The 144179-nt window shown below is 41.7% G+C and overlaps 1 protein-coding gene across 1 annotated transcript; it reads left to right on the top strand.

Annotated features, from left to right (window-relative positions):
• Window positions 1–38524: 38524 nt before the first annotated feature.
• LOC126416422 (probable ATP-dependent RNA helicase DDX43) lies at window positions 38525–120436 on the top strand. The gene is made up of 12 exons (XM_050084142.1): window positions 38525–38614; window positions 41022–41396; window positions 62922–63215; window positions 63299–63408; window positions 77503–77723; window positions 93740–93905; window positions 94817–94926; window positions 97386–97518; window positions 107613–107760; window positions 113435–113676; window positions 119929–120091; window positions 120172–120436. The coding sequence occupies exons 2-12, from the start codon at window positions 41028–41030 to the stop codon at window positions 120358–120360; spliced, it is 2145 nt and encodes a 714-aa protein (XP_049940099.1). The 5' UTR covers window positions 38525–38614; window positions 41022–41027; the 3' UTR covers window positions 120361–120436.
• Window positions 120437–144179: the final 23743 nt, after the last annotated feature.

The following is a 144179-nucleotide window of genomic DNA, read 5'->3' as shown; positions in this document are numbered from 1 at the left end:
ACGGTCACTTGCCACCAAACCATCGCTCCCCTCCCCACATCAGGTAGAAGCCCCCTCATGTAACCTTGGCTGCTCAGTCGGCATTTGACGGCCGCCTCGTGGGACATTGCCAGACCCACCTACCCTAGCTCCCTGTCCTGCTCTGGGGGCGGGAGATGAAAGGACGCCACGCCACGAGCACCTGTAACTCTCACGTGGCCTTCAATGACATAACCGCGCCACGTGGCTGGGTGGTCAGCGACGTGCATGATGACCACGCCATAGGCGGTTGGCAGCCAGCAGTTGAAAATTGGCAGATGATTGTAATGTACAATGCATTTCACAAGGCGTTGTATTGGGCATCTACCACAAACAATAGATTTGATTTAAAATGTTAGCATCTTCCCCCACAGCTCTGTCCTAACAAAAACACGAAGACCATGCAAAGGGCATGCCAGACTATCTGTCTGTTTCAGAATGAACAAAGGGTGTTTTTCTAAAGACAACAGATGTGTCTAGTTTTCCAGCCACTTACCAGCAAACGAAGTTTGTCCCAGAATTTTTTTTTCTCTTCACAGCAGCCACCTGCACTAAGCCTGACTAGTGCACTGTTCTGTACCATACATAAGAACGATACCCATGAACGACTGTCTCCATCCTTCTGACGAATATCTAGCAAACATGATAGTGTTCAATTTTGTGTGTGTGTGTGTGTGTGTGAATTCCTAAGGGACCAAACAGCTGAGGTCATCAGTCCCTAGACTTACACCCTGCTTAAACTGACTTACGCCAATTTATGCTAAGAACAACACACACATCCATGCTCGAGGGGGGACTCGAACTTCCAGCAGGAGGGGCCATGCAATCTGTGACATTGCATGGGGGCTTAATTAAATATAATGCAAATATTTTTATTAGTTGTATGTCCGATTACGCAAGTCTCGTAAACGGTTGGCCCTGACTAGTATTATTACGCTATCTGACTGCAAAGAACAACAACAAAGAATGAAATGAAAATTTTCGTTAACACAATTAATTAATTAAGTCCCCAGCAACTATAAAACCTACGAAGCCTACAAAGCTCAAGTGTAGCTGTTCTGTGAGTGGAAGTGTGATTCAACGTACACATCTGGCACGGTTCTTCTTCACTAAGACAAGAAATTTTAACTATCATTTATACTGAAGTAATTAAAAAATAGAAATACTATAATTGCGTAAGGAAAGCAGAATTACACTCTAATACAAGAACACACGCCAGATGCTTTGTTGACTGAACCTGTAATGATGCATTATACAGGACATTGAAATAATGAGAAAAAAAGAAAAGGAGTTTGTTACCTCATTTATATTGATGAAAATCACTCTAATCCTTACAATATATCTCCACACCGACTCTCTACTACCACATCTCAACAAGACTCTTCAGTATCACATCTCAGCAAGCACTGACTCCCACGAGTTCTTCCCAAGCACTGACTGCTACGAGTTCTTAACAGGCACTCCCTACGAGTCTTCGACAGGCACTGACTGCTACGAGCTCTCTCCAAGCACTGTGTAGGCGGCTTAATAATACTCTTTGGCGCAATCTCTGGCGCAGTGGCTCAGTGTAGCCACCTTTCATATGCCCCTCCTCCACAGGCCAGAATATGATGGTATTTTTGCCAGCATTGGTAGTGAAAATACCACCAAATTCGTCCACAAAAATACAGACAAAAATAAAAGATAATATTAATACCTAAATATCGCATAATTAGTTAAAATTTTGGCTTTGCACTGAGCTTTCAATAACCTAATATATAAAATACAGTAGGCAATACAAATTCTTTCATACATGTGGCTTTACACAATAGTTTACACAATACACAAAAAATCAGTTTATACAAATGTTCACATAAAATACTTTCAATGATTAGTTCCAGTAGTAGCACCCAGCGATGGTCAACAGGTGCAAACACCAACAAGTGACATTATTTCAGTAGAAGCAGTTCATCAGTGGCACCCAGTAAAGTTGAGCAGGTACACACAGCAACAAGTCACATTTCTCAGCAGAAGCAGTTCCATTAGTGGCACCCAGCAATGTTGAATAGGTGCAGACACCAACAAGTGACATTATCTCAGTAGAAACAGTTCCATCTGTGGCACCCAGCAATGTTGAGGAGGTGCAGACACCAACAAGTGACATCATTTCAGTAGAAGCAGTCCATCAGTGGCACCCAGCAATGTTGAGCAGGTGCAGACACCAACAAGTGACATCATTTCAGTAGAAGCAGTTCCATCTGTGGCACCCAATAAAGTTGAGCAGGTACACACAGCAACAAGTGACATTATTTCAGTAAAAGCAGTTCATCAGTGGCACCCAGTAAAGTTGAGCAGGTACACACAGCAACAAGTGACATTATGTCAGTAGAAGCAGTTCATTAGTGGCACCCAGTAATGTTGAGCAGGTGCAGACACCGACAAATGATCCCCATTTCCATAGAAGTAGCTCCATCTGTGCACCCAGTAATGTTGAGCAGGTGCAGACACCAACAAGTGACATCATTTTAGTAGAAGCAGTTCCATCTGTGGCACCCAGTAAAGTTGAGCAGGTACACACAGCAACAAGTGACATTATTTCAGTAGAGGCAATCCATCAGTGGCACCCAGCAATGTTGAGTAGGTGCAGACAGCAAGAAGTAACATCATTTCAGTAGAAACAGTTCTAACAGTGGCACCCAGCAATGTTGAGTAGGTGCAGACACCGACAAGTGACATTATTTCCATAGAAGTAGCTCCATCTGTGCACCCAGTAATGTTGACCAGGTGCAGACACCAACAAGTGACATCATTTCAGCAGAAGCAGTCCATCAGTTGCACCTAGCAATGATGAGCAGGTCCAGAAAGCAGTCCATAATATTCACTATCCTAATCACACAGTTCATCAGCAGAAATTAATCATTTCTAAGTGGCACCCATTATGTTGAAAAAGTGCAGGTAACAGTCCATAATATTCACCATCACTAATCACACAGTTCATCAGCAGAAATTAAACATTTCTAAGTGTCACACATCAATGTTGAACAAGTGCAGGTAACAGTTCATAATATTCACCATTACTAATCAGACAGTTCAGGCATGAACAATTGTTTGAATCCACATAAAAATGCTTTTACACTAAACATACAAATCATAACGAACACACAAATGATGTCAGATAATTGTCATATTAACTATTACAAATACACAAACATCAGTAAACCTATAATATTTATGGGTGTCAGTGCAAGCCACAACACACAAATAAAATAATATTTAGGAGATAGGTGGGTAGGATTAGGAAAGGAAAACACACAAAACACACTCACTCATCTTTCATCCACATTAAGTACTACTGTGTAATTGAATAGTGTTAACTGTGTAAATGCAATTCTGTCAAAATTTAATGTTCATCTTGTGTATCAAGTAGTAGTGGCAGCAATGTATAACAGTCAATAATAGTTAAGTCAACGTCATAGTCATTATGTCAAGACCAATGTTTGCCAAGCCAGATCAAAATGCACGGTTGCTGAACAACTGTCAGTGAGCCAAGATATGCAATTACTTCCTCTCTCAAAAAAAAAAAAAAAAAAAAAAAAAAAACTGCTTAGTGATTTAACAAAGTGTGTAGACAATCTTCCTTCCACTTTAGTGTTCTAGTCTGCTATCTTCATCTTCCTTGTTCCATATAGACCAACAAAAAAAAATATGCACCTCACTTACTTCACCTCTTATCCACCAAAACTCCAATAAACATCAGCATCACATAATCACAGTACTTCAATAATACCTCTTACGTCAATACATATAAATCTTATCATCAATATCATTTACCTTACCTCTTGTCCACAAAACTCCAATAATCATCAACTTCACATAATCTCAATAATACCTCAATAATACCTCTTCAATACGTCGATACATATAAACCTTATTACCAATATCATTTCACTTCCATGACAACTCTTTCCTCTAGTCAGTCTCCTCAAACAAGTACAGATAAAATCCTAATGCAAACCTCATCATCCCATACAATCCGAAGACACACTGTCAACACACAACCTCTGTGTAATCCATCTAACCCAAATCTTCTACTCATTATGAATTATAAACAAAAGAAATGCATACATGATCTCTAACAGACTTAGTTCGAATAACTCTCAGTAATTAAGTACGATTACGGAGTGTGAATGATCATAATATTTCACAGTGTGTACACCACTTCAAGAATTATGGCAAACAGAAGCAAACATGTGGAGTATTTCTTGTGTCAAGTGTCACTTCCTATTTCAATTGCTCACGAAAAATGCAGTGTAATAACTGTCAATGGTCTAAACCTAGTTTTGGTAAGTCATGTCGTTAGCTTCCTTCCTATTAGCATAAATTTATGCAGCTTCCATAAAACCTCCAGCTCATGTGACTTCTATGAAGTTTCTTGTACTAATGTCGTTTATGTCGAATTATAGCAGTTCATTTTCCTATCTTAAAAATACAAGGCACTGAGCGTAAGCAAAACATGCAATAGCGAGTAAATATACCAGTAGAGAACAGAATGTCAACAAGTGGATGCAGCACAATTCTTACAACGAGGCTCTGCCAAGCGAACAATCTGCAACTAATACCATAGTGTAACCTAAACTATGTTTATACACAGTATACCAGCATTTCTATATACTAAATTAAAGAGTAGTTGTGACGACAAACAGAAATGTATAAATATGCAATCCATACACATAGCAGTAAACATATATCTTACGTAATAAACAGGTCATTAGCATCATATCAGCATAAGCAAATAAATGTTCATATGTCATCTTAATAAGTAAACATGAAGGCGCAAGCAGATAAATCACAAAGTATAACTTACATACATATCAGCACAACTAATCAGTTGACAATTATAATTTAAATAAATAAGCACAGCAGGCACATAATTAAAAAATATGACATCAGTGAAAAAGCAGTGCAGCCAAGCGATGCATAATATACACAAGTTACAACCCAGTTCATTAATAATCATGTCAAAATCAGTTAACGTACGCAAGCACGTCGCTTCACAAGTAATTTCATAGAACATGAAATTAGCACAAAGTATGAATCACGTAATTGCGAGCAGCAAATTACGTCTAAAGTACGTACCTAAGTGGAAATATGTTACCTGAAAAATGAACTCAATTAATAGTTACCTTTTTTAGTTTATTAGTTTCTTCTTCGAAATTACATTCTTCCTGAAATTTTCTCGATAGCAAGTTCTCTTAACGTCGGAGACACACAGAATTTACCTGAAGTTCTTAAATATTTTATAGAACCGTATCCTGAAAAATACTGAACGTTAATAACATAATTCATCAAGTCACTATAGCTTTATACTGAATTTAATCGGAGAAATTAAACTGTCTATTTGTTTACGGCTGTCAGTGCATTCGCACTGAGCGCTCGATCAGCTGTAGGCGCGTGACGTAGGAAGTAATTGTTCGCGGTCAACGACTGCCTTGTGCGGCGCGCAGACTTGACTGTTGCTTTGAGTATATGCCGCCGCCAAAACACAGCGCGGTACCCTTGTACTCTCTGCGTGTTTACATGTAGCTGTTAGTTTCTCACAAGTATGTAATTCCACAAAAATTTTTCAAAAGTATATCATTCCACAAAAATTTTGGAAACTACGAACCTCACGTTTTGTGGTAGGAACAGCATAATTACGAACAGCGTCTAATTTTTCTGGATCAGGAAGAATACCTTCTGTAGAAATAATGTGACCGAGAAATTTCACCTGAGAACGACCAAATTCAGATTTTTCTAAGTTCACTGTAATGCCAACTCTTGCAAAAATACGTAATAATGAACCCAAAATTTTGTTGTGCTCACTCCAAGAACGTTTAGCAATAAGAATGTCGTCAACATATGAAGTAATATTGTCACGAAGATAAACAGGTAAAATTTCGTTTAAACTAGGAATGAATGCTGCTGAAGGTACAGTAAGTCCAAACGGTAATTTTCGAAATCACTTTTGGGTAAAATCGTCATATCCGGTTATTGTTTATCTACTGTCTAGATAGATTGATAGTCGAAGAGTTGTTTTTGACAGATGCAAAGAATAGTAAAAGAGTAGGCAGCGGTACAGAAAACTAAAAGGGAAATAGCACCACTACAGCTCGGGGCCCTATGCACGCTACTGCACATATTCACTTAGAGTAGTGAATCCCCTGAGGACATTAATAGTCGCACATAATTTCCCATTTGGGACTTAGCGGCAAATTTGGTGGAAGTGCGTACGTAAATTGATCTAACCATGCACATGGATATGTATGTTATTCTTAGAATTGCGAGAGATCTTAAATTTCCGAACAGTCAAGAAGTGTTTATAGTCAAAGTTTTCGCCTCGTGGCGACAAAGACCTACCGCGTCTGTCCCAGTCCCAAAGTCGATTATTGTCAAGTTCGCACGCCTGGCGCTCTCTTGTTGCATCCCATAAATGAAACAAATTACTTTCTTCAAACCCTTCTGCTAAGCTAACACTTGTCAATTTATCTGAGATCTCCTCAACTCTTTCTGATGAGTCACTTAATTGTTCTTTCTGCTTATTTACGTCTTCTGTAAGTGTCGCGACTCGGGTTCCAGTGTTGACACATTTAGTAGTTAACTGTTCATATTGTTGCGTTAAGTTAATTGTCCTGTCATTTGTTATTGATTCCTCGATTCTTTCAAATATTTCTTCCTTATCATGCGCACATTGTAAATTTAACTCTGAAAATTTCTGTACTATCACGCGATCTATTTCTTCCCATTCTCTGTCCTGTTCCTCTTGTCTGATTTCTGTTGAAATTAAACTATTATTGTGAGCATTCAAAATCGGTTGTACTTCTTCTCTAAATTCTTTCTTTGATTCATCTTTCATGTTTTTGAAACATCGTGAGCCTAACTGTGTTTCCATTGTTTCCATCTCGGTTTTACTTGTTCCTATTTGTGAGCCTAACCCTCTTATCTCAGTTCTAATTGTTCCTAACTCTGTTTTTAATTCAGATCGTAGTGAGTCTAACCGCGTTTCCATTGTTCCCATCTGTGATCCCAAATTTAATATTGCACTCATTAACTGCTCCATTTCTTCTGTCGTTAACCATGCAATCTGAGAATTTTTCGATTGTGAAAAATTTTGAACTGTTTCCGGACTATTTTCCCGACTTATTAAATTGTTTTCAACACCATTATTCATCACACTGTTCTCCTGTGTTGGCGAGTTCGCCATGTTAACAATTTCGTCATTCTCACTATTCATCATTTTTGCCTTTTTCATTGATCGCGTAATCATTTACAAAATATACAGAACTCTTCACTATATGAAAATTGCACACAATGACACTTTATCTCCAACAATACCATTCACACGAAATGTTTCCTTCAAACACGATTAACGAACAATTGAAATAATTGCACTAAATTGTCAAACGCGTATACAAGACAACAAATCAAATTCTGAGAAAAAATACCATTAGAAGAATGACAATTACCAAATCTACACATGCAAAATAAACTACAATTACTAAACTACAAATTACTACAACAATACTACTGTCTACTATTTTTACAGTCAGAAGAATTCCAAGGGACGTATCCTGGCAGGGTCGCCACGTGAATGGGGGCTCTAATTAATTATTAATTAAAATACTTTTTAAATTTTTTGTAGCTGTCTGTCTGATTACGCAAGTCTCGTATACGGTTGGCCCTGACTAGTCTTAGTACGCAATCTGACTGCATAGAACAACAACAAAGAATGAAAGAAAATTTTCGTTAACACAATTAATTAATTAAGTCCCCAGCAACTAGAAAACCTACAAAACCAAGGCACAAGTACAACTGTTCTGTGTGTGGAAGTATGACTCAACGTACACATCTGGCATGGTTCTTCTTCAATAAGACAAGAAATTTCAAATACCATTTATACTGACGTGATAAAAAAAATTAGAAATACTATAATTGCACAAGAAAATCAGAATTACACTCTAATACAAGAACACACGCCAGATGCTTTGTTGACTGAACCTGTAATGACGCATTATTCAGGACACTGAAATAATGAGAGAGAAAAGAAAATTTTTTTTTACCTTCGTTTATATTGATGAAAAGCACTCTAAACATTAAAATCTCTCCACACCGACTCGTTACTACCACATCTCAACAAGAACTTTTCAGTATCACATCTCAGCAAGCACTGACTCCCACGAGTCCTCCCCAAGCACTGACTACTACAAGTTCTGCCCAAGCACTGACTACTACAAGTTCTGCCCAAGCACTGCCTGTGGAGGCGGCTGAATAATACTCTTTGGCGCAATCTCTGGCGCTGTGGCTCAGTGTAGCCACCTTTCACAGAATTCTCTTGGACTTTTATGTATAGTAGTAAGTGGGTATGTTGAGTGCACGTGGCATGTTTTTTATGAGTTAGTAAAACATTATATTGTGTTATATTTATACAGATTTTCGCTTCAAGGATTTTATATAAGATCTTTCTAATAAAAATATTTATAAATATAATGTAATATAATATAAAAAATTAATTTAATTAATTTGTAAAAAAAGGCTGTGCATTAAAACATGACATGTGCGCTCAATATACCAACTTGCTACTAATGTCATTCTTTATAAACTGCCAACTGTATAGTTTCTTGACTTCACGGATAACCTTGTTAATTTTTAGAGCAGTTTCAAACAGTCACATGTAACTTTTTGTCAGTTCTGGTTTGTACAATTTATACAAGCAACTATTTTTTTTTTTTTGCAAGAAATTTTTATTCCTTCTTACTAGATGTTTGCAGTGCTGTGTGGATGTAAACTGACTGGCAATATTACATAACGTTTATATCACAACACTGACAAACATTAGGATACTTTGAGCTCTAGCGTCTAGTTTTGATATGAATATTATGTCAGGAACTGCTTTCTTATATTGCATTCATCATCTATAAAGTATGATAAAACAGTTGCTCTAAGTACAATAACTCCATATGGTGTTTCCACACGTAAATCGACTTACATGAGTGGTGGTGGCAGAAAGCATGTATAAGAAATTCTTGACTGTGGAGAGCCAGCTTTCAGTATAGACCAAAGTTTAAGAGCCCAGTACCATATAATGATTTATTTGTGCACATTTATTCATTTGTTCACAAACCATTTTAACTGCAGTATGAGACACACAAAGAAATGTATTACAAAAATATAATTGCACTTCACTATAAAGTAAATTGTGGCTGTATAAAGAAAAATGAAAGTGTATAACAATAATAATAATAATAACAATAAAACTTTGTTCAACATCGAATGATTCATTACTTATGTATGTAAAACACCAAACATTACAATTCTTGATACCTAACACAATAACACATTCTCATGAACAAGTCATTCATTAACATATGCTAAGATTATGGTACAAATTCTTCTTTATGAAAAAGCATCTTAGTTGCTTAAAAACATGATGTAACAATAATATGTGGTACTCATCCACAATCATCTTGTAGACATTATAACCTTCTTTAATGTATGTGTTGTGGCGCTGCTTGGTGAGTAGATTATTTATTTAACCAGTTAAATTATTTTATTTAAGGAGCTAGATATTATGTCCCTTGACTCACAGTTTGTTTGCTCTCTTATGGATTTTGTTGTAAATAATCCTTTATTTCCTTTTTGTGGAGTGCTTTTCTGTTGTTGCTGATGTAATATGTTTCTTTATTTCTGGTATTTTACCAAGTCATATCAGAATACATATATGTTGGTGTGCAGTTTTTTCGCAAGCACTACGCCTTTTAGAATGTGAATGTTTACTGTGGTTAGTACATTAGTGTTGTAAATGAACCATGGAATGATTCCTTATATTTAGCTGTAAAGATGATTCTTATAGGCATTTTGAAGAATCAGTATCTTATTTAGATTTTCTTTGGATGTAGTTACCCAGATTTATATATATATATATATATATATATATATATATATATAAAGCATTTTATGTAGTCTTTAGGAGAACGGCGTCTTCTCAGAGCTAGCTAATCATGCTGATTACACATATATTCTTAGATAACTTACAAGTCAGAGAGTTGACATACTGAATTGTTTTGTGGTTTATTTTCTTACTCGGCATGACAAATATGGACTGTTGAGACAGTGAAGTAACCGATCTATAGCTCTCGTATTTTACTGGATTTTTTAATGCTCTTTCAATTTCTGTTGGTCACCATGCAATATACATTGTAATGGTCCTGCTACACATTGCCTTTGAACCATGAACCAGCTTCTCCCCCATTGACTTCGATCCTCATCGTTGATGAGAGAATTGTTCTTCTTTCTAATGGAATAACACACACCGAGAAGTTGAGCTCTATATATTTCCTATAACATGAGATCTAACTTCGTCTAATTGATCGACTGCATAGACATAACATTCCAGCTACATATTTAAATGAGTACATATCATGAGAGACTCTTTGTCAATAAAATCTGAACATCCATTGTCAATTAGGCAATGATTTCTTTGACGCCATGGAGGTGATGTGCACTCCAATCCCTTCAATTGTGGCCGCATGGAGCAAAAGACTCCACCCAGCAGATAGAGGCATTAGCCTGTGGCGCTCATCTCCGATAGCCTAGGATCTGCACAAACCATCAAAAACCTCCCGAGAGTGGGGTTCTTCCTACTAACTAACTCTCTTAATCCACAAACATCCTTCTTCATCCAATAGAGACCAAGGACATGGAATAGCTCATTGTACAGGTGACATGTTGATCTCATATTCCCCCCTGAGACGAAAGATGTCATACTCATAAATTTAATTTTAAAAGGTTTAATACATTTACAATAAATCGTTTTCAAACATTTATTTAATGTTATAACTTAACAAAATACTAATGATGTTTGCAGTTCATGTCCCTCTGGGAATCACATTAAGTTCAAGTCAGTTCAGTTCATATTTCACCTACTACTTCATGTTGTAAGTTTACTAAACACAAACGCTTATTTTCAGTTCAGGTCCTTATGGGACTCATATACAGTTTCTTTCATTGCAGTCTTTGTTTATCATAGGCGTAATTTCTACTTCGCTCCGAAATTTGGACATTTTAATTTTGAGATTTAACTTTATTATTCTCCTTTTGTCCTTATCATTCAGTTTACATGACCTCTATTTCACAGAGGTATTGGTATTCTGACGTGCACAAACGTTTTTGTAGGTTTTCCTAGACATTACACTTAACCAATTATCTTGTTTTATTATCTGCACATAGGTGACATTGGTTTACTATAATGTTCTCTTTACTTCAGGTCTTAACAGAGGTATCTATATTATTTTAATTATTACATTTAATTCATTTAAACAAGGAGTTACTTCTGAGAGTGGAATCAACAGTCCATTTACCTATTCCCAATCTCAGATACTCACATCCTTAAACCTCAGTAGAAATGTACTCAAATTTATGAAGTGTAATCAACCAGGTTCATACATTACTCTAGCATTATTTAACTCAAAAACACTTCCAGTTCGCGTTTTCACCTCATTCTATTGGCAGATGTTTCTCAATTACATTTCAATCTGACACACCAGTGTCCCTTTACATCTCTCTCTTCATATAAGTGGCATGGGTCCTTCCCTTCGCAGATCCATCCGACCTGAGGCCTAAGTCGTTATTTCCATATCCACTTACCCGATATCCTCCTAACATGTTGCCTTTAGGTACACTGTACCATCATTTTGCCCTATATAAAATAGCTTACCCTGCCTATATTCTCATCAGCAGAAGATGTTACTCCTTCTATGTTTGAATCTGGTGAGAATTACCTTATGCACATACCTGCCTTTCTCAGATCTTGTCTAACATTAATATTTACACCTCTTAATAGTTCTGTGCTGACAGTGAATATAAACTGTGAACTATTAATCATTATCATTTGCTTATCTTGTGTGATACCATCCACCAACAACTCTGTTCCACCTGCTCTGTTTTATTATAAGTATGTTTATTTTATTCTGTAATCAACATATTTGAAGTTCTTTTTCAACTTCACCCTATTCTTAATCTGTTATATATTGTCAACTGTCCTATAGGTCCTTATTGAGATGGATACTTAGTGGAGTGTGTTAGTGTCTACTAATCCTTATACTACTTACATTAAAAAGTATATTTACTTGATTACTAATCAGTTTTCAAGTGCCTTAATCATTAATCTCATCCTTCAAGAAATGTAGTTAAGTTTTTTAAAATTGTTATTTTATTTCCACATCAGAAAACTATCTTCATGACAAGAGTATCTTGTTTTATTGACTCCATTTCTCAATTGTTAAAATAACAGATGTGCACTTGTTCGTCCATCACCTTCTCAGCCAGTGTGCTATATATGTTAGGAGGTTCTCTTCTCCACAACAATATTGTGAGTAACACATAACACAGCAACTAGCTCAATATGTAGTGGTCATGAAAGATTGTCCAAGTGTCGTTGTCATATTGTACCATGTGTGTCATTTTCCCTGGCTAACCTGTGAAGGAAGTGTTTCAGCTATAGAAATTTGTGAATATCAAGCAGATTGGATTGTTTGGAGGAAGAGACAAAACATAGAGATCATCAGTCTCATCGGATTAGGGAAGGACGGGGAAGTAAGTTGGCCGTGCCCTTTCAGAGGAACCATCCGGGCATTTGCATGAAGCGATTTAGGAAAATCATGGAAAACCTAAATCAGGATGGCCGGACGCGGGATTGAACCATCGTCCTGCTGAATGCAAGTCCAGTGCGCTAACCACTGCGCCACCTAGCTCGGTTATCAAGCAGAGGGAAGAGAGATAGTCCTACAGTTGGAGAAACAGGAAAGGGAAAGGAAGACGAGTTCATTAAGATCAAAGAAAGAAAGAAGATAGCCCCAAAAGATAGAGGTCCATACCAGCCCCACTCCAAGGAAACTGCTTCTGCTAAAGATTTCCACTGTCGCACTGGAGGGAGAACTTGGTCAGCATTCTCTACAGAACGAATTTGTAACAACTTCACCATCGCAGACCCCGAAAAGTGACCTAATTGAACCCTGCTGAAAACTTGCAGAGAACAAACGAACCTTTCATAGTGGAAAAAGTAGTACATTGTCAGTAGTCAGTGTTCTGAGCCTGTCTGTCTATTGTCATGGTTATAATACTACTATAATTTACACCTACCCTAAAAAAATTCATAAACCCAATCATTTTTTACATGACTATAGTGGCAAAGTTAAAATAATACATCATACAAAATCTTTAAAAATTTCGTTGTTGCCACTTATTCAAGTGTGTACATTGCACACTAGCGATTTACCACTTTGTAGTGTGTACGACAGTACTGGGCACTACACACTGTAAAAATTCACTGAAAATGATGAAAATAAATATTTATATAGTTGGTGTTGGTGCTGTTCGCCGATTTTTGATAAAAAAAAGTTAGTTTAAATTGAACAGTTAGCTCAAGCCCCCACATGCTATGGCAAGAAAAAATATATATTTGTTACACTCAATACTCAGCTTAATTGAGTGGCCCCAGAGATGTGGCTGGTTTCAATGCTTGGCTACTTTTTTCGTCATAGGCTGCCAGCTCACACCTGTCGTAAACTCTTTTTCAAGCTGAAATAAAATATATATAAAAAAACAATACAGGCAGGTATTGTGGTGAAATTTAAAGTATCGAGTTATTCACGTTGATGTATAAGTGGAACAAGTAATTTATTTCTATTTTTCCACACAGAGTCTTCAATATATTGACTAAACACTTAAAATGCAGTGTGTGGGGCTTTTATGTTCCAAGATGCTACTCCAGGCGGCTGTAAATGCATATGCAAAACGGAAAATATTGGACGCTAAAATGGTGATTTGGCCCTGTCTGACTACCCCTTGAGGCAAATCATAGGATCTCTTAATGCTCTTTAACATATAAATCACAACCTCAACATTAATGAATGATTAAGATAACTTATACTACTAAATGAAAAACATTGTTTCTTATTATACATTTATTGTAGATTAAAAAACAACCCTTTATATTACAGTTGTCTATATTTCCTCTCTGAAAATTGCTGGTCAATTGCCCAACTCTGACCCTTTTTGTGACCACGTTATCTAACATAAATAATGCTAAATGACTGACATCATCTATGTACCAAACACTAGAAGACACCACTTTCAAAATCATATACGGTGGTGTGCAATCTCAGTGGAAATAAACTAGAGTGATCACACCTGTTTAGCTTTATAGCCATAATAAGCAGAAGCAATTACCAATATCACAGTATGCACTGCATCTGATTCATTGGAATGATGGTTCTCGTACCCCTCTGTGACGATGGAAGAACTCCAGCCACAAAATAAGACTCTTTCAAACACTAGGATGGCAGAAGGCGGCCATCTGACTAATACACTCTAATACTGTCTTCTCCTCTCTGTGTTCTACAGACGAGAAACGCGAACTCCCAGCCACAAGGACGGGGTTAAAATAACGTCTCAACATAAGTATAGGCAGGAGAAGTGCTCTCAATCACTGAATGCTGCGTACTCAATGACGTCATCCAACCCAGATACGAAGTCCAGAATCGTATGGGTTCGCAACAGTACAGCGCCTAACCGTTCTAACTACAAAATGTTCTGAGAGCAAAGACAGCAAGTCCATCTGTACCAACAAAGCTGTTGCTGAGCGACCGTCAGACACGGGCGCTCAAAAACAGAAGACCCTTCTTCTCCAGTGGTGGCTTCCCAGCAGGACTCGGCTCCCCTTCCTTGTAACTGCAGAAGGCGAATCATATTCCCCAAACCCCGGAATATGCCCCCTCTCTACAGATTCTTCCGAATGACAGCCAACCATATTTTAGTCTTTTGTCGTCCAGCGCAGAAAGTTTGCAAGAGAATACTTATGCTCGTACAATGGTACCCTTTTGAGTAGAAATCGTTGGAAATAACCCAGCCTAGATGATTTCTGAGGCGACGCTTCCTCGTTCCTCTCAGCTGTGTCCAAGATTTGCAGAGCTCCCGGTTATCCTTCCAGTCCGCCTACAAAACCATCCGCCGCGACTCTATTGTGCTCCAGCGCTCAGGTGCCATAACGTCTGTCTTGCTACTCCCTGTGTTTAAGCAAGACCGACACATCTGTGCTGGCCTTCCACCCAGGGCATGAGTTCCGCCTGCCGTTTCATCTCCACAGGCGTTCCAACCTCTCCCTACTAGTATAGGCAATCATTCATTATGCCATTTTGATAATAAAAACACTCCGTCACCTTTCATGCAAAAGCGTTAACAATTATTTACAAGGTGTATTGACATTGTCAGTCTCTTTAAATATTCATATATACAACCTATCAAATAACACCTAATTGTGGTTGTAGGTCACGGAAAAGTATGTAGATGAGTGCTTGTAAGGTGCGAAATTATAGTCACCTTACAATGTAAGCATGCCCTTTAATAACTGATGCTACAACACTTCGCTATAAAATTCGTATGCCACGATGACAGCACTCGACAGTCTTTTCACGGGTCAAAAAATACACTCTTGTGTGCTGTCTTAAACCACTATATTACGCTCAACTTGATCGTTTTCGAAAGTACCTACATACATGGTTGTCTCCGATCGTGGCTACCAACCCAATACTACTCACAGATGGGCGGCATGGCTGGCTCTTAGTGTCGCTCAAATTCAACTCCCCCAAAGATGGACTCCCTATACACCCTCGAAAGAATGTTTGACAAAAAATTTCGAATATTCTAAAACTAAACTCAGAAACACATATGATAAACTGAAAAACATGGAAATTTTCCAGGCAATAACAATTCAAAGTCCAACTTCTTCTATCTGCCACCGTTTTTTCACAAATAATGTTCTTGTGGCGTGATTTTACTTTTCCGACATTTTTGACACTAAACATAAATAAACAAATAAAAATACATATTTAATTACTTACCTACCTCTCTACACTTTAGAATGCTGCCGCTAGTTTCGTCTCTTTAAATTTAGTTATTACCAAAAACACACTTTCTCTCAGTTGAATCTCATATTCCGACCACTCATTCAAAAATGGTACATATTCTGCTAAATCAGCTATGATTGCTCGAAGCAGATTTTCTAGCCGCATGTGTAAACGCTTTGTTCATGTTAACTACCAAAGCATTGTCGAGATAACAGCTTTTGAACTTTCATAAATTTACAATTTTTAAGACAACAATAACTTTAAAAGTATTATATATTTTTGGCGCGTCTAGATAATTTTGCTCCCTCTGAGTGCCAACTCGCATCATGTCACTCTTAGTTCTGTTTTCATCAATTTTTCTATGGCATATAAATTCCTCCAAGTGCGCAAACACGGCCATATGCTCCCCTGCCAAGCCTCCACTCCAAGGGTGAGTAATCGCTAGCTGCTCGCCCAATAGCAACCTCCAGTCACATGCTCTGCTGCGGAAGACTGCGGCTCTAATCTCCCACCACAGCTTGTACGCTTACATGTGTTATTTGTTGATTTCCTACAATCGCTCATATATGCCAGTTGTGCTACCGATACAATGTTAGCGATATTCTGTAACGTTAGTAAATTGAACTGCTGATGGGTGACAGTTGAAGGTGCTTAGCACACTTCTTCTAATGCATTTAAGAGTTAGCCAATGTACTACACCCATAAACTTAAAATATGGGATGTAAGTACCAAAGTAATACAATGTTCATACAAAATATATAAAAGTTAGATTCGAAATGAATCATAGATTTCAAACAGTATACATGCTGAAACTTCCTTGCGGATTAAAACTGTGTGCCAGACTGTGACTCGAACTTGGAAAGTAAAGCTGTGAGGACAGGGCATGAGTCGTGCTTGGGTAATTCAAATGGTAGAGCACTTGCCCACGAAAGGCTAAGGTCAGAGTTCGAGTCTCGGTCCAGCACACAGTTTTAATCTGCCAGGAAGTTTCATATCAGCCCACACTCCACCACAGAGTGAAAATCTCATTCAGTATACATGCTAGTTGCTTGTATGTGAGGTATTAGCTTATGAGCAACTACGTTTACTCTCATATGAATGGCTTATTTCGATTGTGGTACAAGTCCATTTTTCATGGTATTGAGATACAGAGTCATAAAGATAAATGAGCACTGAAAAATCTGAAGTTGACATACCAGAAATATTCAAGCAATGGCTTCTAGCTAAAGATGAACCTTTCTTTCTGTTTGGTTGGATCGTTAATTTCAGAAGCATTATAGGCAGAAAAGTGGAGGTAATGGACTTGTACCACTATTGAAATAAGCCCTTCATATGCTACATGTATATTCATATTGTACTTGAGTGTTCCATATACCTAATTCTAGGATAGGACAGTTAGAGTTAACACTTTTCGAAAGATTATAGGATAGGAGAAGAGGGAAGAAACAGTTCCACAGAAATCGAAAACATAAATAATAGAACAGTTAACTTGGGGCCTGATAGATATCACCCTGTGGAAGCAGTTTAGAATGCAGATTGCCCTGAGGACCTAAATTGTTTTCTTATATCTATATTTTATGACCTTTATCTTGGCCTGTTGTGGAGTTTACAAGATATACACAGCCACTGGGTGTGGTATACTCACAATTTGTACCCTCTACAATACTTTGGGCATAAATTACTAGTTTCTATCAATAAACTGGAACTGTGGCGATGATCCTGAACAAGCTCTGACCCACCAATATTAAAATTCGGAGTATGTGCTTCACTATTTAACTTGTGTACCCTCACATCAGCACGTCTCTGTAAACGCCATTCTATTGTCTTATGTACAGTATATCTTCAAAATTTTCTTTTGGAGTAGATGGGCACTTAAATGATTTCAATAATGGTTGCCCAACAAAGGTTCTATTTATGATTCCCACTACAGATAATCCAGTAGCCATGTGTGGTAATTTATTTATTATCACTTGAGACTCAGGAACCATTTGTACCCATGTAATTATTCCCCATTCTCTTGTGTCACTGACCAAATAACAGAGTGCAAAAACTATTTTTCTTTGGTCTTCCCAGCTCTTGGGTAGAGCACTAGAAAAGATACATAAGAAATGTGTGGGATGTTCTTCACCATGTGGTTTAAACTTGGGAAACTCTTTTGACAGGTTCATATCCATCCTTAATTGAAATTCTACTCTTTCTTTTGCATTACCTGTACTATTTGGAAATACAATACTCATTTTCTGTAGTTTTTTTGTGTTTTTCCTAACTCCTCCCTTATTCTCTAAAACCCTTGTTGATTATAATTAGACTTTCCAGTAGAAGTAGGTGAAGAGCTAGAGGAATCAATTCTTTCTTATCGTTTTTGTTCTGTGTACTCTTGCAACTGTCCCTCCAAATTAGACAATAGTGGTATAAGTACTCAAAATTTCATTGAATGCCCTACCTTGATCGTATATACCTACCCCTTATTTAGCATCTGTGATTTTCTTGTTTATTGTTTTTAAGTTTTTAAGAATGTCTTTAAAATGTTTATCAAGTTCTTTGCAAACAAAATGACACTGATTATTTATTTCTCTTCGTAACTCCTGGGTAAATTAATAATTACATTTTCTAAGGTAGAAATTTAATTTTCCTTACTGTTATTCACTTATTATTTAATCTTGTTTAGTATTATTAGCTTTAAAATGCGTTTTACGCACAGATAATTCTGCATTTCTCCATCACCTTGTGTGTTAATGGTTGCTTTCAATTCAAGATTAAGATTTTCATCTAACTTCTTATCAATACTTAAATTCAGTTCTGCTTTACCATCGTTCCTTTGGGCATTAAGAGCTTTCTCTTATTTTTAGACATTTCTTCTTGAAATTTAGCAAATAAAGTTGTCATATCTATTTCCTGTGTCTCAGTTGTGACTGGAATGGAATAATACGAAAATTGTAATCTTGAGTTTTCCACTACTTAGTAGTTATCACAAATTTTATGATTTTAAACGCAATTCATTTACATGACTCCTTGGCAATGTCCGTTAAGAACAAATCATAAAATTTTGCCACAAATTTGTGGATAAAACAGCTCACCAAACGTCGAACTGCGTGCTGCAGTGAACCATGATTGAATACAGAATCAGTACAACTTCGATCTGCAGAAACCAGCAAACACGTTCTGAAACAGGGCTGCTTACTACTTACTAACTACCTTAACACAAGAACATCTTTCACCAGTCATTTGAGATCAAGGACATGGAACACCTATATCTACAAATGACATGTTACACCACTATGCATGTTCCATTTCAGAATGCTTGGAACAGTTACACCAAGGATTTTACACTAAACACCTTTTTACCCTTTCACTACCTATGTATGGTTTCATTTCATCACTGAATCTACTGTTGTTGAACTCCATGATACAACTATTACTGCTGTTTACATTATGTGGCTTTCATTAAAATACTGAATAATTTAATTTTTTGCATAATTACAGTGGATAAATGTTTCATTATGATGGACATATCATCTGCACACATAACTACTTTGGAACATGGAGAGCAATGTTTAGTGCCTTTTACATAAATAAAAACGGAAGAGATCTCAATATGAAGCCTCACAGCATTCCGTAATTTATGTTACTGATTTTAGATTTCTGAATACGCCTTCAGCTTTAAACAGTACAAACTATTTTCTGTTACTCGAGTAAAATTTTATTAGGTCATAAACTGTACGTTTTATGCCAATGTTCCATAGGATATCTGTTAGTCACACAGTCAAAAGCGATCCCCAAGGTATAGCTACATACCTTCAACATGATCCTTGTTCTCAATGCCACTTATTTCCTCTTCAGTTATCTGAGCAACTGCTTTGATAGTTGAATTACATTTTAGGAATCCATTTTGAATTTCAAACTTTAGACTGTGTTTGTTGAGAAAATTTATTATTTCCTACTATATATGTTTTTTTACTTATTTTGGAAAACAAAGGAAGTGTTGAGATTGGCCTGTCATTTTCAATTTTGGTTTTGTCACTTTTTTAAAGATCATTGTTGGACTGTTTGTGGTTTGTCTAGAAAGATGCCAGAGTCTATTGTATTATTTAAAGCTACAGACAAAGATACAGAGACGTTTTGTTCTTCACACTTTTAATGGAAAAATATTAATACTGAGGCTATCATAGCCTGCAGAACTGGAGGATTCTCAAGAGCTAATTTCTTGGCATTTCTTTTGCATTTTTGCATAGGTGCACTGCTCACACTGTCTGCCTTTAAAATCATACTGTAGGTTTCTGTGTTTTTCATTGACAGCTCCAACTACCAAAGAAAAGTATTCATTTAATGTTTTTGCAATTTCATGTTGGTCTTTTATGAGTGTCTCATTGCAGTTAATAGTTAAGTACATTCAAGATTTGCCTCTGGATGTTCTAAATCGTTTATCACTGCCTAGACACCAACAGTAACATTGTGTGAAGCCAGAAGCTTGTTTGCACCATAGTTCCTTGTGGTTTGTATTAATAAAGCTTTACAGTGTTCTTGATACATTCTGAAAGCTTCTTTGAGCTTGAGAAACACTGCACTATGGAGTAATTTTTATTTTTCTCTTGCTTCAGTGACTTTGGGGTTTACGCAGATACTTTTCTTTATTTTTGCATGCTTAACTTTAGTAGCTACAACTAGGCATGTGGCATTAAAACAATAATATAAGTCAACAGCAAAACTAACAAACGAAAATCTATTATTTTCAAACTACGGTATGTGAGCTAACATCCGGTTCACTCTATTGAAGTTATCATTTTACATAATTGTTTTTCATGCATATTGTTTCATTTTAATGAAAAAGGGCTTCTCTTATGACTCCAATTGAAGCTGTACTCTATGGGGGTTGGAGATGGCTAGTTTTAGAACAGATGTACTGTGGGAAAGATGGGTCATGTTTGTTGTTATGTTATCTACACACGTTTTGCTGTTGCAAATTTCTCTACATGTCTCATGAATGAGCTGGGTCAGATGGAATTGATCTAGTAGGTTTTTGGAGCTGGCATCATTTGTTAATAAATCTATATTTATATCATGTGTCATTATATAATTTACATTGCCATTTAACCCAGAAAACGTACTGTCTACGTATACAAAGGAGTCAGACAGACTCTTGACAAAACTATGTTTGCCACAGATAATCTTTAGACAATAATAATTACACTATTTTCTCCTCCCCATTTCAGATTTATTGTAGCGTAAGTACTTATATTAATAACACTGGAACTACTTTCATTTACAGTAAAAATTGCTGTGCCACCCCCAGTCTTCTCTTTTATACTAAAGGCCTAGAAAAATAACATGCAGAGTGGTTCATTAATGCTTATTTGGCTTTCACTGTATAAGTGTTCAATTTCTCCCACTAGACCATACAAGGGTTTAAGAGCTATGAGTGTGACCAGAATGCTTTACAAGTTTCTTCAGCATACCATAAGTGACTGTCTGTGGGCAGATCTTGTGCGACAAAGCACATACTACAAGGATGTGGACATGAATTCTCTTCAAAGAAAACATAATCGCATTTGTCTCAACAATTAAGGAAAACTATGGAAACGCCTAATCAGGATGACTGACAGGGACGAAAAGCCTACCAATAGAAATCATATTTCACTACTAGGCATGAAAACCTGCTGCTCAAACCAATGTATATGACATTTGATGCCATAACGTCACATTCAAACCACCTTTCTTCTTTGAGCATCAGGGGCAGGTACAGTAGCAGGTGCATCTGAAAAGAAAGGAAATGAAAAACAGCAGCAGCAAACACAAGTTTACAAACGAACCAGAGGCAGGTGCTACATAATTTTTGGAGGTGGATGACACTTTGATATTCTTTATGTGAATGGGAGCTTAATATAAACAGCAATGCTTGCACCTATTGGATCTCTGTCATATCACATCATAATACAGTTAACTGTTTATGTTGTATTCAAATTTCCTCGGAATTTATCGAAAATTAAAGACTCTGAACATACAACTTCTGTTCTTTCCCGCTCGAAATAGGCTGAACGTTTAGTTTGGCTCACCATACAAGTTTTCATATCATAAAACCACAAAAAAATCAGTTAACAAATTATACCTGGGCTAATTCCACATTACAAGTCTACAAAGCCAATTAAGTCACCTGCAGACGTCATGCTGTTCATCCATATGCCTCCCACAAACTCTGACACCATTGCTAGAATATATACATTTTACGTTCTATGTATCAGTTGCATCTTGTTGTTCAGCATGGAATAAATCTAATGTCGAATGTTCTGGACACTGCATTCTTCTGCACAGACTGTAGACTGTGGAACCAATTTATGGAGATATGAATTGTGCACTAAACAGGAAGTTGGAATTTGCTCAAGACTGAATGCACAGATGACTTTTGCACAGATCAGTTGGAGCATGTAGACAGAAAATCGGCACAAACTTGATGTGCAAAACGTGTTTGAGTCACTCGTTGTTCAGTCTAGTGTTTCCCATTTTTATGTGCACTTTGAATTCTAAAGTGGTTGATATGTTTCACTCCTGAAGAGAACTTGTTACTGTAACAGAAGAAATATTGAATTTAATTGATGAAAGGAGAAAACATAAAAATGCAGTAAATGAAGCAGGCAAAAATAAATACAAACATCTCAAAAATGAGATCGAGAGGAAGGGCACAATGGCTAAGCAGGGATGGCTAGAGGACAAATGTAAGGATGTAGAGGCGTATCTCACTGGGGGTAAGATAGATACTGCCTACAGGAAAATTAGAGAGACCTTTGGAGAAAAGAGAGCCACTTGTATGAATATCAATAGCTCAGATCGAAACCCAGTTCTAAGCAAAGAAGGGAAAGCAGAAAGGTGGAAGGAGTATATAGAAGGTCTATACAAGGGCGATGTACTTGAGGACAATATTATGGAAATGAAAGAGGATGTAGATGAAGATGAAATGGGAGATACAATAGTGCGTGAAGAGTTTTATAGAACACTGAAAGACCTTAGTTGAAACACGGCCCCCAAAGTAGACAACATTCCTTAGAACTATTGACAGCCTTGGGAGAGCTAGTCCTAAAAAAACTCTAACATCTGGTGAGAATGATGTATGAGACAGGCGAAATATCCTCAGACTTCAAGAAGAATATAATAATTCCAATACCAAAGAACGCAGGTGTTGACAGATGTGAAAATTACCGAACTATCAGTTTAATAAGTCATGGCTGGAAAATACTAACACGAATTCTTTACAGACTAATGGGAAAACTGGTAGATGCCGACTTTGGGGAAGATCAGTTTGGATTCCGTAGAAATATGGGAACACGTGATGCAATACTGACCTTATGACTTATCTTAGAAGAAAGACTAAGGAAAGGCAAACCTACGTTTCTGGCATTTGTAGACTTAGAGGAAGCGTTTGACAATGTTGACTGGAATACTCTCTTTCAAATTCTAAAGGTGGCAGGGGTAAAATACAGCGAGCAAAAGCCTATTTACAATTTGTACAGAAACCAGATGGCAGTTATATGAGTTGAGGGGCATGAAAGGGAAGCAGTGGTTGGGAAGGGAGTGAGACAGGGTTGTAGCCTCTCCCCCAATGTTATTCAATCTGTATATTGAGCAAGCAGTAAAGGAAACAAAAGAAGAATTCGGAGTAGGTGTTAAAGTCCATGGAGAATAAATAAAAAGTTTGAGGTTCGCTGATGACATTGTAATTCTGTCAGAGACAGCAAAGGACTTGGAAGAGCAGTTGAACGGAACAGACAGTGTCTTGAATGTAGGATATAAGATGAACATCAACAAATGCAAAATGAGGATAATGGAATGTAGCCGAATTAAGTCGGGTGATGCTGCGGGAATTAGATTAGGAAATGAGACGCTTAAAGTAGTAAATGAATTTTGATATTTGGGAAGCAAAATAACTGATGATGATCGAAGTAGAGACGATATAAAATGTAGACTGGCAACGGCAAGGAAAGCGTCTCTGAAGAAGAGAAATTTGTTAACATCGAGTATAGGTTTAAGTGTCTGGAAGCCGTTACTGAAAGTATGGAAGTGAAACATGGACGATAAATAGTTTGGGCAAGAAGAGAATAGAAGCTTTCGAAATGTAGTGCTACAGAATAATGCTGGAGATTAGATGGGTAGATCACATAAATAATGAGGATGTATTGAATAGAATTGTGGAGAAGAGTTTGTGGCACAACTTGACAAGGAGAAGGGACCGGTTGGTAGAACATGTTTTGAGGCATCAAGGGATCACCAAATTTAGCATTGGAGGGCAGTGTGGAGGGTAAAAATCGTAGAGGGAGACCAAGAGATAAATACACTAAACAGATTCAGAAGGATTTAGGTTGCGGTACTGGGAGATGAAGAACCTTGCGCAGGATAGAGTAGCATGGAGAGCTGCATCAAACCAGTCTCAGGACTGAAGACCACAACAACAACAACATATTTAATTAGAATAGCTGGACTTTCAAACGCATCTAATAGCAAAAAACGTTATCTCTAACTTCTTAAAACTGACATACCATAACCTCGTGTGACATTGTGCCACCTTTGAAGGTTTCGCCAAAAAAACTTTTTTAAAGAAAAATTTTTAACCCATTCTGAAGGAATATCCATCATCCAATGCTCTCAGTACTTGTTTCCTGTAGTAAACCATGGGACTAAAAAAGGCATGAACTTGGCATAAAGTCACCCCATACGCTAAAGTGACTTTGTGAAAGTGCATTCACCTAGGTTTCTTCAAAGTTAGTGGTATATTTTAGTTTCTATCTGTTCGCTTATACTCGAAAAATCCAAGATTATGGCTCTGTATTGCACTCCTTTTCCACAACCGTTATGAAGTACAATAGCAGCTAAGTTATAATAATAACTGTTAAAAATTATTTTTAATTTTTACCCAGCCATCAATGATGGAATTGAGTAAGTTTTCACGGTAGACTATTATTTCCCAGGTTCTGGTAACGAATCTTTTATAAAAGGTTCTATTGAAATATGGATACACTATTTTAAATTTTGACTTCGTTTTAATGAATTCTTAGTCATTTTCCCAAACACAAGTACATAAATAAATTAACACAAAGTTAATCTGTAATGAACTAATTTTCAGGCTAAATTGCCTGATTGTTTATACAGTCTTGACGATCAAATGTAATGCATTGTTTGTTGAAATTAAACTTTTAATCAATTTCCAATCATAAAAATTAATGTAAGCTCTAAGCTTAATTAGCTCACACTATGATGTACATGATGAAATGTAAATACAGATCAATAATTCAAAATAACAAAACATTTGACAGTTACATCGAAATTTTTTAAATAAATAGTTCTAACAAAATATAGACATGAAGTCTTAATTAAACAAGTAATGAATTGATATCCTGTTATACTGAAATTAAACTGTATTACAAAATATCATATTTGTGAGTGGTGTGTTTATTTTCATAAAAAATTACCTTTGAACAGTATGTAATAGCTGAAGCATTTGGGGTGCTGCGGGACACTGTGCAGTACCAATCAAACAATGTTAAATTGGGTTGCAGTAGTGCCTTCAGCTGCATACCTGTCAAATCGTTCACTTTCCATCACACTTGGAGCTAAGATGTTGTATGTACTTTGGCATAGGAGAAAGCCTTGTTTATTACATTTGAGAATTTTTGGCTGTTGTGGAATGATTCACATTACAAAACCCAGTCACAAGAAGTGGGATAAGAAGTCACAGAAGTTGACATTTGTATGCTACTTTTAGACAGGCAAAGGCTATCGATTCATCAATAAGGAAACTGTGCAAATAATTGTCAGCAGGGATGTAAAATTCCTAGAGAATGGGAATTTTTCAAGTTCAAAGAGAGAGGAACATATGACCCCAAATGCCTTTGGATTGGAACAAGAAGCAGTTCTTCAGGACATCAATACTTCACAAACTGAAGAAGAAGTTAAATCAGATGACAGTGATAATGAACCCTTTTATGGATTTGACAGTAATTCAATAGAAATTGAAGCTCAAGATGAGGGTCATGATAATCAAAACATAGTTCAACAAATTATACCTTGAAGGTCAAACAGAGAACCAAAACCCAAGACAAGGCCTGATCATGTACTTACGGTTTGAAAAAAGGACTTCCAACAGAAGACACTGATGTCAAAGAAAGGTTTGGAAGGGATGAATAATGAAGAATGGAAAAAAGAAATGAGGAAAGAATTTTCATCTTTAGTTCATAATAACATATTTGAAGAAGTAGAGCTCCTCCTCAAGGATTACCATCTTAATGTTGGTGGGGGTGTTTGTGTGCATCAGTGATCCACTGAACTATGCTGGTGGGAGCTATGCTCCCAGTAGGCCACCCATGCCAACTGGTCAATTGGAGAGATTCCAGACAAAGAGTGGTCCTCCTAGGGGGCTCCTGTCTTAGGAGTATTTGAGTGCTCTGCCAATTGATTTTACTTCCACATCCTAGATGGCATGAGTCATGAGATCCCTAAACAATGTAAGACACACAGTGGATACAGAGTACAAAGCCAATGGGAGAGAACGAAAGGCGAACTTATTTCCGGCCTCTTTAAATAACTGGAACATATTGGCTAAGGGAGATAACCCTGAGAGAAAATTCTGGTCCTCCTAGAAGGGGGTTGAGCAGATGGCTGGTAATCAATTCTCAGAAAACACAGACTACTCCCAGTACACAAACGAGCCTCAGAAACACGACGGTCTCAAAGGTAAATGACAAGGCTATGAAAAAGGACAAACAGGAAGGGATACATGGACACATCAAAGTAGCAACCTGGAATGTGAGAGGAATTTCCCAAAAGCAGGTAGAACTAGTAGATATACTAAGCAACATGAATATCGATGCTGTAGCACTCGCAGAAACTAAAAAGACATTAAGAGGAAATAAATATGTAGGGTATTACATTATGTTCAATAGTGGCGCTGAACAACATAAAAGAGCAAGCAAAGGTGTAGCACTATTCCTGCATAAAATGGGGAAAAATATTCAAGATTCTACATACATAAGTGAAAGAATACTTAGAGTCAGGCTGAAACTGATAAGGGGTAATGCTACCTTTATAACTGTATACGCACCTGAAGAATGGAAAAAAGATGAGTCTGAAAGCTTATATGAAGAATTACAGAAGACTCAGGGTAAATATGGTGCTACTGATCAGATTATTACGATGGGAGATTTCAATGCCAGAATAGGAAATATCCCAGTAACAAACGTTATAGGTCTGTTTGGAGAACCAATATATAACGAAAATGGAAAATTACTAAGAGATTTTGCTACTTAGAACAATTTGAAAATCACAATTTCACTTTTTAAGGAAAAGTATATATACAAGTATACTTGGGCCAGCAGCGGCCTTAGATCAATAACTGAGTAGTGAATGATTATCTGGTGTGCCAAGTAAGGGATACAAGAGTTTATAGAGGACAAGATAGAGGATCAGATCATTTCTTACCAATCTCCATAATAGATATTTTCACAAAATGGAAGAAAATAACCAAATAAGTAACAAACCAACAAGATCAAATCGTTTATAAGGTATACTTGCTTGAAGAGGACAGTATCAGACACCTGTACCAAAGGAGCAATATATAACGAAATGAAGAACTAGCAAACTTACAAACTAAAGACAATATAGAAGAAGAATGGCAAACTCTGAAGAATACTGTATGCAGAGTAGCAGGAGAACCTCTCAGTAAAATAAATAAATAAATAAAAATAAAAAAGAATACCGAAAAGAAAAGGCCTAAAAATTTGAAATGAGGATACAATGAAAGTTGTCGAAGAAAAAGAGAATGCATGTATAAAATACTTAAGCAACCCCACTAATGAGAGCCGGCTGCGGTGGCCGTGCGGTTCTGGCGCTGCAGTCCAGAACTGCAGGACTGCTACGGTCGCAGGTTCGAATCCTGCCTCGGGCATGGGTGTGTGTGATGTCCTTAGGTTAGTTAGGTTTAAGTAGTTCTAAGTTCTAGGGAACTTATGACCTAAGATGTTGAGTCCCATAGTGCTCAGAGCCATTTGAACCATTTGAACCCACTAATGAGAACAAACACTACTATAAGGAGAAAATGCATAGTAAGGAAAGCACACCAGGAACACTGGGATAGGTTTATTTCTGATATCGAACATGATATCCACTGAATACAACAAATGGCATTTAAGGTTTTAAAAGCTTTAAACACAACAGAAAGAGAGAAGGTACAAATAAATTGTATTGGAGAAGAACAGTGGATAAATCATTACAGCGAATTGTGGGATGATCATACAGCACAAGAAACTGAAATTGAACAACTAGACGAGAAGGGATTGGATGAAATACAGTCTGACGAATTAATATCTGCACTAACATGTGGTTCATGGTGTGGGTTCCTGTAGTCATGTCCTAGTACATGAACCACGGGCAACGTTGTTGTTGTTGTGGTCTTCAGTCCTGAGACTGGTTTGATGCAGCTCTCCATGCTACTCTATCCTGTGCAAGCTTCTTCATCTCCCAGTACCTACTGCAACCTACATCCTTCTGAATCTGCTTAGTGTACTGATCTCTTGGTCTCCCTCTACGATTTTGACCCTCCACACTGCCCTCCAGTGCTACGGGCAACGTATGAGTGGCCAAGTAAGTGGTCCCGACAGTCGGGATACAAGTTACTTTGGAATAAGGCTGGGCATCTCGGACATATTCTGAGTCGTGGTCACCTTTGTGCTCATACGGCAAAGACCACCAAATCCACCGGTTAGTCCCTCAGCCGTTAGGGGTAAAACCCAATGGGACTTGGGGCAAGTAAGGCTAGCAACCTGCTTCCCTGGTACTTTAAATATGATGCTGGCAACAATCAGAGCAAAATGCCTCGGACCTTTGGAGGTGATGGAGTCCCACCTCTAACTGACAAATCAGGGACTCCAAAGATACGACTTGGCAAACAAATGGTAATGAGATGGGGAGCTATTAATATCAATGGGGGCTACTCTGGGAAGAAGGTAGAGCTGGCAGAGGCTGCAAGTAAGATGGGGCTGGACGTTTTAGCTGTTAGTGACATTCGGGTAGGGGGTGAGAAAGAAGAGGAAGTGGGAGAATACAAGGTCTACCTGTCAGGAGTCAAAGCAGGAATAGCACAATGGGGTGTAGGCTTTAAATCAGGAAAGAAATGGAACCTAGCGTAGTTGCAACAAGGTATGTAAACGAACGACTGATGTGGATAGATTTGACAGTGTCTAGCAAGAAAATTAGGATTGTGTCAGTATATTCGCATTGTGAAGGGACAGATCAAGATAAGATGGATAGTTTTTATGAGGCACTCAGTGATGTAGTTGTTAGAGTAAAGGACAAGGACAGTGTTCTGCTCATGGGTGATTTTAACGCCAGGATTGGAAATCGAACAGAAGGGTATGAAAAGGTTATGGGTAAATTTGGAGAGGATATGGAGGCCAACAGGAACGGGAAACAACACTTGGATTTCTGTGCCAGTATGGGGTTAGCAATCACAAACTCCTTTTTTAAACATAAGAACATTCACCGGTATACTTGGGAAGGCAGGGGAACCAGATCTGTCATTGACTATATAATAACAGATCAGGAATTCAGGAAGGCTGTGAGAGACACACGTGTATTCAGAGGATTCTTTGATGACACTGATCATTATTTAATCTGCAGTGAAATTGGGATTGTGAGGCCGAAAGTGCAGGAGGTCAGGTCCATATGTAGGAGGATAAGAGTGGAGAAACTTCGGGATAAGGAAATCAGGCACAAGTACATAACAGCGATCTCAGAAAGGTACCAGTTAGTTGAATGTAGTCAATTACAGTCATTGGAAAAGGAATGGACAAGGTACAGGGACACAGTACTAGAAGTGGCTAAAGAATGTCTTGGAACAGTAGTGTGTAAAAATAGGATGAAGCAAACAGCTTGGTGGAATGATACAGTCAAGGCAGCCTGTAAAAGAAAAAAGAAGGCGTATCAAAAATGGCTACAAACCAGAACCCAGGTAGACAGAGAAAGTTATGTTGAAGAAAGAAAAAAAGCCAAACAGATAATTGCAGCATCCAAGAAGAAATCGTGGGAAGACTTTGGAAACAGGTTGGAGACTATGGGTCAAGCTGCTGGAAAACCATTCTGGAGTGTAATTAGCAGTCTTCGAAAGGGAGGTAAGAAGGAAATGACAAGTATTTTGGACAGGTCAGGAACACTGCTGGTGAATCCTGTGGATGCCTTGGGCAGATGGAGGGAATATTTTGAAGAGTTGCTCAATGTAGGTGAAAATGCGATCAGTAATGTTTCAGATTTCGAGGTCGAATGGGATAGGAATGATGATGGAAATAGGATCACATTTGAGGAAGTGGAAAAAATGGTCAATAGATTGCAGTGCAATAAAGCGGCTGTGGTGGATGAAATTAAGTCGGAACGCATCAAATACAGTGGAATGTCAGGTCTTAAATGGCTACACAGGATAATTGAAATGGCCTGGGAGTCGGGACAGGTTCCATCAGACTGGACAAAAGCAGTAATCACACCAATCTTTAAACATGGAAACAGAAAAGATTGTAACAACTATAGAGGTATCTCTTTAATCGGCGTTGTGGGTAAAATCTTCTCAGGTATTGTTGAAAGGAAAGTGCGAGTATTAGTTGAGGACCAATTAGATGAAAATCAGTGTGGGTTTAGGCCTCTTAGAGGTTGTCAGGACCAGATCTTTAGCTTACGGCAAATAATGGAAAAGTGTTATGAGTGGAACAGGGAATTGTATCTATGCTTTATAGATCTAGAAAAGGCATATGACTGGGTTCCTAGGAGGAAGTTATTGTCTGTTCTACAAGATTATGGAAGAGGAAGCAAACTTTTGCAAGCAATGAAAGGTCTTTACATGGATAGTCAGGCAGCAGTTAGAGTTGACGGTAAATTGAGTTCATGGTTCAGAGTAGTTTCAGGGGTAAGACAAGGCTGCAACCTGTCTCCACTGTTGTTCGTATTATTTATGGATCATATGTTGAAAACAATAGACTGGGTGGGTGAGATTAAGATATGTGAACACAAAATAAGCAGTCTTGCGTATGCGGATGACTTAGTTGTGATGGCAGATTCAATTGAAATTTTTCAAAGTAATATTTCAGAGCTAGATCAGATATGTAAGGACTATGGTATGAAGATTAGCATCTCCAAATCGAAAGTAATGTCAGTGGGAAAGAAATATAAACGGATTGAGTGCCAAATAGGAGGAACAAAGTTAGAACAGGTGGACGGTTTCAAGTACTTAGGATGCATATTCTCACAGGATGGCAACATAGTGAAAGAACTGGAAGCGAGGTGTAGCAAAGCTAATGCAGTGAGCGCTCAGCTACGATCTACTCTCTTCTACGAGAAGGAAGTCAGTACCAAGACTAAGTTATCTGTGCACCGTTCAATCTTTCGGCCAACTTTGTTGTACGGGAACGAAAGCTGGGTGGATTCAGGTTACCTTATCAACAAGGTTGAGGTTACGGATATGAAAGTAGCTAGGATGATTGCAGGTACTAGTAGATGGGAACAGTGGCAGGAGGGTGTCCACAATGAGGAAATCAAAGAAAAACTGGGAATGAACTCTATAGACGCAGCAGTCAGGGCGAACAGGCTTAGATGGTGGGGTCATGTTACACGCATGGGAGAAGCAAGGTTACCCAAGAGACTCATGGATGCAGCAGTAGAGGGTAGGAGGAGTCGGGACAGACCAAGGAGAAGGTACCTGGATTCGGTTAAGAATGATTTTGAAGTAATAGGTTTAACATCAGAAGAGGCACCAATGTTAGCACTTAATAGGGGATCATGGAGGAACTGTATAAGGGGGGCTATGCTCCAGACTGAACGCTGAAAGGCATAATCAGTCTTAAATGATGATGATGATGATGATGATGATGACTAACATCACTTGAGAACAGAAAATCAACAGGAAAAGACGGCATTAATGCTGAATTATTAAAATATAGAGGAATGATGGTACACCAACGACTGCTACACCTCTTCAACGAATGTTGGAAGAAGAATAGTATTCTCAAAGACTGGAAAACAGCTAGAGTGATATCAGTTTTTAAAAAAGGAGATAAAAGCCTATTCAGTAATTACAGAGGAATAAGTTTACTGGACTCGGCATAAAAGGTGTATGATAAGGTTATAAATACAAGACTTAAAACATAGCAGAAGCAGTACTGCGTAAGGAACAAATGGTTTTTAGGAAAGGGTGCACCACAATGGATGCAGTTTTTATTCTACAGCAAATAATAGAAAAACGAAAAGAGTATAATAAAGAAACATACATTGCTTTTTTTTACTTTAAAAAAGCTTTTGACAGTGTCAACAGACAGAAATGTTGGGAAGTAATGATGAATCGTGGATATCCAAAGCATTTATTAAACGTAATAAAAAGTTTATACCAAGACTCAAATATCACTCTAGATCTCAATGGTAAAAGAACTAATGAGATACCAACTAACAAAGGCGTACGAGAAGGCTGCTGCATCTCTCCAACTTTGTTCAATACCCACATTAATGAAATAATACATACATGGAAATCTGAATTTTCGAAGTACATCTACCTAGACAGGACCATTCTTTTAAATAATTTACTATATGCTGATGATGCAGTGATCCTAGCAGACAAGGAAGATAACCTTCAGAAAGGAATCTACTAACTAAAACAAATAAGTGCAAAATTTAACATGGAAGTTTCAAAAGAAAAAACTAAGATAATGGTCTTCATGGCGAAAGAACCAATCAGAACCAAAATAGTGATAGATCAGAAGATTTTAGAGCAAGTAAACCGTTTCAGTTGCCTCAGATGTGAAATGACATATGGCTACAGCAGAGATATTGAAATTCAGCTTAGTAAATTCAGCCAGGTATGAGGAACAATTAACAGAAACCTAAAAAACAAAACCAGGAAAGGCACTCAAATCAAATTTTACAAAACTGTTGCAGTTCCCACACTGCTCTATGAAAGTGAGACCTGGGTGATTACCAAAAAGCAAGAAAGCCTAATTCAGGCACAAGAAATGAAATTCCTTAGAGGTGTTAAAGCTTGCACAAGAGAAGACAGACTAAGAAGTTAAGATATTAGAGAAGAACTGCAAATCTTTAGCCTCAATGATAAAATTCGGGATTACAGAAGAAAATGGAACGAACACCTACAAAGAATGGAGAGTGAAAGACTCCCCTTAAAGGCAAGATATTATAAGTCCCAGGGGAGAAGAGACAGAGGAAGACCACGACAGAGATGGGTACTGTAACAGGCAATTCCTGCCTAATACCTGAAGAGAAGTTGAAGATGAACATGATGAAGAAGTAGAGCTACCCAAGGAGACAATAACCACTCAAGACTAAGTGGGTATTAAAAGTACAGCCTGGGACTAGCAGTACACTGGAAACATTTAAGGCTCTCCTTGTGGTAAAAGGATGCATTAAAGTTCAAGGTGTTGATTATCAGGAAACCTTCACACCAGTGGTCAAGCATGCATCCATTAGATATCTCTTGTTTATGGCAGCTCCAGAGAACTTGAAGGTCGACCTTGTTGACATCACCACTGCTTGTCTCTATAGAGATAAGAAGAAATTTATGTCATTCCACCAGAAAATTTTGCAATTCCTGTAAAACTGTGGAGGCTGAAGAACGCTGTTTATGGATTCAAACAGGCTGGTAGTGTAACATCGCAGCTATTTACACGGCTGCAGAGTTTGTAGTAAGTTTTATTCCGTTAGGTCAATCTGTATTGGAGGCTGGCAATGAAGCCTCCAGACCTGGCCGTTGTGTGGTAGGCTGTTGGCGTCATAATGCCATTTGTCGCGTTGTGCAGACCGTGAGAAATGCTCTGTGTCGAGCGTACTAAGATCACTTATTCATCTCACCTAAGAAACTAAATAACTATGATAAATACGATCTGTTTGTTTTCAAATTTGTTACAGGAACTTTTGTGATTTAGAGGAACAGTGTGTAAAATTTTCAAGTGGATAACTTTAATAATTTTGGAAATATAAAAAAACCTATTAAAAAGTACTTAACTGACACTTAGTAAAGTAAATTCAGATAGGAATCATGACAATTTAAGTTACTGAGCGAGGTGGCGCAGTGGCTAGCACACTGGACTCGCATCGGGAGGACGACGGTTCAATCCCGCGTCCGGCCATCATGATTTAGGTTTTCCGTGATTTCCCTAAATCGCTCCAGGCAAATTCCGGGATGGTTCCTTTGTAAGGGCACAGCCAACTTCCTTCCTCTTCCTTCCCTAATCCGATGAGACCAATGACCTCGCTGTCTGGTCTCCTCCCCCAAAAACAACCCAACAATTTAAGTTTCTTTGTTATTTGAAAGCAATAGCAGCATGCTCAGTGCGCACAAGTTATTTTTAAGGAATTTTGTTTCTAAACTTGTAATAATTTTGCTTTCGTAATTGAAATAATAGTTTAAAAGTTGATATTTATATTTTGTGTTAGGGTGGGAGTAGATGAGAGTGAACGTGAGTGCGAATGTGGGGACATAAGTCAAATTTCAATTTTATAATGTATTACACCATCTGTAACAGCAAGTGTTATGTAACCAGGATGTCCTGAAAATGGCGAATCCCCCTACCTGGTGGATGACGTATGTCTAGGAGAGCTTGCTTTTGTAATAAGTCAACTAGAAAGAAAGTAAGAGGATACTCAGTTCCAAAGTATATTTCAAGCATAGTTTTGTTTTAATTTTCGTTTCGTTTGATTTTGCGGAATATTTTGTGAATTCTTGCTATATGAAATGACGTAGATGCATCTGCGAATGCAGACTGGAGTAACGCGGTTTGCACTCGAAATTGATCATGAAAGGTTAATCTGATTGAATGATCATTTTGATCAATCAATGAGAGAGAAGTCTTTCCTGTGTAATTGAATGAGTTATATGCCCTGTGAGCTACAGCATTCAGTCAGTCGTGGACTCGCTGTCGGACGAGAAGGTCATGCTAAATGTGTCCGAAAAAATTATCTGTAAGATGAAGAAATAACGGTTAAATCGCGCTCGGTTTATATCGCAGTGCTAGAAGATGCAATTACAGACGTCACGGTGATGTTTTGAGAGGTTTTGGAATGTTGGTTGCAGAATAAACCGCGTGTGAAACTACTGGCCTTTGTCAATATTCTTTGTGGCGTGTTCCGTATGCATATACAGAACATTTTGGCGAGCATTTTCTTTCGAAGAATCCACTGAAAAGGACCGATTGTGAACTCGTTTTGTAACAGTGGGCTGGCTGTGTGAATCTCGTAATATTTTGGGTTGGACTTAGTACATTTCTGTCTGTCTTAGGTATTATATAAGGTGCACGAACAAGTAGTAGATGTACTACCAACGTAAATGTTGGTTTGGTGACACAATAAATGAAAAGAACCGCAATAAAACATTAGTATCTACAAATTAATATTTTCAATGAAGGGAGAAGCACCCACTTTGCCCATTATTAATAGAGATATACAGATTTATCTTGTTACTTGAGTTACGCGGACTTTGTAATCGTAAGTATGGACGGCGGTTTTCTTCAACGCTGCTTTTCTCGTCGTCTACAAAGTACCTACGAATGCAGAGCAACGGGTGGTGGATGGACGCTATGCTGAGGTAGGTGGACATCAATAATAAATCGCAACGAAGCGCAACAACTCTGTCCCACTGCAGTAGGAATTGAAATCAAAAAAATTGATGAGGGATAAAGAAAACTGAAATTTAACAGATCAAACACTGATCCATATATCTATTTTCACAGGAATGGCGCCAAACTAGTCATGATAGCTTTATATGTCGATGATACGCTATTATTCTAAAATGACAGAAGTGTTTTGGATAAGTTCAAAAGTTCTTTGAAGAGAATTTTTGAGATGTGTAGATACACCCTTTAGGAACAATATTTTCATTTCTCCACATAATTTCCATCCCTCTCAACTGCCTTACGCCGTCTTGGCACCAGCGCCTGTATACCCGCACGGTAAAATTCTGGACCAACCTGTTGGAGCCACTGTTTGGCAGTGTGCACAAGGGAGTCATCATCTTCAAACCTTGTTCCACGAAGAGAGCCTTTCAGTTTCCCAAAGAGATGATAGTCGCATGGAGCCAGGTCAGGACTGTAAGGCGGGTGTTTCGGTGTTGTCTATCCGAGTTTTGTGATCTCTTCCATGTTTTTTTGACTGACATGTGGCTGTGCATTGCAAAACATCCTGCTTTGAGAGAACCTTTCAGTTTCCCAAAGAGATGATAGTCACATGGAGTCAGGTCAGAACTGTAAGCGGAAGTTTCAGTGTTGTCCATCCGAGGTTTGCGATCGCTTCCATTGTTTTTTGACTGCCATGTGGCCGTACATTGTCGGGCAAGAAACCTTTTTTAACTCCAACACTTTCAGTATTCTGCAAACACTTTCTTCCTCCATCCCAACGTAGCGTGACAATTCGTTCACTGTGATGCGTCTGTCAGCAGTCACCAATTCGTTAACTCTCTGCACATTGTCTGGAGTGTGTGCAGCACGAGGCCTGCCGCTGCGAGGACAATCCTCAATATTGCCGTACCCGCTTTCATCATGTAACCTGCTTGTCCACCGACTAACTGCGATCGACTGTACTAACTGTACTGCGATCGACAGCAGCATCTCCATACACCTTTTTCAACCTCTTGTGGATGTTTCCCACTGACTCGTTTTCACAGCACAGGAATTCTATGACAGCACGTTGCTTCTGACGAACGTCAAGTTTAGCAACCATCTTGAAGACATGCTGTGACGGCGCCACTCAAGGGAACAGGTTGAACTAAGTTTGCAAACAAGCGGGAAGAATGTATCTACACACTGTAAACTTTTACACATGCTAGATGAAAACTGTATTTTTACAAAAATAGTGTGCATTTCTTTTGGAGTGACCCTTGTACATGGGATCATGATAAAGGAAAAATTTGGATCTCCCAGAAATTGTATGCAAAAAAGTTCTGGAGAAATTTGGAATGAGTGAAGCCAAGTCGGTGTCAACACCGCTTGAACTTGATTTGGACTTTGAAACACTTGAATCAGGTAATATCAAGGTACAATATCAAGAAAAAATAGGAAGTCTTATGTATCTAACCCAAGTCTCCAAGACATGATGCACGTTTTGCTACAAATATCCTTAGCAAATATAATCATTGTTTTAAAATTATTTATTGGTTGTCAGTAAAAAGATTGTTTAGATATTTAAGGGGAATCATGGACTACAAGCTAGAATTTTCTAGAGATGGTAACAGAGAAATAATGGCCTTCAGCGATGCAGATTGGGGAAATAAAATCAATGACTGGCAATTTGTCACTGGTTCATGCATAAAAATGCAAAACTCTTTAGCTTCGTGGTCTAGTAGAAAACAAAATACTCTTGCATGTGCTACTTTTGAAGCTGAATGCATGGCCTTGGCATCAACTGTTCAAGATTTACTGTGGTTAAGACGACTAATGTTTGAGGTAGATCCAAGCTGTGCCATAAAGTCATTTACAGTATACTCTGATAATGAAGGAGCCATTCAGTTAGCCAAGAATCTGATGACAAAATCGAGATCAAACCATATAGATATGAAGTATCATTTCATAAGAAGGCATGTTGAATTAGGAGATATTAATGTTGGTCATCTGCCTTCTGAAGAAATATTAGCAAATGCTTTCACAAATCCACTTAGCTATGCCAGACATGAAACATGTGTATGAAACTGTGCCCTGGGAAATAAGTGAAGGAGTAGCTGTACCTTTAGACTTTATACTGTGTGTCAATGTCAATTTAAGTGACATGTTCAGAAATGTAAACTGATATCAACATTTCTTCCTTCCTCCTTTCTTTTGTAATTACTCTGTAAGTATTATGTTCTCTGGTATGAAGTTGTTGTAATTCACGAACTGATCAATTAAAAAAGCTTACTCGTTTATATTAAAGTGCTCAAAAAACAAAAACAAACACTTGACATTTCTAGTTAAATCTGAGGACCTTGCCTAGAACGGCGGTGCAGGATTTCTGTATATCCTCCCCTATGCTCATTCAATGAGTATGCAACTACTTTGACTTGATTTTGATCTGGTGCCTTTTACTTAAAGGCACAAAATAAAGATTTTTTGTGTGTGTAAAAAATTTACTGGTCATGTGACACCGGCAGTTCGAAGTGTATCAATTTCATTCAGCTACACCATAGTATGAATGTAGAACATGAAACAAAAGGTATAGTGCTTTCATGTACTGTAAATTAAATCGCGTTTTGAACAAAACTTGTTAGTGGATTGCACAATGATTATAAATACTGTTCTGATACAAGCTTCTTATTTGATTGATTACAGACTATTGGACTCTCTACAAGCTTGGAAGCTGACAATGCTTGTGGTCACACTTTCTTACATCCATTATGTTTTTTGATAATGGTAAGCCATCGTCGACAAGATTAGAAAAATGTAGGAATTTAATACTTATATAAAACGTGTAATAATTTTCTGTACTGTCGGATATAAGTCGGAGAATACGTATTTTACGAAAACTGAACTCGAATTTTTCTCTGGAAAAGTGAGCCGAACGAAATCGATAGTTCTACATGCGGAATACAATAATCGCCAATCGATTGTTGAATATCTCTTGTTGGAATGGAAGTGTACGAAATATATTGAAGATAGTAGATACCTGTTTTTGGAGAATCAAGTGTAGGGTTCTTATTGGTAAGTTCTATTGGAAGTGTGATCATCATGTTTTTCTTTATTTTATCAATGTCATAATTATTAATCGGTTTTTGGTTGTAATTTGACGTCAAATAGAGTCTTGTTGACATCGGCGTTCCATACAAAGTTTCAGCAGGGATTAAGAAATTTTCTGGGTAAACTAGAGCGACGTGTAAGCATAAAGGCATTTCGCAGTTTTCAAAATTTGATGCTCGAGCCTGAGGTGCATATTAAAAGTGCAATTACCACATGGATGCTTTTGTTTATCAATTTGCGATTCCTTTGAAATCCCGTAAGAATGGTATTAAATATCGCCGCAAATGTATTAAATACTATACTTAAAGAATAGGTTTAACTGGGCGATGTTAATAGGCTGCAGTAACTTGTAACCTACTGATGAACGTAATGAAACGCTCAGTGTTTCTGATTAGAGCCGAAAACTAAAATTGAGGGGAATGAGCCTAATTACAACGTAATTTCGCGTTTAGTGCTATAAAATGTTGTCGTATTTAATCGTGAGTGGAAAGACGGGATGTGTATGGAGTGTTACTAAGTCTCTGACAACTTGCTCGGTCAGAACTAAGTAATAGCTACCAAATTGAGATACTGGTTTGATTGCGGTAGCTATTTGTTCAGACAGTTTTGTTGAAAATGTGGTATTGTGAGCGCATGTGTTTCAAACTGTTCGGTGTTCAGTCTAATGTGTGAAACATATTGTTATTACGCGGCGCACTATAAGTTTCTTGTTTGATTACATTCCAGTTTTGATCATTTTGGCATCCAAGATTGTGGTAGTTTAGAGCGAGTGGTTAATGTTGAAGTTTCCAGTTGGTGTTGTGATAGGAAAAAAAATGGGGTTGTTACTGGGAAGAACCAAAGAATGCGGTACAGCCCGTCATCTTTGATCGGGTACACTGTCAACCAGGCGACTACGGCGTAATAATGATACGTGTGAAAGTATTGTAAGCATCAAAATATTGGGACCCAAAGGGGAATAATGGGAGTTTGCATAGCATGTTCGTCTTTTGTTAACGTTTTCAAAAAATTTTAATATTTGAATATATTAGACCACATGTAGGAAATAGAGATTTCAAAAAGTAGTTTAGTGTTGGGTCTACCATAATTTTAAAAAAATGCATTGTTATACAGCCGATTTGGTCTATTTATAATGTGAAAGGTGGCACAGTGGTTGGCACACTTTCCGATGGTGATTTTACTGTCGAGGATATTGATATCTGCATGGAGGAGCTGGGAACTGTCTAACATCCCACGTGACCTCTCAAGTAAATCACCAGCACTGGGGGAGAACAACAACCATCACCAATTAGTGGCTCCCACAGGGACTTCCCTATGACAGTGTAACTGGAATTGGAAATATCAGTTGCATCTGGAAGAACTGCAGCTCCTGGCCCATGTCACAATGTGATTGAGGACTTTATCTTGAGCATCGTACTGCATGAAAAATGTTAACGTGTCTCCTGACCTCTTCATTTTACAGACATCAGTCAGAAGCTTCGGTACCCATTGTGTTCAAAATTTAAAATAGCTAAGCTTTTCAGTCATAAGTTCTTCCAGCATTATGTGACAGGAGGGAAATCGACTGAGGATTATGTGCTTGTGGACTGATGATATTCTCTGATTCTATCATTATCCCTTGCATGTTTGTCACAACATAATCGTCCACTTCTACCTTAAACATGGATGTTTGTCTGACCTTCCTGAGACTAATGGCACCATTTTCTTACAACACTGTCACCCAAAATTTTATGTCCGTATACTGTGCAAAGTTCACTGTGCATGTCAACAGCTTTCATATTTTTCACACAAGCGGAATGTATCACAACGCACAATTCTAAGGTGATGGCCTATCTGACAATAATGGCCATTTTAATTAAAATTATGTTGTAAGAAACTGTTCAGTAACCTTTCTGTAGCACGGTCAGACTTGGAGAGAGCGGGCACAGCTAAGCTGAGGTCACTATGCTACGTACCTTCACCAGATATCATCGGAACTAACTTCCTGAAAATAACTTGTACTTAGTTATGAGTACTGGCAGTTGAAATGGATCTGAAGAGTTTTAACTGATCAAAGAATCAAAACCTAAAGAAAGGAACAAGTACGTTGTATTGTTAAATTACATAAGTGTTTGGTAAGTTATCTCATTTGTTTCGTAACTTGAAAATGAGAGGTTGACATATAGGTTTACTAAATGTGACATACAGAATCTTTGTTCATTACAGTAGAGCTTTGTAAGAAAAGATATTTCTTTTGAGAAATTCATGTATGTTGATCCACACATAAAAAGGTGTACACCTTTTTTTTCTTGTATTCCTTTTTTGTGGATTGTAAGATACTTAGTTTATTACAGCAATGTACATTTGCTGATTTATTTATTTTGATTGACAGGTAAAAATGAGTGATGATGGCTGGGATTCTGGTGGTGAATCTCAAAATACGAATTACTTACCTGTGTACTCACAAACCTTCTCTCGAGGTCGAAACAATGGGGGCCGTGGGGGAGAGGACTTGAGAGAATTGGGACAGAGAGGAGGCAGAGGCTATGGTGATCGGCAAGGTGGAAGAGGTCGAGGCAACCAGTGGTCCGGGCCAAGGAGAGGAGGACCCAGCGGAAACTGGAGACAGAGGGAGTCTAATGCAGATACCTCTCCCACAAATGAGGAAGTGATCATGAGTGTAAACTGTAGTGATGTTGGGAAAGTCATTGGCAAAGGTGGCTCAAAAATACGAGAATTAGAACAAGAAAGTGGTGCCAGTATTCAGGCGAGTATGGTGTTACCAGTTTTCAGTATTCTTTCCTAGTCAGTAAAAGAAATTGTCAGGTGTTATTCATAAAAATTATTGCAAAAATTGGTATTGGGTGAGGAAGAAAGTTTGAAATTAATTAATGGAGCTTAACTTATTTCCACCTACATTAAGAGCCTTCAGTTGTTTTGTACAAGTAATCAATCAGTAGTGTCTAAATACTCTTGATAAAAATTTTAGTGGCAGTGTGAGACTTCTTATTGTGGATGTTGCTCAGCAGTATGCTAAGTTGTGTGAGCAGGGTGTATGTGCCCCGGGAAGAACCAGGGAATTTTTTCCATGTAAGAGAAAACTAGGAAAAACCCAGTGTTTTTTTTGGAATTCCGGGTATTCATCATTGTTTTCAATTAATTTTTTGTAATTTTGACTGGTAAGAACTGATACTCTAACAAAGAATATTAATGTATCCCACTACAGCAGAATAACACGGCAGCAATAAAACATAAACGAGAGGAAATTTGTGCTACCAAAGTTGATTCTGATCTAAATACAAGAGGGGAAACTCGACAAAATGTAATATAGCAGCACATTATATCTACCACATAATACATTTATTGTATGTATAAAAAGAAACATGTATTACAGACCACTGGTGATGTTTCCCCAATAAAAGAAGCGAAATGCATGTGGCAAAAAACGAACTATCTTCAATTAGTTGCATAGACGGTACATAACTCCATGAATATATATAGGTGGGCCAACCCTGGATCGAATTCACCCGGCAGATTAACGATGAGGGCAGGTGTGCTGGCCAGCCTTCCATGGATTACACTAGTCACAGACAGTTGAGGTACACTAATTCCTTCCCGGGGGGGCTTACGGGGTGGTGGCAGGAAGGGCATCCAGCCACCCCTTAAACTAACATTGCCACGTCCGATTAACCATGCCGAACCTGCGTCCCCGCGGGACAACAGACACAAGCGAAAGAAAGTGTGTATCTTCCTCCAGATGGTGCAGTACCCCTGAATGTATTAGCTGCACTGATTGATCAACTCCCTAAACCTTTCCTACTTTTGGAAGATTTTAATGCCCGTAACCCTTTGTGGGGTGGCACCATGCTTACTGGCTGAGGCAGAGATGTCGAAACTTTACTGTCTCAGTTCAACCTCTGCCTCTTAAATACTGGGGCCGCCACACATTTCGGTGTGGCTCATGGTAGTTACTCGGGCATTGATTTATCAATTTGCAGCCCAGGACTTCTCCCATCTATCTATAGAAGAGCACATGACAACCTGTGTGGTAGTGACCATTTGCCCATCTTCCTGTCATTGCCCCGGCATCAGGGCCACAGACGCCTGCCCAGTTGGGCTTTAAACAAGGCGGACTGGGAAACTTTCACCGCTGCTGTCACCGTTGAATCTCCCCCACACAGTAACAACGGTGTCATGGTTGAGCAAGTGACTACAATAATTGTTTCTGCAGCAGAAAACGTGATCCCTCGCTCTTTAGGGTGCCTGAGGTATAAGGCATTCCCTTGGTCACCAGAAGTTGTTGAAGCAATTAAGGAGCGACTACGAAGTTTCCGGCGTAGTAATTGATAATATTCTTCTCGGGTATGCAGCTGGATCATAACGTCTTCATGACACAATATTTCCGCAGTCCAACTGGCCGCCATCTTCAGGTGAGAGTGCTGGTGCACAATCTCGCTGGAACGGACTTCCCAGCGCAAGCGGCAGCCCCTATATAGGCCGCAGAAGACCCACAACGTGTGCGCGAGAAGGTGCCGTAGCTGCCCTCTAGCGCAGTAAACATGCCGCGCTGCCAGTGGTGGAAAGAGGCGAAATCGAGATATCGCTGTCAAAAATAAAAGAAAAAAATTTTTTATTCCGACGATTGAAACACAGACCGTTGTTTTTTAATGTCAGATAACACCGGGTCCCAAGCCTTACTTAAAAGATAACCCTTGTCTCTATTAATAAGATTGTCAGATAAACGAATCTCTATGGATTCTTTTAAAACACAGTTCCAATAGCGAGATGCAGGGGCAACCATTTGTGTCGCATCATGTAGCATTCTGTGTCCCTCGGTGAGACAGTGCTCCACCACTGCAGATTTCTCAGGTTGAAGCAGCCGTGTGTGCCGCCGATGATCATTACATCGGTCCTGAATGGTCCGGATTGTCTGACCAATATAAGCCTTCCCACAGTGGCAAGGGATGTTGTACACACCAGGCTTCCTCAAACCCAAGTCATCCTTAACAGAGCCAAGAAGCACTCTAATCTTGGCTGGCGGACGAAAAATACTTTTGATGTGATATCTTTTTAGAATTCTTCCTATCTTCGAGGAAATGCTCCCAGCAAAAGGCAGAAAAGCCACCGATTTGCAGGTATCTTCTGGTGGTTCAGGCGATGGTCCAAACTGGAAAGCACGACGGATCTGTTTATCTGTATAGCCATTCTGCTTGAACACAACCTTAAGGTGGTCCAATTCTTGTGTCAAGCTTTCTCCATCTGAAATGGCATAAGCTCTTCTCGCCAATGTCCGCAGGACCCCCGTACGCTGGAACGATGAATGACAGCTAGAAGCATGCAGGTAACGGTCCGTGTGCGTAGGCTTTTGATAAACACTGTGTCCCAGTGTCCCATCATCCTTTCTGTACACCAGAACATCCAGAAACGGAAGCTTTCCATCACTTTCCACCTCCATGGTAAACTTGATGATGCTAGGATGCAGGGAATTGAAATGATCTAGGAGGCGGTCAAGAGCTTCCCTCCCATGAGGCCACACCATAAACGTGTCGTCAGCGTACCTCCAGAAACAGGTTGGTTTTAAGGACGCCGTCTTTAGCGCCATGTCCTCCAAATCTTCCATAAAAAGATTGGCGACTATTGGGGACAATGGGGTCCCCATAGCCACTCCGTCAGTCTGTTCAATATATTTGTCATTGAATAAAAAGTACGTCGACATCAGCACGTGGTGACAAAGCCTGGTTGTTTCCTCATCCAGTTTCTCACCAATTAAGTGCAAGGATTCTTCCAGAGGAACCCGGGTAAAAAGCGACACGACATCAAAGCCCAGTGTGTACAAGATCCCTTGCCACTGTGGGAAGGCTTATATTGGTCAGACAATCCGGACCATTCAGGACCGATGTGTTGATCATCAGCGGCACACACGGCTGCTTCAACCTGAGAAATCCGCAGTGGCGGAGCACTGTCTCACCGAGAGACACAGAATGCTATATGATGCGACACAAATGGTTGCCCCCTGCATCTCGCTCTTGGGACTGTGTTTTAAAAGAATCCATAGCATAGAGATTCGTTTATCTGACAATCTTATTAATAGAGACAAGGGTTATCTTTTAAGTAAGACTTGAGACCCGGTGTTATCTGACATTAAAAAACAACGGTCCGTGTTTCAATCGTTGGAATAAAAAAAATTTTTTTCTTTTATTTTTGACAGCGATACCTCGATTTCGCCTCTTTCCACCACTGGCGGCGCGGCCTGTTTACTGCGCTAGAGGGCAGCTACAGCACCTTCTCGCGCACGCGTTGTGGGTCTTCTGCGGCCTATATAGGGGCTGCCGCTTGCGCTGGGAAGTCCGTTCCAGCGAGATTGTGCACCAGCACTCTCACCTGAAGATGGCGGCCAGTTGGACCGCGGAAATAGGAAATATTGTGTCATGAAGACGTTATGATCCGGCTGCATACCCGAGAAGAATATTATCAATTAAGGAGCATCGGCGAGCTCTACACGGCATAAGCAGCACCCTTCCCTGGAGCACCTCTGTGTCGGAGATTTAGCCCCCCCCCCCAGCCTTTCACACTTTCAAACAGCGGCTGGAAGGGAAATCCATCGCATTCACTGCACACCACAGTGAATCCTATAACGCCCCATTTACAGAGTGGGAGCTCCTCAGTGCCCTCGCACATAGCCCCGACACAGCTCCTGGGCCTGATAGGATCCACATCCAGATGATTAAACATCTCTCATCTAACTGCAAGCAACATATCCCAGCCATCTTCAACTGGATCTGGTTTGATGGTGTCTTTCCATCGCAATGGCGGAAGAGCACCTTCATTCCGGTGCCCAAACCCGGTAAAAACCTGCTTGATGTGGATAGCTATCAGCCCACCGGCATCACCAACGTTCTTTGTGACCTGCTGGAATGTATGGTGTCGGCGGTTGGATTGGGTCCTTGAGTCACATGGCCTACTCGCTCCATGTCAGGGCAGCTTCCACCAGGGTCACTCTGCCACATGATCTCATGCTCCTCGAGTCCGCCATCCGAACAGATTTTTCCCAATGCCAACTCCTGGTTACCATCTTTTTTGGCTTACGTAAAGCACACGACACAACCTGGCGACATCATATCCTTGCCACATTGTATGAGTGGGGTCTCCGGGGCCTGCTCCCGATTTTTATTCAAAACTTCCTGTCGCTCCGTACTTTCCGTGTCCAAGTTGGTGACTCCCATAGTTCCATCCATGTCCAGGCGAATGGAGTCCTGCAGGGCTCTGTATTGAGTGTATCTCTATTTTTAATGGACATTAACTGTCTAGCAGCTGCTGTCGGGCAATCTGTCTCACCTTCTCTGCATGTAGACGACTTCTGTATTTTGTACTGCTGTTCCAGTACTGTTGTTGCTGAGCAGCGCATCCAGGAAGCCATCCTCAAGGCGCAGTCATGGACTCTAGCCCACGGCTTTCAGTTTTCAGCCGCAGAGTTGTCTCGTGCACTTCTGTTGGCGTCGTACTGTTAATCCGGAACCCACACTTTACTGTATTGATGATCCATTCACTGGAGTGGAGACATATCAGTTCTTACGACTGGTTTTGATGCTCGATTGACTTGGCTCCCCATCTTAGTCAGCTTAAGCAGAAGTGCTGGCAGCACCTCAATGCCCTCCGTTGCCTGAGCAACACCAATTGGGGTGCAGTTCGCTGTGCGGTGCTGCAGCTCTACAGAGCCCTTGCCCAATCCTGAATTGTCTATGGGAGTGTGGTTTATTGTTTGGCAGCGCCTTCAACATTGCATTTACTCGCCCTTGTGCACCACTGTGGGATTAGATTTGCGACAGGAGCTTTTAGGAAGAGTCCGGTGACCAGTGTACTGGTGGAGGCTGGTGTCCCTCCACTGCAGATCAGACGTGCGCAACTTCTCAAGAGTTATGCAACACACATTCGTGGTTCCACTGAGCATCCGAATTACAGTCTCCTTTTCCCGCTCGCGGCATTCCAGCTCTTGTATCGGCGGCCCAGATTGGGACTAACGATGGTGGTTTGCATGCGGTCCCTTCTCTCTGAAATGGAGTCGTTCCCTTTACCTCCTCTACTTGCGGTCCGTTCATGTACGCCTCCATGGTGTAAGCCTCAGCTGCAGCTTTGTCTGGACCTTCTGCATGGCCCAAAGGACTCCTTTAACCCCGCTGCTCTCTGCTGTCACTTCCTCTCAATTCTTGACTTGTTCTGGGGCTCTGACGTGGTTTACACAGATGGCTCGATGGCCGATGGTCATGTAGGCTTTGTGTATGTTCATGGAGGACATACCGATCAGCACTCCTTGCCAGATGGCTGCAGTGCTTTCACTGCAGAGCTGTAGGCCATATCTCGTGTTCTTGAGCACATCCGCTTATGCCCTGGCACATCATTTCTCCTGTGTACTGACTCATTGAGCAGCCTACAAGCTATCCAGCAGTGCTACCCTCACTATCCTCTGGTAGCATCCATCCAGGAGTCCATCTATGCCCTGGAACGGTCGCATCGTTTAGTGGTGTTTGTGTGGATCCCAGGACACGTTGGAATCCCAGGCAACGAATTTGCCGACAGGCTGGCCAAACATGCAACGCGGAAACCACTTCTGGAGATGGGCATCTCCGAAGCTGTCCTGCGTTCTGTCTTATGCCCCAGGTTTTCTGGCTTTGGGAGATAGAATGGCATAACAGCACTCACAACAAACTGCATGTCATTAAGGAGACTGTGAATGTGTGGAAGTCTTCCATGCAGGCCTCTCGCAGGGAATCAGTTGTCCTCTGCCGGCTCCGCATTGGCCATACATGGCTAATGCATGGTTACCTACTCCATTGCGGGGACCCACTTCTTTGTTGCTGTGGCTCCTAAATGACAGTCGTTCACCTCTTGCTGGACTGCCCACTGCTCTTCAGCAGACTTCAGACTTTCCCAGCTCCCTACCTTCGGTGTTGGGCGATGATGCCTCAGCAGCAGCTTTAGTTTTACGCTTTATCCATGAGAGTGGGTTTTATACTTGTGTGTAGGTTTTAACATATGTCCTTTCTCCCTCTGTGTCCTCCATCCTAGTGCTTTTAGGGTGGGAGGTTTAATGTGTTCCAGAGGGGCTGGCTTTTCCTTTTTATTCTCATGGTCAGCCAGCCACTAGTCTGCTTTCTTGTTTTACTCTCTTCTGTTTCTAGTGTTTGTTGTTTTCTTGTTCTCTTTTGTTCCTTTTAGTGTTCGTTGCCTTTCCTTCGTTCTTGTGGTTTTTCTTTCTGTTTTGTGTTATGTCTCGTCCGTTTTATTCTCACACTTGTGGCATTGTTTTATTAGGAACAAGAGACCGATGACCTTGTAGTTTGGTCCCTTTCCCCCTCGTTTAAACCCACCAACCAACTGCATAAGACAGTTTCTGGTGAGCGTCATGTCACAACAGTTTACATTAGGTACATTTGAGCAGTTGCCAGTGGGTTCATGTGCATGCGCAGTTGAGTTGCTTATGAGCAGTACTTGCTCCTACTTCTGGCTACTTTTTTGAAGTGTGGCTGTTAATTGTTTCGGCAGAACCAACAAGCAGCCAGAAGCTAACTGGAAAAATCTTTCTAGCGCACCCAAGCTTCCAGATTCATGCATGTGTTGAGCAGTCTTGAGTTGTGGTGGGGAGAAGAATAGTCTCCATGTCATCTGTGTTTACAGTTAGTGATTTTCCTGTTTCCTCTTCGTTTACAGCTGCTATTTCAAATGAAATAAGAGCTATTAAATGAATTAACATACCTTCACAAAATTATGGAAGGCTAAAATATGTTATTAGTTTCAGTTTTCTGATTTTGTTTCCAAATTTTTAGCAGGCGAGCATTAATTGCCTTGCAGAACAAGGAAGTTACTTTTGTCGGATTGTTAAAGAAATTTGGCTTTTATTAATCTTTTCTGCTGAGGCAGTCAATTTATTTGAAACAGTGTTACACTTCACACTATTGGCTAGTTTCAACTGTACGCAGAATTTCAGGTGCATGTTTTCATCTGCTAGTACGTATTGCATTATTCCACAATAAAGAACCAAACATGAGATAATGTAGTACTGGTACTCCAAGAAAATTTACATTTTGAAAACCACAGGGGGAAGCTTAGTATCAACTTGGGGCTACTTCGTTGTGAATCTGGACATGCAAATGTGCACTTTAAGCCAAATTATGGATTTTAGTATGGTTTACGAAATTCCGATGCTCTTAGAGTATCCTCTTCCTGTTTATTTTATGATGTATATGAGATCACTTAATGCATTTAAAAACAAAGATGATGTGACTTACCATACGAAAGCGCTGGCAGGTCGATAGAAACACAAACAAACACATACATACACACAAAATTCAAGCTTTCGCAACAAACTGTTGCCTCATCAGGAAAGAGGGAAGGAGAGGGAAAGACGAAAGGAAGTGGGTTTTAAGGGAGAGGGGTCTTTAAATATGTCTGCTTGTGTCTGTATATGTATGGATGGATGGATGTGTGTGTGTGTGTGTGTGTGTGTGTGTGTGTGTGTGTGTGTGCGCGCGCGCGCGAGTGTATACCCGTCCTTTTTTCCCCCTAAGGTAAGTCTTTCCGCTCCCGGGATTGGAATGACTCCTTACCCTCTCCCTTAAAACCCACTTCCTTTCGTCTTTCCCTCTCCTTCCCTCTTTCCTGATGAGGCAACAGTTCGTTGCGAAAGCTTGAATTTTGTGTGTGTGTATGTGTTTGTTTGTGTTTCTGTCGACCTGCCAGCGCTTTCGTATGGTAAGTCACATAATCTTTGTTTTTAAATATATTTTTCCCGCGTGGAATGTTTCCCTCTATTATATTGAGATCACTTAATGCTTTATATGTATGAATATACAGGCTTCATATGTCATTGCAGCTACACATGGGCAGTAATGCCTGTTGTCTGGCACTCTCTGGCAACTGCTGAAACGAACCTGTTTCTAAGAGGTCACATGAAAATATTGCGAATGGTGGTTTGAAAAGCATTCCTTTCGAAGTAAATTCCCTTTTGTGTAAGATGAATTAAGTTGTGTGTGAGAATGTGCCATGAATTTCTTAAATCACAGAGCATTTGACTCTTGTTTAAAACTTAATACTTTGAGGATGAGCCACTTACAAAAATTTCGAGCCCAGAAGACCACACATATGTCTGTATTTTAAATTTTGCTGGCAAATTTGTGTGATGTATCTTAATGTAACACACGCAAAAAAATACCAATATTATTTGTGAAAGCTTAGCTTCTCTTGTAACTTATTAATCTTGAGGGACCAATAGCGTATGTGAAAGCTTGGCTTGTTTTGTAGGTACACTGTGTATATTAATTTCAGCCATTAAGTTTTCCTATTTGTGTGTTCACAAAACTTAAGTGATGTTGCTATTGGCTGACTGCATCACGTGTCCTGAATATCTGCTGTCATTAGCTGGCGGGGTCATGTGACATGAGCTATGGTTGGCTTACAAAAAGACATCGCAATCTCAATTTCAGTGCTTCGGAAACAAATGTGCTGTGTTTGGTGGAATTCGAATTGATACCTTCGTAATACCAAAATATGCGGTGTATATGTTGTTGCATGTCAAAGCTCTTTCCAAAACGTGTTTTTCTGTTTACTTTTCTAAACTGCTGGCAAGTTCTATGCTGGTGTATAAAACCTTAACCATTCAGAGGACTGATAAGTCTTACAGTTACGAGGTTAAGTATACTGTCACTTAACACAGAAAAAATGTATTTTTAACTGAGCAGTCTGGGAATTTTTTTCCTGGTCCGCGTATACAACCTGGTGAGGGTGCTCATCCTCATTGAATAAATTTAAATAAAGACAGCAGGATGATTCTAATGCCAGTTGTCCTGTGCATTGCTTGCTTTTACGGTTTATACCTTTGAGAATATCACCTCCACAAAGGAGGTAAGGGAGTATAATTAAAAATACCAACTCAGGAGATAACGACTCTTTCAGGTTTAATGAATGTGCTATGACCTCTAATCTGTGTTGTCTTACTTGTTATGAACTACAGCAAGCATAAACAATGTAATATTTTAAAGTACCACAAATATAGATAGTGGAAAGAATAGATTGCTACTACCACAAAGAGGAGCCAAAGTCTCCAACAGGTGCAATGAAAAAAAAGATGCTCGAAATATTTAGCTTTCAGGCTAAGTCCTTCTTCAGACGTAGAAAACTCGAACACGTTTACCTGAGCAGAGTCCACACAGATGGCCACTGTTGTATGTGGGTGCTAAGGTCAGACTGCTGCTCTGTCTGATTGGTGAGTGGCAATCCTATCTGGGGCTGGTAGTGTGGGTGTAGAAGAGGTGTGGGGGCAGGGAGGGGGAGGTGTAGCAAGGTACAGGTGGGGAGCATGCAGGGACCTAGTGGGGACAGGATATAGAGCTGCTAAGTGCAGCATTGGGTCGGAGGAGAGAAGTAGAGAAGAGGAACGGGCTGTGTTAGTGGAATAGAAGGCTGTGTTGTGTTGGAGTGGGAGCAGTGAAGGGGATAGGCAGGTGGAGGACAGGGAATACTGAAGGTTGCAGTCAGGTGGGCTATGAGAATGGAGGAAATGTCGCAAGGAGAGTTCCCCCTTGTACAGTTCGTAAAAGCTGATGTTTGCGAGAAGCAGCCTGGCACATGCTACGAGGTACATCATGTAGGGCAGTCGCTCTGGAACTGGTGATCCAGTTGACTCTTGGCCGCTGTTTGACAGTGGCCATTTATACGAACAGATAGCATATTAGTTTCACGTCCATGTAGAATGTGTAAAATTGTTGCAGCTGTTGGTAATCACATGGCTGCTTTCATAGGTTCCCCTGCCATACATGGGGTAGGAGAGGCTTGTAACAATTGGAGTAGCTGATTGTAGGAGGATGTGTATGGTACAGGTCTTGCATTAGGATGTGTTGGAGGGATATGAACCATAAGGCAAGGGATTGGGAGCAAGATGTCCCCCTTCCACCCTATCTGTTCAGATTCCCCCATTTAATAGTTCTCACCAACTTAGTCCAGCAAAACTATACACATTATGTCCAAACATCCTTGAACTATCTCCTCTCCAACTTTAAAATTGTGTGCTTTCCAATACTAAATTCATGCCTCCCATCTGCCATGTTGAAGCCTTTGCCCTTCAAGAGGCTGAGTGAGTGGGATGCACACCTGTTCACCTCATACTCCCATCTTGGTTCAACAATATCTTCCACTCTTACAAAAGTCTTTCAAAACGTCGGTCTCACTACTCTACAGAACCTGGAGCCTAAAGAGACCCACAACACAGTCGTGAACATACCTTCCAAAAGCCTGAGTCCCACAGAAGTATCAGTTCTTTCCAAGGGCCTTACCTTTCACTCCCCTCACAAATTCAGTTGTACTGGACGTTTTTAAAGACTTCTTCTCCATCCCTACAGTGGAAAAACTTGTTTGCCACTAACCGTACCAATTGTTCTATCTAAAACCCAATACTGAACCTTGCTCGACTCAATTTACTCCTCCCATCTGTGAACCACAAGCACTGTCCCCAAATCTTTCCCTGGTTATAGTGTATGGTGCACAAAAAACTCAGCTATATCGTTCCATGCAAGCTATGATTTTCCTTATTTTATTGAGATTATTCCCTCGCTATGTAGGTCAGTGTCAGCAAAATATTTTCACATTCAGAGGAGAAAGTTGGTGCTTGAAATTTCGTGAGAAAAATTGTGCTGCAATGAAAGATGTGTTTGCTGTAATGATGTCCTGTATCATGTCAGTGACTCTCTCCCCTGCTTCTCGATAACACAAAATGTGCTCCCCTTCTTCGCACTTTCCCGATGTACACCGTTAATCCTATCTGGTAAGGATCCCGCACAGTGCAGCAGTACTCCAAGAGAGGATGGACAAGTGTAGTGTAGACAATATCTTTAGTAGATCTCTTACATTTTCTTAGTGTACTGCCAATAAAACATAATCCTTGGTTTGCCTTCCCTTCAACATTTTCTGTGTGTTCTTTTCAGTTTAAGTTGTTCATAATTGTAATTCCTAGGTAGCAAGTTGAATTTACAGCCTTTAGATTTAACTGATTTGTCAGGTAACCAAAGCTTATTCCTTATAGCATTTATTTGGATGACCAAACACTTCTTTTGTGTGAGTTGCCAATGTTCACCCCATACAGGTAGCTTTGTCTAAATTGTTTTGCAATTTGTTTTGATCTTCTGATGACTTTACTAGATGATAAACAACAGCATCATCTGTAAACAACCTAAAATGGCTGCTCAGATTGTCCCCTAAATCATTTACATAGATAAGGAACAGGAGAGGACTGATAACACCACCTTCGGGAATGCTAGAAATCACTTCCATTTTACTTGATAACTTTCCGTCAGTTATTAAGAACTGTGACCTCTCTGGCAGGAAATAGTGAATCCAGTCACATAACTGAGACGATATTCCATAAGCATGCAATTTCACTACATACTGCTTGTTTGGTATCGTGTAAAGTCTTTTGGAAATCTAGAAATACGCAATCAGTTTGAAATGCCTTGTCAATAGCACTCAACACTTGATGTGAGAGTAAAGAGCTAGCTGTGTTTCATAAGAATGGTTTCTAAATCTGTGTTAACTGTATGTCAATAGACCATTCCATTCAAGGTAATTCATAATGTCTGAACATACTATATGTTCCAAAATCCTGCCACATATCAGTGGTAATGATATGGACCTTTAATTAAGTGGATTACTACTACTACCTTTCTTGAATATTGGTGTGACCTGTGCAACTTTCCAGTCTCATGGTACGGATGTTCCATCAAGCAAGCAGTTGTATATGTTTAAGTACAGAGCTGTTGCACCAGCATACTCTGAAAGGAATCTAATTGGTGTACAGTTTGGACCAGAAGACCTCTTCCTATTAAGTGATTTAAGTTGCCCCACTACTCAGAGGATATCTACTTCTGAGTTACTCATGTAGGCAGCTGTTCTTGAACCGAATTCTGGAATATTTACTTTGTCTTCTTTGGCGAAGGAATTGCGGAAGACTGTGTTCAGTAACTCTGCTTCGGCAGCACTGTCGTCAGTAGTATTTCCATTGCTATCGTGCAGAGAAGGCATTGTCTTGCCGCTAGCATACTTTACATATGACCAGAACCTCTTTGGATTTTCCGCCAGGGTTAGAGACAGTTTCATTTTGGAAACTATTACAAGCATCTCACATTGAAGTCTGCTCTAAGTTTTGAGCGTCTGTAAAATCTTGGAGATTTTGCATTCATTTAAATTTGGCACACTTTTTTGTTATTTCTGCAACAGTGTTCTGACCCGTTTTGTGTACCAATGGGGATCAGCTCTGTCATTTGTTAATTTATTTGGTATAAATCTTGCAATTGCAGTGGATACTGTTTCTTTGAATTCAAGCCACATCTGGTCTTTACTTATTTTGTTGATTTGGAAGGAGTGGAGATTGTCTTAGGAGGGTGTCAAGCAGAATTTTTATCTGCTTTGTTGGATAGGTATAGTTTTCATTTATTTTTGGAGGTTTGGGGATTACAATATTCAGTCTCATTATGACAACCGTGTGTTCACTAATCATCCTGAATCTGCTTAATATATACATTTCTTGGTCTCACTCTAAAATTCACCCGCCACCCCAACCCACCTTCCCTCCCTCAACCTGCCACCCCGCCCTTTCCTCCAATACTAAATGATGTCTCGGACTGTGTCATATCAACTGATCGCTCCTATTCAGGTTGTGCCACAAATTTCTTTTCTCCCCAATTCTATTCAGTACCCCCTCATTAGTTAAGTTGATCAACCCATCTGATCTTCAATATGCTTCTGTAGCACCACATTTCGAAAGCTTCCGTTCTCTTTTCATCTAAAACTGTTTGTCAACCATATTTCACTTCCATACATGGCTACACTCCATGCAAATACTTTCTACATCTACATTTATACTCTGCAAGCCACCCAACGGTGTGTGGCGGAGGGCACTTACGTGCCACTGTCATTACCTCCCTATTCTGTTCCAGTCGCGTATGGTTCGCAGGAAGGACGACTGTCTGAAAGCCTCCATGCGCGCTCGAATCTCTCTAATTTTACATTCGTGATCTCCTTGGGAGGTATTAGTAGGGGGAAGCAATATATTCGATACCTCATCCAGAAAAGCACCCTCTCGAAACCTGGCGAGCAATCTACACTGCGATGCAGAGCGCCTCTCTTGCAGAGTCTGCCACTTGCGTTTGCTAAACTTCTCCGTAATGCTATCACGGTTACCAAATAACCTTGTGACGAAACGCGCCGCTCTTCTTTGGATCTTCTCTATCTCCTCCGTCAACCCGATCTGGTACGGATCCCACGCTGATGAGCAATTCTCAAGTATAGGTCGAACGAGTGTTTTGTAAGCCACCTCCTTTGTTGATGGACTACATTTTCTAAGGACTCTCCCAATGAATCTCAACCTGGTACCCGCCTTACCAACAATTAATTTTATGTGATCATTCCACTTCAAATCGTTCCGCACGCATACTCCGAGATATTTTACAGAAGTAACTGCTACCAGTGTTTGTTCCGCTATCATATAATCATACAATAAAGGATCCTTCTTTCTATGTATTCGCAATACATTAAATTTATCTATGTTAAGGGTCAGTTGCCACTCCCTGCACCAAGTGCCTATCCGCTGCAGACCTTCCTGCATTTCGCTACAATTCTCTAATGCTGCAACTTCTCTGTATACTACGGAATCATCCGTGAAAAGCCGCATGGAACTTCCGACACTATCTACTAGGTCATTTATATATATTGTGAAAAGCACTGGTCCCATAACACTCCCCTGTGGCACGCCAGAGGTTACCTTAATTTCTGTAGACGTCTCTCAATTGATAACAACATGCTGTGTTCGGTTTGCTAAAAACTCTTCAATCCAGCCGCACAGCTGGTCTGATATTCTGTAGGCTCTTACTTTGTTTATCAGGCGACAGTGCGGAACTGTATCGAACGCCTTCCGGAAGTCAAGGAAAATAGCATCAACCTGGGAGCCTGTATCTAATATTTTCTGGGTCTCATGAACAAATAAAGCGAGTTGGGTCTCACACGATCGCTGTTTCCAGAATCCATGTTGATTCTGGGTTTCCAAAAACGACGTGATACGCGAGCAAAAAACATGTTCTAAAATTCTACAACAGATCGACGTCAGAGATATAGGTCTATAGTTTTGCGCATCTGCTCGACGACCCTTCTTGAAGACTGGGACTACCTGTGCTCTTTTCCAATCATTTGGAACCTTCCGTCCTCTAGAGACTTTCTGTACACGGCTGTTAGAAGGGGGGCAAGTTCTTTCTTTGAGAAAAGACTTCCTGATACTTATATCTATACTCAGTGTTAACACATTTCTCTTCAGAAACGCTTTACTTACTCTTGGCAGTCTACATTTTATATCCTCCCTACTTCAGACATCAGTTATTTTGCTCCCCAAATAGCAAAACTCATATACTACTTTGTGTATCATTTCCTAATCTAATTCCCTCAGCATCACTTGATTTAATTCAGCTACATTCCATTTTCCTCATTTTGCTTTTGTTGATATTCATATTATATCCTCCTTCCAAGACACCGTCCGTTCTGTTTAACTGCTCTTCCCATTCCTTGCTGTCTCTGACAAAATGACAGTGTCATTGGCAAACCTAAAAATTTTTATTTCTTCTCCCTGAACTTTAATTTCTACTCCAAACTTTTCTTTGGTTTTCTTTACTGCTTGCTCAGTATGCAGATTGAATAACATAGGGGATAGGCTACAACCCTGTTTCACTCCCTTTTCAATCACTGCTTCCCTTTCACGCCCCTCAACTCGTATAACTGTCGTCTGGTATTTGTAAAAGTCAAGTCAGCATTGTCAAAAGCTTTCTCTGAGTCTACAAACGCTATAAATATAGAGGGGGAGTCCCCCTGGACGGAGTGGGTGGCATCAGGGCAGATGACACGCGATGAAGCGTAGTCCATCAATTCGCTTGTGGTGAAACACCGTCAGTCTCTAAGCGGTCAAGATCTAACTTCAATGCTAAGAAATGCAACCCCAAATCACCCCCACCCAACAGGCCACACCATGGGAGGAACGCCAGGGTAAGGATGGCAGTGAAGCTTATTCACCCGGGTACCTCGTATGTACTAGAGTTGAAGGGGAATCTTTCTTGTAAATGAAACCTCAGTTTTTTGTGGAGCATTTAGAGGACAAGTTTGGAGAGGTGGAGGGCTTGGCCAAAATGAGATCTGGGTCAGTCTTGATCAAAACAGCATCCTCTGCCCAGTCACGGGAGTTACTTGCTTGTGACAAGCTGGGGGATGTTTCTGTAACCCTCACGCCCCATAAGAGCTTAAGTATGGCCCAGGGTTTCATATTTCAAAAAGACCTTCGTTTGCAGTCTGATGATGAGCTGCGTGCCAGTTCAGAGCAGCGAGGTGTACATTTTGTTCGGTGTGTCTACCGGGGTCCAAAGGATAATCAGGTTGCCACCGGTGCCTTCATCTTGGCCTTTGAGGGTGATACATTGCCTAAGATGATCAAGGTGATAGTCTACAGGTGTGATGTAAAGCACTATATCCCTCCCGATGCTGTGCTTTAAGTGCTGGAAGTTCGGCCATATGTCTTCCCACTCTACTTCCAGTATCACATGCTGAGACTGCGGACACCCATCACATCCCAATACTCCCTGTGCCCCACTTCCCATCTGTGTCAACTGCGGAGAGCACCATTTGCCTTGCTCACTTGACTGAAGGATTCTCCAGAAAGAAATGAAAATCGTGGAGTAAAAGACCCTGGACCGACTGACCTACACTGAGGCTAAGAGAAAATTTGAACGCCTGCATCCTGTGCATATGACATTGTCTTACGCTGCTGCTACAACAGTTCTGGCACCATCAGTTCCGCCAACCCAGGTCACCTCGCAGAGCCGGAAGACTACACCTACCCCCTTGATGGTGGGGGGGGCATTTCCCTCCCTGTTGCTCCTGCACCACCTACTTTGTGAACAACCCCCCCCCCCCTTCCCCCGACCATCGGGGTCGCCCATCCCCACTTCTAAGCCAGAGAAGTGTAAGTCTTCTTTGGCTTCTCTCGCCAGGAAGGGATCCCTTGGGTCACTCCCTTCCCAGGTTCCTACCAGTGGCAAAGCTGACACCCACCAGTGGCTGAAGCAACCACAGGTAGCAGGTTGTAGGGCTTCACGGTCCCTGAGGCTGAAACAGTGAAGCCCTCCCAGCCGGGCAAACATAAGGAGCAGTGAGAGAAACCTAAAAAGAAAAAGACCCCCAAGAACCAAGGCACTGCGGTAGCACCCAGCACCTACAAGCTCTGTGTCTGAGGATGAGGTGGAGATTTTGGTGTCCGCTGAGGACCTAGATCTTGCCAGACCCTCAGACACAATGGATATAGACTGCTCGGGCAATAAATCTGTGGCAGCAGATGACTCTGTGGCGTAAACTGCCTCATTGAATGTTCCTGCCTTCTCAATTTCACGATGTCATCCTCCAGTGGAATTGCGGCGTTTTTTCAACCTCCTGGCTGAGCTATGGCAACTGTTAAGCTTTACATCTGCTATCTGCATTGCCCTCCAGGAAACCTGGTTCCAAGCAATGCAGACCCCTGCCCTCTGCGGCTATAAGGGATATTACCGGAACCGTAGCAACTATAATAGTGTCAGGCGGAGTTTGTATTTATGTCCTAAACTCGGTCTGTTGTGAACATGTGCCCCTTCAAACCCCTCTTGAAGCTGTGGCTGTCAGAATAAGGACGATGCAGAAAATAACTGTCTGCAATGCATATCTTCATCCAGATGGTGCAGTACTCCTGAAGGTATTAGCTGCACAAGGGAAAGTCCTCACATTCACTGCACACCACAGTGAATCCTATAACGCCCCATTTACAGGGTGGGAGCTCCTCAGTGCCGTTGCACATTGCCCTGACACAACTCCTGGGCCTGATAGCATCCACAGCCAGATGATTAAACATCTCTCATCTGACTACAAGTAACATCTCGTCATCTTCAACCGGCTCTGGTGCGATGGTGTCTTTCCATTGCAATGGCAGGAGAGCTCCATCATTCTGATAAAAACCCGCTTCATGTGGATAGCTATCGGCCCATCAGCCTCACCAACATTCTTTGTAAGCTGCTGGAATGTATGGTATTTCTGTGCTTGGGTTGGGTCCTGGAGTCCCGTGGCTTGCTGGCTCCATGTCAGGGCAGCTTCCACCGGGGTCGCTCTACCACTGATAATCTTGTGTCCATCGAGTCTGCCATCCGAACAGCCGTTTCCAGACAGCAACACTTGATTGTCTTTTTTGACTTAGGTAAAGCATACGACACAACTTTGCGACATCATATCCTTGCCACATTGTATGAATGGGGTCTCCAGGGACCACTCCCGATTTTTATCCAAAACTTCCTGTCGCTCCGTACTTTCCGTGTCCAAGTTGGTGACTCCCATAGTTCCATCCATGTCCAGGAGAATGGAGTCCTGCAGCTCTCTGTATTGAGTGTCTCTCTATTTTTAATGGACATTAACTGTCTAGCAGCAGCTGTCGGGCCCTCTGTCTCACCTCTGTATGCAGACGACTTCTGCACTTTGTACTGCTGCTCCAGTACTGTTGTTGCTGAGCAGTGCATCCAGCGAGCCATCCACAAGGTGCAATCATGGGCTCTAGCCCACGGCTTTGTTTTCAGCCGCAGAGTTGTGTCTCGTGCACTTCTGTCAGCGTAGTACTGTTAATCCGGAACCCGCACTTTACCGTATTGATGATCCACTCACTGTAGTGGAGACATATCAGTTCTTATGACTGGTTTTCGATGCTCCCCCATCTTAGTCAGCTTAAGCAGAAGTGCTGGCAGCACCTCAATGCCCTCCTTTGCCTGAGCAACACCAATTGGGGTGCAGTTCGCTGTGCGGTGCTTCAGCTCTACAGAGCCCTTGCCCAATCCTGAATTGTCCATCGGAGTGTGGTTTATTGTTTGGCAGCGCCTTCAACATTGCATTTACTCGACCGTGTGCACCACTGTGGAGTCCAGTTAGTGACAGGAGCTTTTAGGAGTCCGGTGACCAGCATGCTGGTGGAGGCTGGTGTCCCTCCACTGCAGATCAGACATGCGCAACTGCTCACCAGTTACGCAGCACACATTCACAGTTCCACTGAGCATCCAAATTACTGTCTCATTTCCCGCCTGCAGCAGCACACCTCCCGCATCAGCGGCCCAGATTGGGGCAAACGATTGTGGTTCGCGTGCAGTCCCATCTCTCCGAACTAGAGTCCTTCCCTTTACCACCTCTACTTGCGGTCCGTTCACGTATGTCTGTGCCACAGCTTCGTTTTGACCTTTAGCATAGCCGTAAGGACTCCGTTAACCCCACCGCTCTCACTTCCTCTTGATTCTTGATAGGTTCTGGGGCTCTGAAGTGGTTTACACTAATGGCTCAATGGCTGATGGTCACGTAGGCTTCAAATATGTTCATGGAGGACATATTGAGCAGTGCTCCTTGCCAGCTGGCTGCAGTGCTTTCACTGCAGAACGGGTGGCCATATCTCGTACTCTTGAGTACATCCACTCATGCCCTGGCGAGTTATTTATCCTGTGTACTGACTCATTGAGCAGCCTACAAACTATTGACCAGTGCTATCCTCACCACCCTGTGGTAGCGTCCATTCAGGAGTCCATCTATGCCCTAGAACAGTCCCGCCGTCGGAATCCCCGGCAATGAACTTGCTGACAGGCTGGCCAAACAGGCGACGTAGAAGCCGCTTCTGGAGATGGGCATCTCCGAAGCTGACCTGCGTTCTGTCTTACACCCCAGGGTTTTCCAGCTTTGGGAGACGGTATGGCATAATAGCACACACAACAAACTGCGTGTCATGAAGGTGACTGTGAATGTGTGGAAGTCTTCCATGCAGGCCTCTCGCAGGGAATCATTTGTCCTCTGGAGGCTCCGCATTGGCCATAGGTGGCTAATGCATGGTTACATACTCCGTTGCGAGGACGCACCTCAGTGTTGATGTGGTTCCCAAATTAGACATCCACCTCTTGCTGGACTGCCCACTTTTAGCCGCTCTGTGGCAGACTTTTAACTTTCCCAGCACCCTGCCTTCGGTGTTGGGCAACAGTGCCTCCAGAGCAGCTTTAGTTTTACGTTTTATCCCTGAGAGTGGGTTTTATACCTCTATGTATGTTTTAGCGCATGTCCTTTGTCCCTCCATGTCCTCCACCCTTGTGCTTTTAGGGTGGAGGTTTTAATGTGTTGCAGAGTGGCTGGCTTTCCCTTCTTATTCTCGTGGTTGGCCAGCCACAGTAATCTGCTTTCATGTTTCTCTCTTTTGTTTCTAGTGTCTCTGTTGTTTCCTTGTCCTCTTTTGTTCCTTTTAGTGTTCATTGCCTTCCCTTCGTTCTTGTGGCTTTTCCTCTCTTTCCGTTTTGTGTTATATGTTATATCCATTTTATTCTCACACTTGTGGCAGTGTTTTATTAGGAACAAGGGACCGATGACCTCGTAGCTTGGTCCCTTCTCCCACCTTTAAACCAACGAATTGATCATAAGAACGTATCTCCATATCATGCCCGTACTATGTTCATTACCCATCTTATTAATATTTTTCTCCCATTGATTTGTCAAATATCTATTCAATTCTAATGAAGTGTTGCAATGTGCCGACTGGCGACTCTTTGTCTGTCTATTGTATGCCCTTAGTCTCAGTTCATCCTTGCCCTCTTACAGCATTTCCTGTGACCAATATTTCACTACAAAAAGCCACCCGGAACCCTCGGTCAGGGAAGAGTTACCGGACGGAATGAGAAGGAAAGACTTTTCTTCTCATCCTGTCCAGTAAGTCTCCCCAGACCTGGGGTTCTGGGTGACTGTTCTGAACTGTACCCCTTTCCCTAAACCTCTCCAGTCCTTTTCCTTCACCCCTCTTCCTTCTTCTTCAACTCTTCTGACAGGAGGAGGAGCTGCTGGCTCAGAAAGCTTGTAAATGTTAAACCAGCGTGCGTGCGTGCATGTTCCCCTGCCGACACTTGGTGAGTAGATTTTTTTTTTTTTTTTTTTTATCTATCTATTTACATAATATTATGAAACAGATAGAGGAGCTGCTCAGTCACAGTCAAATATATAGCAGCCTCCATGACTTTTAGTAAATTAGCCTTGTTACATGGATTCTAGTATTCTGACGCAGCACATTAGTTTATTCTCAACACGTGTTCAAGATACCGTTCTCCTTCTATTGAACAATTCCCACTGCAGCAATGCCACATGTAACCCACTGTGCCTTTAAAGTATTTTGTGACATACATTTCCCTGCTTGACATAGCTCCCAGTACTGCCATTGTTGTTCTGTGATGCAATGTCTTGTACCACACTAAATTGTTTTGTTTTCTGCTTGATGATGACTTTACTGTTTCACACGTATGACGCTTCTCCTGCATGTGTCAGTAACCGGTGCTGTTGCTGCACCTGATACGCTCCCTGTTCTTGCCCCATATGTTGTAAATGACTTGGAATCGGCGCTTCAGTGTTAGAGCAGTATCAGGCCATGCCAAAGTTGGACGGGGCCAGTGAGCAGCACATTCAGCAGTTTCACAACACCCCTGTGATGATGAGATTACACCAGGCCAACCTACAGGAGATACTGCAGTGGGATCACAGACACTGATGTTCACATGCAGTTGGCATGGGAAATCAGAAATTAAGGATGCTTAAACCAGCTCTTTGTTCGGTCAGATGGGCAGTATGTGATGTCCAGTCCGTGTTAGAGCCATCACAGTGACTTTGCTATGACCATTTTGCAAACAACATACCACTGCCTGCCTTCCCAAGCCCAGGAAACACACTGTGCTGGTTGCCCACCCATGCTCTTTAGTGGTCATCCAGACTTCGACTCCTGCTAACATCATTGCCATGTAGCTACAACACCATGACCTTCAACAGTGGAGATCGTGTCGATGACCACTCCACACTGTGGCCGCGTCTCACCATCTTGGCTCCTGATTTGATGGCCGTAGTCCAAAAGTAGAATATTTCTCGCATTCTTTTCTATTTTGCTTATCTGCAAGCCTCTCTGTGATGAGCAGCAATCTATCCTTTCCATACTGCTATAATTCAGTCCTAGACTTCACATTTTTTTGACAAATGCAGAAAAGGAAGAACGTAAAACAAATTCCAAGTTGTGTGTGTGTGTGTGTGTGTGTGTGTGTGTGTGTGTGTGTGTGTGTGTGTGTGTGTGTGTGTGTTGGGGATTGTAGTTTAATGTATGATTTAATTTTTTAAAAGTAAGTGAAAATTTATTTAAATTTTATTGAACTGTTTACAGATTAAAAAACCTGATCAGAACTCATATAATGACAAGACAGATATTACGTTACGTGGCTCAGAAGAATCGCAGTCCAAGGCCAAACAACTAATTCAAGATCTTCTTGATGACACATCTTATAGAAGAGGAAAAAGTTATACCAATCAGACACCAACAAATGGAGGTTACAGTAAAGAGGAAAAACAGCATTCCTCAAACAATGAAAGTAGTTGCAATATTTTTGAGCTGTCGGAAGACGATGAGGTTTTTAAAAAGCTGAATAATATTAACTGGTCAGAGTTGAATAGAGTATATGTAAGTGTTAGGATTGTACTTCCTTTTTTAAAGTGTGGAAAGCATGAGGTGAGAGATTTTTAAGTCCAATTACTCCTAAACAGGAAGAAGCTCAGAAAGAAAAATGGTCCAAATTGCCACCTATGATAAAAAACTTTTATCACGAAGATCCAGAAGTAGCGAACATGCCACCAGAACTGGTTGCAAAATATAGGTAAGAATTGTAATTAACTGTTGCCTTATTGTATGAAAGTTGTGTGCCAAGTAGTAAAAAAAAGTTACATGCTTCTTCACATTATAATGAAAATGTGTAACTTTAAGAGTGGAGTTTCCAACTCTGCAAATAGTTGACACACTGAGTCCTTAGAGTATGTTGTGCTGGCACTATGGTTCAACTTGGTTGAATAGGTGAGGGGTGAAAGGAGGTGAAGGGTAGAAGGGAGAGTCGGGGAATGGTGGCAGACAGCTGAGAGGGAGAGGCAGCATGAGCACAGGGTAGGAATGCGACACGGAGGAGCTAATTCTTGCTGCTAGCAGGGCTGCACACAGTTGCCTGGAGGAGTAGGTGGGACAGGAAGATAGAACAAAGGAAGGGGGAGACTGCAAAGAGGGTGTGGGTGCAGGGCTAGTGGAGACTTGAGGCCAGGAGGTTTGTGGGATCAAAGGATGTATTGAAGGACCAGTCCCATCTGCGATTCATAGAAGCTGTAGTTTTGGTACATTTCAGTCCGGGTTTTGTATGCGTCGTAACAAAAAATTCCTTCAACTTTACAACCTAAGTGGTCAATTTGTATTGCAAGATATCGGCAGTTATCACCTACCCGTGCATGGATGTAAGTTACTGAATCAATATAGACACAATTTGTTTCCCAGATACATCTGATGATGGAATGTGTGTTCCAAAATTGATCGTGTGTGTTGTATGAATAATAAACATCAAAAAAGTAAAGTTTGATGAAGTTTATAATCTTTCATGTAATACAAGGTGTCTGAAAAGTCTTTCTCTGATTACATAAATTGATAACTTGGCCTAGAAGTAATCTACAAATATGGAACTGGTGTCTAATTGTTTACAAACTATCAGTTTTTTTCACACATCAGTAAACTTCCACATGAGCACCCTTGGCAGCACGTAGCACATCTAAGCGATTTTCAATTTCCGTCCACACATTAGCCAACATCACTGGAGGGATCGATTCAACAATTGTGGTTATCCGTTGCCGCAGGGTTTCAAGATCTGGTACACATGTTCGGTAGACCTCGTCCTTGACATAACCCCATAAAAAGAAGTCTAATGGGGTTATGTCAGGAGAGCGTTGAGGCCAAACCGTTGGCCCATCATGACCAATCCATCACCCAGGAAAGGTCATATCTAGATAGGCACGGATATTCAAACCCCAATGAGGCGGTGCACCGTCTTGCTGAAACAAGACATCAAGGTGATACTGAAGCAGCTGAGGAACAGCATACAGTAGCAACATGTCCAGATACACTGCAGATGTGATGGTAGCCTCAGCGAAGAAGAATTCGATCTTGCAATAGCGCGCACCAAACATTCACCTTTGGACTGCCTCTGGTGCACTCCATGACCTCACCAGGGGGTTGTGAACCCCAAATGCGCACATTATGGCGTCTCACTACTCCACTGACAAAAAAGGTTGCTTCATCGAAAAGGCAATTCGTCTGAGATAACCATCATCGTCCTCAATACGTGATAGCATTTAGACCGCAAAGTCATATCAACATGTACTGTCATTGGGCAACAATGGAAGTGGAAGTTTACTGATGTGTGAAAAAAAACTTTGGTAGTTTCTAAACAATTGGACACCAGTTTCAGATTTGTATCTTACTTCTAGCCTGAGTTATGAATTTATTTAATCAGGGAAAGACTTTTCTGACACCCTGTAAAATACATTGTGGCTGTATAGCTCAGATGCTGTTATCGACGATGGTGCAGAGATTATATATATTTTTAGAATGAATTTCACAAGTATTCATCCATTCGCACATTGTCTTCCATAAATTTCATGGCGGAGTGCCATTAGGGATGTGAAACAAGTTAGTTTGTTTATTATGGAATAAGTTAACCCAGATTTTACATTGAACACTAAACAGTTTCAGCTCACTGTGTTAAGTTACATAAATCAACGTTCCTGTGCTGCATTAATGCGAGCATTTTCCTTCAAATTGAGTACATGCATCACAGCGCAGAGGATACATTGTCTCTTCATGAGTTTAGCTTCTGAAATGGACAAATAACAGATTTTTGTGACTCAGCTATGTGTAATATAAATTCTGTAGAACTTTGAGATAGTAAGTGCTTTGAAAGGAATGGTGGTTACATAGTTTATTTAAAAGTGTTGTGAAAGGCTTTCCTGTAGGAATACTTTTGGCAAAGTTTCTTGGTTGAAACATCAGCTGTCATGAAATACTGGCAACATTTCATTGACTCTCACACACTGCTGACCCATGACTGCAGCCTACTGTTTATACTGGTCTATAAGTTATAAATGTGCAGCCCTTGCCTAATAGCAAAGCATTCCTGATCAGTACAGGGGAGGATTGCCACGCCAACCGTCAGAAGTCGAAACATGAACTCCAGTGCACATACTGAGGCAGTCATACCTCCTGCACACTGCTGCTAGGCTACTACACTGGCCTCAGAAGTAGCATACCGTAATGTGCACATAATGTGGTATCTGTCCTTGCCACACTCTGCTGAATATTTAAATTTTCACTAACATTATCCTCCGGGTGACCAGTATTTCTATTCTGATGGGTGATGTGGTGTACCTTCCCTCTACTGCAAGGAATGCTGCCCTATTTGCCACCAAATTTGGCATCTTCACACTTGCATGTTTTGCACTTACACTGGTTTAAATAGGAGGCAGCACTGACAGCTCAGCAGCATGTTCAATCATTGAAAAGCCTAAACGTAATGACTGCTTGCTTAATAGTGTGTTTGACCACCTTTGGAATGCATTACAACAGTGATTGTGTGTACCAAAGATTAAAGTCCTTGGTAGGTATCCAGAGGTAAGCGACACTAGATACCTACACATAGTTCACGTAAACTGCAGGCTGCTGGTTTGTGAGTACAGTGTGTGCCCACCCAGAGGTGTTCTGTTGGGTCCAAATTGGACTAATTTGCTGAAAAAGACATAAACATGAATTTATTAGAGTGTTCCTCAGACTGCCTTGTGACATGGCTATTTATCCTGCTGGAAGATGCCATCACTGTCAAGGAAGCCATTGAGTGTGAAATGAAAAGAAGCTGGTAGTCAGCAATGTTACATATTCTACAGCTGTCACAACGCCTTCATTTACTACTATAGGTTCCTCAGATGCGCAGGTGAATGCCCCCTGTAGTGTACTACTACCCCTACTGCATTGTGTTCCTGGCACAGTGCATGTTTCGAGCAGCCATTCAGCTGGATGCCCATGTACCAAGACATGACCATTGAACTGATGTAACGAGAAACATAACTCATCCAAGTAGACAAAATGTTTCCATTGATCTACGGTCCAGTCTTGATGATCCCGTACCCATTTCAGTTAAGACTGCCAGTATTGTTGTGACAACAAGGGAACGTGTAGTGGTCAGTCTGCTGTAGAGCCCTATGTTAAACTAAACTATGTGCAGCGAACAGTGTTCTCTGAAAAACTTGTGCCTGCACTCTCGTTGTACTAAGTCGTCAAATCTGCCACAGGTCACAGCAAGGGTTAGACTTAGTCATTCTGTGACGAGTGATAGGAATCAGACATGTTGCCACCCACCCATAGTTTCATCATCCTTCAACTACTTTCAGTAAAGACTTGTGGCAGTAGGATGTGAACAGCCTGGAAACTCAGCTGTTTCCTAAAGCTCATTCTCAGGTGCTGGGCCACAACAATATTTACCTCTGTCAAAGTCACTTACAAGCCATACTGTTGCTATAATGTTTCCCCATTTGTGTTTGCTTTGCTTGTATACTTTCCTCACCACATCACATACCCACATTGTCACCAGAGTTCAACCTCACAGTTGGGAAGATAATAATGTTATAACTAATGAGGGTATGTTGTTAGGTAACTGATGAAATAATGCAGGATTTCACAATACTTTAGGATGTTTCACCCAAGAACCATTTCTGCAGATTCTTTCAGTTTCTACCTCTGAAGTGTTCCATATTAAATAATTTCATCACATATAGCCATGTTCACAAAGATATTGTTATTAATATTTTAACCTGTACTTGCGATACACTTGTTGATATTGGTTTGTACTTGAGAAGGGATTTGTAAGCTGAAACTAGTGGTGTACACTACAAGACCTGGCTAGTAAAATTACATTCTCATTGGAACATTGTCTTTATTAAAATTTAAAAAAAAATGGGGATAATGTCTAGAGTAAAGAAGAACCTTGTAAGAATCGTGATAACAAAGAACTTGGGTCACACTTTTGTTTAGTAGCAGTGACAAAACCACAAAACTGCTTTTTGTTTCTTACTATCAGTTTCGTAAACATGCACATCCTGCTTCCAAATTAGAGCCGCCTCAAATTTTTTGATAAGAGTATCAAAAAGGACAGTGGGAGTGGCAATAGCTATATTACGCAGGTCTATTTAACTTAATATCATAAATTGTTGCAAATAACTGGTGGTGAGAGTAACTGGCTGCACAATAACAACATTGCAATTTTGTATGTTAGCCTTGCAGCATACAACGTCCCCATTGTAATTGTTACAGATGAAGACAGTTTATAGCTCTGGAATTCAAAACAGTTCTGCAGTTGAGAGGAGCAAAGTTTCATGAATGCCCAGCTCCTTATTTTTTGACTAATGGGCTGGCCGGACTCCAAATACAAACTGTTAGTGTGTAGAAAACCAGTGTCATTAAAAGTAAATTTAAATAACTCTTAAACATCACAGGAAAGTTATACAGACTACAGTGGAAAAATCAGCTGCTAAATTGTTCTTTGCATGAAATATGCTCATCAGAGAATAGTAAACATACTGAAGTATATACGAATATGATGTGGGAGCAGCTAACACCAATCACTTCCCCCCACCATTGTTTACCAAATCAATAACTTTCAGTTCCTGAAATTTCTAAGTTATGTCGCTTTCATAAGAGTGGAAGAATGTTGTATATGGGATCGTAATTTAGATGAGTAAATACAGTTGTCTAGAAATCAACCTTTTTTCTGCATAATGTATGTTTCTAGCACAGTTGTATCTGTGACCGTTCTTGTAAACTACTTGAAACGAATGAGAATCAAAGAAATTTCTCTTAATTTTACAGTATTCATACATATAAGGTGTGTGAGGAAAGTAATAGGACTGGCAACACTTTGTTGTTCTGCTTGTGTAGATCTTTGTGTTCATCCCTTCCAGTTTTTCAGAGTTTGAGCCCTGTACACTCATCATGTGATTTTTGAGAACACTGTCAATGAAGTTGTGTTTTAGTTGTGTGTTAAAAAAATGGAACTGTGGAATTTAGAGCAATGCTATGCCACCATGTTCTGTGTTAGACTTGGGGAATCAGAGTGTGACGTGTGAAAAATTTAAACAGGCCAATGGAGAACATTCCTTATCAAGAGCACAAGTTTTTCAATTGGACAAATATTTTTGGAAGGCAAAGAACATGTTGAAGATCAGCTTTGCTCAGGGAAACCTTCAACTTCAAAAACTGATGAAAACATAGATCATGAGCATGCCCTTGTGAGATTACATTTAACAGTAAGGGTGGTGTGTGACCCGTTAAACACTAACTGAACATACACTTTTACCAAAATTTTGCACGTGTGAAAAGTTTGTGCCGAAATGGTACCAAAAAACCTCACAAATGAGCAGAAGGGTAATCGAAGAAACTTGGGTGTTGATCATCTTGAGAGGATTGCTAATGATCACGAATGGTTGTCATGTCCTCACAGGTGTTTTACAAAGATGACGTTGAAAAGCCGAGGAAAAGGGTGAATAGAGTGCGACCAAATATTGGGCAAGTAGATATCCCCCCCCCCCCCCCCCCCCCTCCCCTCCCAAGGGGCTCGCCACTCCTTGTTGGGTTTGTGCTTGGCTGCCATGGGTCCCCAGTCTTTGCGGCATTTTTTCTCTTTCGTGCTGCATGGCTATCCTCTTGCTATTTTTTATCCCCTCCCTTGGGGAACATGTCTGGGGTATTCTTGGGAATGTTCTGCATTCTGTTGGTGATGTGCGAACAGTCTCACCTTTGTTTTTCACTCCCTTTTCTTCATTTCTTTGCTTCCCTTCTCCACCCATTCCTCTGCTTACATGTTTGAGGATCTTCTTTTTTCTTCCTTCTTCCTTCTCCCTGTGCACTCCTGAAGGCCGGCCTATACGTCTGACGCATAACAATTGACTGGGTAATGCATAATTTCCAGCCCTGGGTCAACAGCTACGGTTTGCAGATACCCCCTGGTACCGGCCAGGCCCAGGGTCGGGTGATTGCCTGAGCTGTAACCTTCCCAAATTGCTGATTGGTCCCTCCGTCAGGTGTTCGGGAGGTGTGACCTGATGTGTGAACAATCACCTAAGGCGGATGTGCCTCCTTGTGAAGGGGCCCCCAGTTGGAAGGAGTGCACCATCGGAGACGCTGGCAATCGTGGAGGATTTCCTTGCGATGAGTCAATCATCTTCCCACTCAACTTCTACAAAACATAAACACAATGAGGCTAATGATTCAAAAGACCCTTCCTGGTGCACCACTGTTCCTCATGGTGTCATGTACTGAAGGTCAGTCCTCCTCCGCAGTAAATCCGTATATTATTCAGACATGTGTAGATGAAATTGCTGGCCCTGTGAAATCCTGCTCTCGTTTATGGAATGGTACTTTGCTTTTGGAGACCAATTCTGATTCTCAAGCACAACTGCTTGCTGACCCGCTTCTCTACGGTTACCCTGCTCGTGTCGAGGACCACAGAACTCTGAACTCTTCCCGTGGTGTAATTTAACACCAGGTTTCTTGATGGTCTAACAGAGGCTGAAATACAATCTTACCTCTCTGATCAGGGTGTCATTGCCACTCATCGTGTAATGAAAAAGGTAGATTCCTCCTTAATGGCTACCCACACTCTGTTTCTAAATTTTGATAGTGGTGCTTCCATCCAAGCTGAAACCAGGCTATGAAATTATCACTGTCCAGCCATACATTCCAAACCCGATGCACTGTTTCCAGTGTCATCGTTTTACCACACTAGAACATCTTGTCGACACCCAGCCAAATGTGTCACCTGTGGTAGGGATGCGTACGAGGGCAATTGTCCACCTCCTTCTCCCCTCTGTGTCAACTGTAATGGCGGCCATGTCGCCTCCTCTAGGGAGTGTCTAGTGTATCTTGATGAGTGGGCTATTCAAGAGATCTGGGTAAGGGAAAAGGTGCCTTATCCAGTTGCTCACAAGTTACCGGCTAGTTGCAAACCCTGTGTTCTCCCGTCTGGTACCTGTAGTTCTGTTGTTACCCCTCACTCCATGAAGGACATGGCCATGCAGACATGTGACCTCAAACTCGGCTCTGACATCGTGAAATCGCCTAGTGTCAAGGTAGCATCGCCATCCCCCCTGTCCAGCTGTGCAACAAGCTGTCAAACTCTCGCCTCAAGAGGCGAAACCACCAGCTACACAACTGGTAGGCTGGAAAGGACAGGAGGAGTACGCCCGTGAAGACTTCCTCTGTCCCTCCACCCCAAACAACACCCGGTGGGCACATACAACCGTTTTTCAGCATTGGGCTCCACAGACCGACCGCACAAGCAAGCTGGTGTTTCTGTGGACCATATGGAGCAGGATCCTCTAGCTTCTGTGCCCTCTTCCCTTGCTGTCACTCGGCAGCTGCCGAGGTGACACGCCCACGTCTCTTCATCATGACGCACCTCCAACGGAACGTTCGCGGCCTTCGGTCCCACAAAGAGGATTTACAGCTGCTTCTAACATCCCTTGTACTCTGCCTTCAGGAAATGAAATTGCACCCTCATTACCGCTTTGAGGTTTCACATTACTTACTGATTCGTTTTGACATTCCCTTCAGTATGCTGCTCATACGGAACGCGTTCATAGTCAACCTCAACCCACCTCGCTGACTACCAATCTTCAAGCTGTGTCAGTTTGCCTTTTCCTTCCCCACCTGACTTTTTCCCTCTGTACTACATATGTCCCTTCATCATTCACTGTCACCAGGGCAGACTTCCTTCAACTTATTGGGTAGCTGCCTCCCCCATTTTTGCTACTTGGTGACTTTAATGCACATCATCCCATTTGGGCTTCTCCCAGGACCTGTCAGAGAGGTGTCCTCTTGGCTGATCTTCTTAACCAACTTAACCTCTTCTACCTTAACACTGGAGCACCCACTTTCCTTTCCGACTCGCACACATATTCCCATTTGGACTTATCCCTTTGCATTGCCCAGCTTGCCCATCATCTTGAGTGGTCCATTCTTTCTGACACCTACTTGAGCGACCATTTCCCATATGCTATCTGTTTGACCCCTACCCCATCTGCCTGCACACCTAAATGGCAGCTTCCTAGGGCTGACTGGCAGCTTTACTCCTCCCTGGCAACCTTCGAAGAATAAGATTTCCCCAGTTGTGATGCCCAGGTCGAATATCTCAAGCATTATCCTTACTGCTGCAGAACGTTCCATCCCCCGCACTTCCTCTCTACGTCGTGTCCCAGTCCTTGGGTGGACTGAGGCATGCCACGACACAATTTGTGCACGTAGACATGCTGCGTTTTTAACCACCACACTATGCTGGCAAACTGCATTCATTATAAACAGATGCATGCAAAATGTTGTCGCATTCTTTGGGATAGCAAAAGAGCTAGTTGGATTTCATCCATTAGTTCTTTTAACAGTTCCACACCTTCTTCTGATCTCTGGAACCAAGATCCATTCCCCAATTTACGACCTGACAGTCGCTGACGATGTCATTGTGGACACTATTGCTTTCTCCAACACCATGGGCCACCATTTTGCGGAAGTTTTGAGCTCTTCCCAATATCACTCTGCCTTGCTCAGTCGGAATCGAGCGGAGAAGGCTTGGGCGATGGCCTTCTCTTCACTGAATTGTGAGTGCTATAATGCTATCTTTACTATGGGAGAGCTAGATCATGCTCTCGGTTCATCCCGATCCACCGCCCCAGGGCCAGATGCCATCCACATTCAGATGTTGCATCACCTATCTCTTGCAGGCAACCACTTTCTGCTTAACATGTACAACCGCATCTAGGCAGAGGGCACATTTCCTGGACACTGGCGTGAAGCCACCGTCATACCCTTACCGAAGCCCAGTAAGGACAAAACCTTCCTTCTAGCTACCGCCCAATCTCTCTTACCAGCTCTGTTTGCAAGATAATGGAACGTATGATTCATGCCCGGCTGGTGTGGTGGCTAGAGTCTCGACATTTACTAATGAATGCACAGTGTGGATTTTGAGGGCGATGTTTTGCAGTTGACCATCTCATTACTTCGTCCACCCATGTCATGAATGGTTTTCTGTGGAAATCCCAGACTGTGGCAGTGTTTTACGATTTGGAGAAGGCCTACGACACCTGCTGGAGATAAACTGGTATCCAGCGTAGTCATTACATGTGTGGCTTCCATGTGTGCCTGCCCTGTTTTCTTCAGGCATTTTTGCCAGACCGAGTTTCCAAGGTGCATGTGGGTTCTGCCTTGTCAGACACCTTTATCCAGGAAAATGGTGTGCCTCAGGGTTTTGTCCTGAGCTTCGTCCTCTTTGCTATCACCATTAACCCTATAATGACCTGTCTCTCGCTGGTCATCTCCGGCTCTTGTTGTAAGCGATTTTGCCATCTGTTGCAGTTCTACACGGGCCTGTCTCACTCAGCAGCATCTTCAGTGCTGTCTTGATCGTCTTTATTCGTGGAGCATTGCCAGTGGCTTTCGCTTTTCCCCTGACAAAACAGTCTGTATGAATTTCTGGCGGCGCAAATACTTTCTCCCACCATCTCTACATCATGGGCCTGTTGCCCTTCGGGTTCATTGAAACTACGAGATACCTGTTATTCATACTCAATAGGAAACACTCTTGTTCCTACCCTGTGTCTTACCTGGCAGCCCACTGTACGCAGTCCCTCAAGCTCTTACGTGTCCTCAATGGTACTTCCTGGAGTGCCGATCGACCACTCTCCTTTGTTTGTACTGGTCCCTTGTCCGTTCTAAACTCAACTATGGGTGCTTTGTTTATGCGTTAGCACGCCCATCCCTCTTATGCTGTCTCAACACTAACCATCATTGTGGCATCCGTTTGGCAACAGGCGCCTTTTACACCAGCTCGGTTGAGTGTCTGTCTGCTGAAGCTGCTGAACTACCAGAGTCCCACTGCCGTGACTTTCTCCTCAGCGGGTATGCATGCCGTTTGTCTGCCATGGATTGCCTTCCCTCCTATGCCTCCTTCTTTGATTCCTTTGATCTTCAGTATGAGACTCGTCCTTCTTCTCTGTTACCTCCTGGAGACCGCTTTCACCTTTTGATACAGTGGCTTAACTTCATCATACCTGCAACTTTCCCAGTGGGTGTGAACCCTTTCACCACCTTGGCTTCATGAAGTGGCCCATGTTAACCTTGGCCTTCGTTCGCTTCCTAAGGACTCTACTTCAGCCTCGGTCTATCGCCTTCAGTTTCATGACCTTCACATGGTCTTACGGCTCTCGGACTGACCATGGGGTCAGGTGTGCCTTTGTCATTGGTACCCGTGTCTTTCAATATTGGCTTCCGGCACACTCCTCAGTATTTACAGCCGAGCTCTTTGCCTTGTATCAGTCCATGGAGTACGTCTGGCAACACAGCCTTTCCAATTGTGTCCTCTGCTCAGACTCAGTCAGTGCCCTCCAAAATCTATGTGCGCTGTACACTGCTCATCCCTTAGTCTAGCGGTTTCAGGAAAACTGTCACTCGCTCACTCTTGGTGGAGCCAGTGTGATGTTTCTGTGGGTCCCCGGTCATGTCGGTCTGCCAGGAAACGAGGCTGCTGATGCTGCTGCCAAGGCTGTAGTCCTCGTACCTCAGCCCACAAGTACCTATATTCCCTCTGATGATATGTGCGTTGCCATCTGTCAGGAGGTGGTGTCCCTCTGGCATCGCCACTGGTCCGCCCTTCACAGGATAAGCTTCGGCTCATTAAGCCTCTCTCAGCACCTTGGACGACCTCCTCTCAACACTCCCGCCGGGAGTAGATTCCTTTAAGTCGGCTGCATATTGGTCACTGCCTTTTTATCTTCATTTGCTAAGTGGCACTACTGCACCACTTTGTACACCACTTCCTGCTGGAATGCCCTTTTTTAACAATTTATGTTCCAACTTGGGTTTGCCATCTGATTTATCAGCTGTCTTAGCGGATGACTCGCGGGCTGTTGACCGCATTTTCCTTTTTATCCGCCAAAGCAATATGGCGAAGGCCATTTAATTTTTAGTTTTGGACCTCCATTTCTGCATGGTGGTTTTTAGCCCTTTTTCCACATGCCTGTTTTAGCTGTCTCCTATTCTGTCCATAGTGACTGACGTATAGTTATTTAACTCCTCTCTGTGTTTGTGTTTTATAGTTTTGACTTGGGCGCATGTGATCCCAGTTGTTTTTTGTGCCCTAAATAAAAAAAAGTAGATGCTGCATCATGAAGACACCCCATGTCACACAGCCACTTCTGTCACGGATGTTTTAACTTCAAAAGGCATTCTTGTTGTTCCAGAGCCCCCTATATAAGTGACAAGTGTCCTTGTGACTTTTTTCTTTTCCTGGAATTGAAAAAGTTTTAAAAGCATGTCATTTTTGGGACACCAGAAAGGATTCAAAAGAATGTGACAGACATGTTAAAGGCCCTATCAGTTGAAGCCTTTCATCGCTGCTACCAAGATTGTGAACGACAACTCCACCGGTGCGTAGCTGCCAAAGAGAACTACTCTGAAGAGGACAATATTGTTGTTTGAATGAAAGAAATAAAGAGGAAAAAATACTTTGGTAGATAAAGGATGAGTTCATTACTTTTCTCACACATCTCATAGAAACTCAAGTGTATAATTAATGATCACAATATCCAACCTTCAGCTATTAAATTAATGTGTGTCTTTAATGTGTATGTAGACTTAAAAGATTGTAGTATCGAAAGTTCTGATTAAGTGTTAAAGATTTTGGAGTGAAGGTACAAAATCACCAGATAGCAGCACCTCTTATTCTTCCGGGCTCTACAGTCCTTGATGGGCTTTGGGCTGTTCTAAGACAACATTCCCTTTGTCCTTGTCCAGTATCTTGTTTGTATGTCCTCTGACACCAGTAATTTGTAAATTCTTTTGTGTCATCCAGGTATTGAAGTCTTGATCTTGCCTTGCTTCTTCGTCTGACTGGGCTTTGTAGCAGTGGTAGTTTTGTTTGGTTCTCATGTTCCGTGCGAAAAACCTGGCCAATCCATTTCATGCAGTTTATTTTAATGATTCAGTATGTTTGTAAAGCTCAAAATTATATCATCTAAGCCATGCTTTATCTTTATTAGTCACCCTATAGATTTCGCATTACACCTTTTGTTCAAAACATTGTATCAGCTGTTTGCACTGTTGTCAGTGTCCAGGTTTCTCAGCCATGTGTTAATACTGGGTGTATTAAAGTTTTATAATGTTGGTGCTTTGTTCATATGGTCAAATTTCTGGACTTAAATCATGGGGGCTGCCCTTAACATCATTTATTAGCTAGGTGGATGTGCCACTTCATTTCCATACTAATATTTTGTCGTATTACCAGTGTGTCCTGACAAATTCTCTAGCAAATTTTATTTGCATGTAGGCAGTTCTAACATTGCGTTTAGTTCCAGTTGTAGTATTTGCATGTCTTTGGTTTCACTAACATTGCCTTCCAGTCCCATTTCTATTGCTGCTGCCACCAGTGCCCTGTGTTTCTTTAGCAGCTAGTTCTGTTCTTGCAGTAATATCCACATCATCTGCATTGGTCAGAACCTGCACCATTATATTGTATAATGTGCCTGTTGTGTTGATTTGTGCTGTCCTTATTACAAATGTACAAGCTATAGGAGAATTACATTATTGAACACCACTGAGAAAATATTCTCCACCCTGCTTCGTACCATGTAAAACTTTTTGCAGAAAAAGTGATTGGGAGATATCAGGGAGGCTTTACATCTGGCAGATCAGCCTTTGACCAAATATCCACCATGGTGGGAGATATCAGGGAGGCTTTAGATCTGGCAGATCAACCTCTGACCAAATATCCACCGTGGTGCATATATTGGAAAAAACAATAAAGTATAGAAACTCATTATAACGACCCTGAAACTTTGTTGCAGATTAAAACTATGCTGGACAGAGACTCGAACTCTGGAACTTTGCCTTTTGTGAGCTCTCTCTCTACTACCTGAGCTACCCAAATACAACTCACGACCCATTCTCACAGCTTTACTTTGGCCTGTATGTCTCCTACCTTCCAAACTTCACCGAAGCTGTCCTGCGAACAATTCTGTTGGTATTCCTCCAGGCCCACTATATTAAGTTCCACTCTCTCCTTACTTTTCCAGCAAACTTTCTCTGAGCTAATCTCATTCAATAATTCCTCCAGAGATACTATGATGTTTCAAATGAGAATGTAGATTGTTAAGGGATCATGAATTATAATTTATCCAAACACTCGGTGAACATTAACACTTTGATAAAATTCAACATTTCTGTGTACATGCCACAATTTGCTACCAATCGCTTCCACCAATCAGTCGTGGCATGGACATGCTATAAGAGCATTAAGATAGCTACTGAGCAGTGCTAACGAATGCACTATCGAAGCTCGGCTCACTCCATCCTGGCCGAGAGCCCAACCACAACTAACTCACCCCGCAACTGTAACTGGTCTCCAGTGTATTGCCAACCAGCAAAGATTAACTTGTACCATATAGTTTTTGATTTTAAAGCAACATATGACACCGTAAAAATAATTAAGTTTGCGAAGCCACGAATGAACTGGGCACACCACAACAGTTAAAATAAACCTCAGAAGTTTGACTGAGGAAATAGTAGTATATAAAGTACAGATATAAGGAAAATTTTGAAGCTGTGGACTGAGGGTAGCACTAGAGGAGCCAATGAAGACAGGTCAGATCGACACAACAGGCACAGTATACAGTAGAAGCACCTCGACTGTGCAAGTTGGTACCTTTACTCCATAATTAGTTGAGTAAACAGAAACGTAGCTGTATGTAAGATATTCAGAACGGTTGTTATTGAAATACTATATGCATGAAGTTTGTTCCTGTGCTCCGTTTGTACTGTGAAGCTGAAACACTAAACATTTCTGTTTTACCAGACTTATCCAAAACAATATTGAAGTTTCATATGTCTTTGAAGAAGGAGAGGAGCCCATTCCAAACCCTGTCACGACTTTTGAGCAATGTTTTGCAAATTTCCCAGAAATTCTGGATGAAATTTACAAGCAGAATTTCAAATCTCCATCTCCAATACAGAGTCAGGCTTGGCCTGTTTTGCTTAAAGGGTACGACTTGATTGGTATTGCGCAAACTGGAACAGGTATGTATTTTGTATTTTTAATAGTAGTGACACACATTCCTAATGTAATAGAAAAGAAAAACATAGTGCTTTGTCAGTTTCACACAGAATGCTCTGAACGTTTATTTACTTATTATTCATAGAGGGAAGGTTAATTTGCCTTAAAACAAATAAAATTTTGGAGATAAAGGTTGTTAGTCATAATGAAAATACTGTGTTAGAGATGGAGTAGATGGTTTTCACCATCTGTATTCATCAATTGCAATTTTAACTTAAAACGTCCTTGTCGAGGGGATTTGCTTTCCTTTGGTGAGCATGTTATTGGATAATGTGGAGCCTTGCGCCTTTGCTTTAATATTTCCCAATTCTTGCTTCAGACCTAACTACTGATGGTCCTGGGTGTACTGTAAACTTGGGACATGGGTAGCATCCAGTGGTGAAACATTATGTATTTCTGATAGGGGAGGATTGCCAGGATAGTATAGTTGCAAGGTGTGCTGCATGCAGATGTGCGAGATGGCTCTTCGGGTGACAGAATTTAGTGGGCAACTTCTAGGAACCTCTCCCTTAAAGTACATGAGTTCATTTGGATGTACCGTATAAATCCCTAGTGGTCACTAGGAACAAGTGTGGAACCCACAATTCTCTTAGTGGAGTATGTGCTCTAGCAAAGATCACCGATACTCACAGCTAAAAGGACTTGACAGAATTGTCCCTCACACACCGTACAGCGGTACAGTTCAGAAAAGTCGCCCAGAACCTTGAGTCAGTGGAGACATATCAAATGGGATGAGAAGGGAAGACTAATTGTTGGGGACTGCACTGGATGAGATTTGAAAATCTGAGAGCTTAACAGTGGAAGACAGGTAGTATGCAGGACAGAGGTTACTATTAAAACATCATGCATGAGTTAATAAGAGTGAAGAGCTAAGTACATTGTATGCAACAGAGGTGGGAGGACCATTCCTGCTGCAAGACTTGCCTTGTGCACCCTCCTACCAACCCCTATTCCAGCTCTGTAACTGGCAAAACGTATATTATCAAAGGGAGAGCCATGTGCAAAATGACACGTCATATACCAGCTGTTACGTAGACACTGTTCGGCCTTTTATATTGGCATGACTACCACCCAGTTACCAGACAGGATGAATAGTTGTAGAGAGAGGGTGTACGCCAGCCACACAAAGTATCCTGTTCCAGAGCATGCTCTAAAACATGACAGTCATGACCTCGGTGCCTGTTTCACCATACACGCCATCTGGATTCTTCCCCCCAGGCGCCAAATTCTCATAATTCTGCAGGTGGGAAATAGCACGTGTCCTTGGTTCTCGCCACCCATCTGGCCTTAATTTATGTTAATTCCTTCTTTCTTGGTATTCATTAACAGTAACTGCTCTTTTCTTCACTTCATTTTAGTTTTCTACATCTGTCATTTCCTGACCTGCATATTTTTTGCCACCCCCTCCCACCTCTTATACGTACAATGCACTTAGTTTTTCACTCTTATTAACTCGTGCATGATGTTTTAGTAGTAGTCACTGTGCCGCATACTACCCTGTCCTCCACTATCAAGCTCTCAGGTCTTCAAATCTCATCCGGTGCAGTCTCAAATAGTCAGTATTTTCTTCTCGTCCCATCTGGTAAGTCTCCCCTGATGTGGGGTTCTGGGTGACTTTTCTGAACTGTACTCCTTTAATTAAACCACTCCTGTCCTTTTCCTTCACCCCTCTTCTTTTCACTTCAACTCTTCTTCCAGGAGGAGCAGCCACTGTCTCCAAAAGTTTGTAAAAGTTAAACCATTTTGTGTGTGGGTTCTGCTGCCACCGCTAGGTGAGGTGATTTTTTTTTTTTTTTTTCTCTCTCTCCATTTACATTATATTGTCTAATATTCATTATCTTCATTGTTATAAACATTGATTATTGTAACTGGACACAGCAATTAAAAATATCCTCATTGCAAAATGAGTTTTTCCAGAAAGTATCACTCTTACTTTTGTAAACCCTCGTCGCCAGTTTTGAAGGCGTCGTTGCTACTGCTGTGGAGGCAGAGTTTGAGTGTTCGTGAAACGATTTCTGGTCCAGTACACCGCTAAGAAAGTTTCTCCCTTCTACTATTACGCCGCTATGCTCCAGGGTTCGGTAATAAAATAGGAGAGTAAAGGTTCTACAACCTTCCAACAAATTAGTAACAGTCACGTAAATGAGTTAAAAAAGGTTTATTAATCTTTAGGACTTGTTGATTGATTAAGTCTGCAACCCTGCGTGTAATATAACACAAAAAAGGCCCTCAGTGACTAAGCGCAAATAATCATTGGTAAGCTTCACCGTACATAGCAAATGCAATTTTACCACAACTGTCTGTTCGCTTCTAAGAGTTCACTAAATGACATTCCCTGTCTAAATCAGCTCTGGACAATGATCTGTAACCAAGTGCTCTTCTATCTTCCGAATAAGCTTGTGTCTGTTGTCATCCAGTCATTGGTGGATTATACTCGGCCAGCAGTTGGCTGAGGCAAAGTCGATATCTTCGTCCTCAGTGCCATGGGTGGCACTGGTGGAACTCGCACAAGTAGTCTCTATGGCACTGGCACCAGCTCACATCTTTGTGCCTGCGGTGCTTTTGCTGTGGCCTTTGAAAGTACTGTTAGAACTGTAGAAATCTATCATATGACGTCACACTGGAGCGGTCTAAATTGAAACTGCTATGGCTTGCCAACAATACTTCTGCACACAAGGAATTTTGGTCAGTATGACATAGCAGTAGAAAAATGCAGTAACTTCAGCTTCCACAAGGAAATAAATTTTCGAAACGCCATGGACAACACCGCTCTCTTTCCATCGTGCAGCGGTGCATTCACTGCCGGATTAAAGTTTTTTTTAGTTGACGCCATTTAGATGAGTTGGGAACTTTTTCTGTGCACATGTTCTCTCTCTCTCTCTCTCTCTCTCTCTCTCTCTCTCTCTCTCTTTTTCCACTGGTAACTCATCAAGGGATACCAGAGATTGTCATTTAATGCAGTTAAATCAATACCTAGGAAACAGTTGCCCAGCTTGTCTGAGGATTATGCATTTGTGATTTCTGTCTGTTTCCATGTAGTTGCTTCTGCCACAGGTCCCTGTTTTTGTGTCAGTCTTTTCACACATCTATCACATATTTTGTGGTCTGTCATTATGCCACTCACCATACCAGTCAAAAACATTTGCACTTTGCATGCTTGGTATTGGTCTGTTCGTATTGCTACCTGACTGTGCATTGCTGTCGCACCATCTTTTAAAAGTAAACATGTTTTTCAATACTTAGTCATTTTGTTGCAGTTTGCATTCAGTTTATGTTGTTAGATAGTGTCGTATAGCTCTAGACATTAATTTGTATCTTGTAATCCAAATGTCATCCAAACTTGGTTTTTTACTATGTTGAGTCGTGTAACATAAAGAAACGAATATATTTTTCAGAAATGTTGTAGTTATTATGTTTTGTCTTATTCAAGGTCACTGATCTTAATTAAAGCTATTTGAATTTGAACCTGTCGGATATCCTTTGGAAGTTTGTTCTTAGCCTTGCCCAAAATTACCTGATTCATGCTTATACTCTGTTAGAACAGAAGTTACAGGAGTTTTTGTCAGTAATGATAGTTGAATTTTCTGCACTTTTTTAGAACTTAAGGGAGGCGTTACTTTTATTGTACTTGTGCTACAATTCTAAATTTGTAGTTTTTCATTTTGTGACATTTGCAATGAACACACCAATTTGATAAATCGGAGATTGTTGTTGCAAATGGTACTTCTCTATGATTATTTGACGTGGAATGACTCAGCTGGCTCTTTTGTTGTTTCAATTGTCACATGTACCTTGGGAAAAGCTTTAGCACTTTCATTCAGCTGATTCTAATTTTGATTGGTATGATTTAATCAGGGAGACAAAACAGTTTTCTTTGCCCCTGATTGTCCTTAGGAAAACTAAGTTTATTGTGCAGTTTCTCTCCTTGTCATTCTAGTAATGCCAACCAGAACCCTTGATGAATAGTAAGAGACCCTTCAGCAGGTATTTGTTAGACACAGTCACTTCAGGAGTTAGTGACCCACTCTCATGCTTTGCATTGGAAAGTTAAATGTGATCTGGTTTCTTGCGCGCCCCCCCCCCCCCCCCTCCCCCGCACCACATAATCTACATTTCTTTCTCTATAGTTGTCATGTGCAGGTGTTTCCTGAAGTTACCATAGCTGATCACTAGACCTATGAGTGTACATTCTGTTCAATCCCAGGATTGCAGAGCTTCTCCTGAAACATTATATTGCCATCATGATCTTGGTATGCTTTTGTTTTTGAGTTTTACTCTAGTATTCTACGTGCTGCTTCCTGATTCAGCTATATAGTTAGATTTTTACCGTTGCCTTAGTAGTGGTTAAGACAGGTTCTGGTTCAACAAATGGAGTCACCCTGTCCTATCCAATCACCTTGCTCATTACCGCTGATTCCTGAGTGACCAGGGACCCACAGCAGGTTTATCTGTTGCTTTCCCATAGTCTCCCTAGGATTTCATAGCATTTTCCAATCTGCTTTGGTCTCACTGCCAGATCGGATAGAGATTTCAGAGCTGCTTGACTGTCTGATAGATGTAGATGTTAAGATACATGTAGCATCTACACAGATTCTTTTCTGCACATACTCAGATAGTGGATATTTCCACCTGGAGAACTGTTGCTAGCTTCCTTAGAGAGACTGCTCTCTGTGATGTAGGCAGTGTGCTGCCACATACTTTGGCCCTAGTGCCTTCATCTGTTTGGGACAGGCAGTAAACTAGACAGTGTCTTGTAAACAATATTGTGATTCATTCCTCCACTGTTTCGTACTTCTAATTGTTGCATTAAAAGTTTTGTTGCAGCATCTGGAAGCATTTGTATTATCAACAACCATTTCTCTGACCATTCCTATGTTTACCACATTCATTATATTAGTGTGGGATTCTGGATATCCTAAAGGTTTCCAGTTTTTAACCAGTGTGACCCCACTGCTACCTCCCCCCCTGCGGGTTCGGGGGTAAGAATAGGCCCGCGGTATTCCTGCCTGTCGTAAGAGGCGACTAAAAGGAGTCTCAAATGTTTTGGCCTTAATGTGATGGTCCCCCTTGGGGTTTGACCTCCATTTTTCAAAATTCTACAGAAGTACGAGCCTTTTGGGGAAGGACACCTTACATGGTGTACCACTGGTCCTAAGTGCACTAAGACCTTGGCACTCAGCATTGCACCGGCGTTGTCACCACACCCATTATTCCTCAAATTGGGCCTAAACGCCTGATGGGTTGTCCAAGTTACGCCCATAGTGCATCTCCATCTGCACCAGCGATCATGATGGACTTTCCATGGCACCAGAAATCCAGCACGGTAGCCAGCCCGTTGTGGTGGGGTCGTCATGTACCCTCTAGGTTGTAGCCCCCTGACAACACAGGGATCGTACTGCCGATACCTGAGCTGCACCCTCCCCACGTTGGCCAAGGAGTAGATGCCCGTCTCCTTGGGGAATCAGGACTCCCGGCAATGGTCATCCTGCCAGGTGGCCCTTGCTGCGGCTGGGTGGCGCCCGTGGGGAGAGCCCCTGGTCGGAGTGGGTGGTATCGGGGCGGACGTTTCGCACATGAAACGTCAACACGTATCAGGTCGCTCTGCGGCCGAGTCTTCCAAAAGAAAAGGTACCGTTTCTAGTTCTGGTTCTCCTGCCCTTTCCCCCTTGGCCACTCCATGGGAGGAGGGACAGGCCCGCCGGCTTGGGGCGAAGTACTTCCCCCGCTATTTGGTCTGTTCTCGAACAGATGGGGGGACGTTCGCCACCTCCAAGCATGTTCTTTGTTCAGCACATTGAGGACGTCTTCGGGGAAATCGAGGCTCTCAGCAAGATGCGATCAGGGTCCGTTCTTATCAAGACCACCTCTGCCACACAATCGGCGGCACTCCAGGCGTGCGACCGCCTAGGGGACATCCCAGTCTCCATTGTCCCACATCTGGCACTCAATAGGACGCAGGGGGTTATTTTTCATCGTGACCTCCTGCTACAATCTGATGAGGAGCTCAGGGCCAACCTCGAGCGCCGCGGCGTGCATTTCGTCCGGCGAGTCCAGCGCGGCCCCAAAGACCGTCGCATTGACACCGGGGCCTTTATCCTCGCCTTCGAGGGGGACGTTCTCCCGGAGAAGGTAAAGGTGATGTGCTACCGGTGCGACGTGCGACCTTATGTCCCGCCTCCTATGCGCTGTTTTCGGTGTTTGCGCTTTGGGCACATGTCATCCCGGTGTGAGGCTGAGCCCCTTTGTGGCGACTGTGGGCGTCCTCTTCGTGAGGAACATACTTGCACCCCACCACCTCGGTGCCCTAATTGTCCTGGCGTCCACTCGCCTAGGTCCCCAGACTGCCCTGCCTATCAGAAGGAGAAAAAGATACAAGAGATCAAAACTTTGGATCGGCTCTCTTATTCTGAGGCCAGGAAGAAGTATGACCGCCTTCATCCCGTGTCACTAGCCACTTCGTTTGCCTCAGTTGTGTCCACTCCTTCCGCTGTATCCTCACCTCTATCCTGTCCCCCCTCCGCCTCCTCTGCCCATCAGGGGGCTCTGCCTCCACCTCCCAAATCCCTCCCTTCCAACTCCTCCTCCCCCGCGGCCCCCACCCCCCCTGCCCCAGGGGCCACCCTTCCTCCTCCTCCTCCTCCCCCCACGCCACCTGAGAAGCGATCCTCTTCTCAGGCGTCCATCGGGGAAACGTTCCGGACCCCAGCTTCCGAGGTCCGGCGTTCCAAAACGGACCCCGCGCGTGAGGACCTTCTTCGGGTCCAGCCCACCATCCCTGTGCCTCCTCGGCCTTCCAAGAAGAAGTCTCTATCCCCCTCTCCACCCCGGCGCGTTTCATCTGACGCTTCATCCGTGAGTCGCTGCTCCCGGCCGTCCTCAGTTTCGCCGGGACGCTCTGCTGCCAGGTGTTCCGCCGGCCTTTTGTCGGCAAATGATGCGGCCCCTCCTACACCATCAGGGACAGCGGCCGCAGCTGGCGACGAGTCGATGGAACCGGATCCGCCTGCCGTCAGTTGTAGCGTTGTTGCCTCGCAACCTGGCCCTCCGCGGCCATCGAGGTGACCAGCTCTTCCCCGTCTCGTTCCCCCAACTTTTTGACTAGCAATGGCGTTGTTTCATTGGAACATAAGAGGTATTCGATCTAATCGGGAGGAATTACAACTGCTCCTCCGCCTGCACTGTCCGCTCGTCCTTGGTCTCCAGGAAACCAAGTTGCGCCCGACTGACCGTATTGCCTTTTCCCACTATACCTCGGAGCGGTATGACCTCGCCCCTGTGGACGGTATCCCAGCTCATGGTGGGGTCATGTTGCTCGTTCGGGACGATGTCTATTACCATCCCATCCCATTGACCACCCCACTCCAAGCAATAGCTATCCGCATTACTCTTTCTGCTTTTACTTTTTCAGTTTGTACCATCTACACTCCACCGTCATCTGCTGTTAGTTGGGCTGACATGATGCACCTGATCGATCAGCTTCCCCCGCCGTTCTTATTGTTTGGCGACTTCAATGCCCATCATCCCCTTTGGGGCTCTCCTGCATCCTGTCAAAGAGGCTCACTCTTGGCGGATGTCTTCAACCATCTCAATCTTGTCTGCCTCAATACCGGCGCCCCGACTTTCCTCTCGGACTCTACTCATACCTACTCCCACTTGGACCTCTCAATCTGTTCTACCACTCTTGCCCGTCGGTTCGAGTGGTATGTCCTTTCTGACACCTATTCGAGCGACCACTTCCCCTGTGTCGTTCGTCTCCTGCACCACACCCCATCCCCACGTCCTTCGCGCTGGAACATACTGAAAGCTGACTGGGGACTTTACTCCTCCCTGGCGACCTTTCCGGACCACGATTTTTCCAGCTGTGACAGTCAGGTCCAATACCTCACGGCTGTTATTATCCATGCTGCCGAACGTTCCATACCTCGTACTACTTCTTCTTCACGTCGCGTTTCCGTCCCCTGGTGGAACGAGGCTTGTAGGGACGCTATCCGTGCTCGACGACGTGCTTTACGCACCTTTCGCCGCCATCCTACGTTGGCGAATTGTATTGAATACAAACGACTCCGAGCGCAATGCCGTCGAGTCATCAAAGACAGCAAAAAAGCTTGCTGGGCCTCTTTCACGAGCTCCTTTACCAGTTTTACTCCCTCTTCCGTTGTTTGGGGTAGCCTGCGCCGGCTGTCGGGCATTAAGGCCCACTCCTCAGTACCTGGCCTGACCTCAGGTAATGAGGTCCTTGTTGATCCTGTGGCTGTCGCCAACGCCTTTGGCCGCTTTTTCGCGGAGGTTTCAAGCTCCGCCCATTACCATCCTGCCTTCCTTCCCAGGAAAGAGGCAGACGAGGCTCGGCGACCTTCCTTCCACTCGCTGAATCTGGAAACTTACAATGCCCCCTTTACTATGCGGGAACTCGAACGTGCGCTTGCACTGTCCCGGTCCTCTGCTCCGGGGCCAGATGCCATTCACGTTCAGATGCTGGCACACCTTTCTCCGGCGGGCAAAAGCTTCCTTCTTCGTACCTACAATCGCGTCTGGACCGAAGGTCAGGTCCCCATGCGTTGGCGTGACGCCGTTGTTGTTCCTATACCCAAACCCGGGAAGGATAGACACCTTCCTTCTAGTTACCGCCCCATTTCTCTTACAAGCTGTGTCTGTAAGGTGATGGAGCGCATGGTTAATGCTCGGTTAGTTTGGATTCTTGAATCTCGACGACTACTTACTAATGTCCAATGCGGCTTTCGTCGCCGCCGCTCCGCTGTTGACCACCTTGTGACCTTGTCGACATTCATCATGAACAACTTTTTGCGAAGGCGCCAAACGGTAGCCGTGTTCTTCGACTTGGAGAAGGCTTATGATACCTGTTGGAGAGGAGGTATCCTCCGCACTATGCACAAGTGGGGCCTACGCGGTCGTCTGCCCCTTTTTATTGATTCCTTTTTAACGGATCGAAAGTTTAGGGTACGTGTGGGTTCCGTATTGTCCGACGTCTTCCTCCAGGAGAACGGAGTGCCTCAGGGCTCCGTCTTGAGCGTAGCCCTTTTTGCCATCGCGATCAATCCAATTATGGATTGCATTCCACCTAATGTCTCAGGCTCTCTCTTTGTCGATGACTTCGCGATCTACTGCAGTGCCCAGAGAACATGCCTCCTGGAGCGCTGCCTCCAGCGTTGTCTAGACAGCCTCTACTCATGGAGCGTGGCAAATGGCTTCCGGTTCTCTGAAGAGAAGACGGTTTGTATCAACTTTTGGCGATATAAAGCGTTCCTTCCGCCATCCTTACATCTCGGTCCCGTTGTTCTCCCATTCGTGGACACAACTAAGTTTCAAGGGCTCACGTTGGACCGGAAACTGTGTTGGTCTCCACATGTCTCTTATTTGGCGGCCCGTTGTACACGTTCCCTTAATGTCCTCAGAGTTCTTAGCGGTTCATCTTGGGGAGCGGATCGCACTGTCCTGCTTCGCTTGTATCGGTCCATAGTCCGATCGAAGCTGGATTATGGGAGCTTCGTCTACTCGTCCGCTCGGCCATCCCTCTTACGCCGGCTCAACTCCATCCACCATCGGGGGATACGTCTTGCGACCGGAGCCTTCTACACTAGTCCTGTCGAGAGTCTTTACGCTGAAGCTGCCGAGTTACCATTGACCTACCGGCGCGACATACTGCTGTGTCGGTATGCCTGCCGGCTGTTGTCTATGCCCGAACACCCCTCTTACCAGTCCTTCTTCGCCGATTCTCTCGACCGTCAGTACGGGTTGTATGTGTCTGCCCTGCTGCCCCCCGGAGTCCGCTTCCGTCGCCTGCTTCGACAATTGGATTTTGCCCTCCCTACCACCTTCAGAGAGGGTGAGAGCCCGACACCACCTTGGCTCCAGGCTCCGGTCCCTATTTATCTCGACCTCAGCTCACTCCCGAAGGAGGGTACTCCAGCTGCAGTGTATTGCTCACGGTTTGTCGAACTTCGTGCTCGACTTGCTGGTCACACCTTTATTTACACCGATGGCTCCAAAACTGACGATGGTGTCGGCTGTGCCTTTGTCGTCGGGACCGCCACCTTTAAATACCGGCTCCTTGACCAATGTTCCAGCTTTACGGCCGAGCTTTTTGCTCTCCATCAGGCCATTCAGTATGCCCGCCGCCACCGCCATTCATCGTATGTACTTTGCACTGACTCCCTCAGTGCTCTTCAGAGCCTTGGGGCTCCCTATCCGGTCCATCCCTTGATTCAACGAATACAGCAGTCCCTCCATTCTTTCGCTGATAATGGCGGTTCTGTCAGCTTTCTATGGGTCCCCGGACATGTAGGAGTGCCTGGGAATGAGGCTGCGGATGCTGCAGCCAAGGCTGCAGTCCTCCAGCCTCGGCCAGCCTCCCATTGTGTCCCGTCATCTGACGTTTGTGGGGATGTATGTAAGAGGCTTGTGTCCTTGTGGTGGGATGCTTGGTCATCCCTCCAAGGAAACAAGCTCCAGGCAGTAAAACCGCTCCCAACTGCTTGGACAACTTCCTCCCGACCATCTCGGCGCGAGGAGGTCCTTCTGACCAGGTTGCGGATTGGGCATTGCCGGTTTAGCCACCGCTACCTGCTCTCTGGTGACCCAGCCCCGCAGTGCCCTTGTGGTCAGGCATTAACGGTGCGCCATGTTTTATTGTCGTGTCCCCCGTTTTAGTCCATTTCGTGTTGTCCTGTCCCTACCATCTACCTTACCGGATGTTTTAGCTGATGACACTCGAGCAGCTGCTCGTCTTCTGCGTTTTATAACTTTAACTGGCTTGACCAAAGACATTTAACCTTTTTACTTATTTCATCTGCATCTTTGTCAGGTCCTTTTGATGTCCCCCCATCCCCTTGAGTTTTAGCAGGTTCCTTGTGCTCTAACACCAGTGACTGGGCGCTAATGACCTCAGCAGTTGAGCGCCCTTAAACCCTACCAAAAAAAAAAAAAAAAAAAACCACTGCTACCTCCATTTTAACCCAAAGATGTATTGGGGGGATGACCAGCATGGTCTCCATTCCAGCAGAGGGTGTGCTGCGAATTCTACATGTTAGGGCTAGACAGTCCAATCTCTACAGCTTCCCAAGCTCCTTAGCAGCCTCTTTCTGTTCTGTTCTATTGCACCATACTCAACACCCATAAATTATCATAGGTTTTATTACAGAGGTGTACATCTGATGCATGCCCGTGGGATGTAATCCCCAGTTTTTACCACAGGACCTTCCAATGCATGTGGGAGCTTCTTTTGCCTTGATACTTACGTTATTTATGTTAGAGATCCATGTTATTTTCGTATCCAAAGTTAACCCAAGATACTTTACTATCCCCTCTACTGGTAGAATTTGTTAAAAATCTTAAGATTCCATGTGTGTCTTGTATATGCTTCCTCGTGACTGGTACTAAAGTATATTTCCTGGGGCTAACCCTTAGATCCTGTTTGCTGCACCAAGTCTACACAATGTTCAGAATGCATTGTGTTATTGTTATAACGGTACTTTCACATTTGCAGAGTATTATTAATGACTATATCATCTGCATTTGTCATTAAAGGTAACCTTTAGCATTTAACTCTACAATGAGTCCCTCTATCACTATGTTCCACAGTAGTGGGGACAAGACCCTCATTGTGGACACACTCCGGTGGATTTTATTTTTCATCTACTCATCGTAGTCTTAACATATGCTCCTCCACAACTCTAACGATGGATTCAGAGGTCTCATTGCTAAAACCTCCCTCAGTATCTGGGAAGATGCAGAGAACAATTTCCTGAAAATATGAAGCTTTTCCTACATTCCCAACAAGCTTGTGAAGTGCTGTTTCACATTATTTGCCTGGTGGATATGCGTGTTGGTTTTAAGGTAAAGAAACTTCAGCTAAGTTTCTATCCCAACTTCCTAATTAACCAGTTTTTCAAATGTATTTTAAAAAAAAGGTGGTCAGACTGGTTGGACTCATGTCCTTAGCCGTGGTAGGGTCAATATTCCCTGGCTTGAGAATGAAAATAACCTTCACTGTCCTCCCACGAATTTGGAAGGACTCCTGCTGCAAGACTGACTCTTAAACAGTCTGCATAGGAGTCTGATTAATTCGTGTCCTGGTTATTGCTATAGAGCCAGAAAAATTCCATCTGAGCCTGCTGACTTGAATTGTTAAAAAGTTTCCACTATCCATTGGATTGTTCCCAGATTCTCAGTTCTCCTGTTGGTTACCACACAGGGACTAAATCTTGATCTTGATCTTTATCTGCCAGAGTCCATGCATTAAGGGAAGTGAGTTTTCAGCAGAACATCTAGCATCTTGTACACTGTACTTGTATACCAATACCATCTTTCCTTAGAGTGCCTCCTGGATTTGTTGGTATTCTTATGCGAATTTTGTGAAGTCTGGCCCTAGTAACTTTACTTTCCACCTCCTCACAAAATACCTTCCAGGATGATAGTTTCATGTGGTTAATCACAAGTTTATATTTAGTAAGGGCCTCCCAATATTTTGCTCATTGCCCATTCTTTCTTGCAAAGGCAAATAGTCTTCTTACCTGCTTCCCATGCAATTGCACATTATTGTTCAACCACCGTACATTCCTGTATGTGTGTTTCTTGGTGTTTGGAAAGTGTCCAAAGTACAAGGTTGTAATGGCAGACATCATTTCATCTGCCATTTTATCAATATCTACTTGATTTCTTATCGAAGTTTTACCTTCAGATGAGTGAGAGTTTAGGTCTTTCCCACATGAGTCCCAGTCTGTCGTCCTAAAATTCCTATGGTCAACAAATGTTCAACACCCAAGTAACCCCAAATTTAATATACATGTTGTCAGATCAGAAAGGCTGCATCACCACATGCCATTGTCTGACGTAATTACCCATTAAGGTTGACCCAGAAGTTATGTCGCTTGCTTCTTCCCTTCTCCTATTCCTGAAGACAGGTTCCTTACCCCTAGCCAAGATCTAGAGATTGCTCTCCAATAGGTATTCATATAGGCATTCACCTCCACCACTGGTGTCACTGTTTCCCAGCGCCAGATTGTGGATATCGGCAACTCAAGCGACCAGCAGTTGTTTATTCAGTTACGAGCAGTTGTCTACCAGTCTCATTACTTCCTGTGAAAGAGTAGTACTTTCCTCATAAGGAAGCTAAGCTGAGGCCAGTACAATATATCTTGTGCACCATTCCTCACTCCGTTTCATCTTTATAGTCACTAAATCCCTGTAACATAAGTTTGCCATGAGCAAGAACGAAATTCTATTCTTAACACAAATGCGTATTGTGGGTGTTCATGGATGTCTAGCATAGATCGGCTTACCTTCAGTTCTCGGAAGCCTGATGTGGCTCCCTTATATAAATGTTTCCTGGATCACGGCCACATCCACCTTCTATCTACCAGTAGGTGACACAAGGCAGCAGTTGCCCCTTACTGTGTTGCAGGTTGATCTGCAACACTTGTAGCCTCCAGCTTGCCACCATTGTCACTTCTGATATCATTAATCATCATGATAGTAACCTGCAAAAACCCTAAATATAGTTTTATCCTTCTCTCGCATTGCCTTCAGAGATTTCTCACAGACTTCAACCGCAAAGGCTTGTGTACCAGATGCAACCTTCTGTTTAATTATCCTCTGTTCATCTGTAGAGACTTGTTTCTATGCACATACTTTCTTGAACAGAGTCTTTGGAGGAACATCTGTAAGTAATTTAGGACCCAGATTGATATCTTCAGGGTCTTGAAAAGTTCCTCTGCAGCTCTAACAATGGATTCGAAGGTCATACTTCTAAAAGCCCTCTCAGTATCCAGGAAGATGCAGAGAACAATTTCCTGTAAGTGTAGCGCTCTTTAGATTTTCCCAAGTTGGTGAAGAGCTGTTTCACGTGATTTGCCTAGTTGATGTGTGTGTTGGTTTTAAAGTAAAAGTCTTGTTCAGTAGCTCTATGTCCTCCCCAGAGAGATCTTGGACCCTGTCTCCTTCAGCATATCTACTCATCCTGTGCCCTCACAGACAAAGATTTGTGCACCAGTGTCCCGATAGGCCCTCATGAATTTGGGGTGTCTTTTCCAAGAGTAATCTAAACTAGGTGCTCATGTTAAGAGATAACAAGTGGATGTCTTTGATGGACTATCATCATCTTAAAAACTGAGACTGAACCCCTACAGGTCTGTTCAGTTTCTTGCCTTAGTTTTTACTGAATCTTGTTATTCCTGGAAGTGGGAGTATAGACTCCTCCCTCGGTCTCTGGAGGCCATAAGTCTCTTGCAAGTGGGAGGGGTCTGTTTACTGCTGTCACCATGAGACAGTACTTTCTTACAGCTATTTGGTTCATGCCCTTTTCATTCCCCTCCATTTGTTATTCAGAACTCATTCTTTTGCCTTCCTTTCTTTTCTGTTCTCTTAAGTTTCCTCCCCTGTGCGCCAGGCTTTTGTGTTGATCTGGTCCGACTTCTCAGGGACATACCCACTTATTGGACTGGTCTGTCATGTTATCCAGTTGCGGAGATAGCTTCTAATAATTCAACACCAAATGTTCAGATATTTGAAATTTGTCAAATCCCTCAGTTTTTAAATTTGGTTCTGTGTTCTTCATTTTGCTTCCATGAAAATTGAAAATTGGGAATATACATAGTCAACACCAGTGAAGACCCATGCCAGTGTAAGAGTAATTACGTGGGGAGGTAGCCCAGTATCCAGGTTCTGTTCATGACAAATCTTCCCAAGTGCCGCACACACCTCAGCACAGATTGCTTTACAACTTAGGTTGGACACCTGGGGTATTCGGGAAAGGACTACGGAAAGGATGTGGGAAGAGGCGGTGTGTTGTGGGGACACGCCTAGGCAGCTTCATCACCTGAGACCTGTCGGGAGACACTGCGAGAAGCTATGGTACCAACATAGCCTTCAGCTCCACATCAACATGAGTAGCCAGTACTATAAGGTGGTGTCCCATGGAGAGGTGCTTTTGCTTAGTGTTTTACATCTTAACTGTGTTATGGTTTCATTAAAGCATAGGGAAATGTGTGTGAATATACATGTGGACATATACAGCTCCTCCTCCTCCTCCTCCTCCCCCTCCCCCTCCCCCTCCCCCTCCCCCTCCTCCCCCCCCCCCCCCTGCCTCCCATATTCCTCACATGTGAGCAGTCGCCCCCCTCCCCCTCACCCCCCACACTCACTTTATTTTTTAAATATACTAATAAGCAATAGTTTAATAAAACAATGGGTACAAGTAACATAGTATTTAAGAGTGCCAAATAGAAAACAGTACAACTCATATATTTTAGTAAAGATGAGATTAATATTTTAAACTTAATCTGGGTCACCTTTTGCTCGCCCTAGAAGCCCATGTGATCTTGGTATCCTAAAAGGTGAAGCAGGCGAAATATTTATTTTGTCAGCAACCACCCATATACATCTTGACACCTCTCGATATTGTACTTCAAAATTAAATTTCATCGTTCATAATGTCATTCTTACTGATAAGTTAGCTTCATGGTGGGTTGCAGTGCTAGTCCTCCCAGCAGGTCTGTCCCAATGGATGACCACTTCTTGCTGTGTTCATTGGAGTGCGCGTTTGGGTGTCCTGTATTTTACATATTACTCCATCCAGGAATGTCCATTATGTTTATAATTGCATAATTCATATTCAGTAATGTTAACGATGAGATTTCTCCCATTGGTATAAAACAGCTATCATAGTCGTGCAACCTGGAACATTTGTGAACACTAGAGGTCTTAATGCTTTCTATGATGATTCTTTTTGACCACATTTATTCACAGTAGGTACATAACGTATTTGAGGCAAGAGATGCACTAGCTTTTGTTTGCTGCTGAAGTATTATAGCACAGACTTATATGCTATATTGAGTGAGCTTTTGCACTTCCTGATGTTGTCATATTAAGACTTTCTGATGAGATATTTCATAGAAAACACAAAGATTAACCTTTATATGAACACTGGGAACTTTACCTGTCCTTATTTTATTTTTGTGTTTAGGAAAGACCCTGGCATTTCTATTGCCAGCCTTAATACACATTGATGGACAGCCCATTCCGAGAGAAGAGCGTGGGGGTCCAAATGTACTGATTCTAGCACCCACAAGAGAGCTTGCAATCCAAATTGAAAAAGAAGTAAATAAGTACAGTTATAAAGGGATAAAAAGGTATGCTATTCCCATATCTTTATTTGCATGTATTAGGTTGGCACAAAAGTTTGTAGCATTTTTGTTTTGTGTATTGGTATACCAGTAGCTGTCAGTTTATTTATTGATTGTCATCTTTTATATGTAGTTCACTGTTGCTATTTGAGTTAACATATTGTCATTTGGAAATGGAAATACTGAGTGTAAAATGGAACTTCTGATAGTGAAGGTCTATGTGGTTTGGGATGTGTACAATATGGATTGCTGATAAGTAAAATATTTGCAGACTTAACAAAAGTTGAGTCTATGCCAAAACTTATACCAAGTTCCGTGGCCACAGTAACAATGTGAACTGCAAGAATTTTATAAATGAGCCCCCATCACCTGAAATGCAACTATGTCAACAAATTGATTGAACTGAAAAAAATGCAGAATTGTTCATTAATTTAGAGATGAATGATGTTACTAAAAGTGTTTATGAAATTTACTTAACTTGTAGGACTATAAAGGAGTTGGGTTGGGAAGCCATTCCACACCCACCTTATTCACCTGATCTTGCACCCTAAGATTCTCAACTTTTCTGCTCCGTACGGAACAACCTTCAAGGAACTTCCTTTCCAGATAAAAATGCACTTCAAGCATGGCACAATGAGTTGTTCGCCTCAAAACCATGTGATTTCTACAGGTGCAGAATCGAAAGTCTACCCCAGGGTTGGCGGACTGTTGTAAATAGCGAAGGAGACTGTATTATTGATGACTTAAGTTTGTGATGTATATCTGCTGTTTTTATTAAACTTTTGGAAATACGCTACAAACTTTTGCTCCAACTTAATATTTTTAATGTTTCTAGTATAAGTAATTTTTTGTGCTAAGTAATACTTACAGCTGCACTCATAGTATCAGGCTGTTAATGAGCTGCATTCCTTTTTTAGTGTTTGTGTGTATGGTGGAGGCAGCAGGAGAGAGCAAGTGAACGTGATAACTAAAGGTGTGGAAATTATAATAGCAACACCAGGGAGACTGAATGACTTGATAATGAGCAGTGAGTATAACATTTGTAATATCTCTCTCTCTCTCTCTCTCTCTCCCCCCCCCCCCCCCTCCTTCTGTCTCCACCATCCCTCCCTCCCCCCTTCCCACAAATTTAATTCATTTCACCTTTATGGGCCCAGTTTAATTGTGGAAACAATAAACAGTGGATAATTCACTAATGATTTTATACCCTCTGTTGCCTTTTGGAGCATGCATCACTATTGCTACATGTGCCTTACTTCTGTTAACGTTGTACATCAGCTAAATGGAAACCACTCAGTAGCAGCAGCACAGTTGCACACATTAAATTCCATTGCTGCTGATTATCATAATTTTGTTGCTCTTCTTCTTCTTCTTCTTTTTTAAGGAGCATTTTCAGGCTGCTTTTCAAACCCCCATATTGCTCAGAATTTCTGTTCTAGTGAGTTGTATAGTATGAATTTATTTTTACATGCCATTATTGATGTAATGTGCTTTTAAGGGGGGTAGGACGTCAAAGGGGCAGACTTGGAGCAGTAGAGTCACCCACAGGACATTTTGACTTCTACTGTCTTTACATTTTACAAATAAATTCATGAAACTTTGTCACCATGACCGGGAAGGATTGAGGACTCACACTCATCGCAGTGGAAGTTCAAAAACGTAGCAAAATACCTTTTTTTATGATGTGAAATTTCATCATTTTTTTCACTTATTACTGGCTGCATTTGTTGCTATAGGTACACTTTTCTTCCTAAGTAAGAGAGATTCTTCGACGAATTTTTCATAGCATACAAACAGTAGTTACAGGTGTATGAAACTCTAGAATTTTCCAAATCTATTAAAAACTGTGGAAAAAATTGACATAATTAACTATAAAACTTGAATTTTTTTCTAAACATGAAGTTTAAAAAGTAACAGTTCATTCATTTTTTCATAAATTAAATAACTCCTAGAGTTTCATACACCTGTAACTGTGGTTTGTAAGCTGTGCAAAAGTCATCGAAGAATCTCTTATTTAGGAAGAAAAGTGTACCTATAGCAACAAATGCAGCCAGTAGTAAGTGAAAAAATGATGAAATTTCACATGTAAAAAAAGGTGTTTTGTTAAGTTTTTGAGCTTCCACTGCTATGAGTATGAGTCCTGAATCCTTCCTGGTCATGCTGTTAAAGTTTTCTGAATTTATTTTTAGAAATATAGACAGTGGAAATTAAAATGTCCTGTGGTGCCTCTCCTGCTCCAAGTCGGCCAGTTTGACGTCCTACCCCCCTTAAAGGCATGATTTTAAATGTGCTGCATTTGTTTATTGCATTCTGTCTCTTGAAATAATTCTGAGCTATCAGCAATTACTGTATCATTTTTATTTTTTCTCTCTCCTTGTTAACTTTTAAATGTTTTTGACAGTGACCTTTATGTGTGTTCAGTTCTCTCTAATCGATAATATATTGTTGTGGTTATATTCATGTGCAACGATTGTAAATTTAGATTAATTTTATAATCACAATGTACGTATAACTTCTACTACTGAAGAGGAATGTGGCTTGTTACCAGCACCTTTCATTTTAATGCTTCTTCTAAATCATATTTGTAATGATAGAAACTGTGTGTTATTAATTTATAGAAGGTCAAATTTTTATTTCTGAATAATTTGGTACAGGGCTACTATAAATGACCATGTGTTTTCAATGTTATTTGTTTCCCAGAGTTTATCTGTACACATGACTGATGTGTGAATGGAAATGTAAGCTCGCAGTGTTTGCATTGTGCCCACCTGTTGGTATTAAAGAGTGAAGTGCCTCGACAAAATGGCAACACAGTAGAAAAGAGTTTCTATATGTTCGAATGTGTGAGATGTTTGTGAAAACAGTGCTTTGTGCATTTAGAAGAATTGTGGAAAAGAACCGCCATGTAAACAGAGCATTGTGCATTAATATTGACAGTTTAGGGATACAGTTTCTCTCGAAACAGAAAACTACTGCTCGACCAAGTGTGCCAGATGCAACTGTGGAGAGAGCGAGGTAAAGTTTCGTGTCCACCTACTTCGCACACACTTGGTCCGGCACACATTTTAAACCTGTCAGGAAGTCACATTAAGGACAGTATTTATGTATTCTGATTCCTTTTGGGGATACACTAAGGTCCGTGTTTACTTATACCCACTGCAAGGAAAACTAGTACTGCTCAGAGAATGCATCAGTGTTGCTGTGATGACCATTGACATATCTTGCTATGTAATGTATGGAACAAACTTTACTATCCTGTGGACATGTGTTGAGACCATAGAGGTGCTCAGGACAACTGTAGAGCGCAGAATGCAAACTTACGGTACTATTAATGCATCAGTCATATTTGTGAATGTAATACTTTGGAAAAATAGATATTTGCAATTGAATGACTCATTTATAGTAGCCCTGCTTTTTCATACGTGTTTACTTAAGTCTGTGATGGTACTATAATTCCTTTCATGGCTCCGATGTTTCTGTTCACAGATGTTATAGATGTTACATCAATAACTTACTTAGTGTTGGATGAAGCAGACAGAATGCTTGATATGGGCTTTGAACCTCAGATTCGAAAAACACTTTTAGATATTCGACCAGATAGACAAACTATTATGACAAGGTATGCTCAAAATTAATGCTACCAGTACCTTAAATGTATACTTCTACACGTTTTTTAATACTAATATAATTTAGAACCAATGCAAGAAGTTGATGTAAAGGACAAAAATATGTTTTCTTGGAATAATTATTTATTATTTTATGTAAGTGCGTAATGCACTGGGAAAGTTCTGTGATTATGGGCTTTCTTGTAAACCGTTCACAATCTTAAATCAGTTCTGCTGGAGCTGTTGATCATTTAGCACGAACTGACACAGAGATATAACCATGACAAGTAAGATTTTTGTGCTGTAATTCTTTCTTGCGGAGATTTTGGGTGACTTAAGTCTTTGGCACATTCCTTGTAAATCACAGCCTGTTTGAGGAATTGCTATTGAAAGTTAAGTAAATGATTCTTCCAACAGTTATGACTGAAACAAATCACAGTAATGCCTCATTATAAATAGACCATTGCTCTGTGAAACATTTTCACCATCTTTATTGAGGAACTCATTAGTTTGTGATGCTTGTGAGCTGAAAGTTCCACTGATTCAGTTTTCACAATGTCAGTTGATTGTTGTAAATTATTTCTTGCAAGAAATTCCATTGAGTATCAATAGTGGCAGAAACCAGTTGCTTGTCTCAGTAACTTGTAGGTCAAAGTGTAAATATGTTAAGATTAAAAACCAGAATGTTGGTCCTGAAACTGGAGTTTTAGCTATGTAGGGTGTTGTTGTTGTTGTTGTTGTTGTTGTTGTGGTCTTCAGTCCTGAGACTGGTTTGATGCAGCTCTCCATGCTACTCTATCCTGTGCAAGCTTCTTCATCTCCCAGTACCTACTGCAACCTACATCCTTCTGAATCTGCTTAGTGTATTCATCTCTTGGTCTCCCCCTACGATTTTTACCCTCCACACTGCCCTCCAATACTAAATTGGTGATCCCTTGATGCCTCAGAACATGTCCTACCAACCGATCCCTTCTACTGGTCAAGTTGTGCCACAAGCTTCTCTTCTCCCCAATCCTATTCAATACTTCCTCATTAATTATGTGATCTACCCATCTAATCTTCAGCATTCTTCTGTAGCACCACATTTCGAAAGCTTCTATTCTCTTCTTGTCCAAACTATTTACCGTCCATGTTTCACTTCCATACATGGCTACACTCCATACAAATACTTTCAGAAATGATTTCCTGACACTTAAATCTATACTTGAAGTTAACAAATTTCTCTTCTTCAGAAACGCTTTCCTTGCCATTGCCAGTCTACATTTTATATCCTCTCTACTTCGACCATCATCAGTTATTTTGCTCCCCAAATAGCAAAACTCCTTTACTACTTTAAGTGTCTCATTTCCTAATCTAATACCCTCAACATCACCCGACTTAATTCGACTACATTCCATTATCCTCGTTTTGCTTTTGTTGATGTTCATCTTATATCCTCCCTTCAAGACACTGTCCATTCTGTTCAACTGCTCTTCCAAGTCCTTTGCTGTCTCTGACAGAATTACAATGTCATCGGCGAACCTAAATGTTTTTATTTCTTCTCCATGGATTTTAATACCTACTCCGAGTTTTTCTTTTGTTTCCTTTACTGCTTGCTCAATATACAGATTGAATAACACCGGGGAGAGGCTACAACCCTGTCTCACTCCCTTCCCAGCCACTGTTTCCCTTTCATGTCCCTCGACTCTTATAACTGCCATCTGCTTTCTGTACAAATTGTAAATAGCCTTTCGCTCTCTGTATTTTACCCCTGCCACCTTCAGAATTTGAAAGACAGTTTTCCAATCAACATTGTCAAAAGCTTTCTCTAAGTCTACAAATGCTAGAAACGTAGGTTTGCCTTTCCTTAATCTTTCTTCTAAGATAAGTCGTAAGGTCAGTATTGCCTCACGTGTTCCAGTATTTCTACGGAATCCAAACTGATCTTCCCTGAGGTTGGCTTCTACTAGTTTTTCCATTCGTCTGTAAAGAATTCGTGTTAGTATTTTGCAGCTGTGGCTTGTTAAACTGATTGTTCGGTAATTTTCACATCTGTGAACACCTGCTTTCTTTGGGATTGGTATTATTATATTCTTCTTGAAGTCTGAGGGTGTTTCGCCTGTTTCATACATCTTGCTAACCAGATGGTAGAGTTTTGTCAGGACTGGCTCTCCCAAGACTGTCAGTAGTTCTAATGGAATGTTGTCTACTCCCAGGGCCTTGTTTCGACTCAGGTCTTTCAGTGCTCTGTCAAACTCTTCACACAGTATCGGATCTCCCATTTCATCTTCATCTACATCCTCTTTCATTTCCATAATATTGTCCTCAAGTTCATCGCCCTTGTATAGACGCTCTATATACTCCTTCCACCTTTCTGCTTTCCCTTCTTTGCTTAGAACTGGGTTTCCATCTGAACTCTTGATGTTCATACAAGTGGTTCTCTTATCTCCAAATGTCTCTTTAATTTTCCTATGTAGGGTGTCATAAAACAAATTAAGTTTTCGTGGTCGTGATACAGTGCCACACTAAGAATCCCAAGGCCTTTGGTTCAACCCTAGCCAGACCTAGGATTTGTGTCTGTTACTTATTACTGATTTCACCTTCTGTTGTTAAAGAGAAAAATGTGGAGTTGCACCATGGTTTGAAGTCCACATTAAACTACACTGATCAGCCAGAACGTTATGTCCACCTTTGGCACAATTATATGAAGTGCACTTACATGTTGTAGCACGGAAGCAATGAGGCCTTGGTAAATCATGGAGGGAGTTGCCACGACATGTGCGCACGTCACCTAATTCCCATAAATTTGGGGGGGTGGGGATGGGGGAGATGCTGAGCTCTGATGCCACGTTCAATCCCATCCTCTCAAAGCAATATGATACGCACACAAAGACCACAGTGTCCATTATAAAGTCATTATGTTCACAAAGATAGATTGTGTTGTAGAGACCCATCCTGTGTTGATGAGACAATGGCTCAGGCAAAGTTTTTTATGTTCTGTGATGGACTGGCATTGCTTGTGTGTATCAGAACTTTCTTTTTGTCATTGTCTGTCAATCCTTCAATAATTACTGCTTTTCTAACAATATTATGAAAAGCATACTTCCTACTCACCATATAGCGGAGAGGCTGAGTTGCAGATAGGCACAACAAAAAGGCTGTCAGAAAATGAGCGTTCGGCCAACAAGGCCTTCATTGGAGATAGCTAGCGATCTCGCAGTCCCCACCACGCACACACACACACACACACACACACACACACACACACACACACACACACACACACACACACACACACACACAAGATCGCAGTCTGTGGCTGCTGAGGCCACTTTGTGAGCAGCAGTGCATGATGGGAGATGTAAGTGGGTTTTTTTAGTTGGTTTTCGCCTTTCACTATTGGCCTACTCCCTTAGATTTCATCTTGTTTCCCCCTGTTCCATCCATTTCATCCTTTTCGTGATCTCCCCCCCCCCTCCCCCTCCCTCTTATGTAAGTGTATTTCTGCAATTTTTTAATGTATTTCTAAGTTATTTACATATTTTTATGCATTTTTATCCTCAACCATGGATCCTTGTACCTTCTATCTGCGTCAGTACAGAAGTTTCCTTATCACTAGCCAGAACGCTGTTCCAAGTACTGTTCCTGTGTTGTTTCTTGGCTAAAGAAACCCGTCCAAGTGGCCTTACTATCAAATTACCCATCTCCAGCTGCCAACCTTCCTCTCACAATGACCCCCATGCTCTGTTTCCACCAGTCCTTAACCCTCACTAACATAGTCATGCAAAACCATGTCGATCAGGTCCAAATCTCCTCACAATACCTCCTCTCCATCCCTAAAATTCTCCGGCTATGAAATCCCAAATTCCTGGTTCCCATATCACACATTGAAGCCCTTGGCCTCCAGGGACTAGAGCAATACACACACCACCACCTCAAAACACTCTCCACCTTGTTCCTTTCCTGGTTCCACCTTGGACTACCACTATCAACAACCTCCAAACCTTCCCCACATCCCCTCATAGCTGACAAACCCTGTCTCACAGACCTATTACATTTACCTCCTCCTCAAAAACTCCCTCTCACCACCACACAGAATCAAGAACCTAAATAGACTCAAAACACAGTCTTGAACCTGTCCTTCAAAAGCCTTAGCCACGCAGTTGTATCAGTCCTTTCCAAAGGTCTCGCCTTTTGCTCCACTCCCAAATTCAATAATGGAGTTGTTAAAGACGGTCTCTCCTCCTCCCGGTCCCTACATTGGAAACACTTTTTCACCACCAACCCTACCAATCAGACTCGACAAAAGACTGATGTTGAACCCTGCTTGGCTCAGTTCATTCCTCCGTCCAAATGTGACCCACGACCACTATCCCCAAATCACCCCCTGCTAACTTCCCAGAATTTCTTAACCTCGACTTTGCCTCACCATCATTCCCCAAATCCTTCAACATACAAACTAACCTTACATCAATGGAAAGAACTGCAATCCACCACCTAAAAACTGATCCTGGCCTTATAATCCTACCTGCTGAAAGAGTCTCCACCACTGTCTTTAACTGCAAGGATTACCTGGTGGAAGGATTCCATCAGCTGTCAGATTCATCCACCTACAAACCCTGCCACAGTGACCGTATTCCGGAAATCCAGCAGGACATAAAGTCTCTCCACAAATCCTTAGGCCCAGCCCAAACTCTCTCCTCTGAGTCACTCTCTCCCCTCATCCCTACCACTCCCCACACTCCTGCCTTTTACATGCTGCGTAAAGTCCATAAACCCAACCACTCAAGACACCTCATTGTGGCTGGTTATGATGCCCTCACAGAGAGAATCTCTGCTCTCATAGACACTCACTTCCAGCCTGTTAGCTGCAACCTACCCTCCTATGTAAAAGATACCAACCATTTTCTCCACAAACACTCAACAGTTACTGTTCCATTACTACATGGTGTCCTGCTCATCACTATTTATAGCATCTCCCTTTACGCGAACATCCCTAATGCCCTTGATCTCAGCATTATTGGACACCACCTCTCCCAACACCTGACAGATTCCAAACCTACAATGTTCTTCTTGATCGCTATGACCAGCTATACCCTCATCCACAATCACTTCTCTGTTGAAGGCATTACTTAAAAACAGAGGGTACAGCTTGGGCACTCGCTTGGCATCATCCTGTGCCAACCTATTCATGGGCCATGTAGAGGAATGCTTCCTAAACACCCAGAATACCAAACCCCTCACCTGGTTTAGATTAAATGACATATTCATGGTCCAGATCGAGGGTGAGGGCACCGTATCCACATCATTCCATAATGTCAGCACCTTCTCCCCATTCGCTTCACTTGGTCCTACTCAACCCATGAGCCACCTTCCTTGATGTTGATCTCAGCCTCAAAGATTGCTACATCGGTATCTCCATCCATATCTAACTGACCTGCCACCAGCAGTACCTCCACTTCGACAGTTGCTACCCATTCAATACCAAGAAGTCGCTTGCACACAGTGGAGCCACCTGTCGCTGTCACGTCTGTAGTTGTGTGTGATCCCTCTCAAAATACACTGAGGGTCTCACTGTGGCCTTCACAGACCATAACAACCCTCCCAAGCTTGTACAAAAACAATCTCCCATGCCTTATCTCTCCAGTCACACACCACCTTCCAAAATCGCACAGCCCACAGAGCAGCATTCACCTCGTGACTTGGTACCACCCAGGAGCAACTTAATTACATTTTCCACCAGGATTTTGACTACGTCTCGTCATGTCCTACCCACAATCTTTCCCACCCCCACCCACAGTGGTAATCTGCTGCTCTCTAAACCTACACAATATCCTTGTCCATCCCTACACAACGCCTGCCCTCGTCCCCTTGCCTCATATCTCATACCCCTGTAATAGATCTAGATGTAAGACCTGTCCCATACACCTTCCCACCACTACCTGTTCCATTCCAGTCACAAGCATCACCTATCCCATCAGAGGCAGGGCTACCTGTGAAACCAGTCATGTGATCTACAAGCTAAGTTGCAACCAATGTGGTGCATTCTACTTGGGCATGACAACTGACAAGCTCTCTGTGTGCATTAATGGCCACCAAGAAACAGTTGGCCCACCCCATTGTTGAGCACACTGCCCAACACAATGTTATTCATTTCAATAACTGCCTCACTGCCTTTGCCATCTGGATCCTTCCCACCACCACCAGCTTTTCTGAATTGTTCAAGTGGGAAGTCTCCCTGGAATATAACGTACATCCCCCTAACCCTCCTGATTTCAGCCTTCATTAGTCGTTGTCCTTAACTTCTAGCTCCTTCCCTGTCCCCATTCCAGCACTACACAGTTCTCTATTCCACAAATGCATCCACAGGCTTTTTACCCCTCTCCTTTTCTGCTAACCCTCCCCCGCCCTTCATCTAACCTCCCAACTGCATGTAGCTGCCCTACCCTCTCTCCACCTCGCCCCTGTATGGTCCCATAAGCAGCACTTTACTGTCCCCAACCACTACCTTCCTATCCTTCTTCCCCACCCCAGCCTCCTTCCCACCTCCACAACTCTGTTGCGTCTCCCACCGTGTGCTGCTGCTCACAGTGTGGCCTCAGCAGGCAGACTATGATCATGTGTGTTCGACCTGTGTGCGTGTGTTGCTCTCTTGCAATCCAAGTAAAAGAAATTATTGAAGGACGGGCTCCACAACTTCCCTATTGTTACTATTTCCAACATTGGTCGTTAAAATTAGAACGACTGTGATCTTCCATTGCCCCTGTATATCTGAGGACAGCATACCAAACAATTGTTTGGTGTACCATTGAAAATTCTGTGAACCAGGCTGTCTTATAGTGTGTGATATGCTCTTTCCAATTTTCAGCGATTGCATAAACAATATAAGTAGGTTTTATAAATTGTAAATGATGAGGTAGATACTTCGTCATCATAGTAGAGGGAACTCAACATGTCATTCTGTGTCTATTTAACAAATTAAATAAATCATCAAAAACATTACAGAACTTCTTATATGTACACCACTTTTATGAAAACACTTGATAAATAAAGTGCCAAAGTAATATGCTGTAAATTTACTACAGTAACATAAATAATTAAAGATAGTTATGCAAGAGTGATAACTTTGAAAACCACCTGAAATGTCATTGTCTCTCCATTCTGTGCCACTAGAAGAGGTTTTTTGTGAAATCTGCAATAACCCTGTGGTATATCTTCAACCTGCTTTTCGCATTCTTCAACTTTATTAATTGGAACAGCCCCAGAAGAAAAATGTAGAGTGCTTCCTGCCAGATGTTTTGAGGATGCTATAGGTTTTTGAGCTTGAATGAGCATCAGTAAACGTTGTGACATTCACCTGCTTATTTATTCCTTGATAGTCCTCGGTGTCGATGTACTGCAGTGTTACACTGGCTGAAAAATAGGGGCTGGAAGTTGAACTCTGACTAGTGTAAATGATGTAGCCGACAGTTACACAATTGTTTCACAGTTCTTTACTTTCACTGTTCACAACCCTCTAATATTACACAATTATATGGCCAGTTCACTATTGGTAAATGTTGATAAGCCTCATTAATAGGTTGCAGCAAACATCAGCATACTGCTACAATAGTTTGCTGTTGAACATCTATGAGCAGTAAAAACTTAACCACACTGTTCACAGGTCTTGCAGAATACTATGGTATGTGTGACACTATTTCTCAAATAAATTGAACAGACATCATTACTTGAACTAACACAAGGCCTATTTGTGTTTCACTTATTCCACTGTTGATGCATTGTTGTTAATTCAACCAATACATCATTCCCATTTGAAAATTGACTGTGGACTGACTTGTATTGGGACCAAAAATCTGTTCTTTCTATATCCTCACAATAATAGGCACAGAAACTATACATTGTGTTCAAGTTACAGAAATTACCATTAAAACATATAACTCATTCAGTTAGCTAAATACATTGAAAAATGTCTTCTTTTTAACAGTTCCTTCTACCATAAAGGTTAGGCCGAATTATTTGTTTAAATAATGAAATTAACAGATATAGTTATGCAAAAACCAGGTAATTATTTTGGAATTAAGGGCTGGCTTCGCTAATATGTTTTCAAATAGAGCCAAATAAATACTTCTTAGTAGTTCTTCTTCCAAATGTTTATAATTAGTGCAGAATTTATATTTGTTTATAAGTCAACAGTAGAATCTGTCACAAAACAATTACTGATTTCACCCTATAATGCCACTTTGTCTTAATTCTGGGTTTTATTTGGAAAATTATTCTCTCTTTGTTGTTCATATCTAGTGGTGATCAATCAGTATTTTGTGATAGACTGGAAATACAGAAATTTCTAGACTAGATATCCTTTTCATTACATATAGCAGTAGCAAGGAGAGCCTCAAGAAGTTGAAAAAAATGTAATAAGAGTCAGCAGGTAATACCTATTTACAAAGAAAAGAGATGCTAATGCCATTTCTACAGATGCTAAGTGAAATCCTTACAGATATTGTGTGTGTGTGTGTGTGTGTGTGTGTGTGTGTGTGTGTGTGTGTGTGTGTTCGCCAAAAATAGCGTACACTTTTTTATTCAAAACATTCTGAAGACTGTCTAGACCACATGGGTTAGAGATGTTCAGTTTGTAGCCCCATTGCAATTTGTGACACAGTAACATTGACACTCATCCACAGCTTAACACAGCCTGCTTACAACTGACCGGCCAAATGCATATCTGTTGCTTACAGTTGTTAGTTAAAGTTGCTACTGTAGTTATTGTATTGACTTTGCTTATATGCTAGGAATAAAACCAGTCTCAGATCTTTTTGGAGAGACACTATACATCCTGAATCACATAAACAAGACCAAGTTGTGGCTCACACTTGAATCACATAAACAAGACCATGTTGTGGCTCACGTACACCAGGTTTATTAAAGTGTGTACAACAGAATTTTGTGTGACAATATCTTGCTTGCATAGAGGCTGGGGATGCCAATTTGACTTTTGTAAATGTAGCACCTTGTGAAAGTTGTGCAGATAAATAAAATCAATACAAAAATGTGTGTACTTGTATTTTTATCAGTAGACCGACAGTAAATTTGTAGTGCTCCATTTTTATGTATAGCTTTAGACTCTGGGAAACTCTGGCCGAGAAACAGTTACCTCAAAGTGATAAATTTGCCCTTCTCCACTAGCTCTGGTAATCAGTATCATGAAAATACTGTGTATAGTACGGATATAATCTTTTATGTACCACTCTGTAAATTGTTTTTTCGGTGCTACCTCTATATCATTGAAATTTTCATAAATAGTGTGTGCTCATTTACTTAGTGTGATTTAAATATTTGAGGAATGTCTTGAATTTATAAGTGTATTTTCTAATTCTGTATTTCCTGTATTCCCGTCATTTATCAAGGTATATGGATAGAGAGGAGAGTAGGGAGAGCAGCTTGGAGGATAAAAAGAAGTTGAAGAGAAGTTGGGAAAATGTTTTGTTTATTTTGGGAAAATTGACACACTAAATGATAAGTTTTAAAATATTTGGGTACTCATTTTTCAGGAGAAGTTTTTATTCTTCTCTGGCTCTTCGTCCTCCCCTATTTAAATGTAAATCACATTGACAGTTGTAGTGTTGACTTGGTTATATTCAAAATGTAATAGATTGGTGTTGCAGTGTGACACATGGTAGGTGATAAATTGTTTAATGAAGTATGTGTAATTGCCTGATTTGAGAAGGTAATATTGGCCCAGATTTGAGAAGGTGACATAGGCAGTGTGATAGATAGAATTGCAATTCTCAAATAGAGTTGAATTGGGGGATTAGAGATAATTTGAAGATTTGTGTATTGAATCATATTGACACTTTCTTGCAAGCTAATCAGGTAAAGTTTTAGAGGCTTAGGAAGTATGTTGTTCTGGTTTATGTAATTGTTTTTGCTGGTTAGCCTTCTGCTACATTTTGTGTAAGGAGAATGGTATTTTTCTGATTTATCTCAATACTTTCAAAAAAAATATTGAATAGGAAAGAGACATGTAGCACTTTGCTCTTTTACTTTGTGTAATGTGTAGAATGTAGTCAGTGACTTCATCAAAATAACAAATGAGATGACAATAAATTGATATGACCTTTTTTATTCACAGTGCAACATGGCCTGAGGGAGTCAGACGACTTGCACAGTCTTACATGAAAAATCCTATACAGGTGGTAATTGGAACACTGGATTTAGCTGCTGTTCATTCTGTAACACAGCATATAGAAATGATTGAAGAAGAGGACAAAAAGGATAGAGTATGTGAAAGATGTTAGTACATTCATTACTGAATTGTGAATACCAAAATGGAGCAGTAACTTGAGTGTCAAAATTTTGGACAACAGTCTTTCCTCGATTTTTATTTCTTCTCTATTTCTGGGGGCAGATGCCAGTAAATTGTTAAAATTGTAGTTACTTAGCCTAAAAAGAAATAGTCATGCCACAATTCTAATCTGCAGATTGACTTGACATAACAAACTTAATGTAGCATTTGTTGCCTATACCAGAGCAGCAAAATTCACTGAAGAATCATATTAAAAGGAATCTGCTGCTGAAACAATATGAAATAACAAACTTAATGTAGCATTTGTTGCCTATACGTGAACAACAAAGTTCACAGAAGAATCAAATTAACAGGAATCTGCTGGCTGAAACAATATGAAATGTTAGTAAAACTGTAGAATCAGTTTTGTCACATCATTACATTTGTATCACGTTACAAGATATAAAAACCCTTGCAGAAGATTGTCTTTTTGCAGGTTGTTGTGGTGGATCTGGCATCCAATTATGTATCAGACGTGTTCCTTGTGTTTCAGCGCAGGTGAATGTGTAGCCAAGATATCAGTGTGAGTACACCATCTGGCATGATTCTAGACTTGATATGGATAATTCAACAAAGACCAGAAGTATGAAGGGATCTAGGTCCAAAATAATGATCATGTAGGGGACAACTGTAATAGTATCTTTACTATCAAAGGTCCAATGGAAGCTCAGGCGAATGTTCACCATAGGAGCTGATTCAACTCAGTTGATGGGATATCCAGACACAATCATCGACCTGGCATAACAACGAATGTGATTCATCTGATCAGATGGACATGTTGCCATTGATCCATGCTCAGATTTCAATGACCCTGTTCCCAATGCAATTGTAACTGACAGTGTCATGGGGGGGGAGGGGGGGGATCATTCGGAATGACGTCTGTAGTCAAAGCGTCTCCCTGATCGCCTGGCTGCAAGCTGTTGCAGTTTGCATTTTGCTTCCTCAATTTGTCTTTTCGCTTTGTGCTGTTTACATTCTTCCGTCATTAGGTGTCACCAGGGCAGACTTTCTCCACCTTATTGTGCAACTCCCTCACCCCTTTTTGCTGCTCAGTGACTTTAACATACACTGTCCCCTTTGGGGCTCTTCCAGAACCTGTCAGGGAGGTGCGCTCTTGGCTGACCTTCTCAAGCAACTCAACCTCAACTGCCTTAACATTGGAGCACCTACGTTCCTTTCAGACTCAGCGCACACCTATTCCCATTTGGACCTTTCCTTCCGCACTGCCCAGCTTGCCTGTCATCTCAAGTGGTCCATTATCTCCAACATGAACTTGAGTGAGCATTTTCCATGTAATTTCTGTTTCCTGACTCCTAACCAACCCATGTGCACACCCAAATGGCAGCTTTCTAAGGTTCACTGGAGTCTTTACTCCTCTCTGGCAACATTTGATGAACATAATCTCCCCAGGTGTGATGACCAGGTAGAGTACCTTAACAACGTTATCTTTACTGCCGCAGAATGTTCCCTTCCTTGCATTTCATCTTCACCATACCATGTTCCGGTCCCTTGGTGGACTGAGGCGTGTTGTGACACAATTTGCGTGAGGAGACGGGCTCTCCACTTTTGTAACCATCATGCTCCGATGACAAAGTGTATTCATTATAAACATTTGCCTGCACAGTGTTGTCATGTTCTTTGGTACAGCAAAAAAGCTAACTGGATTTCATTCACTAGTTCTTTTAACAGTTCCACTCCCTCTTCCGTTGTGTGGGCCAACCTCAGACTGCTCCCTGGGACCAAAATAGTGGATCCTACTGATCTCCGACACTTAGGGCCACTATTTTGCGGAGATTTAAAGCTCCCCCCCCCCCCCCCCCCCCCCCCCCCCCCCCCTCCCCACTATCATCCTGCCTTCCTCGATTGGAAACGAGTGGAGGCGTCTCGGGCAATATCCTTCAGAATCATGAGAGCTACAGTGCCACTTTTACTATTAGGGAGGTCCATCACGCTCTAACTTCGTCCTGATCCTCCGCTTCAGGGCCAGACAACGTTCACCTTCAGATGTTGCTGCACCTTTCTCTTGCAGGCAAGCATTTTCTACAAAAATCGTATCTGGGCAGAGGGCACATTTTCCAGACGCTGACATGAAGCCACTGTCATACCCATACCTAAGCCTGGTAAGGACAAACACCTTCCTTCCAGCTACCACCCCATTCATTTTTCTCGCCAGCTGTGTTTGCAGGGTGATGGAGCTTAAGATTCATGCTCAGCTGGTATAGTGGCTTAGTCTCACAATTTACTAACCACTGCACAACATGGATTTAGAGCGTGCAGTTCTGCAGTGGACCATCTTGTCACTTTGTCAACCCATGTCACGATTTTTTTCTGCAGAAATACCAAACTGTGGCCGTGTTTTATGATTTGGAGAAAGTCCACAACAGCTTCTGAAGGACTGGTATCCTCCGTACTCTCTACATGTGGGGCTTCCGAGGCCGCATGACCCATTTCCTTCAGGATTTTTTAAAAGACTGAGTTTTCAAGGCGTGTGTAGGTTTTGCCTTGTCACACCTTCATCCAGGCAAACAGTGTGCCTCAGGGTTCCGTCCTGGTCATCGTCCTCTTTGCTATCGCCATTAACCCTGTTGTGGCCTGTCTCTCGCCGGGCATCTCTGGCTTCCTTTTCATTGACGATTTTGCCGTCTGTAGCAACTCCTTGAGCAGCGTCTTCAGCATTGTCTCGATCCTCTTTGCTCGTGGGACATCGACAATAGCTTTCACTTTTCCACTGACAAAACCATTTGATTTTCTGGTGGCGTAAAGTGTTTCTTCCACTGTCTATACATCTTGGACCTGTTGCTCTTCTGTTCATTGAAACTACGAAATTCTTGGAGCTCGTGCTTGATAAGAAACTTTTGTGGTCCTCCCATGTCTTACATGGCCGCTTGCTGTGACTGATTCCTCAGTGTCTTGAGAATTCTCAGCAGTACTTCCTGGGGAATGGATCGGATAACCCTCCTCAATTTCTATGGATCTCTTATCCATTCAAAACTAGACTGGGTGTTTCATTTATGCATCTGCATGTCTGTCCATCTTACATTGTCTCAATACAATCCACCATCGTGGCACCCGTTTGGCCTTTGGCACCTTTTACACTAGCCCGGTTGAGAGTTTGTATGCAGCAGCTGCCGAACTACCGCTGTCATGCCGACATAGTGTTCTCCTCAGAGGATACGCATGCCATTTGTCTGCCATGCCTGGCCACCCGTCGTTTGCCTCCTTCGATGACTTATTGCCAATATGGGATGCGTCACTCTTCTGTTACCTCCTGGAGTTTGTTTTCAGCTGTTGCTCTGGCAGCTTAACTTCATGCTACATGCCACTTTTCCGATGGTTGTGAACTTTTCACCACGTTAGCTTTGTGTGGTGGCCTGTGTTCACATTGGACTTCATTCACTTCCTAAGGATACTACTCCAGACTTGTTCTATCACTGTAAGTCTCTCAGCCATCACATGGATCTTCTCGGTAGTACCTTTGTGTACACTAATGGCTCTCTGACTCAACGAGGTGTTGGGTGTGCCTTCGTCAGTGGCACAGATAATTTTAGATATCGGCTTATGGAACACTGCTCAGTATTTACAGCAGAGCTCTTTGCCCTGCATCAGGGTATGCAGGACACCCGTCAACGCAAGGTTTTCAATTGTCATTTGCACCAACTCTCTGTACTCTTCAGAGGCTGTGTGTGCTGTACACTGCCCATCCCTTAGTGCAATGGGTCCAGGAAAGCTTTCACTTGCTCACTCTTGCTGGAGTCTCTATGATGTTTATGTGGGTCCCTGATCACCTCAGTCTGACAGGAAACAAGGCTGATAACACTACTGCCAAGGCTGCAGTCCTCTTACATCCACCCGCTAGTTCTTCCATTTCCTCCGTTGATCTCTGTGTTGCTGTCTGTCAGCAGGTTATCACTTTGGCATCACCACTGGTCCACCCTTCATGGGAACAAGCTCCGGGGATTTATACCTCTCCCAGTGGCTTGGCTGACCTCTTCTCGGCCCTCTCGCCACGAGATCATTTTAGTTAGGTTTCGTATTGGGCACTGTCTTTTTACCTATTGCCATTTAAGTGGTGAGGCCCCACCTAATGGAGTGCCCTTTTTTAACCACTTAAGTTCTAATATGTTTGCCTTCTGAGTTATTGGCCATTTTAGTGAATGACATGCAGATTGTCGACCACGTTTTACTCTTCATTCGTTGTAGCAATGTGGCGAAGGACATTTAATCTTCCGTTCAGTACTCCCATTGCCTGTATGGCATATTTTATGGACCTTTCTCCAAGTTCCTGTTTTTAGCTCTTTCCTTCTGTTGATTGGGCTTAACGTGTAGTTGCATTTAACTCCCTTTGGTGTTCGTGTTATATGGTTCTGAAGTGGGTGCGTATGACCTTATTTGTTCTTGTGCCCCAAAACAAAACATTTTGATTGTTTTATTAGCATAATAAGGCAAATATTTTTAATCACAGGAGGAAAGTTGGTAGTACACGGAGGAAATTGAGATCAGGTAGCTCATTGAGAATGCATTTCAATTACTGACTTCTGATAATCAAATAAAGTAACAGGCAGTGGGAGTGATTCTATCCCAGTAATGGGGAGTCTTGTTTAGGATTTTATGTTATTACAAAGCTCAGAGTACTGAACATTTCCACTTAGAATAAAGGTGTTGCCAGTGCATGGTTTGCTGACATTGATTAGTTTGAAATATCAGTTAAGACTTGTGTATTTTCAAATTATCTTCTGGTGAGTTTCATAGATACTGCCATTTTCACTTCTGCTCTTCTGAAAAGGTGAGATGGGACAAAATCCATAATCTTAGGCCAGTGAATTCGTGTGTCGACATGCCCTAAGTTACAGTTAATAACTGAATAATTCTGAAGAAATTTCGAATATAATTTGTTAAAAGTACGTGCGTGCGCTTTGTATATCTCTGGCTCTAGTGCCCAGCCTTGGTATAGGATAGTAAAAGAGCGTACACTTTAGATTGTGTTACTCCTGAACAAAGTTTTTAATGCAAGAATCTCCACAATAATTACCATTTCAACAGAGAGGAGTGTCAGTGCTTACCAACAATTAAAAACAATAATATGACATGGTTCTGCATGCATAAATGAAAAATTGGGAGAACAAATTATCATATAACACCAAAAATGCTCTCATTTCTGCCAAAAGTTTGTTGAGTATGGGTAAGTTATCTCAGCTTTTGTGCCCTCACTAGTAATTATGGAAAAAAGTTACTGGAAGTTTATATATACACACACACACACCTAGCCCAGTGAAAAAAAAAAACAGTTTTCTTTCAACTAATTTTGTGCAAATGCTGAACTTCTTCTAATGTAACTAAACAAAAATTATTGAGCATGCAGCACATTATCCTACGCAGCCATACAGCAGAAAGCCCAACGTTTTGCACTATGTTATTCACTAGGTCTTTTAGTTATTGTGTAGAGGTTTTTCTTTGTATTGTGAGATACTGTATGTAGTTATTTTGTTCTCGTTGCATATGATTTGATGCCATTATTTATCTCGGAGGAGCTATAGAGAAGGGAAAATTTCCCAGTGGCAATTGAAAGTTTTGTTTGTAGTAAACTAATCTGATACATGATGTTCTTTTAGGTACTGGAATTTCTTGAGAACATGGGTCCTGACGACAAGGTGATTGTCTTTGTTGGGAAGAAAATGAGAGCAGATGATTTAGCAAGTGATCTCTGCTTAAAAGGGATTGATTGCCAATGTATCCATGGAGATCGTGAACAGGCAGATCGAGAGCAAGCTTTGGATGATCTGAAGTCTGGTTGTGTTAGGATTTTAATTGCCACAGATGTTGCTTCAAGAGGAATTGATATTACTGATGTTACGTAAGTTGTGCATTCGTATCCCATCACATTTTTAGTAAGAATTACACTTTTCCAAAAAGTGTATAAATGTTAATGTAATAATGTTTGAAAGTAATATTTGAAAATTATTAATATTTATAATAATAAAATCAGTAACATTAACCTGCACAGGAAGAAATCTTTAACTGCAATTACTTGTGTGTACTCTCAGTATTTTCACATCATGTGTAAATCTGTTTTGGTGTCTGTATATTTAGACACCACAATCAAAGAGAAAACTGAAACATTACCTCTTAAGTGAAGGAACTGTTATGACCTATCCTTTCCATCATCACTGCCAACAACTAGATCTAAACCATTTCTGGTTTATTCTGCCCTAGAATATTTTGCTCCATTCATTTCTTAGGCCGAACGATCTTCGATCTTCATAGTTTTGGCTTACAGTTCAGTAGTGACTTGAGTATCCCTTCTTGGATTCTAGTTTCATGCTGTTTCCATGTGCTATTTTACTTTGTAGCTTCTTTATTCAGATTAAATGTTTCTTTCCTAATTTTTTTTCCTTCCTATCAAGTGTGAATAGTCAGCAAGTACTCTTAGAAAGTGCAGCTCTTCACTTGTATACTTTTGCTTTGTCATTTAATAAGTGCCCAGCATTAACGTCAGTACATTGATACCCCCTTATTATATTGTTCAGGAAGTATGTATCTTCTTGTACTTTAAAAAGGCTATTTGATTGTGCCACAAGGCTACTGAAATTTCTCTAGCTTTGTTCTCTCATCATTTTTTGATATCAACTTTCTCTATCCAAGGTAAAGGCATTTTTTGACTTGCACTCATATTGGCTGTAACTAGTTCTAAATGCCATCACTTTTGTTTTTGTTTTCTTCATTTATGTTAATGAATGTAGAAAAGTAGTCTGTTAAAGAGGACCGCTAAACCTTTCTTACTCGAAAGCCAAAACCATCAGTAAATTTGTTGATATAATTGTGAAATAGTTGTTAATCATTACATATTCTTACCTTCACATTGTATAATTCCCAGCTTTTAAATTCCTTTGGACTGGTAAATCTGTTAATGCAATGTCAGTATTATGAAAAGGGTAGGTTGCTTCTCGCCATATAAGAAGGTTGTTGAGTTGCAGACAGGCACAACAAAAAGAGTATTAAACAAGTAAGCTTTCTGCCAGAAGGCTTTCTACTGAAATAGACTACACACACACACACACACACACACACACACACACACACACACACACACACACACATTCATGCAAATGCAGCTCACACACACGAGAGCTGTTTCTGGCTACTGAGACCAGACATCAAGACAACAGCACATGATCGGAGAAGCAGTCTGGGTGGTGGGGGTAAGTAAGAGGCTGGGGTGGGGAGGGGGAGGGAGAGCAGGGTACAGGCGTGTGATGGTAAAGTGCTGTTTGTGGGAGAATCCAGAGACAAGGTGGAGAGAGGTTAGGGCTGGTTACACGGGGGAGGGAGGGGGTGTTGAAGAAGGAGAGAAGTAAAAAGGCTGTGGGTGTGCTTACAGGAGGTGGCTTTCGAGTGGGAACAGGGAATGGTTTACATGGGCAAAGGACAATGATTAACAAAGGTTGAGGCCAGGAGGGTTGCGGGAATGTAGGATATATTGCAGGAAGAGTTCCCATTATGTGCAATTCAGAAAAGTTGGTGTTAGGAAGGATCCAGGCACAGGCTGTGGAGCAGGCATTAAAATTGAGAATGATGTGATAGGCAGCATGCTCAGCAACTAGTTGGTCCAGGTGTTTCTTGGCCACAGTTTGTTGCTGGAAATTAATGCAGACAGACGGCTTGTTGGTTGTCATGCCCATGTAGAATGAAGCTCAGTGGTTATAGCCTAGCTTGTAGATCTCATGACTGGCTTCACAGGTAGCCATGCCTTTCATGGGATAGGTGATGCTTCTGACCAGGATATAAATGTCTTCTTTTCAATCTAACATGTATGCTAAGTCATAGTCAGTAATATCTTGTATGTATCTACATTTTTCTGAAACCCAAACTAATCTTCCCCATGGTCATCTTCTACCAGTCTTTATATTCTTCTCTAAGTAGTGTGTGTCAGTATTTTGCAATCTTGGCTTTTGAAACTGTTTGTTCAGTAGTATCCACACCTGTCAACTCCTTTGTGAGTACATTCTTGACACACATGGGGCCCGCCCTTGCAGTACTGCTTCCTTTTCTGTGCTGAATGTCTATCTTCCTACTATTCTTTCTCCCCTCCCTTGTGGACAAAGTCTTGTGTAAAACTGGGTAACCAAAACTTATGAAAGTGTTATTCTTGCCTTTGTCTCCTTTCTTGTTCTGACTTCTCCTTTCCTTTCTCCGCTTTGACTTTTGAGGTCTCCCTTTGTCGTTCTTCCTCCCTGTGTGTGCTTGAGGGCCGGTTCACACATTTGATGGTCAATGGGCAATGCGTAACTCAAAGAACCCAGGTCAGCAAGTAGGGCTCGTGTGTACCTCTGGTGAAGGCCAGGCCCAGGGAGGGGTGATTGCCAGAGCTGTTACCTTCCCAACTCCCAGTTGGTCCCTCTGTCTGCAGTTGGGGAGATGTGCCTGAGGTGTGAACAGTCACCTAAGGCGGGTGGTCTCGCCTCTTTGGGGGCCCAGATGGAAGGAGCACGCCATTGGCAACACTGGCAATCGTGGAGGACTCACCCATGATGAGTACATCAACTCCATCGATGCAGCCTCCATCTAATAAATGGAAATTCAAAGAGGCCAAGGACACAACAAATCTTCCAGTTGCACACACTACCTCAAGGTGCCGGGCACAAAAGGTGGTCAGAACTTTTCTACAGTGAACGTGCATGTCATTCAGAAATGTGTGGACATAATTGCAGGTCCACTAATGTCCTACACTTGCTTATGCAATGGTACTTTGCTTCTAGGCACATAGTGCCTTTCAAGCCCAAAAACTACTTAAAGCTACACCCTCAACAGATATCCTGTTCATGCGGAGGCTAATTGAATACTGAATTCTTCGTATGGTGTCATATACTCTCAGGTACATGATGGTATTACTGAGAGGGATGTTCAACATTATCTCTATGATCAGGTTGTAATTGCAGTCCATATTGTTATGAAGTGGGTTGATACGAATTTGTGCTTACTCGCAACCTTTTCTTAATGTTTGATCAAGTGGTGCTCTCACTGAAGATAGACAGGCGACGAAGTCAACATCATCAGACTCTACATACCGAACATAATTCGTGGCTCCTAATGTCAGCATTATAACCCTACTTGCTTATCCCATAAAAACACAGCCAAATGTGTAACTTGTGGTAGGGCTGTTCTGCAGTGGCAATTATGCCTCTTCATACCGCGAATGGCGTGTGTACCCCTATGAGTGAAGGAAAAGGTACCCTTCAGTGTAGCTTGTGAATGTTGATTAGCTGAAAGGCTTGCGTACCACTATCTGGCAGTTACAGTACCATTGTTCCTACGTCAAGGCCTATGAAAGATGTTGTTGTTGTGGTCTTCAGTCCTGAGACTGGTTTGATCTTCAGTTAAGTGCTATGGTTGTGAAGTTGTGCTAAGGTGATGTCCTCACCTCCTGCCACAACAGTTGCTCAACCCACAAGAAACCCTTTGCCCACACCGGTGAAGTCACTTGTGACGCAACCAGAACAACGTAAATTTAAAAAGGAATGCACACATGATGACTTTTTGCACCCCTCAAGCCACAAATGTATTTGTCCACTTCTGCCAAACACAAAGGTGCTGAGAAGTCGGACAAAAACAAATATTCTTCCCCTTCTCCAACCCAAAAATCCTCTAAAACAGTGACATCACGCGGCACCTCCATCCGTCGACCTCCATTTCATCGATGCAAATCACAAACTGATTTTCCATGCTGGAGTCAGCTGACTGACCCGGGGAGGTTATTGGTACCTGTGAAGAAATAATGGAACAGGATCCTCCAGCTTCAGAACCATGTAGTTATATGCAGCCGAAGTCTGGCACTCAGCAAGCACCAAAGTAATTGCCCCTTTTAAGAGAAATATCTTAAGTCATCTAATATGGCTGTTCTCCAGTGCATCATTCGCGGCATCAGATCACGCAGGGCAGCGTTAAGCTGGTATTTTGATTGTAGTGCCCAGTTTTATGCCTCCAAGAAATGAAATTACACCCTCAAGATCACTTTGATGTCTTCATTGCAGTACATTTCGACCTTCCTTCCAAGAAACAAACTCCAGCTCTAGTGGAGTCATGATGCTCATTTGGGACATCCTGAGCGAAACCATTTCATTGAACACAAACTGTTGATGTCCATCTTTCTCTCCCCAGTTATATCTTTCCTCTTTGTAATATCTACATACTGCCATTCTCTGACCTCAATAGGGCAGAAATACTGTAGCTTACTGCCCAGCTCCCTCAACACTTTCTGCTACTTGGCAACTTCAACACCTACCATCCCATTTGGGGCTCTCTGAAAACCTGCCCAAGAGGCTCTCTACCGACAGGTATTCTCAACCAGTTTACTTTTTTCTCTTAACACTGGTGAACACACATTTCTTTCAGACTCCACACACACTTTCTCGCACCTGGATCTCTTGTTCTGTACTGCATAGCTTGTCCACCGTCTATAGTAGTCCATCCTCTGACACATACTCAACTGACCATTTTCCGTGCGTAATTTGTCTGCTGCCTTATGTCCTATCTTTGCGCAGTACCGACTGGTAGCTTTCTAAAGCTGAGTGGTGGCTCTACTCTTCACTCGCAACTTTAGACAAACAAAATTTCAATAGCAGTGATCGTTGGGTGGAGTATCTTACTAGTGTTATCCTTACCGCAGCAGAATGTTCCATCCCGTGAACCTCTTTCCTACTGCAACATGTTTGGACCTCTTGATGGACTGAGGAATGCGTGATGCTGTTCACCCATGGAGACATGCTGTCAGTGTCTTTGAATGCTATCTCACAAAAGAGAACTGTTTGTTATAAATAGTTGCACGTAAAGCATTGTCAGACAAGCTATATGGATCTCTTGTTCTAATTCTTTTAACCGTCTTACTTCCTCTTTTGTTTGCGGTAACCTAAGTCGGATATCTGAAGACACATACACCTCCCGATTCCTGGCCTTACTGTAGCGAACGATGCCATTGTGGACCCTATCGATATTTCCAACACCTTGTGTCAACAGTTCAAAGATATCTTGAACTCTGCCCATTACCTTCTCACCTTCCTACCTCAGAAACAAATGGTGGAGGCTTGAGAGATATCTTTTCCCTTTCAGAATCACAAATACTACAATAACACTTCTACTGTGAGGGAGCTCGAACATGCTCTCATCTCATCATAATTCTCCACTCCAGGACCATATGATATTAACATTCAGATGTTGCAGCACCCATCTCTTGATGGCAAGAACTTTCTCCTTCATACATATAATTGCATCTGGATAGACGGCACACATCCCAGTCGTTGGCATGAAGCCACGGTAATCTCCATACACAAGTCTGGTAAGGACAAACATGTTCCATCCAGTTACTGCCCAGTTGAAGACATGCATGGAAAAACAGGCTAACCCTCAAATGGAAAAGATTGGAGATAAGTGTTGCCATCTGTTGCTGGGTACGGGAACTGTGAGAATTGACTTAGGTCTCACCCCTAAATGTCATTTAGGGGTGAGGCCAATAATGTGAATTGCTCTCTGCTTTGGGTGAATAAGCTGATACAATGCTAAGTGGGGTGTACTGATAGTTGTGTATTGTCCTTAACATCACTTCAGTCATTCTTTTGGCAACAGTTGTAACATATCTGTTATATAAGACTCCCCATACTTGTTGCTTGCATTTGATGTCTCAACTTGTGTGGAGTCAGAGCTCTTTCCTGGTTATTTTTGTCCTTACCTGTTCACTCTTTTTCACCAAATGAAATTGTGTGCACTTGATTAAGACACTGGGCTCTTATTCACCAGGAGTGGCTTCTGATCTATGTATTTCAACCTGTTAGATTTCTGTTGTGTCCCTAAATCACAAGAGGCAAATACTGGTATTGGTTCTTAATCTTCCACTGACCTCATCCTTGTTGAATGAGGACATCTGCTTCACATGTCTAATGACCTCACTATTAGCAGATTTTTCACTAAAATCTGCCGTATGTGTTTCACAGTGAGAGTATGGTTGGTCATCATCAGAAAGAACTGTTAGTAAAATTGTTGAAAGGATGTGCACATAGAAAATGAATATATTCATTATATGTTTCCACATATCTGAATTTTGTTTTATGATTTCCAGGCACATTTTTAATTATGATTTTCCACGTAACATTGAAGAATATGTCCATAGAGTTGGTAGAACAGGCCGTGCTGGAAAAACTGGAGAGTCTATTACTTTGGTGACTCGTAGCGACTGGGCACAAGCAAAAGAACTTATTGCAATACTTGAAGAAGCAAATCAGGTATGTTTCTAACATGTCAAGACATTTTGCAGAGCTGTATAGATTTGTGTGATTACAATACATACATTTTTATTTTCCAGGAAGTACCAGAAGACCTTTATAAAATGGCAGAAAGATTTCAGGCTTGGAAGGAAAAGAGAAATGCAGAAAGGGAGCGTGTTCGCTATGATGGAGATAGTACCCGTGGCAGCAGAGGTGGAGATTCCTTTGGTTTTGGAGGCAGAAGAGGACGTGGTGGCGGTGGTGGTCGTGGCCGTGGCAGGTGGTGAAAACTACTGATGTACATAATGTTGTAATGTTTATCTAAATGTTCTGTGATTGAAAATAAATTTTCTTTAATATAAATTGTTAAAATTTTCATTCTGCATTGATGAAAATCTGAACAACTTGTATGGAATTAGAAACCACACGTGTAGCTTAATTATAAGTTGGATTGCATTTGCTTGTTGAGTGTCAAAACTTCCTGCTGAATTAATGCACAAGAAGTGTCACCTTGCATTGTGTTGCAAACATAGGGTGTGTTCAGCTACCTTTGGTTGACACATTGCTGTAATCTGGGTACCCGTCGATTAAATGTGTGCTGAGGTCAAGAGGTAAAAATCTTGAAATCGGTCATGAAATGCAACTTATAAAACTATAGCTGCAGCCCAAGGCTATCTTATTATATCATAAGAAACATGTATTTGTACTTCACCTTCTGCTGCCTCCTACACTAAAGCAGTAATATGAGGTTGCAAAAATATATGTAAATTAATTGGTGTTAATGGTACATCTCATTGGCATGTAGTTATCAGAATCATGTTAGATTTCAGGATCATCAGGAAAAGCCAACACTAAATATGCATGGAACTAAACTTCCTCTTGTATGGAGAATGCTTCTATTTGTACATCCCATCATAATTTTTTGAATCATTTAAAGAGAAACAGTTTTCTGAACCAACTGAAACTTTCCAATTCTGAATCTTGGCAAAGGTCGTTGGTAGCCCAGCATATAATCATCATCCTAGTGCACTCGTTTTTTCACCTTCATTCTGCTTTTGTGATGTGGACAGGTAGAACCTACAATCGACACTTTATGATTGCTAAATTGGTCTTCAGGTACTTTACTCGGGAAGTTTTTATTGCCATTTTGATCACATCAGTTGAGCCTTTACTGCTTGGTAGAACAACTTCATATTTATAAATCAAACACGCAAAAGAGTGCATTCTACAGTAATGAATTTAGTTAACCAGATTTTGGCTTAAAAGGCCCTCAGTCACACTCATTGTGATAGAGATCACTTCATTAAAGTCCATTAAATTTCGGGCATGCAGCCATGCAAATAAAATTTCTTCCACTGATATTTGGCGACTTATCGTCCGGCCATCCTCAGAGTGGGTCGCAAGACTGACAAGGTGCCAAGTGAGGCCTTATATGCTCCACCGCGGCGGTACTGCGCCTGCGAGTCACAGATGCTAGTCGGCAGCAAAGAAATGCTTGTACTCTTTGTTGCCAACCAACATCTGTAACTCGCAGGTACAGTACCTGCGACTCACTCTGAGGATGGCCGGATGATAAGTGGCTTAAATATCAGTGGAAGAAATTTTATTTGCACAGCTGCTTGCCCTAAATGTAATGAACTGTTCATTAAGCTTCGAAAAGTTTAAAATGCACATGCTGATGAATGTTTACAGTTAAGAATAATGGTGATTTAACAACAAAAATAATAAATTTTTGACAATATAATCTAATTGAATAGATAAAAAGTCTACTCACCAAGTGACAGCAAACACACGCATAAAAAAAGGTTTTACGTATGCAAGCTTTATGAGCCAATGGCTCCGTCTGGCAGGAGGGTTGAAGGGGACCATCGCACTCCATCAGGATCTGATGGACACTGCAGGTCTTAAAGACTGGTTCGACAAGGCCAGTACAGTTTTTTCTATGCTTTTTGGCAGTTCACTCTGTATAGGAGGTAATAGGTGTGATATGGAAGAGAATGATTTTTGACACCGCCAATTATGTCACGGAAAGGGAGACGAGAAGTTATTAGCTGTCATTACGATGGTCTTGAACTGCGAGCTATTCATCTCAAACAGTATGCCTGTAATGTCCTAGTTGATGTGTGTGTGAATTATTACCGTCCTGTGTGGGGAAGATCAATATAATCTGATCCGTGAAGATGTACTTTCTATTACTGGTGGGAAGATGGAGCTAGGTATAGGCTTTGTTTTCAGCAAGGGGGAAGTTGCAACGGAGAACAAGTCGACTGGTAAGAAGTAATACATGTTTATTCTGGACAAGGGATCAATAAGCAGCAGTTCAGAATTAAAAGTAACAGTGGTGGTCATAATCTAAACACAAGTATGTTTTATCGCTTCATGACAATGCCCCAACAGCTGATTGTAGTAACATCTGCCCACTTAAAGCAATGGCATGGTCAACTGCACTGCCAACTTCAACCACACAGTTCACCAAGCAGTGAAATCCAGCTTCCTGACCACAGAGTGACAGAGGGAACTGTTGTTGTTGTGGTCTTCAGTCCTGAGACTGGTTTGATGCAGCTCTCCATGCTACTCTATCCTGTGCAAGCTTCTTCGTCTCCCAGTACCTACTGCAACCTACATCCTTCTGAATCTGCTTAGTGTATTCATCTCTTGGTCTCCCCCTACGATTTTGGTGATCCCTTGATGCCTCAGAACATGTCCTACCAACCGATCCCTTCTTCTGGTCAAGTTGTGCCACAAACTCCTCACCTCCCCAATCCTATTCAGTACCTCCTCATTAGTTACGTGATCTACCCATCTAATCTTCAGCATTCTTCTGTAGCACCACATTTCGAAAGCTTCTATTCTCTTCTTGTCCAAACTATTTACCGTCCATGTTTCACTTCCATACATGGCTACACTCCATACAAATACTTTCAGAAATGACTTCCTGACACTTAAATCTATACTCGATGTTAACAAATTTCTCTTCTTCAGAAACACTTTCCTTGCCATTGCCAGTCTACATTTTATATCCTCTCTACTTCGACCATCATCAGTTATTTTGCTCCCCAAATAGCAAAACTCCTTTACTACTTTAAGTGTCTCATTTCCTAATCTAATACCCTCAACATCACCCGACTTAATTAGACTACATTCCATTATCCTCGTTTTGCTTTTGTTGATGTTCATCTTATATCCTCCCTTCAAGACACTGTCCATTCCGTTCAACTGCTCTTCCAAGTTCTTTGCTGTCTCTGACAGAATTACAATGTCATCGGTGAACCTCAAAGTTTTTATTTCTTCTCCCTGGATTTTAATACCTACTCCAAATTTTTCTTTTGTTTCCTTTACTGCTTGCTCAATATACAGATTGAATAACATCGGGGAGAGGCTACAACCCTGTCTCACTCCCTTCCCAACCACTGCTTCCCTTTCATGTCCCTCGACTCTTATAACTGCAATCTGGTTTCTGTACAAATTGTAAATAGCCTTTCGCTCCCTGTATTTTACCCCTGCCACCTTTAGAACTATGCAAGAAAATTTGGTGAGCCAAATTAAATTAAAGCTGACCTGTTTTGATTTTGGTGGTGGTGCAATCTACTTCATGGTAGTTAAAAAGGGACTTGACACTCAACATTGTTTATTTGTTCAACAGAGGTGGCAAAATACTGTGGTTGTTAGTTGTAGACTAAGATAAATTGCAGGCATACCACAGAAGGTTGTATACATGGAAGAATCCTGGAGATACTAGAAGGTATCAAATAGATTACATAATGGTAAGACAGAGATTTAGGAACCAAGTTGTAAATTGTAAGACATTTGCAGGAGCAGATGTGGACTCTGACCACAATCTATTGGTTATGACCTGTAGATTAAAACTGAAGAAACTGCAAAAAGGTGGGAATTTAAGGAGATGGGACCTGGATAAACTGAAAGAACCAGAGGTTGTACAGAGTTTCAGGGAGAGCATAAGGGAACAATTGACAGGAATGGGGGAAAGAAATACAGTAGAAGAAGAATGGGTAACTTTGAGGGATGAAGTAGCGAAGGCAGCAGAGGATCAAGTAGGTAAAAAGACGAGCGCTACTAGAAATCCTTGGGTAACAGAAAAAATATTGAATTTAATTGATGAAAGGAGAAAATACAAAAATGCAGTAAATGAAGCAAGCAAAAAGGAATACAAACGTCTCAACAATGAGATCGACAGGAAGTGCAAAATGGCTAAGCAGGGATGGCTAGAGGACAAATGTAAGGATGTAGAGGCTTATCTCACTAGGGGTAAGATAGATACTGCCTACAGGAAAATTAAAGAAACCTTTGGAGAAAAGAGAGCCACTTGTATGAATATCAAGAGCTCAGATGGAAACCCAGTTCTAAGCAAAGAAGGGAAGGCAGAAAGGTGGAAGGAGTATATAGAGGGTCTATACAGGGGCGATGTACTTATGGACAATATTATGGAAATGGAAGAGGATGTAGATGAAGATAAAATGGGAGATACGATACTGCGTGAAGAGTTTGACAGAGCACTGAAAGACCTGGGTCGAAACAAGGCCCCGGGAGTAGACAACATTCCAGTGGAACTACTGACAGCCTTGGGAGAGCCAATCCTGACAAAACTCTACCATCTGGTGAGCAAGATGTATGAGACAGGCGAAATACCCTCAGACTTCAAGAAGAATATAATAATTTCAATCCCAAAGAAAGCAGGTGTTAACAGATGTGAAAATCACCGAACTATCAATTTAATAAGTCACAGCTGCAAAATACTAACGCGAATTCTTTACAGACGAATGGAAAAACTGGTAGAAGCCGACCTCGGCGAAGGTCAGTTTGGATTCTGCAGAAATGTTGGAACACGTGAGGCAATACTGACCCCAAGACTTATCTTAGAAAATAGATTGAGAGGCAAACCCACATTTCTAGCATTTGTAGACTTAGAGAAAGCTTTTGACAATGTTGACTGGAATACTCTCTTTCAAATTCTAAAGGTGGCAGGGGTAAAATACAGGGAGCGAAAGGCTATTTACAATTTGTACAGAAAGCAGATGGCAGTTATGAGAGTCGAGGGGTATGAAAGGGAAGCAGTGGTTGGGAAGGGAGTGAGACAGGGTTGTAGCCTGTCCCCGTTGTTATTTAATCTGTATATTGAGCAAGCAGTAAAGGAAACAAAAGAAAAATGTAGAGTAGGTATTAAAATCCATGGAGAAGAAATAAAAACATTTAGGTTCGCCGATGACATTGTAACTCTGTCAGAGACAGCAAAGGACTTGGAAGAGCAGTTGAATGGAATGGACAGTGTCTTGACAGGAGGATATAAGATGAACATCAACAAAAGCAAAACGAGGATAATGGGGTGTAGTCGAATTAAGCCGGGTGACTCTGAGGGAATTAGATTAGGAAATGAGGCACTTAAAGTAGTAAAGGAGTTTTGCTATTTGGGGAGCAAAATAACTGATGATGGTCGAAGTAGAGAGGATATAAAATGTAGACTGGCAATGGCAAGGAAAGCGTTTCTGAAGAAGAGAAATTTGTTAACATCGAGTATAGATTTAAGTGTCAGGAAGTCATTTCTGAAAGTATTTGTATGGAGTGTAGCCATGTATGGAAGTGAAACATGGACGATAAATATTTTGGACAAGAAGACAATAGAAGCTTTCGAATTGTGGTGCTATAGAAGAATGCTGAAGATTAGATGGGTAGATAACGTAACTAATGAGGAGTTATTGAATAAAATTGGGGAGAAGAGTTTGTGGCACAACTTCGCAAGAAGGAGGGACCGGTTGGTAGGACATGTTCTGAGGCATCAAGGGATCACAAATTTAGCATTGGAGGGCAGTGTGGTGGGTAAAAATCGTAGAGGGAGACCAAGAGATGAATATACTAAGCAGATTCAGGAGGATGTAGGTTGCAGTAAGTACTGGGAGATGAAGAAGCTTGCACAGGATAGAGTAGCATGGAGAGCTGCATCAAACCAGTCTCAGGACTGAAGACGACGACGACGACAACAACAACAACAGTCATTTTCATCATATGCTGGTAGTGACGAGAGGCATCAAGATTCACTTATAAGATTTACTTAACAGTTTGAGTAAACTGAGTACTAAACTAGATTCTGCAGACCCAAATGTAGGAACTCAGGGTGATGAATTAAAAACTGAATTTAACAGTAAGTTAAGACATTAAGGAGGTTGAATTCCTAAAAGAATTAAAGGCTCAAAGGGATTATTTGAAAGTTGAAATGCAGGTAACTAATTGGAAACTCGATCAACCTATCACAGTCAAAGAAAAACCAGATATTAAAAATAGGATCGAAAGATATGGAGTTAAATGCATTTTAAGAGCTTACATTCTTATGGATTTAATAGAAAAATATTTAATTCCCAGGCATAAAATTACGTCCATCAACACACCGTTTTGCTAATACCTGAATGTCGAATTTCGAAAATGGAAATCTACACTCTGAAACAGTAATCAGGGTTTCTGCAATGACTTTTTCTTCCTCTACATTAAACTGTTCCTTTTAATTTTTTTTCTACGTATGTCTTCACATTATGTAGTCTCGCAAGTTGGTTTGTCGAGTACCATACTTCTTCACAGCATTTCTAATTGATATTGCATTTGACTTTATATCTTAAATTACTTTAGTGAAAGCTGGATATTTAGAAGTGTTTTTCCTACTGCATTACAAACAAGACTGACAATGAAAGTATAGAAAGCACAAGGAGACAACAGTTGTTTTCATGGCAGAACAAAATTGCACTGTAAGTAGTGCAGCTGATCTGCCTTATCAGATGCCTGGTTGAGTGTGTACTGGCATACTATTTCAACTTGACAAGTTTCAGTAACATGGAAAAATATTTTTGTTCTGAAAATCATGATTATAGAAATAAGATTATTTTGTATTTCAGTACAGTTTAAAGGGACTAAATTGATAAAAGTTTGACACTTTACCATTTTTACTCTTTCTGCTGTTGGTGACAATGAGTTATAAATTGTCTAGGATGTTCCACACCACCTTGCAGGAGGTCTTATCAGTTGGCCAGATGCCAGCAGTGGGGGCTAATAGCTAATTGTGTTGGCATATACAAGTGAATTTAGAAGTTGTGTATAATGGTTGAATCTAGACCCCCAGCTCGATTCTAGATGGTTCTGCGGCACTCGAGAAAAGTTAACACTGGAGTTGCTCGACCTGAGATATTGTAATAATAGCTGGAGTAGTTATAAATAGTATAGTGAATGGTGGCTGACTTCGAGTCACTTGATAGGTGTTGGTTCATATATTTCTTTATCACTTCAGGAAGAAGATACACTATCATGGGTGGATAACAGTAAATGATCTATTAATGTTTTTCGAAGATCTTGACATGTTAAACATAGTGTGGAGACTACACCCAAGGGGAAAATTGTCAAGCAGGTAATAATGAAGAAACCTGTTATCTACCCCAATTTCAAAGAAAAAAAAATGGTTCAAATGGCTCTGAGCACTATGGGACTTAACTTCTGAGGTCATCAGTCCCCTAGAACTACTTAAACCTAACTAACCTAAGGACATCACACACACCCATGCCCGAGGCAGGATTCGTACCTGCGTCCATATCGGTCGCGCGGTTCCAGACTGTAGCGCCTAGAACTGCTTGGCCACCCTGGCCGGCTTCAAAGAAAAAATGAAAGTTAATATTGGAAAGTAAGGAAACAAAATAATAGAAGTAACGAAGACTAACCAAGCACGGATACTTACCTCTAATAATACAGTTGCTAATGCACGGACTAAGTTTTCATTTTCTCACCAGTAGTCTATAAACAGTGAACATTCTGGGGCTAGGACCCAGCTTGAAGACAGAACAGTCTTATGTGGAGAAGAGTACTCCTCACCCACAAAGTGATTATGGGTGAGTGGTTGCTCGAGGAAGAAAACAGTGATAAGGAAGAACAAATAAAACCAATAGTTTAGAGGAAAGTTTTCGAAATGGATGTGGATATTCAGGGAGCAAGATATCCGTAATATCACAAGAACTAATACTAGCCATTCGAAATAAGTATGTTTGCCCGACACACTCTTGAGGGTTGAAGGCAATTTATGCTGAAGCATAACTGGCAGCAAAAGCAAGCCAAAGAATGAAATGAGACTACCCCTAGTAATTAATACCTTTACTTTCCATCACACTGTTAATTCTGCCAAATGTAAATTTATATGTGCTTCTAGGTTTAGACTGGCTGCTGGGCAATTAAAGTCCCTAGGCTTTAATACATACAGTATTGCAGAAAAACTATCTACAGAGCACTTTTTTAAAATCATTAAATTGCATTTAAACAGGAATTACAAACGATGAATATGTCCCTCTGGAGGCCACAACCAATACAGTAGCAGTGGTGGGTTACAGCACAGCAAAGGAAGAATTAATAGAAAGCATTAAATTAAAGCCACAGGAATAGACTATGACTGGAAAAGAAGATGAATTAAACATTTTACTTGCGTATAAAGTAGTCTCTTTCTGATAGTAGACAAAGGGCGGCTGGTAAGTATGTGTGTAGATTTAAGATAAGGGATGAGTCTTCTGGAAACCATATCCTCTACCTATGAGTCATCGTGTGATGGTCTAAAAAGAAATACAAAAGGTGATTGACAAATGGTATTATTTAACACAGTTTAAGAGTATACGATAATCGGTAATCCTTCGTTAATGCTGGAAAAACTGGCCTGAGGCATTCGGTTGGTGTTAGACATGGGTTTCAAACAAGCGGATTGACACAGTGAGACATGCCTGTCAGTGTAAAAGAATTGGTGTTGAAGTTCGAGGAAACCACTTTTTTTTAGTAACATGGATTTGTCAGGGTGTGTATGCCGCGGGACAACTGGAGATCCGGGAAAACGCCAGGAATTTTTTCATTTGGAAGAAAACTAGGGAAAACCCGAGAATTTTTCATTGTTTTAGTTTTCAGTTAAATTTTTTAAATTTTGACTGGTAAGAACCAATACTCTTAACAAAGGATGTTACTGTATCTCGCTACTGCAGAATAATAGTGCAACAATAAAACATGAACGAGGAAAAAAACGAAAATAAAGCTTTTAAGTTGCAAAGGAAATGCGCCATATCCAACAACAAAACACAGTACTCATACAAACGTCTGCTAACAGCAAAATGTGTCGAAGGATTTAGGAAGACTATGCACTGCTTCATAACAACGAATTGCCTCCGGTGAGCGTGACGTCACAACTGCTTACTTAGATTCGTTTGAGCAGTTGCGAGCATGTTCATGCGACTGCGCAATTCAGTCGCGCCTGAGCAGTACCTTCTTCCACTTCTGGGTACAGAAGTGTGGCATTTTACTACATAAGCAAGCAGCCAGATGCTACCTGGAAAAATTTTACTGGCGCAACTGAGCTGCCAGATTCACGCATGCGCAACAGGGCCTGGTCTAGCGGTCGGGGAGCAAACTGGGTTATCTGCCCTGGACAGGAATTTCAGGGAAAAAAGGTGAGGGTGACGGGCGCCAAATTCATATTCTTGAGGAAAAACCTTGTTTCACAAAGCACCTATCATCCAGAGCACGTTGGTCTATGGATTATTCATACGATTTTTTTAAACGCATCCGTGTTGGTTTTTGAACACATTCTAAGTTGATTTCTGAACGAATCGTAAGTTGATTTTTGAATGAGTTCATAATGTACGTGATGTCTGCCAGGGAAGCCCCGTCCTGCAGACAAAAGGGGACGGGGTTATACGAAATGAGCTGAATAAAGCCGAACGGGGAGAATGACAATCGCTGTTGCGTTTGCGAATGATCAGCGTTGTTATAATTATTAGTGAAATCCGTAGATTCAGACTACCAGAGCAGAAATAAACGACTAACAGGAATAACTGGTAAGAAAGATTACGTATTGTCTTCTCATCCAAGAAAATGAAATTTTAACATTTTTGGCCAGACCGCTACACTAGTATGGGCCAGTTGTACAGTTTCCGGCTAGCAGCCGCATAAGTTCAATTCTGGGAGTAGTGTGGAAAACACGTTGTACGAACATGTAATAACGCTTAACCGGAGAATAAACACGGGATAACCATACAGGTGTTTGTGACAAGGCTAGTGAAGTTAACCGGGAGAGTTAAGTTTTGACACTAGCGGGAATAGTTACAGACTACGTGATGCCAAGATTGTTTGTTAGAACGAGGAAGGAGAAGAAACAGGGACATAACACAAATTATGGAAGAATATGACGACTCTAAATTTATATAAATATTTCGTACTAAAACTTTCCTATCTCCTGCTTCAGGAGCTGGAGCGTATGAATGAAATGTGAAACTATTTCCTAACATAAAACTTTCTGCTTGTAGTAGGCCTAATGGGCGTTTGATATTGGTACTTCGTGAATTATATTCTGTCGTGTTATAAAAATGACCATTTGTGCCAAAAACAGTCTATTTGGTGTGTTACAATTGCTGCAACATTAGCTAGGCCTATTTCGTTTTATCTAGCAGACAGTGACAAAATACACGTAATCAGATTGAGAAACCACACTAGGCTTGAGTACTATTTGTATTAACAGCTTTGTTAGTATTAGACAACGACATTTCGTTTTTTCATGTAGCAAAACGTTTGATGAACTTAGAGATAATAGATTCTTTCCCAGAAAGGAAAGCACGCCATGTGAAGCTATAGCAAGATTAGAGAGAAAAAAATGGATTGATATGTGTACTGTCTAGCTTGTCTCTTGCCTTTAACGGTTTTATGTATCATATTTAATTTTATGTCGCACCCAACAGCAAGTTATTATCTAATAAAGAGCGCAAATTTTCTGAAGAGTTCTTGTTCTTACGGTTACAAATAAACACATCCAGTATCAATTGCGAGGTTTTATTATTATTATTATTATTATTATTATTTAATGAGCAGTATGTCAAACCGGCCGACTGGTAGCGGGAGAGGCACCACAGAACATTTTAATTTTCACTGTCCTGAATATAGTTTGTTGGCATCAATTACAAAATATTACACGTTTGAATTCTACAGAGGGATATAGTGACGTGCGATAGAACAATGCTGTGTGAAGAGGCGTGGCATTCCACTTCGGCACACTTAAGACCAAATAACAGGTCTTACATTTGCTCGAACATACATGTTTTATGTATCAGACTCTTCAAAAAGATGTGCGCTACAAAATGAACACATTTTTGAGAAGTCGAATTTTTTTGTCCTACCTCAAATGCTCGGAAAAAAGGGGGGGGATTGCCCAGGTTCGGAAATATCGTAGATCCGGGGGTGATGCACAGAGCAGTCTGAGTTGTATGAGGAGGTGGGTAGTTTCCACATGACCCGTGTTTACGTGTAGTGGTTTTGCTGTTTCCTCTTCGTTTATTGCTCTCACGTCAAATGAAAACAAAACGGATTTATGTGGCCGGGAGCTATCAAGTGATTTAAAATACATTCACATAGTTCAGGCAGGCTAAAATGTGTTATTAATTTTATTTCCACCATTCTGACAGTCAAACATTAATTGCCTTGCAGAACAATGGAGTTATTTTTGTCGGTTTGCTAAAGAAATTTTGCTTTTATTAATCGTTTCCGCTGAGGCAGTCAATTTATTTGAAACGAGGTGTTTAATTCCACACTATTGACTAGTTTCAACTGTTCGCTGCATTTCAAGCGCACGTCTTCCTCATATAGCACGTATGGCATTATGCCGTAATAAAGAACGAAACATGAGATTGTCGGGTTCAGCTAAACTGGTGGCTGTCCGACCTTTGCTTAACGTGATTCAGAAGAATGAAGACCTTCAGTTGAGCAACAATAACTTTATTGCGAGAGCGTATCTGACGACGCCCGGCATGCATGGACAGATCGGAGCTATAAAATTTGCTTCCGGCCTATACAGGGGATCCTTAATCCTCGGAAACTTACATAGTTAGGAGAGAAAACAGTACTCGTCCACACAAGTCAGGAGGCACGGAACTACTCACTAATTCTAACAACAAGGAATAATAACAATAAACAGAACGTATATAAAAGCTAGAAAACACAGCGCCTCCAGAGGCTGAGCGCGGAACTACACTGACGTCGTGTACAGTAATTACGACCGCACAGCGCACAAACACACACACACACACACACACACACACACACACACACACACACACCGGCGAGCTTGAATTAGCGCGCGGGAGCGTCGCTACATCAGCCCCCCGGGCGGAAGCAGAGCGTCGGCGTCGAGATACCGCGCCGGAAAGTGCACCCGACGTCCAGAACGGGTCGTCGGAGGAGGAGGAACAACGTCAGGAGGCGGATGTTGTGCTGCGTTGGGCGGCGGATGTTGAAGAGCCGGCGCCGGAGATGTGGCGTCAGTGTCTGGAACAGCGGTAGACGGATGCCTACGACGAGGTGCCGCTAGTGGGGTGTCAGGAAAAACATACGCAGGTTTAACCCGATTCAACGCAACAGTCGTGGTTTTGCCGTTCACTAGGATATCCATGGTGTGGGCACTGCGCCGTAGCACTTCATATGGACCAGAATAAGGAGCTTGTAGAGGCGGTTTAACGCCCTCAGTGCGGAGCATGACGTGACGACATTGTTCCAGGTCCTGGTGCACGAAAGTGGGCGGCTTGCCATGACGTGTGGCTTTCGGAGGGCGAATCTTTGATACATGGTCCCTCAATCGTCGCAAGAAATCCGGCTGGCCAGTAGCAACTGTCTCTGTGGCATCAGCGTCTACAAAGTCACCAGGAAGGCGCAGTGTTTCTCCATAAACCAGTTCTGCCGCTGACGACCCCAGGTCTGGTTTGAAAGTCGTCCGTAAGCCTAACAAGACCACTGGTAGTGCGGTTGTCCAGGTTTCTTCGTGGCACATCAGCGCGGCCTTCAAACAACGGTGCCAGCGTTCGATCATTCCGTTGCTTGCTGGGTGATAACTTGTGGTCTTATGGTGGGTGTAACCACAAAACTTGGCCAGCTGTGAGAACAGGTCTGATTCAAATTGCCGTCCGCGGTCAGTGGTAATATGTACTGGGCATCCAAATCTTGCCAACCAAGTCATTGCAAAAGCGGAAGCTAATGTGTCTGCTGTGATATTATCCACCGGCACTGCCTCCGGCCAACGTGTAAAACGGTCGATCATTGTAAACAGATATCTTTGCCCGTTCGAAGGTGGAAGTGGTCCGACTACATCTAAATGAACGTGGGCAAAGCGGGCGGTGGTATCCGGAAAATCGCCGATCGGTGCGCGTACATGGCGGTTAATCTTGCAGCGTTGGCACTGAAGGCAAGATTGGACCCACTCGCGGCAGTCTTTTTGCATGCCTGGCCACACGAAACGTTGCGATACTAGGCGGAATGTCGGGCGTACCCCGGGATGGCACAATCCATGTACTATAACAAAGGCTTGTCTTCTAAAAGCCGGCGTCAGAAAGGGACGAGGTCGGCCGCGAGAAACGTCGCAGTATAGCTGTGTATCTTCCCCCGGAACATCAACGAGTTTCAGTTGCAATGCGGAAGCCGTGTCTTTAACGTAGGCAAGGAGTTCTTCGTCGTCTCTCTGTGCCTGTGCCAGTGCAGGAAAGTCTATGGTACTGGAAACACTGCTGATCCGTGAAAGGCAATCCGCAACAATGTTGTCGATCCCAGAAATATGTCTAATGTCGGTAGTAAACTGGGCCACGAACTCAAGGTGATGAAATTGACGGGGAGAGCAGTTGACACTATTCCGACGGAAGGCGAACGTGAGTGGCTTGTGGTCTGTATATATCGTGAAAGTTCGCGCTTCCACTTGGGGGCGAAAATATTTCACTGCCTGGTATACTGCCAGGAGCTCACGGTCATATGTGCTCCATTTTCTCTGTGCAGGCGAAAGCTTGTGGGAATAATACGCCAGTGGCTGCCATGCGTTGTCGGACCATTGATGTAACGCGGCACCGATCGCCGTCTGGCTCGCATCTACGACAATTGCTAATGGCGCGTCGAGCCGTGGGTGTGCGAGAAGCGCCGCGTCGGCCATGCTCCTCTTTGTTGCCTCGAACGCAGAACACATGTCCTCTGTCCGCTGTATCAGAGACTTGCTATTTACTTTAGGGCCTGGTAATTCCGCCGTCAAAGGTTCCTGCAGCTCCGCAGCGTGAGGAAGGTGTCGTCGATAAAAATTGAGCATCCGCAAAAAACGACGTAATTCTTTGATCGTAGTTGGTCGGGGTAGCTGCAAGATAGCGTCCACCTTCTCGGACAGAGGAAGAGAGCCTTCAGCAGAAATCTTATGGCCAAGAAATGTCACCTCTGACTGCCCAAAAACACACTTGTCCACGTTCAAGACGACACCGTAACGCTCCAATCGCTCGAAAATCTCTCGCAGATGTTGTCGGTGTTGATCGTGGTCAGCAGAGAACACTAACACATCGTCCAGGTAGGCGAAACAGAACGGCAGCCCCTGGAGAACCGAGTCTATAAACCTTTGCCAGGTCTGAGCGGCATTGCGTAAACCGAAAGTCATAAATTTGCTTTCAAATAAACCGAAAGGCGTTATTATTGCAGTCTTTGGAATGTCGTCATTGGCCACCGGAATCTGTGTATACGCTTTAGCGCAGTCCAGAACTATGAACACCGTGGCACCATGTAAAGCGTGATTATACTCCCTCAGTAACGGAACGGGATATCTGTCCGGCACTGTTCGCGCGTTAAGCGCACGGTAGTCACCGCATGGGCGCCAAGCTCCACCCTTCTTCGGAACAAGATGTAATGCGGAGGACCACGGGCTCTTAGATGGCGAATTATGCCCTCGCGAATCATGGCGTCAAATTCTGCCTTCGCTATCTTCAATCGGTCCGGAGCGAGACGCCTAGGTCGGCATGCTACTGGGGGACCATCCGTCGTTTGAATGTGATGCACCGTGTCATGTGGTATGAACCTGGGAACGCCGAGTGGCCTGGTCAAGTTCGGATAGTTAAGCAGTAATTCAGTGTACTCACCCTCCGTAGCATGGACCAACTTGGCACTGTGCGTTGCGGTGTTGCGACGGAAACCCGTGACTGCTAAGCCAGTGACGCTGTCTACCAAGCGTGCGTTCGCGACGTCCGGCAGCAGGTGGTAGTGCGCCAGGAGATCAGCCCTGACGATCGCCTCCGTGACGTCAGCCACTGTAAAATTCCACTCGTACGCGCGACGTAGGCCGAGATTAAGCTCCATCCTCTGTGTGCCATATGTTGCGATGGAAGAATTGTTGGCAGCCGTCAGACGGAAGGCAGTTGGCGGCCGGCAACGGCGTATGGCTGTTCGTGGTATGATACTCAGGTCCGACCCAGTGTCTATTAAAAACTTAAGCCGGAACTCCTATCGGTAACGAACAGGCGCTTGGAGGATAACTGGCAGTCGGTTGCGCCTATTGTCGACCGCCGGTGGCGTTTGGGTGCGAGCATGGCGATGTGCACTTCCTTGCCTGATCGCCGAATCGTCGGTGGTACCAGCACAACGGTACCTCGCCTTGCGGAGTGGTAGTACCGCCGGGAGATCTGCTTCTCGAACGCTGCCGTCTGTATCGGCTTCTTCTATTATTGTCGTCGTCACGCGCCAGCAGCGCACTGACCTGGGCGCACAAAAGCTCAACCTCTGCAGCGAGAGAATCGTGGTCGGCTCGTGCTACAGACGCGGTACTGTTCGCACTGTTATCCAACGCCGCGACTGCGCTGACCGGAGCCGGTGTGATCGCGTCCTGAATCCGGTCTGCTAGCTGCGCCACGTCATCCAGCGGCATGTCCGTTTGTGAGGCGATTATGGCTTTTGTTTGCGGCGGCAACCTACTGCTCCACAGAGTTCTGAGCAGACTGTCTGGCACAGTAACGGTGTCAACTTTGCTGCGTAGATGTCGCAGGTATTGAGAAGGCTTCCTGTCGCCAATTTCTTCCTGTGTCAGAACCTGACGTACCCGGTCCTCTTGTGACGCGGCCACCCGTCGAATCAACTCTGATTTTAGCCTGGCATAAGCTCCAGCCTCGGGCGGTGCTGTGATTATGTCCTGCACCTCGGCTGCATAACGTTGGTCGAGTTGGCTCACAATCAGCGCAAATTTAGTTGCTTCGACCGTTATTCCAGCGCAGCTAAAACTTGCCTCTGCCTGCGCGAACCAGAGTACCGGGTTGTCGGGCCAGAACGGCGGCAAACGGACTGCAATCCTGGAGACGGCCTGCTGTTCGGTCATTATGTGCTCGTTACTTACGTAGCTCACGGCTGCTTCTTCACCACTAGTCGGGTTCAGCTAAACTGGTGGCTGTCCGACCTTTGCTTAACGTGATTCAGAAGAATGAAGACCTTCAGTTGAGCAACAATAACTTTATTGCGAGCGCTTGTCTGACGACGCCCGGCATGCATGGACAGATCGGAGCTATAAAATTTGCTTCCGGCCTATACAGGGGATCCTTAATCCTCGGAAACTTCCGTAGTTAGGAGAGAAAACAGTACTCGTCCACACAAGTCAGGAGGCACGGAACTACTCACTAATTCAAACAACAAGGAATAATAACAATAAACAGAACGTATATAAAAGCTAGAAAACATAGCGCCTCCAGAGGCTGAGCGCGGAACTACACTGACGTCGTGTACAGTAATTACGACCGCACAGCACTGCACTGACACACGCGCACAGCACACAAACACACACACACACACCGGCGAGCTTGAATTAGCGCGCGGGAGCGTCGCTACAAGATAATACAGTACTGGTACTGCACGTGTGACCCATTAAAAGGTCATAAAAGAAACAAAATATCAGAGGATACTCCGAGAGCATCGGAATTTCGTGAACCATACTATCTAGCGCTCTCTGGCAGCTGCTGAAACGAACCTGTTTTTAACAGGCCGCGAGAAAATATTGAGAATGGTTGTTTGAAAAGTGTTACTTTTGAAGTAAATTTCCTTTTACGCAAGATGTTTTATGTTCAAGAATGCACGATGAATTTATTAAATCACAGAACGTTTGACTCTCACTTAAAAATCAACTCTTTAGAAGAATTTCGAGTCCAGATCAGACATTTACGTCGTCGTTAAAAATTTGACTGGCACGTTTGTGTGATGTATCTTACAGTGTAACCCGCAAAACAGATCAGCATTGTATGTGAAAGGTTTTCTTGACTTGTGGCAACACTATGTATATTAATTTAAACAATTAACTTTTCCTATTTGTGTGTTCGCTCTACTTAACAGTGATGTTACTATTGGCTGACTTCCATCACGTGTCCTATGCTCTTATCCGCTTTCATCGGCTGGCGAGATCACGACGTGAGCTGAGACTGGCTCACTAAAGTGTATCGCAATCTCATTTTCATGTTTTGGAAAGTAGCATGCGGTGTTTTGGAATTCGAATTTATACTTTTGTAATTCGAAAATACGCAGAGTACGTGTTGCTGCACGTTAAACATCATTCCAAAACGAGTCCCCCCCCTGAGTTTCGTTTTCTGAAGCGCCGGGAAATTATACGCCGGTGTATAAAGCCATAACCATTCAAATGATTGATAATTTTTACAGCTCCGAGGAAAAGTATCTTAAAACGAAAAAGTGTATTATCACTCGGGAGAAAGTGTATTTTTAGCCGGGAAATCCGGGAATTTTTTTTCCCGTGTCCGCGTATACACCCTGTTTAAGTGCAGGCTATTGGGGGTATCCTTACACAAAGAACCCATTATAGCCCGTACATAGCACTCTCGTTCGAAGGAACTTTTATTTATTCTGTGTACTACCTTTTGGCCTGAACATAGTAGCAATTTTTATCCCTACCCTGGGCAAATCATTGGATAATTGTCTATTACAGAAATTAATTACATATGTAGGTAATATGCTGCCCATTTGTAATAACTGAGCGAAGTATTGGGTGTTATTAATTAAAATTTTTAAAAGGTTGCAGGGAAAGGTAATAACAAAAAAACTAGTAAAATCTCATGGGCTTATAAAGGGGATACAAACTGGTCCACAAAGGATTCAAGCAGTTAGACTGGCCAGAAGCATGAAATGTAAAACAATTACGTTCATTTTTAGGGTTAGCTGGTCTCCATAGGCATTTCGTAACAGGACTAGCATTGAACGATCCGCAACTCCTATGCCTACTGAAACAATGATCGAAGTGGATTTGGGATGGTGGTGCTGCTGAGACATTTAATAATATCAAGCAAGCCCTAATACAGCCAAGATTTAAGCTATCCAAAAATGCATCAAGCATTTAAATTACCCACAGGTTGCACTCAAAGGGAATGGGACCCCAAAAAAGGGAAAGAGCATGACATCGTTTACCAGTAGAAGCGTTAATAAAGGTGAACTGAATTATGCGTTACAGAGAATTAATTATAGCCCATTATGTGGGGTTTACAGAAATTCCAAACTCTGGTATGGGGTTCACAAATTATTGTGTCTATATATAGACTACCAAGATGTATCTTTTTAGTGGAAAGTAGTCTGCTGCAAAATCAGTTAATGAGATCATTAGATTAGATTGACTTTCATTCCAATTGATCCATAGTGAGGAGGTCCTCCAGGATATAGAACATGCCAGAAAAACAATAATATATGACATATTTACAACTAAAACAAATAAGCTAATGTACCTTCCACAGGTCCCAAGTGGAATGTTAATCTTTTTTAAATGAACACTATATGAAAGTGTATCATTTTACAACACTCATTTACAAAGATCACATTAATGCACTGAATTTAAAATTAAAAATCTTTTTCATATTAACAGAATCTTCCGTCGGTTCTTGGTAGAACAACATTATAATAATAAATGAAAAGCACCAGTTTGCTTTTGTTCTACAATATTACTTTTATTGCTAACTGGTTTTCGGCTTACAAGGCCATCTTCAGACATTTACTGAGTATTATCACCAACGAAGTTAAGTGTTAGCAGACAACATTGGAAGAGAAGTAACACATCTAGAGTGAAGTAGAAACATACAGTAAGTAACATCTTTGCAATGAAATAGTAAAAACTGAACAGTACATAAATAACAATGGAGTTGTCAGGAAAACCTTTAGCACAAAATAGGGATAGCATGCCTACATAACAGTTTCTATTAATAAACAAAACTAATAAAATAAGATAAAATTAGTACTTGACAATGCTGCATCTAGAGGTATGAAACATGGAGAGTGATACACAACCAATTAAAAAAAAAAAAAAAAAAAAAAGATAAAAAAAGACAGTTGTCAATGTAAATACAGAATACATAAGTTGCTTAAGCAATATCAATAAGATAAACAGAAATTAATAAATGCAGGAAAATGGAGGTGTTTTAGAGAACCTACAGTTTGAGAGTGTGGTGGTACTGCATTTTAACATTAACATTATAATCAAAGCAGTGGCTGTGTACCAGTTTTCATTAAATAAATGAGCAAAGTAAAATATGAACAGCATTTGATGAGACAACTACAAGGGGAGTTAAACATGGACAGTAATACAAGTACAAGTTAAAAGGAAACCCTTAACTATTGAAACTACAGCCTATGTGGAATACAAAGACAACTGCAACAAATAAAACAACTCAATGACTACAGGAAAATGGGAATATGTAGGAAGAGAGAGTGTGGGAAGTAATGAACAACCAAGATGATTATATGAAGTTTAGGAGAGGGGAAGTGTTGAGTTGTGTCTGGTCATTTAGGATGAGATCTGGACTGTGAGCAAGATGTTTGTTAATTTCCAGGGCTTCCAGCAGGTTGAATTTATGGCCTTTGTTTGCTAAGTGAAGTACATGGAACACTGGCTGGTAGTTGTGATCCTCACTCAGTACATGCTTAGCAAATGCAGAGTCTGAATTCTCCAACCTCCAGCTGCGTTCATGTTCAGCCAGCCTAGTTGATATGTCTCTGCCTGACTGACCAATGTAAAATTTGTCACAATCAGAACAGGTGATTTTGTGTACCCCACTGTTGGCTAATAACTGGATCTTGTCTTTGCTATTAAAAACACACTGGGCTGTAGTGTTCCTGACATAGTAGGAAACCCTATACTCGGAGGATTTCAGCGCTTTTGCTACAGTCTGTGATACCTGACCTAGAAATGGTAGTGTGCACCATTTCTTGCAGACAGTGGATGGGGAAGCAGGTGGGGCATAGAGGAGGGGTATAATTTTCCGTTTTTGTTTCCTATGCAAGATGTGGTCAATAAGAACTGGATTGTAGCCATTGGCTGTGGCAATAAATTTTATTGTATCTAACTCATCTCTGGACATGGGGAAAGATATGAGACGGTGTACCATTGGGTGGAAGGCTGCATGTTTGTGAGCTATGGGGTGTTGTGAGCAAGAAGGTATTACTGTGTCTGTAGCTGTTGTTTTTCTGTATATTTTGAAACAATGCGTGTGTGTACTGATGTCAATGGTGAGATCTAAGAAGTTTATGGATTTATTGCCAATTTCCATAGTGAACTGGATATTTTTATGTTGACTGTTTAGGTTTTTCAAGAATGTGTTGAGTTGCCTTGTAGCACCAGTCCACATACACAGGACATCATCTACATATCTAAACCAGTATTTGATGTTTGCACTCAAAGGTTTTGTTTTTAGAAAATTTTGTTCAAAATGGTCCATAAATATTTCAGCCAACAGTGGACTAAGAGGGGAACCCATAGCTAAGCCATCTAATTGCTTATAAAGAGTGTCTTGGAACTGGAAATAGTTCTGTGCAAGGCATGTCTGTGTGGCCAGTCTCAAGTCACTCAATTCCACAGGATTGACATTAGACTTGTGCATCAGCTCTGTCAGAATATCAATGCATTCTACTACTGGTATGTCAGAAAACAAACTTCTGACATCAAAGGATACTAATTTATCACTGTGTGAGACAGATATACCTTTTAACTTATTTATTAGGTCCACAGAGTTTGAAATACCATGCTTTGGTTTGAATTTAGTCTTGCTCTTAGTTAGGACATCAAGTTTACTGGCTAGTTTGTAAGATGGAGCAGTGAATGATGATACAACTGGACGAATAGGAACAACTTGTTTATGCAGTTTAGGAAGTCCGTACATTCTAGGAGGCACTGGCTGGTAGTATATTAGTTAAGAGTTTTGCTTCAAATTCAGAGAATATGCTTTTGGATGAAATAATTGCATATTTAACATCCTCTTTGAACAATTTAGTAGGGTCTTTAGGAAGGACTTGGAAGCCTGTGGTATTCAGAAAATCATTAACTTTATCCACATAATCACATTTGTTCAAAAGCACAATACTGTTGCCTTTATCACACATAGGCTGTAGTTTCAATAGTTAAGGGGTTCCTTTTAACTTGTACTTGTATTACTGTCCATGTTTAACTTCCCTTGTAGTTGTCACATCAAATACTGTTCATGTTTTACTTTGCTCATTTATTTAATGAAAACTGGTACACAGCCACTGCTTTGATTATAATGTTATTGTTAAAATGCAGTACCACCACACTCTCAAACTGTAGGTTCCCCCAAACACCTCCATTTTCCTGCATTTATTAATTTCTGTTTATCTTATTGATATTGCTTAAGTTCCTTATGTATTCTGTATTTCCATTGACAACTGTCTTTTTTTTCTTTTTTTTTTAAATTGGTTGTGTATCACTCTCCATGTTTCATACCTCTAGATGCAGCATTGTCTAGTACTAATTTTATCTCATTTTATCAGTTTTGTTTATTAATAGAAACTGTTATGTAGGCATGCTATCCCTATTTTGTGCTAAAGGTTTTCCTGACTACTCCATTGTTATTTATGTACTGTTCAGTTTTTACTATTTCATTGCAAAGATGTTACTTACTGTATGTTTCTACTTCACTCTAGATGTGTTACTTCTCTTCCAATGTTGTCTGCTAACACTTAACTTCGTTGGTGATAATACTTAGTAAATGTCTGAAGATGGCCTTGTAAGCCGAAAACCGGTTAGCAGTAAAAGTAAAAATCTTTTTATTTATAAGGTAATAAACATGTAGTAGAACTACTACGATATTTATTTACAGTGAACGCATTACTGCACTGAAATGGTGCAGAAGTTAGATTGTACCACACCCACTCACACACAAAAATCAGTTGGTTCTACTGGAGAAATTCATCAACGGAGTTGAAGTAGTTGACCACCAATAAATCCTTTAGGCTTCTCTTAAACTGAATTTCATTGGTTGTTAAGTTTTTATGGCTGCTGGCAACTTATTGAAAATATGTGTTCCTGAATAACGGACACCTTTTTGTACAAGAGTAAGTGACTTTAAATCCTTGTGAAGATTATTCTTATTTCTAGTATTGATTCCATGAACTGAACTGTTGCTTTGAAAAAGTGATATATTTTTAATGACAAGTTTCATTAAGGAATAAATATATTGGGAAGCAGCAGTTAGTATCCCTAGTTCCCTAAACAGGCCTCTGCAGGATGTTCTTGAGTTCACACCACATATAACTCTTATTGCACGTTTTTGTGCCCAGAAAACTTTAGCTTGGCTTGATGAATTACCCCAAAAAATAATCCTGTATGACTATATGAAGTGAAAGTAAACATAATATGACAGCTTTTTCATTTTTATATCCCCTATGTCTGACAGAATTCCCATTGCAAATAGAGATTTGTTTAGACACTTCAGCAGTTCTGTGGTGTGCTCCTCCCAGTTGAATTTGTCGAGCTGTAATCCCAAGAATTTAACACTGTCCACTTCTTCTGTCTGCTTGTCACCATATGTTGGGCATGTACTCGTGGGACACCCCTTAAAAGTTCTGATCTGCATGTAGTGTTTTTTTTCAAAGTTTAGTGATAAAGAATTGGCTAGGAACCAGTGAGTAATGTACACAAATATTTTATTAGCTGATCTTCCTAAGACTACACTTGATTTGCTATTTATTGCAATATTTTGTATCATTGGCAAACAAAACAAACTTGGCCTCTGGTAATGTTACTAATGAAAGGTCATTGATGTACATAAGAACAGGTAAGGACCCTGAGATGGAACCGTGTGGGACCCCACATGTAATTAGTTCCCAGTTGCCTGATAGCTTAATACATGTCTCTTTCCTAATAACACTCTTTGTTTCCTGCCAGAGATATAAGATTTGAACCACTTTGCAGCATTTCCTGTTACACTATAATATTCTAATTTACTTAAAAGGATATTGTGATTTATACAGTCAAATGCCTTTGACAAATCATAAAATATAACAGTTGCCTGCAATTTTTTGTGTAATGAATTAAGTACATTTTCACTGTAATTCTAGGTAGCCTTCTCAATATCAGAATCCTTTAGAAATCTGAACTGTGACGTTGAAAGTATGTTATTTGTGATAAGATGCTTATAAAGCCAATTGTACATTACCTTTTCTAAAATTTTTGAGAATGCTGGCAAAAGTGAAATCTGACAAAAATTTGACACTACTTCTTTATCTCCCTTCTTAAACAGTGGCTTAACTTTAGAATGTTTCAACCATTCAGGAAATATTCCACTGATAAATAACTGATTACAAATAAAAGAAATATAAAGACTGGGTGTGGTGGTGAAATGACGGCTGTGTAGTGCTTGAATGGGAACAGGGAGGGGGGCTGGAAGGGCGAGGAAAGTGACTGACGAAGGTTGAGGCCAGGAGGGTTATGGGAACGTAGGATGTATTGCAGGGAAAGTTCCCACCTGCGCAATTCAGAAAAGTTTGTGTTGGTGGGAAGGATTCATATGGCACAGGCTGTGAAGCAGTCATTAAGATGAGGGATATCATGTTTGGCAGTGTGTTCAGCAACAGGGTGATCCACTTGTTTCTTGGCCACAGTTTGTCGGTGGCTGTTCATGCGGACAGACAGCTTGTTGGTTGTCATGCCTACATAGAATGCAGCACAGAGGTTGCAGCTTAGCTTGTAAATCATATGACTGGTTTCACAGGTAGCCCTGCCTTTGATGGGATAGGTGATGTTAGTGACCGGACTGGAGTAGGTGGTGGTAGGAGGATGTATGGGACGGGTCTTGCATCTAGGTCTATTACAGGGGTATGAACCATGAGGTAAGGGATTGGGAGCAGGGGTTGTGTAAGGATGGACAAGTATATTGTGTATGTTCGGTGGACGGTGGAATACCTCAGTAGGGGGGGTGGGAAGGATAGTGGGCAGGACATTTCTCATCTCAGGGCATGACGAGAGGTAATCAAAACCCTAGCGGAGAATGTAATTCTG

The sequence above is a fragment of the Schistocerca serialis genome, chromosome 8, assembly GCF_023864345.2.
Source record: "Schistocerca serialis cubense isolate TAMUIC-IGC-003099 chromosome 8, iqSchSeri2.2, whole genome shotgun sequence".
NCBI lineage: Eukaryota > Metazoa > Arthropoda > Insecta > Orthoptera > Acrididae > Schistocerca > Schistocerca serialis.
Note: the sequence above shows the minus strand (reverse complement) of the source record. Positions and strands in the feature narration are given on the sequence as shown.

What these genes read in the sequence shown, in the direction of transcription:
- LOC126416422 (XM_050084142.1), top strand. Translation starts at nt 41,028, where the DNA reads ATGAGTGATGATGGCTGGGATTCTGGTGGTGAATCTCAAAATACGAAT. An exon ending in AAAGTGGTGCCAGTATTCAG is followed by an intron (nt 41,397 to 62,921) that starts GCGAGTATGGTG and finishes AACTGTTTACAG; the next exon opens with ATTAAAAAACCTGATCAGAA. An exon ending in CAGAGTTGAATAGAGTATAT is followed by an intron (nt 63,216 to 63,298) that starts GTAAGTGTTAGG and finishes ACTCCTAAACAG; the next exon opens with GAAGAAGCTCAGAAAGAAAA.